General features: G+C 57.7%; 4 protein-coding genes and 1 long non-coding RNA gene across 11 annotated transcripts; 1 reads left to right on the forward strand and 4 right to left on the reverse strand.

Annotated features, from left to right (window-relative positions):
• Positions 1 to 10,597: 10,597 nt before the first annotated feature.
• GNAS (GNAS complex locus) lies at positions 10,598 to 70,333 on the reverse strand. 6 transcript variants are annotated; one of them, XM_051835061.3, is made up of 13 exons: positions 70,201 to 70,333; positions 23,625 to 23,697; positions 20,738 to 20,782; positions 16,659 to 16,713; positions 16,452 to 16,571; positions 15,040 to 15,137; positions 12,269 to 12,323; positions 12,095 to 12,168; positions 11,947 to 12,005; positions 11,725 to 11,845; positions 11,499 to 11,629; positions 11,298 to 11,365; positions 10,598 to 11,087 (listed from the first exon to the last, which is right to left on the reverse strand). In XM_051835061.3, the coding sequence occupies exons 1-13, from the start codon at positions 70,241 to 70,243 to the stop codon at positions 10,941 to 10,943; spliced, it is 1,089 nt and encodes a 362-aa protein (XP_051691021.1). In that variant the 5' UTR covers positions 70,244 to 70,333; the 3' UTR covers positions 10,598 to 10,940. The 6 variants fall into 6 exon arrangements, with proteins under 6 accessions (XP_051691021.1, XP_051691019.1, XP_069907753.1 ...); XM_051835059.3 differs by lacking the exon at positions 70,201 to 70,333 and adding an exon at positions 27,059 to 27,752; XM_070051652.2 differs by lacking the exon at positions 70,201 to 70,333 and adding an exon at positions 27,059 to 27,752 and having other exon boundaries at positions 16,659 to 16,716.
• LOC100346323 (neuroendocrine secretory protein 55) lies at positions 16,676 to 70,959 on the reverse strand. Its single transcript, XM_089307855.1, has 3 exons — positions 70,201 to 70,959; positions 23,625 to 23,697; positions 16,676 to 16,716 (listed from the first exon to the last, which is right to left on the reverse strand). The coding sequence occupies exon 1, from the start codon at positions 70,957 to 70,959 to the stop codon at positions 70,243 to 70,245; it is 717 nt and encodes a 238-aa protein (XP_089163981.1). The 3' UTR covers positions 16,676 to 16,716; positions 23,625 to 23,697; positions 70,201 to 70,242.
• On the reverse strand, positions 27,891 to 29,729 carry LOC149123297 (uncharacterized). The gene is made up of 2 exons (XM_089307853.1): positions 29,530 to 29,729; positions 27,891 to 29,349 (listed from the first exon to the last, which is right to left on the reverse strand). The coding sequence occupies exon 2, from the start codon at positions 28,992 to 28,994 to the stop codon at positions 28,152 to 28,154; it is 843 nt and encodes a 280-aa protein (XP_089163979.1). The 5' UTR covers positions 28,995 to 29,349; positions 29,530 to 29,729; the 3' UTR covers positions 27,891 to 28,151.
• LOC149123298 (guanine nucleotide-binding protein G(s) subunit alpha isoforms XLas-like) lies at positions 56,957 to 59,503 on the reverse strand. Its single transcript, XM_089308732.1, is given in 4 exon segments — positions 56,957 to 57,163; positions 57,166 to 57,299; positions 57,302 to 57,340; positions 57,531 to 59,503. Coding segments are annotated over 4 exon segments (2,268 nt in total). The 5' UTR covers positions 59,419 to 59,503.
• LOC108175622 (uncharacterized) lies at positions 61,521 to 78,844 on the forward strand. 2 transcript variants are annotated; one of them, XR_016216478.1, is made up of 3 exons: positions 61,521 to 61,874; positions 63,171 to 63,331; positions 78,657 to 78,844. It is a non-coding gene; the product is annotated as an uncharacterized LOC108175622 (long non-coding RNA). The 2 variants fall into 2 exon arrangements; XR_001792311.4 differs by lacking the exon at positions 78,657 to 78,844 and adding an exon at positions 76,997 to 77,370.
• Positions 78,845 to 138,582: the final 59,738 nt, after the last annotated feature.

Genomic DNA, 138,582 nt, shown 5'->3' on the forward strand with positions numbered 1-138,582 from the left:
CGGCCTCTTCCATGCGTGGTGCTGGCAACACTGGATATCCACAGACGGCATGAAGCTAGACCTTCCCAACCTCTCCTGTGGATCAAGGATCCAAAGGTGAGACTCAAAACAACAAAACCACCAGAAGAAAACATAGAGGAACCATGTCAAGACGTTGGGACCAAGATTTTTGAGATCTGACCTTGAACGTGCAGGTGACGAAAGCAAAAATGGATAGATGGGATGGCGCAAAACTACTGAGCAGAGCCAAGTGACGACTCCAGGATGGCAGGGAGTAGCCCCGCACCGTGCATCTGACGGGGTTAATGGCCGGAATGCGTAAGCAGCTCAAACAGCACCAAAAAACAAGTCCCAACAAGCAAACGAAAGATCCAATTAAAAAACGAGCAAATCATCGGAATAGATTCTTCCCAAAAGAAGTACAAATGATAATAAGTAAATGAAGAAATGCCGACGTCACTAGTCACCAAAGAAATGCGAACCAAAGCCACTGAGGTATGAACTCTCCCCGGTTAGCGTGGCCACTACCAAAGAGACGTAAACATAACAGACGCTGGCATGCACATTGTAACACGGCAGGTTAAGCTGCACTTGGGTTGTCTCGTCTCCTATCAGAGTCCCGCCTCTGCCTTCTGATTCAGCTCCCTGCTAACGCGCTTAGGAGGCAGCAGACGATGGCTCCTGGGCTTAGATTCCCGCTACCCTCATGGGAAACTCAGATGCAGTTCCTGGCTCCTGGCTACAGTCTGCCTTAGCCCTAGCTGTGGGTATTTGGAGAGTGAATTAGTAGATAGAATATTTCTCCCTCCCTCTCTCTCTCTCTCTCTCTCTCTCTCTGTGTGTGTGTGTGTGTGTGTGTGTATGTGTCTGCCCCTCTTTCTTCTGAATAAATGAATAAATAAGCATTAAACAAATAAATTCCAGGACCAGTGTTATGGCGTAGCAGGGTGCTGCCTGCAACACTGGCACCCTTTATCAGCGTTGGTTTGTGTCCTGGCTGCTCCACTTCTGATCCAGCTCCTTGCTGGTGACTTGGGAAGGCAGCAGAGGATAGCCCAGGTGTTTGGGCCCCTACAACCCACAAGGGAGACCTGGATGAGGCTCCTGGCTCCTGACTGACCCAGCCCTGGCCATTGCAGCAATTTGGGGAGTGAGCCAGTGGATGGAAGACCTCTTTGTCTCTCCCTCTCTCTGTAGCCCTTTCAAATTAATTTAACACACACACACACACACACATTATATACACATATATACATGTATATAATGTATTATATACACATGTATATAAACATATACACATGTATACACATTATACACATGTGTATGTAATGTGTGTGTGTGTGTATATATATATATATATTCTGGTGAGGATATAGAGAAAGGGGAATTTGTATATGTTGTTGGCAGGAATGTAAACTAATACAGAGCTACAAACAGTATGGAGGTTCCTTAAAGAACTAAAAGAAAGGGGGCAGCATTGTGGTTCCTTGGGCAGGTAAACCTGTCGTCTGCAATGCCGGCTGGTTCGTGTCCCGGCTGCTCCACTTCCGATCCAGCTCTCCGCTATGGCCTGGGGAAGCAGTAGAAGATGACCCAAGTGCTTGGGCCCCTGCACCCATGTGGGAGACCTGGAGGAAACTCCTGGCTTCTGGCTTTGGATTGGCGCAGCCCTGGCCGTCACGGCCGTTTGTGGAATGAACAAGCAGATGGAAGACCTCTCTCTTTCTCTCTTTCTCTCTCTCTCTCTCTCTCTCTCCCCCCCCCCACCTTTCCCTAACTCTGCCTTTCAAATAAATTAAATAAATCTTGAAAACAAATAGTCTGTTCTATGACAAAGGGTGCAAACATTTGTTCTTAAAACATGGAACGTGACGTCTAATGGATTTATGCAAAGAAGGTACCAGAAAACCGGGATGGAGCAAGGTGAACTCGGGAGTGTGTGCCCGTCGGCCCCCTCCTGCTTCCCCAGCCCCACAGAGTGGATTCCTGTTGGGCAGGCGGGGGACTTGCCTCCCAGAGGAGGGCTCCCTTCGGCAGCCCAGGTGGCCCTCAGCGCTGAGCACTGGAGAGGAGACCCTCGGCGAACTCGGGATCGGGAAGGAACATCTCGACGGGTGCCAGTGTCCCGGGGTCAGCGACATCCCCGAGTTGGTTTGCAATCACAGAGTTTTGGTCCATTTTCTTTTCTTTTTATTTTTTAAGATTTACTTATTTGAAAGGCGGAGTTACAGAGAGGCAGAGGCAGAGAGAGACAGAGAGAGAGAGAGAGGTCTTCCACCTGCTGGTTCACTCTCCAGATGGCCACAACGGCTGGAGCTGAGCCGATCTGAAGCCAGGGGCCAGGAGCTTCTTCCCAGTCTCCCATGCGGGTGCTGGGTCCCAAGGACTTGGGCCGTCTTCCACTGCTTTCCCAGGTCATAGCAGAGAGCTGGATCAGAAGTGGAGCAGCCAGGACTCGAACTGGTGCCCATATGGGATGCTGCCGCTGCAGGCAGAGGCTTAGCCCACTGTGCCACAGCGCCAGCCCCAGGTTATGTGATCTTAAACCGAGGAAGTGGTCCAGTGCTGCGCTCCTCGACTTCACAGATGGTGAAATGAGAATAGTGAGAATCCGGGCCATGAGTTATTTCCTGAAAAGCCCTCGGTCCAAGGCCAGGCAGGCAGCGGGGTCTCAATAAGGCAGTTGCTCCGACGTTGTCATCTTAGTTTGCCATGACACTCAGGAACTACCACTGTGATGACATTTCTCCATGGGATGGTGTGCAATGGTGTCCTTAACCCTGGGAGGTTTTCAAAAGTTAACCTTGGCAGTGGCGCTGTGGCCCAGGAAGGTAAGCTGCTGCTAGCAGTGTTGGCACCCCACCTCGGAGCACCAGTTCAAGTCCCGGCTGCTCCGCTTCTGAGTCGGCTCCCTGCTATTGCGCCCGGGAAGGTGGTGGAGGATGGCCCAAGGACTTGGACCCCTGCCACCCACCTGGGAGCCCCAGAGGGAGTCTTTGGGCTCCTGGCTTCAGCTTGGCCCAGCTCCGGTTGTTGTGGAGACTTGGGGAAGGAACCAGCGGATGGAGGATCCCTGCCTGCCTCTGTCTCCCTCTCTTTGCCACTCTGCCTTTCAAACAAAGAAATCTTAATAAATAAATACAAATTCAATCTTGAAATTTTAAGACTTTTCTGTCCTTTTCGATTTTAAGCTTTTGATTAAAATGTCAAAGCTACGCAAAAACAGAATAGAAGATGAGCCCCGTGCGCCCGTCTTCCTCTGAAACAGGCACGACTCACGGATGCGCCTTTCCCACCTCTCGCCCCCACCGGTGCTGCGCCAGCCCCGCTGGCGCTGTCCATCTCCCCACCCCACGTTCAGTGACTTACTGCTGGGGTGTCGAGGTCAGCCACGGCGGGAGTATTTACACCTTGGAGAGTGGTGAGCACTGCCCAGCAAGGCCTGCCCACCTGCTGGAGGGCTGGTTATTAAACATTTGTTGCTGGGGGCCAGTGCTGGGGCGCAGCAGGTAAAGCCGACGCCTGCAGTGTCGGCATCCCACAGGGGCACCGGTTTGAGTCCCAGCTGCTCCACATCTGATCCAGCTCTCTGCTATGACCTGGGAAAGCAGTGGAAGATGGCCCGAGTCCTTGGGCCCCTGCACCCACATGGGAGACCTGGAAGAAGCTCCTGGCCCCTGGCTTCAGATCGGCTCAGCTCCAGCCGTTGTGGCCATCTGAGGAGTGAACCAGCAGATGGAGGACCTCTCTCTCTGTCTCTCCCTCTCTGTGTCTATAAATCTACCTCTCAAATAAATAAATAAAATATTTTAAAACATGTTGAATTTTGAGTTTTAAATAATATAAACTATACTAAGTATATTATATAGAGATATATGTATATAACACATGAATTTATGTAGTTATTAGATTAGGAAAGTATCCATTAATATTTTATTGAATTTTTAAAATATAAATGAGTAGTAAGTTTAGGAAATGTTACTGTATTTGCTGATATTGAACCAACCTTGAATTCCTAGAATGACTCTTACTTGGGCACAGTGTATTATTTTTCTTAATGTAATACGGGATACTATTTGCTTATATTTTAAGATATTTACATTGATAGTCATAAGTGAGATTACTCTATAATTTTATTTTTGCTGTAATATTTTGCATTATAATTTATGTTGTAATTAATAAAAATTTGAAATTTTCTTTTCCCTCTCCTCTGGAATGGGCCAAGGGGTTTGGGATCGCTTGACTTGTTAGCAGGTCTCTCCCCGAAACTGTCTGGGCCTGCTGGCTTTTCCTTCATCTCATTAGAAACACAACACTCAGCCTGAGCAGTGTGCGGCTCTCAGTGCGTTTCCCCGGCTGGAACACGTCTGTTTAGCCAGCCCTGGAGCAAGGCGCACGCTTGCTAGCACCTGGAACGCTGCTCATTTCCTGCTGCCCACGAGCCCCTACCGCACTCGGAGCCTGGAGCCTGTTGGCCACAGAGCTGTAATATGTCCTACATTTTTCCTATGGGAAGCGATTTGCTTAGATTTTTTATGTCTCTTCTGATAAATGGTATTTTTCTAGAAATTATTTCATCTTGGCTTTAAATTATTTAAATAGAACTGCTCATCAGTCTTTTATGAGTTGAACATTTGTTTTTCTTTTTAACCTGTTGCCCTTCCTAAGTCTTAAAACACTGGATACATTTTTCCTAATGTTCCAGCAAGGTGTAGGTCACAGGAAATTGTAAACTGTGGGTGTGTGAGTGTGTGTGAGAGTGTATGTGTGCTACTGTTACTGCAAACACAATCATCTGTCTATCGTCTGTCCGTCTAGCTGTCTACCTGCTCACGTGGGCGTGTATGTGTGTCTCCCAGAGTGAGGAGCGAATGGAAGGTTCTCTACCAAAGAGAGGTCCGGCCGCGCTGTTTCTTCTCTCCCCTCTGCTCGTGCCTATGATGTGACACCATCTTCAGCCATGAAAAGAGAAGTCAAGAGAATTCCGGAAGGGTCAGCCCTGCCACTGCAAGCTGCTGCATCGGCAGCAGGAATCACTGACCTCCAGAGGCCCTGCGAGGGAGACATCGACGTGGGTTCCTGCCGCTCCAACTCGGGCGTCTGCTATTTGCGGATGAACACATTCCTAACAGGTGCAGTGACCAGATAGGTGAAACAGAAAAGTCTAGTTGTTTGTAGTACGTGAGTGTTTAAATGCAGGAAAATTGGGGCTAGTGCTGTGGCACAGTGGATTAAAGCCCTGGCCTACAGTGCTGGCATCCCATATGGGTGTCAGTTCTAATCCCAGTTGCTCCTCTTCTGATCCAGCTCTCTGCTCTGACCTGGGAAAGCAGTAGAAGATGGCCCAAGTCCTTGGGCCCCTGGACCCGTGTGGGACACTAGGAAGAAGCTCCTGGCTCCTGGCTTCGGATTGGCGCAGCTCCAGCCGTTGCGGCCATTTTGGGAGTGAACAAGTGGATGGAAGACCCCTCTCTCTGTCTCTACCTCTCTCTGTAACTCTGTCTTTCAAATAAATAAAAATAAATCTTAAAAAAAAAAAATAAATGCAGGAAAATCATCCTAGACACAAAGTTTCTCAACTCTTTTTTTTTTTTTTTTTTTTGACAGGCAGAGTGGACAGTGAGAGAGACAGAGAGAAAGGTCTTCCTTTTCCCTTGGTTCACCCCCAATGGCCGCTGCAGCCGGCGCACCACACTGATCCGAAACCAGGAGCCAGGTGCCTCTCCTGGTCTCCCATGCGGGTGCAGGGCCCAAGCACTTGGGCCATCCTCCACTGCACTCCCTGGCCACAGCAGAGAGCTGGCCTGGAAGAGGAGCAACCGGGACAGAATCCGGTGCCCCAACCGGGACTAGAACTTGGGGTTCCGGCGCCGCAGGCAGAGGATTAGCCAAGTGAGCCACGGCACCTGCGAATTAGTGCTTATTGCAATGGCATTTTTAGGGTAACCCTTAATGAAAAGCATAACTGGCATACATTATTTGCAAGGGTTTAGACACGATTTGCCTTTTTCATATTTGAACTAATGTCTGCACGATGGGAAAGGGCCTGCTAGGCAAGTGGTGGGGTATGTCCTCCCAGGGCAAGACAGCATTAAATGAGGTAAGCCATCTACAGCAGCTAGGACAGTGCCTGGAACATGGTACAGGGTCCCCAAGTGCCAGCTATGTTTTAATAATCAACAGTCAGAAATAATGGTGTTGGGGCCGGCACTGTGGTGTAGTGGGTAAAGCTGCCGCCTGCAGTGCTGGCATCCCATATGGGTGCTGGTTTGAGTCCCGGCTGCTCCACTTCCGATCCAGCTCTCTGCTGTGGCCTGGGAAAGCAGTGGAAGATGCCCAAGTCCTTGGGCCCCTGCATCTGTGTAGGGGATGAGGAAGAAGCTCCTGGCTCCTGGCTTCAGGTTGGCTCAGCTCCGGCCACTGAGACCAGTTGGGGAGTGAACCAGCGTTTGGAAGCTCGCTCTCTTTCTCTCTCTCTCTGCCTCTCCTTCTCTCTCTGTGTAACTTTGACATTCAAATAAATAAATAAATAAATCTTTTTTTTTAAAGAAGTAATATTAGCACTTGGCTGGCTCGTTCTGTGTCACTCTGTATACTTATTTATTTTTATTATTTTTGAAAGATTTACTTACTTTGAAAGGCAGAGTTACACAGAGAGGGAGAGACAGAGAGAGATCCTCCACATGCTGGCTTACTCCCCAGACAGCTGCAAGGGCTGGGGCTGGGCCTGGTGGAAGTCAGGAGCCCAGAGCTCCACCTTGGTCTCCCATGCCGATGGCAGGGGCTCAAGCACCTGGGCCATCTTCCATTGCTGTCCCAGGTGTGTTAGCAGGAGCTGGCTGGGAAGTGCAGCAGCCGGGACTTGAACCAGCACCCGTATGGGATGCCAGTGTCGCGGGTGGCTTAACCCTGTGCCACAATGCTCCCCCACCGAATTCTGTGAAACAGTTTGGGGAGGCTTTGACTCAGCAGGAGAGATGATGTTTGGGATGCCCACAGCCCCTGGGGGAGTGTCTGGGTTCAGGCCCCAGCTCTGCTTCCAATTCCAGCTTCCTGCTAGCGCGCACCCTGGGAGGCAGCAGGCGAGGGCTCAGTTCCCTGAGTCCCTGCCACCTGCGTGGAAGACACGGCGGGGGAGGGGGGACTCCTGGCTTTGGCCTGGCCTAGCCCTGGCTGTTGCCATGGAGGTGCCCCCTCCCACGTCTCTCTGACTCCCCCAACCATAAAACTCATAAAGCAAAAACTGTCCTCAGGGAGGCCTGGCCCAGCGACTCCACGCAAGGTGGAATTCCTCCCAAACGCCTCCGGGTCCCCAATCCCCACCCCATCCCTGCTGTCTCAGAGACCTCGTCCCCTTCGTAATTCTTCTGATTGTCTGCTTGGTAAACATCTGTGTTCTCACTTGAACATGAACCGCGGGAGAGCGAAGTCCCACTGGCTGGCACTGATTCTAGACTGTATTTGTTGGATGAATGATGGTAAAAACCATCCAAAAAACATTGTACGAGAACACCATTGGCATCGGCAGGTATGCTGAGGCGGCCGTTTCTTTTGGTATAATTTTGCTTCGATTTAAATAAAAGTGGAGGTGGATTACAAATTCTGCTTGATTCTAGCCCCTGATACTGTGAGGGGCTGGGCCTGGTGATTTAAAATTATTATTATTTTTTAGTCCCAAGAAGGTCAATTTATGTCGTATTTGGCTTACATCTTTATAAAATGTGGCACAAATTGTACCTTTAGAAAAATGTGTTGTTTTGCATTTGAATAGACTTAAAATTCAGCTTAAAATTGTTTAAACAAGCGCTTTGTAATCAGAGATTTAGGTGAAACTCTTCATAATCCTTTTTGCTTTCTGAAGATCCTAGAATTTATTTTTTTAAGATTTATTTATTTATGTGAAAGGCAGAGTTACAGAGAAGGAGGGAGAGAGAGAGAGAGAGAGAGAGATCTTCCATCCGCTGGTTCACTCTCCAGATGGCTGCAATGGCCGGAGCTGTGCCAATCAGGAGCCAGGAGCCAGGAGCTTCTTCTGGGTCTCCCATGTGGGTGCAGGGGCCCAAGGACTTGGACCATCTTCTACTGCTTTCCCAGGCCACAGCAGAGAGCCAGATCGGAAGTGGAGCAGTCGGTCTTGAACCAGCACCCATAAGGGATGCCGGTGCTGCAGGTGGCGGCTTTACCCACCACGCCACAGCACCGCCCCCAGAAATTAAATTTTAAAATAGCACCATAAAAGTTACATTTCATACCAGGGTCCCAGGGAAAATGGAACAAAAATGTTAGAAAGAGAAGAGTCAATCTAAGGCTGCCCGCAGGTCTCAAACACTGCTGCAGGACCCAGGGCCTCTGAGGGGCACCGCCACACACGCTCCAAGGCGTGGACTCTCACAGAAACCCTGCAGCAGCTCCCCAAGGCCCCAGGCCGGGGGCTCCTGCCAACGGGAGCCGCAGAATGCCATGAGACCCCTCCTGCTTCCCCCCATGTCTTCCAGGATAACAGGGTCACACAGTGGTCCAGCAGTGGGCCTTGGCCATCTGAGTCTGCAGCCTGTCCCATGACTCACTGGCAGGATGGTGGTGACAGCTGAACCTCTCTCCCTGGACACATGGGTACCTGGTGAACTGTGACGTCAGCTGTCCTCCTAGAAAACCCCACAGAGATCGCTGTCAGTGAGGACCCACGAGGTGGGATTCTGGGGTGTGCTCTCCCTTGCATAACCGCTCCTCAGCCTGGGAATGTGGCTTCCACTTTTGATGGATATGTGGCCGGTGCTGTGCCAGCCTTTATAGATGATCTGGACGGGGGTCCAGGATTTCTGGGGGAGGGGCAGGCAAGTGGCCATCTGGGCAGAGGGCCGGGCACAGGGCTCAGTCTTGGTTTTCTGCTGGACACAGCATTGCTTGGAAGGGGATTTGCGTGGGGCACAGGGCTTCCAGGTACAGCTATCTGCTGCCTGGAGTGCAGCCTGGGCCTTGGAGGATCATGGGAACCACTGGGGGCTTCTGGCTGTATTTGCACAGTAAACCTCAACTCTTGCCTGGGTTGTGTCTATTTGGGGAGCCTTGGACGATTGTGGCTACAGCTCCTTAGCAAACCCTGATTTTTGCTTGGATTGTGTGTTTATTTGAGAGGACTTGAAGGATTATGGGAACTGGTAGGGGGCTTCTGGCAGTATTTGCATAGCAAACCTCAACTTTTCCTTGGACTGTGTCTATCTGGAGGGCCTTGGAGGATTATGGGCATTTGTGGGGAGTCTTCCGGCTATGGCTCTATAGCAAACCCTGATTTTTGCTTGTATTGTATTTACTTGGGGGGGCCTTGGAGGATTACGGGTATTTGTGGGGGGTCTCTGGCTACGGCTCTATAGCAAACCCTGATTTTTACTTAGACGGGGTTCATTTGGGGCATTTGAGGGCTGCCTCACACTTAAATCTGCACAGCCAACGGCTGCCACATGCAGTGTTTTACTGATGCCTTTGGAGAGTGTGCGGAGATGGGGGCACCCGCCCGCTCCGGTTGCCTGCTCACCTCCGGTGAGTTCTACGGGATGAGTGAATCGCTCTGTAAGTTGAATAAGAAGTGGATTTGGGACCTGGATTACAGAACGATCCCGATCGACCCCCTCTTGGCCACCTTCAGAGGCTGCAGGGCTGGACGCTGTGAGGGTGGGCAGTGCTGACCGCTTCCTCCCACCCTTCCAGGGAGCCAGCACAGGGGACCGGAGTGAGCAGGACACACTGGGGGTGAGCCCGTGTGGAGGTCAGGGCCGAGCCACACTCCCGCCGGGCTCTGTGGTGCTGGAGTGCGTCACCACCCCACCGCCATCTGCTCCTTCTCCAGTGTTGGCCCACATTTCCCACTGTTTACTCGTTATTCATCTTTTTATGAAGAGGGTTGTATGTTCTTGTCCTCTGCCCGATTTTCTGATGGCTTTGCTTATTGAATCCTTAAGAACTCTTTACTTACTGAGGAACCTGCCTTGTTACGGTGTCACCAATGCCCTCCCCCATCCCTTCCACCAGAGGTTGACTGTTGCGTAGGCGCTGCCCCCACCCCCGTTATGGCTTGGGGGTCTTGGTCAAGGTTAGAGATCTGCAAGTGAGGGCCTCAGTTGTGAAGCCACCTCTATGTTCTAAGTGTCCTTAGACAGTCACATTCCGTTGCCCCCAGTGTGCAGAATGAGGTAGGGATCCAGTGTTTCGGTTCCTTGAATCACCCGGTCTGTCCCACCACTGCCTTCCTAACCCCCACCCCAGTTTAGTCTGTATTTTCTCATAAAAACCTAACACTCGGGGTGGGGGAAGAAGTAAACGGACACACTGTGTGACTGCATCGCCACCTGGGTCGTAAGAGCATGTCAGACATGACACACCCTTGATGGGACTTTCTGTATCATCTACCATGTGTTTAAGAAACCCAAGATCAGGTCACCCCCCAAAGACACCCGGTGTCAAGGTTTTATACCCCTCTAACCAGCCTTCAGGCCCGGGCCTCAGCACGGACCTCCCAGGTTCTTGGTGCCAGGACCAAGGGGACCGTGGCGGAGGGGAACTGTCCCCTGGGAACCCCAGACAGCTCACAGGAGTCGCATCATCCTTTGCTCAATTTAATTTTTATTTTGATTTTTTAATGCTGCACGATACAATATTCATTTCATTTGCTTCATTTGCTTCATTTAATTCTTTATTTCTGCTGCTATTAATTTTTTTAATGAAAGAGAGGGAACTTTTGTGGCCTTTTTTTCTGCAGGCCGCCTTAAGCTTTCTAAATTTGGAATATCTGAGCAAGCGGAAGGGAAGGGGGTTTTCAGAATCACTCGGGGGAAAGGAAAGGCTGCGTTGTTAATCATGCCCTATGGTGGGTGATTAACTGCTGTACAACTACATTTAATTTTTAATAATTGTGCTTAAGGCTGTGTTAAATCTGGGGTTCCCTCTTAGAGCAGCTCGTACTGACGCAGGTGCATGCGCTGGATGATGTCACGGCAGTCGTTGAACACGCGGCGGATGTTCTCCGTGTCCACAGCGCAGGTGAAGTGAGGGTAGCAGTAGTGGCGCCCATCTCCACTAGCGGTGCTGATTCTCTGTGGGCGCAGACACGGGCTGTCAGCCGCACCTGCTCGGGAGCGCCCCCCACCCCCACCCCATCGGGCCCCCGGGGCCAAGCGCCAAGGCTGGGTGCTGGCCGGCTCCACCGCAAGGCCGGGGTGCGAGAGCCCCAGTGAGAGACAAAGTGGAGGCACTGGATGGTTTAATCCCCGCAGCCGGAAGTGCTCCGGACAGCTGCCACTCACCAGGAACTCGTCGCGGATGAAGTACTTGGCCCGGGTCACGCGTGGGTCCTCTCCGGGCTCGGGAGTAGCTGCAAAGACAGACAGACATTTTCTCACTTGAGGAGATGCGAGGGCAGAGCGGAGGGAGGCACAGACCTGCTCGGAGCTCAGTCCTCCCGCCCGGTCCCCTGGGCCCTCTGCGTCCGCCGGACCCGCACGCACCATCCTCAGGAGTAGTGTAGCGAGCGAATTCTGGAAAGTAGTCCTCAATCTTGGATTTCCCAGCCAGCACCTTCTCAGCCAGCAGGTCTTGCTTGTTGAGGAACAGAATCACGGAGATGGTGCGCAGCCATCTGGGGAGGGGACGCAGGTGTGAGGCCGGCGAGAACGCGCGCTGCCCGCGGGGGCGCCGGCCCGGAGCCCCCCAGAGCAGCGGCCGCACACCCACCTGTTGTTCCAGATGCTCTTGAAGAGGTTCAGCGCCTCCTGCAGACGGTTGGTCTGGTTGTCCTCGCGGATGACCATGTTGTAGCTGCTGCTGGCCACCACGAAGATGATGGCAGTCACGTCTTCCCCGCGAGAAGGCAAAGGCAGGAGTCAGACACGGGAAGGGGCCCGGGCGTGAGCAAAGCCGGCGCCCCCACCCAGGCCGCACAGCCCCCCCGCCTACCGTTGAAGCACTGGATCCACTTGCGGCGCTCGTCGCGCTGGCCGCCCACATCGAACATGCTGCAGGGGCGGGGACAGAGGGCCACCCGGTCACGCCACAGCCCCCCGCGGCCTCGGGCTGCCCTCCCCAGGGCGGACCGCTCACTTACTGGAAGTTGACTTTGTCCACCTGGAACTTGGTCTCAAAGATTCCAGAGGTCAGGACACGGCAGCGCAGCAGGTCCTGAAACAAAACGCGGGTCAGGGGGTGGCCCAGCATGGCCCCCCACCACGGGGACAGCCCGCCCGAGGCCGGCTCTCAGGCCCGGGGCCTCTGCGCCTACCTGGTCGCTGGGCACGTAGTCGGCCTGCTTGATGACATCAATCTTGTCCAGGAAGCTGGGAGAGGAGAGACACAGGGCAGTGTTCACGGGCTCCCAGCCGGGTCTGTCTCCCTTACATCGACTCAAGGGCGCTGGGGCCCGGGTCGCTACGGCAAAGCTTAGGCCTTACAGAGGCTGGCGCGCGCACAGTGTAAGACCAGTGCCTTCCAGGGGCCAGGGGGCTAGAAATGTGTCTAGTGGCACCACGGGCGCTACGACGCAGCACAGGACAGTGGTGGGCCTCGGCTCTTGTGACGTGTGCAAGCCGCAGAGCCACAGACCCCCCCCCCCCCACCAGGCCCGCCGCAGGCTTTGCCATGTGAGCACGGCTGACCCAAAGCTTACACCAGACTACAACACGGCAGAGGTCTGCAACGCGAGGCTGCGGCTCTCCGTCCAGGCGCCTGAACTCACAACCTGCCTCGCTTCCTTTCCACTTTTTAAGAATCCCATTGATCACAAAGAACAAAGGCGGCTGGCACAGAGGAGGCCCCTTCTGCCCGGGCTGCGCAGCACAGGAAACACACGCAAACTTCCCTTCCGTTCTGCTTGCTCCCGAGACAGAGCGCCGGCCGCGCACTCCGCTTCTCGGTTTAAAGGGCGGCTTGCTTGAGCTACTTGACCAGACTGAACTTGCGAGAAAATGGGGGGGGGGGGCTGTCGTTAATATGCAAAAAAAATAATGTGCAGATCGGGTTTTGTTTGTTGTTTGTTTATTTCCTTTTGGGGAGGGGCTGGGGACGGTTTTAAGGTGGGCTAATCCCAAAGATCACACGGGGAGAGAAGCCTGTGTCAAGCAGCCCGGTAAGACGGCCCCTTCCCTGCCTACCAGGTAGGAGTGCGTCTGGACTGGAGGAGGCACTGCCTTGCCCAATCAATCTTACATCACAGCGCGAGGCCAGGAATAGCTCCCCAGCCACCCTGGCCGCCAGCACGTTGCCATGGCAACAGAACCACAGTTCTATAAATAGATCCTCAGCACCAAATCTTGTGAGAGAGACCTGGGGGGGGGGGGAGGCCACTCCAGCTCAACAAATAAAAATAGGCAGCTTAAGAAACAGGCACGGCACCAGTGTCTCCCCTGGAACCAAACGGCGGTGCAGCCAGAGCCGCGCTGGCCGCCACAAACTCGGGGCTGTGTAACCCATCCGGGGAGGAAGACGCCGAGAGTTCTGAGCTGCTTGCTTCTCTTTTTTTTTTTTTTTTTTTTCTGAGTTTCCTTAAAACTTTTCACCATCTGTGTCAGTGGCGCTGTTTGCAGATAAGTTTCAAGCGCCGTGGCAATCTGGCTTAAGAAAAAAAAAACTACCACACTTTTTAAAGCAGTATGACAACGCCAAGGGCACCTGGAGAAACTTTGTTAATTACGAAATGGCCGCGGCGCCCCGCCCAGCGCTCACAACCACGAAGGCTAAGCCCTCCTCATCTGGTACCTGTACTTGACTTCTGACTTGGTTCCAAAACACAAATTGCAAACAATTCCAGGATTTCCATTTGTTTTGCGTTACTATAATTAGCGCTTCCAGCTTTCAGTTCAAACTTTTGAGAAAAATCAGGGACTTTGCTGGAGCTGGGGTGGGGGTGGGGGTCACAGGCGCTGGAGGAGATGGACTTGAGAAACAGACACATTTGCTTGTGTGTTCAGATACGTGGGGGAGAGCTTGCGACGGGACAGAGGGAACAGCTCCTGGAGACCCTGACGTGAGCGCATGTGTGATCTGCAGGTGGGAGCCCCACAGTGCATCCCTCCTTGGCCAAGGCAGTCGCCAGGGCTTCCTAGGACCTGCACGGCGACTGCTTTGTGCAGCATCAGCAAGTGAAACCTCTCTCGCTTCTTGTAGGACCCGGACGACCATATGCTTGCCACACTGTGTGTATGGGACGCGGGAAGCCATAAGCTATTTAAAAGGCAACCTCTCAGACGTGCAGGCAAGGTGACAGGGACAGAGCGCAGCTCCTGGAGGGGAAGGTGGGTTGGGTCTATGGCCGCAGGTCAAGGCCGTGTCACTGTCACTGTCACCGCTGGGTTGCATACTGGTGTGCATGGTGACTTTGCAGGACGCCTGTTGCTACCCTCCCTTCACCTGTCACCCTCCCCGGTCATTCCCACCACTGTGCTGTGCTGCGGAGGTGCACGGCTTGGGGTTGGAAACCCACGACCACTACGACCACTTACCATCCTCGAACCAAGACCCGACGGGAAGGGATAGAGAACAACATGAAACAGAGCTCAGAAGTCAAGGTTAACACAACACTCGGCTCTACCTAGGTGAAGGGGACGTAACACGAGGGCCACGGCCACTGCTGCTGGCACTCACCTGGCGGTAGGTGCAGCCACGCAATTAAGGACCAACAAGGAACAGGGGAAGCGCGCCGGCCCCCACCGTTCCCGTTAGGGCTTTGAATCGCAGCCATAAAACAGCGTCTTTCCTTTCTCCAAAGTGCGAGAGCTGCCCCCCTTCCCTAACGCTTGGAAGTGCTTTCCATTAATTACCTCGAGCTAATTAACTGCAAACATCCCGTTACTGCAAGCAGTAATCACTGTGTGTATGCAAAATAATGTCACTGCGCTAAAAAGTACAATGGAGGGCATTGTAAAACCAGCGAATGGGACTAGAACTTTCCACCTGCCGGTGGCACACGGGTGGGCTTCTGGGATGAGAACCCCCCCGGTCGATGACTCTAAAGGCAGGCGCGCGGGTTGTGTGTGTGGACTGGTGGGTGGGACTTACTACTGGGCGCAGTCAATCAGCTGGTACTCGTTGGAGCGCTCGTAGCAGGCCCGCACTCCTTCGTCCTCCCACAGAGCCTTGGCGTGCTCGTAGAACTCCTGCAAGCAAACACAGGGGCTTAGAGACGAAGGGCGAGGCCGGGCCGGGGCTGGGGCTGCTGCTCGGACCATGGGCCCACCGCCCACCGGGACCCAGGCTCGGGAGGAGCGGCCCGTTCCTCGAACGGCCGAGTTTAATTCCAAGTGTTAAACACCTCTGGAGCTGCCCGATGACCTCCCGCGCGTCTCCTGACGGTGGAATACTGGTTGTGGGCCATGTCCCCCATGGGGAGGGGCAGAATCAGCCACTGAATAATTTTTTCTTGACAAAAACTTCATTTGTAAGATGTGCTGGGGCTTAAGTGTCCTTCCAGGATGATGTGAATTTGATAAAAAATAAATAAGTAAAACAGCTTCAGATGGGGGACGGTTAGCAGGAACAGGAAGGTCCGGTATCAGCGGGAGGACAGAAGGTTACTGTTGCGATGCATGTGTAACCGGCTGAGGTTGTAAAATTAGAATCTGGAGAAAGCCAGCGGTGTGTATGGTACACGCTGCAGTTACTGCCTGGATTGTTTGTTCAAGTGAATGTTATTTTCAAAACTTTACCCACCCATCCTAATTCATACGACTTCCCTGGTAGTGGAAGTCTGCGGTGAAACCCATCGAAAACACGCAGATTCCCACGAAGGCTCAACAAAAGCCAACAATAACTCATTGTCCTCAGGGCAGACAAGTGTCTTCCTTCTGGGCCCCATAAACTTGTCCATCTTTCCATCTGGTTTCCGTCCCCCTCACAGCGTCCTGAGCTGTCACGGACCCCTCGAAATAGACCTCTGCCAACGGCGCCGAGCGCCAAGGCCCGCGGGAAGGCGGCAGAGGATCTTTTTTCTCTGTTACGGTTTTGCTCTGATAACGTGGGAGGGTTTTGTTACTTGCCACGTGGCAAGGACAGATTTTTTTTTTTTAATAAAAACCTTACTAAATGCTAAAAGGCAATCTGCTTACAACGAGAGCATCTCGCACCTGGCACTTCGCTTCTACACCGCGCAGCGCCCGGAGGCGCTAACCGGCCAGTGGCGTTGGTGTGCCATATTGAGTGTCCACTTCTGTTTGTGCCGAGACGCAGACAAGGGAATAACTAAGGCTGCCTTGACCCAGGGTTCTTTCCCCCATAAAAATGTGCAGTCTACTAAAATGAGGATTGTAGGACTCAAGGCTGCGGTTTGTCCGCGGGGCCCCAAGACCCGGGGTCTCTAGGGGCAGATCCTGCCCATGGATCACGGCCCCAACGACGCCCAGTGTTCTCAGAGTGAGGGGCTGCGAGGCAGGAGCCCTGTGCTAAGTCCCGAGGGGTGGCGGGACGCGGCTTACGGGAGGGAAATCAAAGTCGGGCACGTTCATCACGCTCAGAATGTAGTCCACTCTGAACTGGTTCTCAGGGTTGGCCAGCTCCACCGGAGGCACCAGGTTGCTCATGGCGGCCACGATGGTCTGCAAAGGATTTAGCAAAGTGGTCAGGGGCACGGCCTGCCTGAGGGCGGGGCCAGAGGACAAAGGGCAACGGGAGTGGGCACGTACTTCGATGGCCTCCTTCAGGTTGTTTTTGATGTCCTGCACCTTCGTTGCCTTCTCACTACAGTGGGATTGAAAGAGAGAGACAATCATATTGCGCAATGTCGACGAAGCGCGCTGCTTCGAGTCTAAAAAGCATAGTATTCTGTTCTTCAAGGAGGTGTGGGTTCAGATCCGAGCAAAGATCGGGGGAGCCTGAGTAGAAGTGCTTTGAAGTTATGAGCTCCTGACCGTGTGCTCAGGACACGCCCAGAGGGAGCAGATTAGCAAAGTGGCATCGAGGTCACGAGAGGCTACTGTACCAGAAGTCGCACTTGCTCTCTTACTAGGCCCATGCGTTCCGCAGGCCGGGACACCCTCCCCCCACAGCATGCACGGGGGGTGGGGAGCGACAGACATGACGGGGACAGGATTTGGGGTTCACCAGCTGCCAGATTCACACACCCAGAAGCCAGGGTGCGTGTGGTGACGATGCTGGTTAATTACAGACCCCAGGGCATTGTGGGCCATCATTCACTGAGTGGCCCCTGTGAGTTCTGGGCACTGCAGCTAGTGGGGATCACCCGTCGTGCCCACTACGATGCTTCACACCTGGGCCCTCAATGCGAGCAGAAGGAAGGGGGTGAAGACGGTGCATGCCGGGGTGGGGCGGGCAGGGGGCAGGGGGCAGGACCCTCTGTTACGAGGGTTTGGTTGCTTTTCATTTTAATGTGTGGGATGGCCCGGGTGGTCTCTGTGGAACAATCTATACCAGTCCTCAGGCCCACAGGTAAAGGTCACCCCCTTTGGCCTATGGGGTCCTGACAAGTGTGGAGCTTCATACGAGGCCGTGCCCACCCTGGTGCTATGCATCCTTGGAGAGTGGCTTCCAGCAGAGGCTTAGCCACGCAGCTCCTGGGTTGCTTTTTTTTGGGGGGGGAGGGAGGACAGGGACAGACATCTCACTGGGGGTCTCTCTCGCCATGTCGTGGCCCAAATCTTGCCTTCTCCATTTCAGTGGGGGGTTTACAGGTGCAGCACCTTTCTAAGGCCTCAGACAGGACAGCGCTCTCACCCCACCCCCACCAGTGGGGAAACTGAGGGAAAGGCCCAGCCATGGAGGCAGGTCGGGAGGGGCAATTTCTCTGGCTCTCGAGGTAAAAACCTCTTTCCAGAGATTCCCATTTGTTGAAGCTCTGACTTGCTGATTGGCAGCAGTCACAGAAGGGAGACAGGAATTAAACAAATCCCGCCCCCCACCCCCCACCAGGACAGAACTCAGGAGGGGCACATGCCGGGGGCTCAGAGTTGCTGCAGGGAGTGCGGGAGGGGCGAGGCAGGGGGGGTCTCAGGGTGCAGGCAGGGGGAGGGGCGTCATGGGCTTGGCTGCCACCAGGGCCCCTGGCCGTGAACCCAGCCTCCCCCTCTTCACAGAATTCTAACAGCTAATATTTCATGCTTCGGAATGCGTATGTGACTCTGCTATTTATCTGAGGAGTGGGTCTCATTTTCCACTGCACCCTTTCCTACCATCGAGCCTCCTCAGGCAGGTCTTCGAGACACTGCTCCCTACGTCAGGGCCAGAGTCCTCGGCAGTGGGGATGTGTGTGCTGGGGGTGGGGGTGGAGTACCAGCAGCCCCTGGGACCATTCAGGTGCCCCCCAGAGAGAAGTAGGACCTGAGGAGCCGCAGGCCCAGCATGGAACTGGTGCCCAAACCCAAGCCTCACTCTGGCCCCTGGAGCCTTCTGGAAGGAGCTGGAGCCCTGCGGGCCTGCAGGACCACCCTCCGCTCTGTACCTGCCGGATCGAGGTGGATTTCTGAACGATGCGCCGCCAGGCCTGGGGTCGGTGTCCAGTCGGCTACTTTCAAGTTGGAGATGGAAAGGGAGTGTGTTGGATGGGCCCTGACACTAGCCACTCCCTAGCCCAGGTCCAATCCAACCCCGTTCATCAGAAACTGGCTCCACTTCACGGGCAAGGAAAGCCATTAGCCTCTGGTTCCGCGGCACCACGGCAGTCAAGGCAGACCCGTGAGGGCACTGAACACCCAAGTCTGCACAGAGCCAGAGCAGAGTATTTCTAGAAACGAGATTCCTTCATTCAGTTTGATATTTTGGTCTAAGTTGTAGTATGATAATTGGAAAACTTCCAGTCTTAAAATACGGATATTTTGAGAACGTGTTCAGCAGTCATCTACGTATGTGAATAGGTGTGGGAGTATATCAAGTATAAAACAGCTAAAATAGAAATCTAAAATCTAATTCGGGTGTGTAATACTCAAACATAAAATTCTTCCATTGAAGCAATTACTATGTAGATGGAGATATTACACTGGAGGTTGGCAGGTGTATCATCATTTTTACTGTCGCTTAATGAATTTAACGTTCTGAAATTCTGAAAAAATCCCTCGGATGTCACTGAACTACTTAACAAAGGCAAACGTATGCCAGTTGCTAGAATTCTGATTGACGGGAAAATGGGGGCTGGAAGATTCACCTTAGGGCTGCCCCTCCCCACCCCCGCACAGGGTGGCCTGGCGGGGAAGGTCAGCTTTTCAGGGCTCCTCGCCCACCCCCTCCACCTAAGCTGAGCAGCGGGGAAGGGGCCAAGGTGTCCCACACCTCTTGTAGGAAAGACAGGCAAAAGAAGACAGACAGCAGACAGACGCAAGATACAGGGATTGCTGAGACATGCAGAGAGTTTTATTTATCACGAATGTTAATACTGGTGTTCGCTTGAGAAGAGTCGCAGAGGGGCGTGCAGGCAGGCTATTAGTAGGCTCGGGGGTTAGCGGGTCTAGAACACAGGAGTTGCTCAAGAAGGACTTATCACGCTTCTCAAATGCCAACTTTTGGTACAGCAGATTGTCAGTCACTGAGAGATGCCAGTCTGGGCTGTCGCACACTACACTTTGGCCAATCAGGAATTGCACTCCACTTTTTGGTGGTGGTGGTGGTTTCAGGAATCTTGAAAGGACAGGTGGTGGGGCCCCCTCCCTTCCCCCCTCCCCCTCCCCCTCCCTGCAGGCAACAGAATAGTATTCTTATTAGAAGTTCCTAAGGACGAGCAATTGCAGCATGCAAATGTGATAGGACATGGCCGGGAGGATGAGAGACTGTAGCCACCATCTAGGGATAATACATTCTAAAAGAAACAGATGAACAAACATGTGTCAGTTACTTTGTCCCCAACCCCGGATCCTTTGCCCCGCCCCTCCATCACAGAAGCCAGCTCGTTGAAGCACCCTAGGCTAAGTCGATCGGCTCTGTGTGTCGTCCTAAGACTCGGCTGCTCCCCCACTGCATGGCCAGCACGCAGAGCTGGAGCCGGGTGCCTGGCACGCGTGTGTGTGCGCGTGTCTGTGCGTGTGATGGGTGTGCGGATGTAGGAAGCAAAAGAAAACCATTTGCAGTGATGGATGGAAAAAAACTGGAAGCCATCATGGACTTCCTGATCCGCTAGCTCACGTGAAGCACCTTGGATAAAAATAAATTTGATCATTTTCTAACAGGCCAGAGGCTTCCCGAGGCGACTATGACCAAGGCAGGCCGCAAGTGGCCAAGGCGCTTTTCAAAATTACGGCCGGTCCGGCACTGGGGATTTCAGGAAGACAGCCAGCTTCCCCCCACTACCCTGCCCTGCTTTTTTTGAAATGTAAAAAAATCAGACAAAATTCAGACCAACCACTGGGTGGATGGAATTTAGTAGATACTTCTAAAAACAAGTAGCCGATTCAAATGGAGAACTGGGGGAAAGATAGAAACCATATGGAAAAACATCATTCCCCAAATCCTAACCTGATTGTTTAAAAGCTGAAATCTATAACTTTCCCCCAGCTGGCTCTAATTATACTTTAGGCACGGCCAAAAAAATGATGTTTTGCGCTTCAATTGCTCGAAGACATTGAATTGTTTGTGTGTCATCTGCAACTGTCCACCAAGATGGCTGATGGCCCACGGATGGTTTGTAGCTCCTTCCCGGTGTGTGTGTCCTGGGTTCCCCGTATGTTCTCCGTGTCTGGCGTGTGCGTGTGTGTGCGCTTGTGTGTGTGTGTGTGTGGTGTGTGTGTGAGTGACAACATTTTCTGGTTTTGCATGTGCCTACCCATCGCTGTTGCTCCTGGCAGCCTGCGCGTCCTCTTCGCCGCCCCTTTTAAAGAGAGATTGAGAGCTCACCTAATCTGCAAGGCACGGCAATTTCACACAAACCCCACACAGCCTCTGCACATTCCAACACAACCGGCCAAGAGCAAATGCAACACTCGGCGCCATCCTCCCCCTCGTGCCCCGGTGCCTCCGGCTGCGCCGCCGGCAGTCTGCTGAGACGCCGGCCGTCGGGGAGCGCCCGGCCTCGGTGCGAACGCGGCTCTCTGGAGGCTGCGGTCGGGCACAGGAGGGCCGGATAATTATTTTCTTGTGCTCTCACTAAATGCACATGCACTAGGGAGCTAAAGCAGCGAATTCTTTGGAGACTAGGGCAGCGCGTACGCCTTCCTGGGTCCGAATCTTCACGGCCTGGACACACACAAAGGCGTCACATGGGCCAAGAGTTCCTGGTGCAAAATTAACGGGCTGCTTCTTGCACCGGGGAAAAGTGACTGGAAGATGCTTTAATATACGGGCACTCATTTCCCCTAACTCCTCATCAGCTGCAACCGTGTCTGGACCGTGAGGCAGCAAAAGAAAACATTTAAAAGACCAAAACCCCACTAACGCTCACCCCACCCCCACTCCACCCCCAAAACACCACAAAACCTTGAAACCCAATCTTCATAAACAGAAATTGCTCCTTGTAGGTGGCAGGGCAGGGTGGCTGAGCCTGGGTGGTGGTGGTGGGGGTGTTTGTGATTGATTAGCTTAGCCAATGTTAATGGTGCTTTTTTTTCCCCCTGGCACTAAATATAAGGAAGAAAGTTAGCCTGGAGTTAGGAAAACGGACGTTCGACCTCTGTATCTATGAAGGTCAAATTTTATGTTACTGTTAAAAATGTAATCACAAGGCAGCCTGCGGACAGCTGCGGGAGATTTTCACAGTTGAGCCAGGCCCCAAGGAAGAGCGGCGGCCGGGGGGAGGGCCGGCCCCACATCCTGCCCGCAGCCCACTCCGGGCCTGGATGTCACGGTCACAGAAGAGAATTCCCAGCGCCGGGAGCCAGGCGGCTTTCTCTGCAACACTGCAGTGAGGGAAAGGAGAGCGAGGAGGCGCAGCAGACCCCCAGGAAGGAGACCCCCGTGTCCTGTCACGGGCTAAATTTAACTCACAGGAGACACTACCTAGGGCCGCGGCTGCCCAGGCGGCCAACTGGGCAAAGAGAAAATAGGAAAGAGGAGCTCCAACTTGAATAAAAGGAAGGAAAATCCTCTTGGTAACAATTTCAGAACCTGATGGCGGTCGGCGGAGTAATAATTTTTTCCGAGGGTGACTTATCTTCCATCCGACTCGGGCTAACGTAAACAGTGGCTGCTACATCTTTTTAAAAACGCTAGCCATGTCCAGTTTTAATCAAAAATATTTATCCAGAGGGTGCACGGTCAAATTTTTATTTCTGCTTAACCAGCTTCATAAAGAAGCCCACCCTGGGAGGTGGGGGGGGGGGCTTTTATTCGAGATTTTCCTTTAAATGACAAGTTCAGGGCCCTAGCCCGTTTCCTGCCAGGGTGGCCACCTCTGTTGGCTGGGCGTCCCTTGAGCAGGAGTTCAGGATTTCAGAATTTTTCAATCTGTGGCAATTCAAAGTGCCTCAGTAGCACCTACGTGCACACCGATGACTCACAGGGTCACCTAAATAGGGTTAAATCAGCCGGTCCTTCGAAACTCAAGATTAAAACATAAACCTGAAACGGCCACTTGTATGGGTGATGTCATCCTTTTCTATTTGATTATTTATTTGATCTAACCAATTCTAGAATTTTCCAGAGCTGCCCTGGGTGCTCTGAAAGGCAATAAAATGCACTTTGTCTCCCCGGTGCTTAGTAGGGCGACAATGGAGCCATCTGTGCAGTTCAGAGTTGGAGCGAGCCATCCTGATTTAATCTCCTTTTCTGGAATGGAGGTAACTGCAACTTAGGGGCCGAGTTTTCCACTGAACTCGGGTTTAGGCGCAGGCGGGGGCTGCTAAGCAGCTGGCGAACACAGACCCGGGCCTTCAGCTGCCCGTGTCCAGCAAGGCTGACCCTCGCGAAGACGTGGACTTCTGCAGGGAGGAAAAGCGAATTTCCTGACCGACTGCCCCTCCCCATTGTCCGCATTCTTTATGACAAGCGGGGGCCCTGACATATGTGCGCTCCCTCGAAAACCTTTCTTCTCACTGCAGCATTGTGCTATCCCGCTGGAGGCCTGCGATTTTCAAAGGCAAAAATGCCCCTTGACCCCCAGGCTTTCCATCATTTAAAAGCTTCATTTTTTCAGGTACAAGTATTGATTTTTAACAAAGGCAAACAACGATTTGCCCTTAATGTTCAAAAGTAGGCAAAAAAAAAAAAAAAAAAAATGAGGACCTGTTAACAAGGCTGCCACTTCCAAGTTGAGGTGCACACATTCCTGCAACCATGTTCCCAATATCCTGGTGCACCATGCTGCAATCCGCTGGGGGGGGGGGGCACTGCAGTGGTCAGCAGGGTGGGAAAGGGGGCGGCCAAGGCGGGTGCCAGCCACCCTGGGGACCGCGCAGAAGACCTGGCCTCTGCGGCGCTGTCTCGGGGCCAAGTGCTGTTAGCAGCCCTCTGCGACCAGGCATTATTTTCCTGGGGCGGGGAGAGGTTTTCAGTGGAAAGGGGCACCTTACTATTATTTTTATTTGTCGCACCAATGATTCAAGGTGAGGGTGGTGGTGGGGAGATGCCCTAAGGAGCTCCCCCAGGATCTTCTAACATGTACAGGCTAAGGTTAAGTGCAAACTGGCTGCCTAGCACCTCACGCCCACCTATACTTCCTCAAGGTCAGTAACAAACGTGTTTAACTCTTAGAGCCCTGGCACAGATTCGACACTTACTCTCCATTAAACCCATTAACATGCAGGATCCTCATCTGCTTCACGATGGTGCTTTTACCAGACTCTCCAGCACCTGGAAAATCAAAGTAAGCCTCAGGTTACGGGGGAGGCCAGCAGCGCTCTGGCCGGGACAGGCCGCCGCCGCTGCCGCCGCCGCCGCTTGTTTTCTCCATAGAAGCAACACGCACAAAAAAATACATAAATTACAGAACAACAGACTTGCCATTTTCCTTGACATTTCGACGCAGAGAAAGTGATTTAATGTCCACCTGCAGTATTTCACCATCAGAGTAACAAACAAGAATTAAAGCTGCTGCTGCTTTCGCGTGATTGTGGCTGTTTTTTCTTTTTCTTTTGGTTGTTTTAAAAATTGTGGGGTGGCAGAGAGAAGGAATGACGCAATTCTGTCATGGGGGGGGGACTGAAGACTGAAGCAGATTCCTTGAAATATAAGTATTTACCGGCAAAATGTGTACATGGGTGTAGACAGCCACCTAATTCATTGTTTGTCAGATGTTTCATGGTCAAAATACCCAGGATTTACAAACAATGCCCCACACCGCAGGCTCCCGCACACACGCAGCTGGGCAGGTTTCCCACCCCTTGGGCCACTGGAAAACCCACCCCTAAAGCCACAGTAATGCATTTTTATTCACTTATCACCCCCCTCCCTGCTCCCCCCACCCCCCACCATCTCTCTAAAGTCAAGTTCTCTCTGGATACAACCATGTTGCAGAGAAAAATGGAAGACCATCAATTATCTGTCATTTTCTCCACAAAGCCCCAAACGCATTAGCGTGAAACCCGGGGCTGGAGACCGCATCAGCACAGGCAAGCTGCCGCAGCGCCACTCAGCTGGGTGGACGAGGCGCCCCTCGCAAGGAAGAACATTCCTGAAGCTCTCCGCACCTCAGCATCCCAGCCCTGCCCCCCGGAGCAGGGCACACGCTCCCATCTCAAACCACCTTTAGCTTGTTGAGAAAATACCACGTTTGAAGGAAAAACACACATTTCCATGAAGCTAGACGGAGGGCTGCTGCTATCCTGCATTTTGATTTTTGCAAATGTACACAAATAATCCTCCTGGAGATCTTGCGTGTGTGTGCGCGCGCGCGCCCGTCCCCTTGGCTCCTCCCATTCCATTTTCTTACTTTTTACTTCTAATTGTTTTAATTGTTTTGTTTCATGCCCACATAGCAAGGCATTCCTCCTCTCTTGCATTTCCATAGCTCTATGACCAGGTTTGTAAAAGTTAAAAATTAGTTCCTTCAGAAATACTGACTTCAAAGCACACTCTTAATGAGCCTAAGTCACAAATCAAAATATAAGAAGCACCGTTAGGAGATTCTACAGAGAACACATATCGATCAGGATCTCCCACTTTTTAATTTCAGAAGAGCTCAAACCTGCGACCCCGATCATGTGCGGGCACGAGCACCCGTGCCTCAGTTTCCACACTGATGACGCTAAGAGGCGAAGTGTTGACTGGGAGAGCTCTTGTGGTTCTGTAATTCATTTAATTTTTACATCATTAAATTAACATGGGCCAAAAAGAGGATCTGGGGCATCACCACGTTTTCTCTTTTTTTTTTTTTTTTTTGGGGGGGGGGAGGCATTATTTGGGCAACATTGGCCACTTAAAAATGCAAAGTGGTGTGTCACTGGCCTGGGCTGCAGATTCCTGTGCCAGAGGCTATCAATAAATGGTGATACAATGCAGCCATGGAGGCCGGGCACTTCAGGAAGGTGAGTCCATCAGCCCGCAGTGATGCGACTGTGTCTGAGACACACAGAAGGGCTGGCACCCTTAGGCATCACCAGCGTCTCACCTCAATTAGTATGCAGATAACGTGCAGAGTCTAGACTTTTCCACGTTAATACTTTGAAGTCAAATCATACGCACATTAATATTCACATAGCACAATCCCACCTTCAGAAATCTGACCTCAACATATGCACCATTTAGTGGCCGAAATTGCAAATGCACACACGCTGCAGAGACTGCTTTGCACTTAATGAATAATTTCCTGCTTCCATCAACCTGGACCCAGGAGAACAAAGACGTGACCCATCCGAAAAGAACGGAGCTCAGGGAGAGAGCAGCTTTGCACGCTTCCTCTTTCTAATCAAGCTGCCCTGTGGAAAAGGGACCATGAACTAGGTGTTCTGGCAAATTCACGAATTCATCCAGACAGCTAAATCACCTAGGAAGTGGAAAACTTCCATGTTAATGAAGGTCGTGTGATTTTTCTGGTCATTTCAACCTTTTTTTTTTATACTTCTTTTGCACCCCTCCCACCTCCCTGCAAAGCAGCGTTATAGGAGGAAAAGCCGTCTCCTTAGCTAAGCACCTTTCTTTTTCATTTTTTTTTTAAATTTTGCCAAAGAGGAAAACCCGCAATCAGAAGAAAAGCCCAAAACCAACCAGCCAAATGTCACTTGACAAACAACCAATTAACGTCTCTCCTCTCCTCCCACCTGAGGAGAGTGGGCTCCTGAGCGCTCGGCCCCCTCCCCTTGAAAAGGACAATTTACAAAAACAACAACAGAAAAACCACGCCATTTCCAGACCCAGAAGCCATTTACAGACAAATGTCATTTTCCAGCGTTATCTGATTTGTGAACGTCTTTTTTTTTTTTTTTCTTCCTTTTTCACAAAGCACTCCCAAGGTGCTCCACTAACAGGGAAATGAGTGCGTTTTTAATGGTTTATGGCGGGGGGGGGGGGAGCAGCTGCTACAATTAATTCTCTTCTTTGCTTTTTCAAAAAGCCTGCAAGTCTGGAAGGGGAAAAAAAGGTCATACTGTAAAATGACGTGTCATCTGGCTTCAGTGGGCACTGCGCGCACTGCCGCGATGGGGGGGGGGGTCTCGCGCCCGGCCCCGCGCGCCCCGCACGGCGGCGCGCCCTCCTCTCCCACGGCGCCGCGGCACCCCCCCCGCCCCGCCGCGCCGCGCCGCGCCCCACACCACCTTCGCGTTCCACGCCACGGCGAAGAGCTGATGTCACCGCCCCCCGCCCCGCGGCCCCTTCGCCCGGCAAAAGACACCCCCGGCGGAGGCGGGTCCCCCCCCCCGCGCCGCCCGCCACCCCATTTCCTGTCCCCGAAACCCTCTTTCTGCCGCAGTCCCGGGAGCCCCGCGGGCCTCCCCCTCCCCCTCCGCAGCACGCACCCAAGCCCCTGGCGTCGTGTAGGCCGCGCGGACAGGGAGAGCGAGCGGGCGAGCGCGCGCGAGCCGGACAGACGGACTTCGGGGCGGGCGCGCCGGCCGGGGAGGGCCCCCGCGCGCTCGCGGCCGCGCCCGGGGGGTCCCCGCGCCGGCCTCGGCCCGCGAGGGTCCGCGCGCCCGGGGCGGGGGGCGGGCTCGGCGCGCGCGGCCTGCGGGGCGCCCCTGGGCCCCGGGCCCGGCCGGCGCCCCCGCCCCGCCCTTACCCAGCAGCAGCAGGCGGTGCGTGGCCCGGTAGACCTGCTTGTCCTTCTGCAGCTGCTTCTCGATCTTCTTGTTGGCCTCGCGCTGCGCCTTCTCCTCGTTGCGCTGGTCCTCGGTCTTACTGTTCCCGAGACAGCCCATGGCGGCGGCGGGGCGCGGCCGGGCTGCGGCGGCGGCGGCGGCGGCGGCGGCGGGGCAGCGCCGGGCGGGCGGGCCGGGCGCGGACTCGGCTCCGTGCAGGAGCGCGCGGGGCGGACTGCGGGGCGCGGGCCGCGGGGCGCGCGGAGGGAAGGGCAGCGAGACGTCGGCCGGACCGAGGGGCGCGCGCTGCTCCCCGCCCCTCTAGCCGGAGCTGAGGGGTGATGGCCGCCGCCGAGGCGAGGCGGAGCAGAGCAGGAGCTGCGGGAGCTGCTGCCGCCGCTGCCGCCGCCGCCGTTCTTATTGCCTCGGCCGGGGCCCCGCGCCGCCCCGACCCAAAAGCGCCGCGGCGGGCGGGGGGAGGCGGGGGGAGGAGGAGGAGGCGGCGGCGGCGGCGAGGGGGGTGGAAGGAGGAGGAGGAGGAGGAGGAGGAGGAGGAGGGGGGATGAGGAGCGGCGGCGGGGAGGGCGGGCGCCGGCGGAGGGAGGTGGCCCCGGGAATCCGGGCAGGGGGGTCCCTCCGCCCGCGTCCGGCCGGGCCTCTGCGGGCCGGGGAGCCGCCCCCCACCCCCGGGCCGGGGCCCCATGCGGGCCGGGCCGAGGCGGGGAGAGGGGGCGTCTCCGCGCCAGGGACGACCCCTCGCACGACGCCAGCGCTCCACCCCCCGGGCCGCCGCTCCCCCCCGCTCCCGCGGGCGCCGCCGAGGGGCCGGGGTGGGCGGAAGGGGAGGGAGCGAGAGCCCGAGCCCGGACTTAGGAAAATTTTCGAAAAGAGAGAGAGCGAGCGAGCGAGAGAGCCCGAGAGCAGGGAGTGTGGAAAAAAAGCGAGGCGGGCACGAAGCGAAGGACAGGGCAACCGAAAAGGAAAATGTGTCCACACACACACACGACATACAGCGGTGATGGAAACCCACGCTGCGCACGCTGGGGGGGCTGGCGGCAGCGGGGCAGGGGCTGGCTAGATGAGCCGCTCCTCGCGCCCCCGGCGCCGGGCGCCCTGGCCGGGGCCGAAGACGCCCCCGGCCCCCGCGCGCCCGCGGCCCCTGCGCCTGGCGCGGCCGCCCAAGTAGGAGAAGAAGGCGCAGCCCAGGAACACTCGGAAGCAGCAGGTCGCCCCGAACACGAAGCCGCAGCCGCGGCCCTGCTCGGTGCGCCTCTGCAGCAGGAAGTTGAGCACCCACGAGGGGCTGCGCACCGAGAACACCAGGAACACCACCAGGGGCAGGTGGGCGCTCAGCGCCCCGGCCTTGAGCGGCCCGGGCCGCCACACGACGCCCCCGACACGCGGCGCCGCGTAGTAGGCGTCGTCCTCGCCGCCCGAGTCCGCGTCCCACTCGGCCCAGGCCCTACTCGTGCCCCCGCCGGCGGCGCCCTCGCCGCCCCCGGCGACGCCCCGCGCGGCGCCCTCGTCGCCGTCGCCGTCGCCGTCGGCGGCGCCCACCTCGGGGCCTCTGGCCGCCTCCGGGGCTTCGGGCGCCGCCTGCTGCTGCTGCTGCTTCGCCAGCATCTTCTGCAGCCTCTTCGTCTCCTTCGCCCTCCTCTTCTCCTGCTTCTTCATCTGCTCCAGCAGCTTCTTCTCCACCTTCCTGCGCGCCTTTTCGCGCGGGAGCTTCTCCGAAGGCGCCTCGCGCGCCGGGCTCTTCGGGGGCTTCTCGGCGTCCCCGCTCCCGCGCGGCTCTCTCGGCTCGGCCAGCGCCGCAGCCGCCGCCGCAGCTTCGGCAGCCACCTCTGCAGCCGCCGCGGCCGTCTTGCTCTGCCTCTCCGCCGCGCGGGCTTTCAGCTTCAGGGCCATCTTCAGCATGGTCGCTCGGCCAGCTCGGCTCGCGCCTGGCCCGAGCGCCCCGCTTGCCCCCGGCCTCGGGCTGTCCGGCCCCCGTGCGCCCCGTGTCGGGGCCGGGTACGGGGGGTTGCTCCGCCGCCGCTGCGGTCTTCGCCGCGCTGTCCCGGGGCTTCGGGCTGCTGGGCTGGCTGCCTAAGAGTTAGCGCCAAAAACTGGATGAGCAAACGAAAAAGGGGGGCGAGAACAAACCAAAAAGCACCCAACAACAGCGAGAAACCAAAAAGCACCAAGAGATGTCAAACAACTCAAAAAAAGGAGAGCGCGAAGGCGCGATGGCACCAGTTGCTGTTACCCTCAGGCGCTCCTGGGTTTGGCTCTTGGGCACGCCAATGGAGAAGAGAAAAGAGAAAAGAGAGAGAATTGGGGGGTGCCCGGGAGGCGCGGGGCAGGACAGCGGCGCCCGGCGCCCCTGCCCTGTCCCGGCCCCGGCGGCTGGCTGGTGCCCGCGCCGGGCGACTCGCACTTCCGCGGGAGGCCCCTGCGCTCCCCGACTTACATGTGAGTGAGGTGCACTCACACGCAAGGCAGCGCCTGCCGGCCGCCCGCCGCTGCCCCACGCCGGGACGGGGTCGCTCCAGCCGCGGTGCCGCAGCCCGAGCCGGAGAGCGGGCGAACGCGCGAGCGAACGCCGGAGAACGAGCGCGCCGCGCCGGGCCAGCCACCTGACGCAGCCCGCTCCGCGGTGCCGACGCGACTGAGTGTCCCCGCCGGGGCCGGGGTTTTCTACCCGGGCCCGATGACGCCCCAGCCTCTTCAGAGGACCGACCCATAGCGGTGGCCCCTATAAAGCGAAGGGGAAGCGCGAAAAATAGGCCCACCGAGGACGCGCCCAAACGGGCCGCAGCGCACCCCGGGGGTGCAGGCCGGAGCGGGGGGGTGGCGCGGGTGTAAGTGGGGGGCGCCGGCGGTGCGAGGGCGGGGGGCACGGGCGCCCCCAAGGCGGTGGGCGCCCGACCCCGCCTCCCAGACCTGCCTCCCAATTTTCGGTGAGTGGTGTAGCCCTGGGCGGCGTGCAAAGTGTGCGACGCGCGGCGGCGGCAGCGGCGGCGCTTACCCCTGCTGCGCGCCTCCTCACCTCCTGCTTCCCGGTTAGCGCGCGCGGGAGCAGCCCAGTGCCGCCCGCCCGCCCGCCTGCCCGCCTGCCCGCGGCGCGCGCCCGCCGAGGTGGGCGCCCGCAAGCCCAGTGCGTGGCGACGCCCGCACGAGGCTTCTTCGGCTCTTGGCGTGAAGCTGGCGGAGCTGCTGGCGGAAGCTGGCAGGGGCCGAGCGGCCGAGGCAGTTGGTGCAGCCCGCGTGCTCCCAGGCGGCCCTGGAACAAAGGGAGAAGTCGATTAGTGAACTTGAACTTGTGTCAAAGCTCTCCCAAGTGCCCCGTTTCCAATCACTGGGCCCCTGCCCACTCATCCTGGGACCTTGGTTGGGCCACCTGCTGCCAAGATGTCTGCTTGGGTGCCGGTGCCGTTCATTCATTCATTCACTCGATAAACGTGTGGTCCACATGCCCGCTGTGTGTCCGGGGCATGGCCTCCGGCTACACGCCTGCCGCCGACGGGGCCCAGGCCTCCAGGCGGCTAACCTAGACCTGCAAGGAAGTCTTGACCTCTCCTTCCAACTTTCTCAGACACCCAAAAAAAAAAAAAAAAAAAAAAAAAGGAAGTCCCCCTAGAACTGGAAACGCAGCTAGGAGTGAGGGGCGACTGGCGGAAGCTTCCAGAAGCCCCGGCCAGTTTGTCTCACAGGACCACCGAAGCCCCCCTCCCACCCTCTACCCAACTCAAAAGCAAGAAACAGATGCCTGGGGCCAGGCCGCTAGGTCCCGGCAGCCACCATGCTGCAAGGCCTCCTTTTTTAGTCTGAGTGGACAACAGAGGGCAGTTCAGAGTCACCATAGAACTTTCTGGAATTAAGAGCAGGAGACAGAGCTTGGCTGCCTGGGCGGCCCTCCCCAGCCCTACTGCGGATCCCAGCTCAGCCTCTGCCGAAAAGCGGCTTCCTGCACCCCAAGCACAGGGTGCAGGACCCACTACTCTAGGCGATGCCTTTCTGGATAAAAACATCGGGCCAGCACTCCCGAGTGTGCTTAGGTGAGGATTCCACGGCCAGGCCCTGTGACAATTTCCAAGGCTGCCGGAAGCGATCGGGACTGTCTCCTTCCCCACCGAGATTACAGCTTCCTTGAAGATAGGGCCTAATTTCTATATCTCTAGATATTAAAAAAAATTTCTTGGATGACATCTGGTTCATCAATTATCATTTTTAAAAAATGGGTCCAAGACTTCAAAGAGGGAAGAACAGGCCAGAAATTTTTGTTTCGCTCCATTTGTTCAAAATCTCCCTTCCTGTTTGTACTGTAGCAAAGCACAAATACATTGTATTTTGGAGGTATAGGGTAAACAGTAGCCGCACAACCTCGATCCTTATGCTAGTCACTGCACAGTTATGAAGATAATGAAGTCCCTTATTTGCAAATCCCAGTCCTTACTACTTTCCCCTTTTAGAGAACTGAGCCTAGGAGGAGGGACACTGTCCCACGTCTTACACTGACCACGTTCTAGCTGCAGGCAAGGCACAATCGAGACTTTTGTCCTAGAAAGAAGTGGAACAAGTGCAGGTTTTACTCCTCAACCCGAACCTAGCAAAGCCATCCTTGGAAAAAAGTGTCTTCAGTGTAGGGTTCACTTGCATTTTATGATGACTGACCCCTGATGGACAAAGCACGGACTTTGTAAATAAATGGCAGCAGGTGCAATCCAGGGTTTACAGGTAAGCAACTGGCTCAGGAGCTCTGAAACTCAGGCGGTGTGTGGTCTGGTCGCTTTCTGTTTTCATTGGATACAAAGTAGAAGAAGAGACTTTTACTTAATTCCCCTGGGGAGAGAGCTAACACCATCTACAGTTTCCTGCTCAGCAATGGACCTACCCCCGGGCCCTAAAACTTATCTTTGTAAGAGATTTTCACATTGGGAGGCCACTAGATGTGCCCTTCTCATGTGAGTTGTTAATTTATTTTAACAGATCATTACCGTTTTAAGTACCTAGGGTATGCTCTGAACGTAGAGCAATCCGTTAGCATAATTCTTGAACAGTCCAGACCAGCGTTGCCCTCGTCTGGGCTCCGGGTGAGGTGAAGTTAGAGAAATGTCTGGCTCCTGAGACAGATAAGGCCAGGACATCCTGGGTACAAAACGCCCAGAGAGGGGACAGGTCTCGTCCTAGCACAGGTGACTCACTGCATGCCAATGACAGCAAGTGGAGATAATAGCGTGTCCCTAAGCTGAAACGCTAGGTCACCTTGTGGTACAGCTGGCTTAAACAGACGCAGTCACATGCTACACGTAGAGATGGCCTAGCCACATTCTCTCCGACATTCCGAGTTTCACAACAGCGGAAGAGCCCGCACGAGGTGGTCCGGGTCTCCCAGGCATGGTGATCAGAGATGTGGGCTGTGTCCCTTGGTCGCATGCCTCTTCCTGAGTAAGGAACGCCTCACCTGCCCCCAGACACAGCAAGAGGCTCGTTCCCACTTGGAATCCTGAGCGTGATGTAATTCGGTTTGGGGATGGCAGTGTTCTCCGTGGCCTTTCATTAGCTGGGGTCATTGTAAGTTATTTTCCAAGAGCTCACAGAAAATACAATTATAATATTATTTTAATAGCCTTGGAAACAATAGATGGTTTCCAGTGAAACAGAAACTTGCGCTGTCAGGCTTTAATGATAGTATTTAGCGCTTCCACAGTGCTCTGTCTTCAAAGCACGCTCTGCACTTTAATTAAACTGCTACTGCCAATGCATGCGGCCACAGGGAAGGTGGAAGTGGCTGTTGCCCACAGTGCTCTTCTCTGGTCCCAGCATCCCTGTCTGAGCTCAGGCTCTGCCCCGCGAGACCACGCAGGGTCTCCAAAACCTAATGCAGTGATGATCAGGGACTTTTTTTTTCTTGTCATATTCACTAGTTTAGCAACCTAAGTTACAAAGTAACCCTAAACTCACAGAACGCCACAGCAGACTAAAGCCAGCGACTGAAGAATGGATTCCATGGCCACAGATGTATCATTTCCCTATTTAACATCCATCAGCTAATTTTCAAACTATCTGTCTTTGATCCCGAACACACTCTGGTTCAAACAGCGGGTAGGGGTGCCCGAGTGCCCACGTCTGGTTCGCCAGTGGCTTTGTGTTGCCAATGAGGCATCTACGTCAAACCAGGGCATGTGAGATGCGGGCAGCAGGGACTTCTGCTTGCCTCTGATGGGCAGGCACCACCCAGGAGAGGAGCTTCCTGGCTCTCATGGGTGCCCAGTTTCCAAGGCAGAGGAGTCTTTCTTACAACTCCCCCAGGTGCCCCAGCGAGGGTGGGGACAGGTTTTTACCAAACCTAGTGACTACTTTAAAAGGGGTGGGAAGTCTCCTTGCTCCTTTTATAACGCATGACGTGGTGTGACGCGCATGGTAGCCTTGGTACAAGATACAAGAGGGACAGGCAATTTGGACGTCAAGAAGAGGAAATAAACCCAGCAGCAGCAGCCAGAGGGAGCCCCATCTACGGGACGCAGGCAGCAGCGTCAACAGTTCATCACAGAACCAGATGTGAAATCCAGGAGGCCTGCGCACGCCCCGCGCCCGGATGATGACGGACTAACAGACCTACTTACTAGAGACCCGAGGAGGGTGAAAACACAGGGAATAGTCTCACACCTTCCAGCAGGAAAGTCAATGTTCCCGAACCAAAAGACCCTCAGCTTCCCTTAAGGGAGAAATTCCACGAGGACGAAAGGCAATGGGAAAACTGTTGCTTAGAATTTTGAACTTGGCCTTGAAGATGGAAACTCATCCAGGCTGGGGAATACCGCAGGGAGAGGAGTTAAGCACAGGCTGGGGCTGGCTACCTTCTGCTCTTATGTGCAGGGTGCCTTATTTAAACCACCCGGGCTCCAGGGACACTGCCTTGGAGAAAGATGCCCTTTAACAGCTCTTAAGATTTTAGCATCCCTCCCACCCCCCGATTATATTCAATCTTCCAGTGTAACCCCATGAGGGTTTAGACAATTAACAAATGCAGGCTCAGTTAAAAACCTGTTAGACAATGCATCTCTTTCAGTTACAGGCTGCTGGTGGCCAAGCCTGGTGTCTTCACTGTGGTTTTATTCACCGGCCAGCCAGATGCAGGTGAGTGTTCTCATCAGCCATGCAAGCAGTGAGTGGCCCTAGTTTGGGGCGACTGAGACTCTGTGCCACCTGCCCTGGTGACCAAAAGCCCCTCTCTCTCTGGCCCCACTCCTATATGCCATGGGTAGACCCTGAAGGAAGACATTAACACGACCTTAGTGGGCCCATCTAGAAATGTGGGTACCTTCTCCTTGTTTGGGGTTTGCCCACACACATTTGCTCTCGACTTGAAAACCAGAGAACTGTAGCCAAGCGCCCCCTGCCCCGCCCCTTCCCAGGGTTTGGTCTGGAAGAGAACTGAACTGCAGTAGTGAGCCCAGGTGCCTTCTCCTCGCAGGAATGCCCTTCAGCCTCCAAGTCAGTGCGTGGCTGCAGGGCCCAGAGGCCTGTGCACACCGCCCTCCCTGGCCTGTCGGGACCCTGCTCCAGGGTAGCAGGGTGTAGATGGCACTCTCTTGGCCGTTCTCTGGAAGGTTCTAAGGAGGAGTGGGGGATTAAGCCAGAGAGCACGGGGCATTTGCAGCCCGTCTGGGGATCAGATGGAAAGGATATGTTTCGACAAGCTGCCGACCTTAGCTCTACCCACTGCCACGTCCCGGGGTCTCCCTCTGCAGCCACCCAGTGCTGGGAAGGATTCCCCTGCCCACTTGAGGTTCCTGTCTCTGGGTTTGCTTTACTCTCTTCTACCTTCTCAGATTACTGTTCCTTTTGTGCTAATTACACTGAAAAAATTGAAAGAATGTTGCTGACTTTACAAAGAAGGCAAAGCAGACTTGCTTAAAAAACTAAATATAGCCCACTTCTCTCGGAGGGCAGATTGGGCCTCTGAGTCGGGGGATTCTAGATGGCCAATTCATGTATTAGGGCCTAGGTGACAGGATGGATTACAACGCGTGTTGTTTTAGGGGCCACTGACGTAAAATGACAAGTTCTGATTAAGAATGAACACCCCCCCCACACACACACACACTTAATTGTAAATTAAGATTTGCCGACGAGGACTGACTAATTGAAGCTACGGTGGAAGGGTGAAAGAAGTGGAAACTGCCGAAAGCAGACAGTAGTACCCGCTGTATACAGGTAAAAATAAAACAAACGAGAGGAAACTAAACCTAACTGCTCATTCTGGAAGGTGACGGCTGCAAGAGGCCGGGAGGATGCTGTCTTTGTAGGCCCTGCTCTCACTGGGTAAGCAATGACCTTTTAGCGGAATTGGGAAGGGTCCCGTATCCCTGCTGGCCAAGCAAAGTGTGAATTATTCCCCACGTCCCGGGTAGCCCCTCAAGGGGTTAACGCCTGAACGGTAGCAGCTTAGGATAATTTATTTTTTCTAAGGAACATTAAATACTGAATTGCTCATGCTGAAATAATGCTACAGCTGTGATCCATGGGGCTGCATTTTGGACACTGGCTCAAGCGACAGGTGTACTTGTTGTGTGCCCAGCTCGGCTGCAGTTGCGATGCCGAACTCACATTTTTCCCCAATTAACTGGTAGCAGCTCCAGCACCAGCCAGCAAAGAGCCTCTTGCCACAGGCATGGAAGACCATGTGTGCCCAGGCTTCACCAGAAATGTCAGCCCTGTGGGAGAATGGAGCCTTGGCTTTCTGGTCCGAAAAAAAAAAAAAAAAAAAAAAACAAAAAAAACAAAAAAAAAAAAAACCACCACAACCACCCACAACCAGGAAAATCAAGCCAGACCTTCGATGTCTGAAGGCAGGGAAGAAAACGAGGATCCAACAGGACTCGGCCCTTTTAGGTTCTAAAGCAAATGGGTCTGTCCTACAGTTGGCTCTTGGAGGCTTCCAGCGATGGAGGCAAGCCCAGGATTCTAGGAAATTGGTCTTATTAGAGGGAGTGGCACGAAACTCGGAATGCAGGCTCCAATCTGTAACGTGCTCATTATACCTATTTTTATCCCGGGGTTGCAGTGACCTAACGCTGAGAAATCAAAACTCTGGCAAAGCAGTGCTCCACACAGGGAAGCGATGGCCACCTTGGAGGGGGAGGCCACCCCACCACGCTTTCCCTGGCTCCCTGCATCCAACCTGTGGCAGGAAGGCCACAGCCACCCATGCAGGTAGCCCACTTCGTAGGGAACGTGGCGACCAAGCCTTGTGGTTCTGGAGTGAGGCCAGTGTGCTGGTAGGAGGCGACTTGGAAGTGTCTAGGACCAGCCACAGCAAGCCACGCTACTCCCTCGGGGTGCCTGGGCTAGGTCCTGGGGAGCCTCCTCACAGTCCATTGCACTGACAGCAAAGGCCCAGGATCCCTGTCTTCATTCCAGGTGGTGCCACATGGGTGACCCACACAAAGGAAGTTGATTAAAAAAACAAAAAACACTGACTAGTGTGATACCAGGTAGACTTAATATCTTAACCTTATGTGTAAATCACCTCCTATTTAATTTCCTTTACACATTCTTCATTGTGGTAAAGAAATCCCCCTACTTGTCATAACTACATAGCCATCAGATTTATGGGGGTGGGGGTTGGAGTAGAGCAGGCAGAGGGTTGAAAGGAAGGAAAACAAGATTGAGCACAGAACAAACATGATGCCAGCGATAGGCGAGGCTTTGAGAAAAACAGACCCGTATCTCTGAGCTATGTGAGGCAGGACAGAAATCTGCAAGGAGGGACAAACACTGCCAGCAGCATGAAACCCTCAGGGAAGCAAACAAGCAGAAAACCTCCAAGACTGATAGCAACTGAACCCTGCTGACCCTTCCTCCCATACCTGAGCGCTCTGTGAAGTCACCCGGCTGTCACTCGACATTGATTTGCCTAGCAGAGACCCACTCTTAGAATTCTCAGGTCTGCTTCATGGGCTACTGATACATCCAAGCCACCAGCCCTTGACCCATCTTCCCCGGGTTCTCTGTGTGCGGGAAGCTGCCACAAACACGCGTCCCCGGCTCCACGAATGCAACACGAAATAAAGGACCAAGGCTGGGCTTTGGCAGTCTGGGCACATCTGGGCCCTGCCCTGCCTGCACCCCAGAGGGAGCGTGAGCGATGAGGGGCAGCATCTGGGGGGCTTCCACGTGCTCTTCAGGGCTGAGCGATTTGCGAATAGAAATGAACGGCACGAGACCAAAGCACACGGGGAAGGTTCACCAGGGAGCCGTCCTGCCTTGCCTTGCCCCCGGCCCAGACTCTATCCGCCTGCTTTTCACTGCATTGAGAGATTAGGAGAAATTCCAGCCAAGAGAATCTAAATTGGCTATGCATGAGAGAGAGGGTGAGAGAGAGAAGAGAAGAGAATTACCTACTCTCAATTTTAGGGACTTAAAGATAAGGAGGAGGAGGAAGTCCGATTTTTTAAGACACAAAATCATGGTCCTTTCCCCTCTGTCTACAAAGCCAAGTCTCACCCCTGTCTTCTGCTTGCTGGCTTGAGCTGGCTGTAACCTAGGACAGACTGGGGGCAGGCAGCTTCGGCTGCCTCTAAATTCTAAGATGGCTGTGGGCTGTAGCCCCATCCTGGCTGACAGCGATGTGGCTGACGGTCTCCCCCATGGGTGCCTAGGGGGACCAGCCTGTTTCCTCCTCCCCTCTACAGCACCACGCCTTGCTCCTGCAAAGCCCCTCTGCTGGCCCCTGGGAGCACGGGCTGGCTCCGAGTCCTCACAAGGCTTTTAGCCCGGGCATTTGGGCTCCGAGTGGCTCCGATGTCCAGGCAAGCTGCTGTTAGTGGACAAAGCCCCCAGCTGCTTTTTCACCATTGAACTTTTGACCAAATGCATTGGATACTTTGGTGTCGAGAAGACAAAAACCGATGTCAAAAGGGAGTTTGTGGATGGCAAAAAGCCGTAGGAATGGGAGCAAGCGTCACGTATTCCTAGCGATGCGAATCTGAGTTTTTAGTTTGTGCTAAACGACTCAGAATTTCCCAGAGCAGAGCAACGACCGGAAGAATGGATCCTCTTAGGGTTACATTGTTCCTATTGACTCGGCTCTGCTGAGGCCAGGAAGCAGCTGGCAATCCTCCACAAAGTGTAAATGGTCCACATGGAGAAGCCCCTCATCTCAGCCTAGGTGAATTCTAACATGAAAACAAGACCAGTTCTCCAGACGGGATTGCGATGGCCGCCACCTCCCCTTCACCCACCACCTCGTGATAGTTCTCAAGAAGCATAAACATTTTCATTTTCCCAAATGCCTACTTATTTTTCCGAGGGGACAAAAACCTCAAAGGCTTTGCTTATCCTGACACTGCACACGCACAATCTGGAGAAGGTGCCCTCTGACCCCCAAGCCTGGTAAACCTCTGGATCTAAATTATCTGCTGTTGTTTCCCTCTCCTCCAAATTATGCTCATGGTACAAAGGGACACGCAAGCAGTCCGCATGAGCCCTTGTGTCTTCCCCCTCCAAGTGGAACTGCTCCTAATACTGCTTTCTACATGGGAGACGGGAAAAACCAGTTTTAACCTATTTTTTCTATTTTTTCAAGTGTTTTTTCCCCTCTACATTGATCCATTAAAAAAAAAATCAGCTAGATCCCTGTTCCCCCTGCAGCAGCACGGCCGCCGTGCAGAGTTCGGAGCCAATCCGCATTTGGACTCAGCTCCGACACGGAGACGGCAGTAGCCCTGGGCGATGTCAGACCATCGCCGGCTCCCACAAGATTCTGCAGATGTTGCATTTCGCTTGAATCCTCTTACTAAGTGTAAGAAATTAAGTGGTTTCACTCGACAATGCCCAGGATTCGCCTGCCACAAAGCTCCTTGTCCCTGCTGTTTCATTATCAGCTGCCCGTTAATAAGCATCAAAACGAGAAGTGTCTCCCTCGGCACGACTATATAGAGAGGGGAACGAGGGACCCCAGGAAAAAATCAGATTGTCGGGGAAGTGCTTCCCAGGGTGGGGTGCAGAGTGCCCCCTCGGCGTTCAATCCGGGGCCGCGGGGCTCTCTCAGCTGTGCCACCGCTGCCCACACAGACACCAAGCTTGGCGGGTGCAGAAAAGCAGCCGCGATGAGTAGGCTCAGCCCCTCTCTGCTCTCGGCGACGCTGCACGAGAGGCTCTGTGTGCAGCCTGCGCTTGGTGTCGCCTGCCTTGTAAGAGCTGAGGAAGGAGGCGAGAGGAGTACAGAAAAATGTACCTTATGTCTCCTTTCCTCTCTGCTCTCGGCAGCTCTGGGGCCCCACAGCTGGTCTGGATGCATTTTGCTCCTTTTTCTTTCCTACATTGCCACTCCCAGAAGCTGAGGCTCTTTCTGGCTCCAAGAATGAATCCAGGAGTTACTTTTTCCTTTTTCCCCCTTTCTAAACAAATGCTGCCAGCCTGGCACTGCTGGGCCAGCAGTAGCTCGGTGGGGGTCAATGCCTAAGGTTAGGGCAAGAATCACAGACAAGGCCAGGGAGCAGGGCCCTTCCCTCTCTGGTTCTCCAATCGCAGCCTCTGCTGATTGACACATCAGTGCCTGTACCTGCTGCGCTCCGTCTCCTTCTCTCTCCACTTCCCAGGCCCTCGAATGTCCGTTTGAACCATGCATCCGACTTAGCACCTGACTCCACAGAAACACATCATTTCAAAAACGGGGCACTCCGCCGGGGAAGCAGAGCCCAAGCTCGGAGGACCAGCCTCTGAGCTGCAATCCCGTCTCCCCGTGAAGGGAAAGAGAAAGGCAGCCGGCTAGGTTCTGCCCTTCCGGTCCTGGCTGGTGGCGCACAGGAAAGACTCTGCTCCCTCGCCCCCGCGAGCAGCCCCTCACGGCTGCTGCTCCTGCACTCTGCACTCCGGTAGTCTGCAGCCCTTTCGGAGGCTCCTTCTCCCCAGAATCTCATTCTTTCATCCTAATTAAAGAGCTACAGGGAAATGGAACGGCTGATTTTTGCTGCCATTGGTATAACCTCTTCTGCATCCCTCTGCCCGCTCCCTGCATTTGCTAAAGTGGTCCTTTCTCTGCCTGAAATCAAGCCCCTGGTGATGGAAGTGTCAGCAGGAAGCAGAGGGTCTAAGCAGAATCCTAACCTTGGGAGGCTGCTGAGAAAAACAATCAACGCTTTGAGCCGGCCTGTGTCTGCGGCAAGGTGCCGGCGGGGCCGCTTCTCGTCGGCAGGGATGGCGGCGGCGGCTACCTCTGGGCTCTCGATCCGCACCGGCGCCCCTAATTACAAGTCATTGTCAGGGCACACGATTTAGTGAGCCTCGGAGGCTGGGCCCCCCCACCCCCCACCCTCGACTGAGCTAAGGGATAAGGGGAAGCTACTTGCAAGGCAGTGGAGAGGTTCTGGACCTAAGAAGGTAAAATCCAAGCGCGAGTGTGTGGGTCACATCGCCGCCAGTCTGTGCATGCGCGTGCATGTGTGTGTGTGTCTGAAACAAAGCCGGGACTTCCACGCAGAAGAGTGCCCTCCTCCCGGCTCGGTGTCACGGACCCGCAGGGTGGGGCGGGGTGGGGGCATCTCCCCTGGACACTGCAGTATTTAGGGACTCTTCTAAAGTCTCCTGCTCATTCTGTGACAAGGTCATTCTCATCCTGTCCCCAGCTCACAACTTTCTGAAAAGAATAGTTCAGGTGGGTAACACTTAAAAAACAAAGAGCTCAGGACCCTGAGTAATTCTGCCCTCGGACACGTCCCGACGCACAGGAGGGGAGGCGTCCGTAACATCTACTCCCGGCCCAGTGAGAACTGCCCGCCAGAGGCTGCCACTCTTAGCCTTACTCCTCTTCCTCAAGACCCTGCACCTTGGACAGGGCCCTTTGGGAGCTGACCTGGCAGCTCCGGGGGTTTCTAGACGCACACACGCCCATCTGGCAGGTCCAAGGGCGGCCGAGGCCTCCCTGGAGTGCATCGTGAGTTGTTAATACACCTGCGAGTAACTCTAGCTAAGGTGTGAAGCCAGACGGAGCGCCACTAAGCCCCGGTTCTCCTCCAGCTGGGCCTCAGGGCAGCTGGGGGCTGCTTATGTAACACGCAGGCCGGGGCTTGCTGCTTGGTTGGTCTGGCTCCGTGCTCCCCATGCCCCCCACTTTCTATCTTGTTTTCAAAGGCTGCAAAGTGACCACAGGGTCTTCCTGCTTCTTTTATTTTTTGCTGGCTCTGTGTGTCACTACTGTGGATGCTGGCGGACACAGGGGCTTCGCAGCATCGACCTGCTACCGAAGGGTCCCAGGCCCGTGGAAGGCTGCGCCTCGCTTGCCGGGCCCCAGCCTGGGCTCACAGGGGAGGAGGGGCCCCCAGGTCCTGGGCTCACACCGGGGGAAGCCAAGCTACTGCACTGAGCCCTGCTGGAGAGTCAGGGCCCCAGGCAGGGGGGGACAAGAGGAGGCGAGCAGGGATGAGAGGTGGAGAGGGAAGGCGGTGGCCTGAAAGCCCCCTTCCCCATGCCTCCTTTCTGGATTCTACCTTAAGGAACCCACTGTTAAAGATGTGACTCTCTGCTCTTTGGCTGCATGGAGCGCTTTATTAAAATGCAAATGTCCATAAGAGCAGCCCGTAAGCCTCTGCCAGCTAATGGGATTAACTGAACAGAACACAGCCACCTGCAGGGAGGTGAGTGGGCTCAGCGCCAAATCGCCACTTCTCCCATTTGCCACGGGCCCCTCCCTACACGCCCAGCACACAGAATCCAGGCATCCCCGCTCCAGTTCTCTTTGAGGGGTGGCGACATCTAAGGAGACAAAACTTAATAATTCTGTCAACCTCAGTCTTGCTCATCACGGGAAGAGAATGTGTCTGAGCCCCTCGGGTTCCACAGCACGCAGGAACTCTTGCCTCACCTGGTTTCCAACCCAGGGAGATCTACCGAGCTGTACACATAAGTCTCTTTCCAGAAAAACACCCAGGCCACGTAGCATGTTGAACTGGCACAGACCCAGGGGCGAGAGGCACCATTCCGAGGGTGGCACGCGGGTAACTCACGAGCAATGGTGAAAGGAGCCCTGGAAATAAGATTCTGTGCTCTGCCACAGTCAAGGGATTTGAACAGACAGTATCTCTACCCGCATCGGAAATGGGACACAGAGGCCCCGGATCGGGGGCTAAGGTGGGGATGGGGAGCTGAGACCGGGGGCTGGCTCCTGCCATGCGACATCCAACCAAAGACCCTCGACACAGACGGAAGAGTCTAGGGGTAGATGGAAGAACCCGGGGTCACCCTCTAGCAGGGTTTCAGTCCCGGAAGATTCTGGAAGGCACACTTTGGCTCCAGACGGAGCACGGATGAAAAGAAGGGAGCTGTTAAAGCAGAAAGGGCTCAACAAGAGATCAATACCAGGTCCACTCTGGGCCCAGAGAGCGGTCCATCACTGCTCTGCACGGAGCAAATGGCGGCCTTGGGCTGCACGGGGAGCTGGCCAGTGGGTCGTCCCCGCCGGAGATCTAGACACGGTATCTGTCCTGACCACATCAGACCCTAGGGCCCCCGCGCTGGAATCACGCGCTCTGCCTCGGTTTGCACAGCTGGCCTGGACATCTCCCAGGAGGTTGCTCAAGTCTAGGGTTTGGCCATCGCCCCCTCGTCTCTGCATGGCGCCATCCAGTCCCTCCTTAATCCCTTCTTGTAGATTTCTGCTTGGACCGTAAGCTCTCCCAGGGGACTGGCACCGCCGGAGGCCCTGGTGCTCCATGTGTGGAGGGCAACACACAAGGCACTGGAGATTGCAAACACTGAATGAATGAATGAAGGAAGGAAGGAAGATGCCCACATGAGGGCAGACTCACCGACCCAGCCACGATCCGTCCTCCTGCCGGGCGTGGCAGACGTGCAAGCAGAGGCGCTACTTGAGAGGCAAAAAGGCTCGTTTGAGGCACAAGTGAACCCCCAAATTAGGAACCCACCCCATCAGTGTCCCACAGCCAGGTCGGTATTCCATGTGCTTTGCCAAGCTGAACGCAACCAACATGTGGCATAAACCTCGGGTCTGTCATGGTCAAAAGCCCAAAACTTTAGTGACCCCTGTGTCCACCATGGTGTTCTGATGCAGGTGTGCGATTCTACCCTTGGTCCCTAGCCATCCCTGCTCTTGGCCACTGGGGCAGCCAATGCTCCCACCCCTCCCCTGGCTCCTTGTCAGCCATTTTGCTTTGTCTCAAAGTGCTACAAAACTTCACCCAGATCGGTTAGCAGCACGTCCTATGTCCTGGCGCCCACAAGCTGCGGGGAGAGCGTGGGCTTTTCTGGGTAGAGAGGGGCTGACTCTGGCACCAGCAGCTGCAGCCCCTCTGCCTTGGTGTTTTTTTCTTTTTTCTTTTTTTTTTTTAACAAAAAGGCAAAAACTTGGGGGAATACGGTCGTCCATGGTAAATTAGGACAGGATTTTGATTTTTCTGTTTTTTGTTTTTTTTCTCTTGCACTCGAGCTGATGAAAAGAGCACAGGACACAGAGAGACAGCCGACAATGTCCTCTCCCCCAACACCAGGAAGCCACGGGTCTGGCCTGGGGTTTGCCTCTGGCCCTGGCGGCCCCCACCCCCAGCCATCCATCTTGTCCCTGCTCGGCCTCTCCCTTCCGCACAGAGTGGAATTGTCCCCCACCCCCAATGAAGGACCCCAGGAGAATTCAACTTGTTTTTCAAAGGGGGAGGGGGTGAGAGGAGGAAAGGAAGGAAGGGGAAAAAAACAGAAGACAATGCCTGTGCTGGGGTAGCTGCAGCCTGCAAAGCTCCAGGGACCCGTGCACACCCGAGGTACACGTAGCGCACACGGTGTGTGCTGGGCACAACCGCTTTGTTTTATTCTGGGAAATTATCGAATCCAAGGACTCCTGATTTGTTTAAGGACACAAAGGTGCCCGGTGCGCCAGCTTTCCTGAGACAGCACCAAGTGGGCCCCGGCGTTGTGAAAACACTCGGACAGGCAGACCGTGCTGGGGCGTGCACAGCGCTCATTTCCAGATAAAATGGACAATCGTTTTCCGTTAGAAGATTAACAGCCGGGGAAGCAGACAGGGCCCGCTGTGGCGACAGGACAAGCCTGGGGCTGGGGTCTGTGCTGGCTCTGTCCTGCCCCCCAGCCGACAGGACAAGCCTGGGGCTGGGGTCCGTGCTGGCTCTGTCCTGCCCCCCAGCCGACAGGACAAGCCTGGGGCTGGGGTCCGTGCTGGCTCTGTCCTGCCCCCCAGCCGACAGGACAAGCCTGGGGCTGGGGTCCGTGCTGGCTCTGTCCTGCCCCCCAGCCGACAGGACAAGCCTGGGGCTGGGGTCCGTGCTGGCTCTGTCCTGCCCCCCAGCCGACAGGACAAGCCTGGGGCTGGGGTCCGTGCTGGCTCTGTCCTGCCCCCCAGCCGACAGGACAAGCCTGGGGCTGGGGTCCGTGCTGGCTCTGTCCTGCCCCCCAGCCCCCCCCCCCCGACACCCTCAAAGCCGCTGCTGTCTGTGTGACTCTTATGACCTCATGGGGCAGTGGGACCGAGATGGACGGCGTCCGTGGCAAACTGCGCCCCCCCCCCCCCCCCCGCCGGGCCCAACCGGGGCCCTCGGCTGTGCTGGCCGCCCCCTGCCTGGCAGCTGGCCGCCCCTGCCTGTGCAACCTGACCGCTTCCTGTTTGGAAGTTTCTTGAAGGCAGGGAGCTCATCTGGTGCTGAACTTGGCAAGACGCCCACTTCCCTCGGCTTCCTCTCTGCCGCCTTCTTCCTTTCTCGTCCCCCCTCCCCGTGTCCTTTTGAAACCGTCAAGGGAACCCACATCCACCTCTGCTTCCATCTGGACGTTTCTTTCAACAGCCACAAAGGGCGGGCTGAGGGGACCCAGTCTGAGGACCCTGGGATGACAAAAGTCCAGAGAAGGAGAGCAAAGGAAGGAACTCAGCCTCCCACCCGACGGGCGTGCGAGTGTGCGAGTGTGCGAGTGAGTGTGTGCACGGCACTGCTTGCGCCCTCTGGGTAAAGAAATACCAGAGCAGGCAAGGAAGGGCAGGGTCAGGGGACGTGGTGGGACGGCATCGTGTCGTCTTCACTAACTACAACTTCTAGAAGGACAAGGGCAGGGCGTGGAGTCCTGCGGCCTCGCCAGTGGGCAGTGTGGCCTCTCAGGGACAGCTCCGAGGGCGTGGGCCTGTCAGGGAAGGCGTGGGCTGTTTTGGCGGGGGGGGGGGTGGGGTGGGCTGGCAAATAAACCCACCCAGTAACCAGACCAGAGTCCCCTATCCCCCCCGACCCCAAGAAGCACAGAACGGCAGCTCTGCTGTTAAAAATGAGCCCCACGGGGTACAAGACAGGACGGACGCCCCCAACCACAGACTCCCCAGAAAACGGGCCTTTTCCCGCTCCTGCTTGCTGCTCAGCATCTAGAGAATTCTTTGCACTACTACTTCCTGCTGGGGACGACGCCATTCTAGGCTCTCTGCTGACCCCTGGTGGGGAGGAACTCTACCAGCCCAGGAAAGGTGTTGGAGGGGGCCGCCCACCTGCGCCTGACACGGGGTGACCTCTGCCCTTGCTGTGCCTGCCTGTCCCAGGTCAGAGGTCAGGGCCTACGTCTGGGGCCGTGGGGAGGGAAAAACAGCGAGAAAGCGTCCAAAGAATGCTTGGGACGACAGCGGTGGGGGACGGGGCGCTGTGGTGAGGCTGACTTGGGGGGCAATTTGAGGTGGCGGAGTGGGGAGACATTTACTTCACCTGTTTCAGGCAGCTCCTTCAATTTCTTGCTATTAGAGGAGCTAAGAGAAAGGGCAAGAGAGGCGAGCGAGGGCCGGGCTCCCTGGAGAGGAACAATCCCTGCTCCGGGCGCCGGGGGGCTCCACGTGGGAAGCCCACGTGGCCCCTCTCCCACCCATCACCCCGTGATTTCCCAGCGGCTGCAGGGCGCCAGGCTATGGCAGCGCCTGCTGTTGGGACGGGGGGATCTGGCCCTAGACAGCCAGACCCGGCTTCCCTGGGCTGGAAACAAGTCCTCCAGAAGCCCCCACCCCAGCCCGGTGCTGGGCCGGACACCGAGGGGCCCGTCCTCAGAGAGGGCAGATGCATTGGGGCCAGAATGTGTGCATTGGCCTCTACGGTCCCCAGTGCTCGTCCCTCCAGGAAGGCTCCTGGTCTCCCGGTGGAAATCGGATCTCTGCTCACCTCTGGGTCTCTTTCCCAGCCGTGACTGGGGGGGAGGGGGGGGGGATGGACCTCTGCTGACCTCTGCTCCCAGCAGGGGATACCCACGCATGATTAATCATTCACCCCAGGACAAAACATGGCCATAAAACTTGTTTTCCTATGCAACCTGCATTTTGGAACAGAAATGCTGAAAGGTGTGTGTGTGTTTAGGGGCTGGGTGGCAGCGGGGTCCAGACTCTTCCTTTTTAAATTTTTCACGAGAGAATTAACCATGTTTTAAAGTGGGAGAGCCTCCCTCCCCCATCTCAGTTTCAGAAACCCAGGACCCAGGAGATAAAGGGATTTGCCCAAAGTCTCAGACCACGGAGCGCGAGAAGTCTCCACAGCAGAGCCACAGGTTAAAAGTGACCTGTGTGTCTCCAGACGTCCGTTGCTCATCCCTGGGCCTGGGGCCGAGGGCCTCGGCCTTGTGAGGAGGGAGGGGTGGGGGTGGAGAGCTCTGCTTCCGGCATGCACAGCTGCAGGTCTAACGCCAGGCCCCCAACTGCAAAAGCCGAGCGCCACCTGCCAGCGGTTGTGAGCAGCCTCTCTGGATTTTTTTGTTTCTACTTCCCAGCCCTGAACAGTGGGTGTTCTCCTCTCTTTCCCTTAAATAAAAGGTATTTCCTGCTCAGAAAGCCCCCTGGAATTAGAACCCTATTTTTAAAAGGGTCTCTGGAGAGAAAGAAGTGGTGGGGGGTGAAACAAGAAATTAGCAGATCGGCAGGAGGCCGATTGCTATGCCTCCCCCTAAGTCTGAGCTGTGCCGACCTCTGGGGCAAATCCCAAGGGGCCTCTGCTGGGTCTCCAGGCTCCCCTCCTCAGCATCGGGGTCAGAGCCTGGCTCTGGGCCACGGGTAGGAGAGCCCCTCACACCGCCCGTCCACTCTGTCTTGGGCTGGGGGGTCCGCCTGGGTTTTGCCTAGGTCTCCTCTGGTCGACTGCAGGTCTGTGCCTGTTCCCAGGTCCCACCTGTCCAGACCCTGCCTTGTCTTTACTTCTTTAGACCTGAAGTCAAACACAGAACCACCCCCGCTGCCCCTGTACAACTCATCAACCCCACCACTCTCTTGGCCATGACAAGACCCCAGGAGTACGGCACACTCATCACAGAATGGAAACTGGCCCTTTCTGGGCGTCACCTGGCAAGCACATGGAATCCCAGAAGAAAGTTCTAGAAGCAACCAAGGTCACAGGAATGAGGACCCTCCCCCTTCTAAGCAAAGGCTGTCTTCCCACTACCCTGGGACCCTCCCAAACACTGGGGCTCCTGTGCCCCCCACGATTCCCCCAGTGATCAGACCCTCTGCCCCATCAGGGCAATCCCTGGAAACCAACAGCCAAACCAGCCCGGGAGAAGCGAGTCCCGAGGAACTGCCCGGAACGTGGGTCCCGCCACGAGCCCTCTTCCAAGTGTCCACCTTAAAACCAGCGCCGGCCATTTGTTTTGCAAAAACAAAATGATCTGACCCGCTTCCCTTTTAGCAGCTCAGAAGAAAGAAAGAAATGAAATCACATCAGTGCTTCGCTGTGAATAGCTGCAACTTTCCTGGCAATGCAACTTCGAAAAAAAATTCCCTCCAAGTCTGGCATTTGTTGCTCACTTCTGCTCTGAGTCTTCCAAGCATTTTCTTGGAAAGACGCTGCACTCGGTCCCAGGCACAATGTCAAAACCAGCACCGAGAACGCCGGCCCCGAGGGATTTCTAGGACTCTGCGGTGAGGGGCGCTGCAGCCAGGGGCGCTTGGCCCGGCCACGCCAGGCGAGCCTGGGTTCCAGGTGATAGTTCTAATTTTACGGGTCTGAGACATAACCTAGCAAGTGATCAGCCCATTTCTCCTCCTCACCCTAAAGTAACCCTAATAGTAAAAGCTGAAAGTGTTTATTAAACACATGTGCGTGTCCGGAGTGGAGCGCGGCCATTGTCTGCCTGTCTTTATTTTTTCTGGCCTCGGCCATGAACTTGTAGGCCCAAATTCCAGACTCCACGGGAGGAGGGGAAAACCCTTTGTTTAAAAAGAAATGAGATTCCTGATGAACCTGTAACAACTGAAACTCCACTGAAATACCACACACGCGGGCAAAAAGACACGTTCTTCAGTCAAAGAAGCCATGAAACTCCTTCCCAGAGTGGTTACTTGGGAGTGGGGCTGGACAGACACAGGCCGTGGGGGTAGGGCGCGTTGTTTTATCCCAAGAGACACTGAACCTGCCCCAGGATGGTCTCACTGAACACCGAGGGCAAGGCTCTTCCAGGAAATGTCTTGTTCCTGCCATTGGCACGAATGCACGGCGGCTTTATTTCTGGAAGATTCTATTCTGCCTTTCCCAGTGTGCAGTTATCCGCAGCCGTGGCAATATAGCTTTCTGCCTCGAAATGTCGATGTTAAGGGTCATAGGTCACCTCTGGGCCACAGGCATGGGCTACCCGCAGCCTGGGACTCAGGCGGTCCACAGCCACAGCCACAGCCCGGGCTGGCGGGCGCACATCACCGGTTAAAGGCTCGGAGAATGTTTTCCAGCACCTGGGCCGGGCGGCCGCCACCCAGGGCTGGGCCCGCCTCGCCGCCTGCATTCTTCCCAGGATCTGGCAGACGGCAGACGGGACGAGGGTGAGTGCAGAGCCCTGGGGGGAGATGCGATCACCTCAGCCCGCAGGCCAGGAGGCTCTGGTGTAGCCTGGCCCTGGTTTAGCCGAGGGGCTGCTCTGGGTCACTGTGTCCCGAGACTTCCCTTTCCTGTCCTTGGAGGGCCAGCGGGCTCACCGCCTCCTCCGCGGTTGCTGAGGCTACATCGACCCAAGAACACAGGGGACATTTAATGCGACGGTTACCCCAGCTCGAAGGAGCCCACCTTCCCCTAAAGACGTGCAGGTAAGGGCAAACAGGAAGGCGAGGTGAGTAAGGCCAGGCCCCGGCAGCACTGAACCAGGGGCACACTCAGCGTGTGCGGGGAGCTGCGTGTGTGTGTGTGTGTGTGCGTGTATGTGGTAGTAGGGGGTCCTCGTTGTGTGCGTGTGTGTGTGTGTGTGTGTGTGTGATGAGGTGGTAGACGTATTTTTGAGTATGGTGGTAGGGGGCGCTGTGTGTCCATGCTATGGTGGGAGGCGGTATGTGTATTTGTGTGTGTGCATGGTGGGAGGTGCATGAACGTGGTTGAAGGGGCAGTGTGTGTGTGTGTGTGTGTGGTGGGAGGTACAAGGTGTGTGTGTGTGTGTGTGTGCTGGGAGGTACAAGGTGTGTGTGTGTGTGTGTGTGGTGGGAGGTACAAGGTGTGTGTGTGTGGTGTTGCTGTGTGTGTGACAGTGGAGCACAGGTGCTATGTGTGCAGGTCTATGTGTGTTGGGTGGTGGTGTGTGTGCAGTGTGTACAGTGGTGTGGGGTGGTGTGTACATGCGTACATGCGTGTGTGTGGTGAGCAATGTGTGAGTGTTGAAGGTACTGTGGTGGTAGTGTGTGTGTACAGAGGTACAGAGGGGGGTGTGTGCACACAGGAGTGTGTGTGTATAGTGAGGGGGTGGTGTGTGTATGCAGGGGTCTGTGTATGTACTGGTGTGAGAGGTGGTGTGTGTGTATGTGTGTGTGTGTGTGTGTACACAGTGCAGGGGGTGGAGTGTGCACACCGGTGTGTGTGTAGTCATGTAAAAGGTGGTGTGTGTGTGTGTACTTTGCAGGGGGTGGTGTGTGTATGCAGAGGTCTGTGTATGTACTGGTGTGAGAGGTGGTGTGTGTGTGTGTGTGTGTACAGTGCAGGGGGTGGAGTGTGCACACTGGTGTGTGTGTAGTTGTGTAAAAGGTGGTGTGTGTGTGTGTAGTGTAGAGGGTGGTGTGTGCACGCAGGGGTATGTGTGTGTACGTACGGTGCAGGGGGTGGTATGGTGTGTGCACACTGGCGTGTATGTGTGTGTAGTATAGGGGATGGTGTGTGCACACTGGCGTGTATGTGTGTGTAGTACAGGGGATGGTGTGTGCACGCAGGGGTGTGTATGTACTGGTGTGAGTGTACGTGACCGCGCAGGGCATGGTGTGTGCACGCATGTGCATATGTAGGTGTGTTGCTGGTGTCTAGAGGTCAGGACTGATGCTGAGCCCCCTGCGGGGCACGGGCCAGCCTCCTGTAACCAACGTCCATGCAACTTCTCAGAGAACCCCTCTCTGAAGACAGAGCCCCTAAAATGCTCCTAAAATCACAGCACACAGTGAACAGCAAAAAGTCAGCTTAAAAACAAAAGGCTGGCTCTGTTTAAAGCTTTGGGGCCTACTGACATCCAGCCTGCGCCCTGGGTGGGGATGGGGGTCCCAGAGGAGCGGGACCTTGCCCACTCTTGCAAGCTCTTCCTGTCCCCTCCTGTGTCTCAGATGCGACACTGTCCCTCTGCTTATACTGTCTCACCATCTAGTGGCCACCGGGCAAAGCAGCCCACCGCACTCCGGGCCCTTCTGAAACCAGCCATTCAAAACCACTCTGGTGGGGGGCAGTGGGCAGAGGAGAGCTGAATGATGCACACGACCTCATCACTAAGCTAGCGAAGCACCTTATAGGCCTGCTAGGGCTCCTTGGAGAGCAGCCACGAGGAATTAAGGTGGACACTTGCTAAGAGTTCCCAGGTCTGCAGAGCACTGGATCCTGACTAAGAGGGACCCACAGGTCCCCCAGTGCCTGTCCCCCAGGGACAGGCACAGGGCTTTTACAAAGTGGCATCTGCCAAAGAGGACATATTCAAGGGGTCCCAGTGACTTCAGTGTCCTTCCGCTGGCTCCATCCCGGCTACTGTTGCAGCTATAGAAACTGAGGCCCAAACACGTGGCCCCAGAGGCCCAGGACACACTGGCTGGACACTGGCAGGACACCTGCTATTTCCTTTGGCAGAGGCCTCTTGGGTCCTGGACTACAACCCGATCCTGACTCGTGTGTGCCATCGTAAGCATTAGCCTTTCTTCTAAAACCCCACAGCCGCGAACTTACCTGAAGGTGAGTCTCTGTAAAGAAATGGTTATGGCATTGTACATAAGCAACCAGTCGGATAAAGGGCCCAGCGGTTCAGCCGGGGCGGAGGAGAGAGGTAAGTGGGCTCTTGGCTATAGGAGGAGGTGAGGACAGAGAGGCGGCAGCCAGAGACTCTTGCCACCATGTTCCCATCTCCTTGTGAGAACCAACACTGAGCTCGACAAAGCTCCGCTGTGGCACTCCTTAGCGAGTGGGCACCTGAGTTTTCCTTCTTCCCATTATCAGCTCATTAGAGGAAGTTCAAAGTACTCACTGTGTCCCACACACAGAGTGTGTGTGACAACCTCGGAAGCGCTGCCTGACTCATAATACGTTGCAGTTCGGATATCAATTTATAGCACCTTGATACCTCTCTCCTCCCCTCAAATTGCATCATTAAAACATTTAGCAAGATCCAACGTTCAAGTTCTGTGGGCAGAACTCCATGAGTCAAAATACGCGTGAATCCTCTTGAGATTCAACAGATGACTCGGCGGTGCACTTTGGGATTTTACCTCCAAGCGAGTGCCACACGGGCGCACGCCCCGCGTCCCCACTGCTGAAACACAGCAGCTACAGAGCACGCGTTCCCGACCTGGCTTCCAGCTGTCGTGTGTGCACAGCTGCTCCAAGTCTAACTTCCCAGGCGTGCGCCTAGCTGGAGGCCCAAGCACCCCACGTCTCAGCGCAGCACGTGACATCAACGGCCAATAAAAGTCGAACGTGTCTCTGTGGTTCCCTACCTCTTCCTCGGAGAGCTGCTCAGCTTCTGTCCTTGCTGGCCAGCCTGCTCCACCACGCAGCTCCTGGGAAGGAAACTGAAGACACTTTTTTCTTTTTTGCATGTGTTAACCGTGAATGAGCCCAGCACAACTACGGTCATTGAGCTGTTTTACAGACAGTGGCTGATCTAAGGCAGGAGGGTACCCTGCTGGTGGGGCTGATGGGAGACCCTTCTTTGCAGGGCAAATAGACAAAGGTGTCTTCTCATCTGAGCGTCACTTCCCAGTCATCAGGTGTCGTGCACCTGCTGCTCAGCCTGGCCTTGATTGACTAAAAGAACATTCTGGAATGCAGAGCCAGACACACAGTACGTTTAGACCTTCCCAGTCCACAATCACATGAGAAATACAGAAGATGGACAAACAAACAACCCAAAAAGTCTCACTCAGAGCAGGGAGACCAAAAGTCCAGGATGAAAATTTCTAAAAATAGCAGTTGGGGGGAGGGGGCAGGCACTCAGATGTGCCAGGGCCCTGGGCCTTCTCCAGGTTTCTCGAATCTGACTTTACTTCTAGTAACTGGCCCCTTTTTAGGGGAATTAATAAAACAGTGTCCCTCCTCTGACTCCTTGGAGAAACATCTCTTCCCTCCCTCGCTCCTGAGCCAGCAGCGTTGTCAGTGTCTCCCTGCGGCTGCCCACTGGTCTTCCTCAGTTGTTTAAAGGCCACTTAGGACTTGGCAGATTCTCCAGCCAAACCCCAGGCACAGGCCCGGGCCCATTTTCTCTGGAGCCTACTCAGAGCTTGACCCTGCTCTCGGGGCGACCGCAGGCCAGGCCAGGAATTCGGTGAGAACAAAGCTCCCATTCAGTCTGAGTCACTGAACTCTGTTAAGGTAGGGCCAGAGCCTCAGAGCCCCCGTTCCTGGAGGGCCAGCAGGGGCCGAGACAGTAAGCTGCACTGACCAGCGCTTCAGCACCTCCTCCCACCGGGGGAGGGGGGCACGGTGGAGACCTCGTCACTGCCATTTCAAAAGCGGCTACTCTTCCTGAGAACTTTGATTTTAAAAACGGGCAAAGGACACGTTAATTCTGCACTTCACTAGCAACTCAGGGGAGGAAGAGGTGGGTGTGGAAGAACCCCACATGTGCCACAGGTAAAAGAAACCAACTTTCATTTGCTCTCCGTGTATCTCCGGAAGCCACAGTCCTGCTGGGGCAAGGGGTTTGGTTTAATCTGGAGGGGAAATTGATGGTAAAAAGAAGGCATGGCTGGCACTGGGAACCTCAAATCTAACCAATGAGGTCGCCTTCTCTAAAAATATGCATTTTTCACTTAACGTCAACATTTCTGCATAAAAGTCAAAGGTGATTCCTAAGATCATGCACCGACTCTTGCTAAATGAGGATCAGCTTTACCACGATCACGGTGGGGCGCACGGAGCAGGGTTATTTTAATACGCTCCGTAGAGCTGGGCCAGGGTCTAAATGCCAGGCATCTACAAAAGCAACAGTGTTATAATAATAATTATTATAACGATGATGATAATGACGATGCTGATAGAAACCAGAGTAAGGACAAAAGTTTTTAGACTGTACTACAGAAAATTACTTGGGGATTAAAAAATAAAATAAAAAAACTCAGAAAACAAAACAAAGAAATCCCAGCAAACAAACAAAGTGCTGGCAGAGGAGTTAAAGCAAATGTGGAAACTGAATGTCACCATAGCAATGGCAGGTATCTCAGAAACGGGGCAAGCTCACAGGTCATGCACACGCGATGGCGTTCACAACCAGGGATCTGTGGGGGCTTGGCTCCGACTCAGAAGTAGAGGTCGCTAGGCACCTGTCATCTGACAAAGGATTTTGAGAGTCCAGAGTATACCCACATCATCCTGCTTTATGCTGAAACACTGATAGCTTATTACTCTATTTTTGGTCAGCATTAAATCTTATCTGAATTAGAAAATAGATCCTTTTCTTACCTGTGGTTTTTTTTTTTTTTGTGGGGGGAGGGGGGACAGTCTCTAACATTTAATCTCTGAGTTTTTGGCCTTTTTGCCTGTGAAATAGGTCCTATTATGGTTTTTATTGCCTAGAGCTGTTTCAAAGGACAGATGTGAGTAGATGTTAAAAAATATTCCGACTGTCTTGCTGTTATTATTACAGGTTACTAATACTCTAATACTACCGAGAGCACGGGGGTTCCCTCTCAGATCAGGAGAGGAAATACGAGGAGGCACCCTCCCTTCTCTGCTTACTTTTAGTTTACTTTTAAACAACGCAGGTAAACTAAAAAAGTTACCCTACCCAACAGAAAAAGTTTGTGAGAACTCTGTGCTATCGGATTCTAAATGGCGGGGCAGAACTTTGGCCTTTGGAAGCGTGACTACCGCTGGGAGACAGAGGGAAAGTGCCAGAAGCCTCTCTCTTAACTTCAAAATGTGGTCTGATGAGTGCCCCTCCCCCTCCACTGCACCAAATGGCTCAGGGAGGAATCCTGAATGCAGAAAAATGGCTGCATCAAAAAAAAAAAAAAAAAAAGTACTGCTGCAAAATGGGATGCAGTGCATCACGGTTGCACTTGGCGGCTTAAATTAATTATCATAAAATTAATTGTGATTCACTGTATAAATGAAGTGTCATGGCAGAACGGCCATTATTGTATATAGCATTTGCTGCACAATTTTAATAAATGAAGCAGACGCTAAGAAATTCTGATCAACAAGGAGGGACTCACACCTAAATGAGGTCCCCCCTCCCCAAAAAGTGTAAGCCATTGGAATGATTTGAGAGGGCAACAGAAATGTGGAAATGGCCCATTACTAGACAGTGTTAGGAAGAAAAAGGCTTCAACTCTTTAGATTTTCTAGAATTTTCATCAGGTTCTTAATATTTATCTATCTGTCTTCCTTTTTAAGGTTCCTGGAATGCAGTTAAGCTGTTTGGCCATGAACACAGAGAACACACACACACACAGCGTGAAAGCAACACATGAAGCCGCAGCATATCACACCTAAGGACGGACGCGAGAGCCACATGGGTGCGTGGCATGGCTACTGGGACTTGTAAGTCAGCAAAGGCCTCATCCTCCCTGCGGTAAAGTCCTCAGCTTTCCTCCTTGCCCTCCCCAGTTAGGGGCTCAGACCCAGACGAGCCGCTCTCTCACACCTCAGCAGAACCAAGCTGGTCAGAGACTACAGCCTGACTGGACGAGCCCCGGGGTGACAGCTGCGGCCAGCCTGGCACATTTGTTTTGCTTCTGCTAGACACAGGCCCAGCTTCACCAGCCTGTTTGCTGAACTACCAACACCCAGGGTAGTTCCATCCAAGGCAGGACAATGGCAGGCGACCCCCAACACACTGCCTTAAGATTAATTTTTCCTCTTGGAGGGAACACAAGGAAGTGGGGGTGGGGCTCGACTGCTAATTTTAGGGAGACCTGGCCTCGGACTTGGGCAGCTGGGTGCAGGATCGCTGGCTACCAGAATCTACGGTATCAACCTCCAGTCCTGATTTAAATGGACTGTGCTCACCCTCAGGGGCAGAGCAGAGGCCCCAAGTCCTGGGGGCAAAACTCCTTATAGGAGTTCTGCTAGGAAAGCTTCCTTTCACAAATGAACACGCAAGGGGATCCGCCAAGCTGCCACCCAGGGACAGGGTGTGCATTGTCACTGGGGTCCCCTGTCTGCACCCAGCTGTGTCCACCCCCCCACCCCGCCCCCAGAGCTATGCTAGGATTACTGGGATGGTCTGTTATGGTGGGATCATTTGTCTGCAGGAAAAACATTGAACGCTTCAGTGTGGCTGGGAAGTCTGAAATGGAACCTGCCTCTCTGTGCTGTGTTCTGGGGTCAGTGACAATGCTGTTATCTCCTGGGTGGCCGTCACACGGGAGACTGTGGGACACGCATTGCATTATGAAGACATTTAACACACACACGCAGCACAGCCTTAGAAATTCTTGAAAGGCCTTAAGAGAATAAAGAAGTGCACATCATTTCTTTATCATGCACGCTAAAAATTCTCATTTGAGCCACAGATGCACACCCTGGCTAACTGCTGCTTTTGATTAACTGTGGCAAAAAGGGTAACACCCCAGACTGAGCGAAGTCTTGGGGGCTGGGGGTACCAATTAGAGATAGAGCCCTGGAGAAGGAGGACTTGGAGAGGGGAGGGGTCCCTAACAGATGGGGAAAGGTGAAAATGGGGGGCAGGGAGGGTCCCCAAAGATCTGGTTAGAAGAGCATTGCTTCATTACTTTGACTTTAATCATGACACCTCTGAAAATTATTTTTTTGTACCCAAAGCCAACCTGTGGAGGACCTTACCTTTGAGCCTCTTTGCCCCGGGCTAAAGCTGTTTGAAAAAAAAATTCACATGCAAACATTTACATGGTTCACAAGTCAGATTGACAGTTTTAACACCCTTCGTCCACACATTCAAAATACACTTGGAGCATTTTGAAAACGTTTTTATTTCATCACATTGGAAACACAAAGATGACACCCCACTTCCCGGCACATAACCCCCGTCTTGTGCGCCAGAGCCCTCATACCTTAAATGTAGTAAATGTAGAAAAAGCTTACCTCGGGCTCCTCGCTGGGGAAAAAAAAATTTTTTTAAGCACAACCACGCCCACCCCCTTGGCATCAGCCCTGTGTGATTTTGGATCCAGACTTGGCGACAGCAGGCTAGATGTCCTCCATCCCCCACCCCAGCCACTTCCCATCCCCCTCCAGGTGAGTGTGCTTGTGCGCAATGCTGAAATCCAGTGTGCAGCCCCAATGCCCCAGATACCTGTGCTGCGTGTCTGGTTTTTCAACTGTAAAGGCGGGAGGGTTTGGCGAACGAATGAGAAGTGAGGAAACACTTAGCGCACAGGGAGAAAGAGAGAAAGACACAGAGGAACAAGGTTACCGAGGCGCCCCCCCCCCCCCCGGGCCGGTGGCCCAGCCGGGTTCCGCCGCGGAGTGCCGGCGCACAGGTGTCACACGAGTGTGCAGACGCGCAAAGTTTCAGCCCGCGCCATGGCGCGCATCACGACAGCCCGTCCCCAAGTACAAGTACACGGTCGGCGGGTAATCCGGGGCTGGGGGGGTTGCCGGGGATGGGGAACACTTGAGCGTGTCATGCACAGGCGGACACAGAGAATACGCACACCGACACACACCAACGACAAGCTGGCCGAGAACAAGCCGTGCCAGGCGAGGCGGGGGCGCGCCTTCCCCGATGGCCCTAGCCCACCGCGGCCCCAACAAACCTAAGCCGGCGGAGGCTGGGCGCCCCTTTCCGGCAGTTCCCGGCTCACCTGAAGCCCCCGCCTGTCCAGCTTACGGTCGCTGGCGCTGGCCTGTCCAGCCGGAAACGACCCTCAGTGTCGCTCGGCACCACTTTTCTCCCTGGAGGGCACACACCTCGGCCACCCGAACCCGCCCCAGCTCCCCTCCCGCGCCCGGGGCAAAGTTAGGGTCCCTCCGTGGAACTTCCTGGCCGTGCCCCCTCCTCCCGCGGCCGAGCCCCGCGCCCCGCGCCCCCTCCCCGGTCCCCGGCGGGGCTGCTGCCCCTGGGCAGAGTCCGCCGCCGCGTTACCTAGAAGCAGCAGGCGGTGAGTGCACATGTAGCCCATCTTCTCGGCCTGCAGCTGCTTGTCGATGAGCCTGCTGCGTTTCTTCTCGGCGCGCTTCTGGGCGCGCTTCTCCATGGCCTCCCTGCGCATCTGTCGGCGCTTCTCTGCCAGAGAAACCTTCTTGGCCTTGCTGGGGCTCGCGGGCTTGGGCTGGGGGCTCTCAGATCGACCACCGAAGCAGCCCCCGAAAGCCTGCACGAGGAAGTTGCGGAGCAAGTTGCGCTGGGGCTTGCGGCGGCGGCGTGTGCGGCGCTGGAACCAGTGGAAGCAGCCGGCGGCCCGCTCTTCGGACTCGTCCCCGCTGGAGGAGTCGGCGTCGCCGCTGGTCGACCCCTCGTCGTCGTAGCGGCGGCGGCTTCGGCCGCGCTCAGCTCTGCCCCGCCAGGCAGCCGCGCGAGCAGGCCGCGGAGTAGGCGGGTCAGCAGCCTGGATCTCGGGGCTGGGGGGTCTGAGCAGATGGAGCCTGCGTCTGGCCCCGGAGGCAGGCGCGGCGGGGGCTGCCTGGGGGGCCCCGGCGGCTGCGGCGTGCTCGGCCGGGGCACCAGGGGCTCCACCGGCGGCAGGGGCTGCCCCGGCATCAGGAGCGGCTGCGGCGCCGGGGGCTGCGCGGGTGTCGGCGTCGGCTTCGGCATCGGCCGGGGCTGCCCCGGCGGCCGCAGTGCCAGGAGCGGCCGGGGCTCCCCCGGCTTCGGGCTCCGCCGGGGCGGCGGGAGCGGCTCCGGCGGCGGGAGCGGCCCCAGCTGGGGCGCCCGAGGCTCCGTCCCCCGGAGAGGGGACTTCTCCTTTCTCCGCAGAGGCGCTGACCGAGCCTCCTTCCATCTCGGCTGCTTCTCCCTCAACTGGGGGTCTCTCGCCGCGCTCCCTCTTATCTGGGGCTCCGGAGACCTTGATGGGCGGGCCATCACTCGCGATTGGGGGGCTGTCCATGCTGACGGGAGCGTCGTCGACCCCGACGGGGGCGCTGCGCATCTCGAGCGGGGGTCCGGCGATCTCCATCGGGGGGCTGGCGCCCGCGAAGTTAGCAGCAGCTCTGACAGCCTCTGGGACCCAGAGGGGTGGCGCGTCGGTGGCGGGAGCGAGGCAGACCGCACTCGGGACCGCGATTGCCGCGCTGCTGCCACCGTCGCCGTTGGCAACTTGTGGGAGCGCTCGGGGGAGCCCGGGGGGTGGGCTGTCGTCCCCAAAGGCCTCTCCATCAAGCTGAAATGGCATAGCCTCCTCGGGGGGAGGGCTATAGCCTCCTCCAAGGCCAGCGCTGGCAGGCCTGAGCGCCCCGGACTTCCCGGGAGGAGCTCCAGGGACCCCCAGGTCTGTGCCACCGGGAGCGAGGTCGGGGACCCCCGATGCTGGCTGGCTGCAGCCTCCCTGGCCAGCAGGCTCCTCGAACTCAAAGGGCATGGCTTCTTCTGGTGGGGGGCTGTAGCCTCCCAGGCCAGGCCCGGCACTGCCCGAGACTCCGGGATCCACAGAGGCCTCGAGGCCTGCGATGGGCCCTGGGGTGGGCCAGAAGCCTCCCACGCTGGGCTGCTGGACCTCAAAAGGCATGGCTTCCTCGGGAGGTGGGCTGTAGCCTCCATCGCCTCCGAATTCCTGGTCAGCTGCCACGGCGAGGCCCTCCAGGGTGCCCCCGGAGACCTCAGGGGGTTCACAGGCCTCGGCGCCAGCCTGTGCGGGGACGGGCTCGCTGGCAGGCGGCTGGGTCTCCATCTCTTCGGCTGGGCCAGGCCCAGCACCGGGGGCAGCTGGCCCTGGGGCCTCCAAGGCTGGCTGTGGAGGCTGCTCCCCGACTTCAGGGGGGAGATGGCGTTGTCCTGACATATTATTGCCGTCGAGGCAGTAGCGCAGGCCCATAACACGGTGGCGGCCTCTTACAATGATGTGGGGGCTCCGTGAGACGGAGCACCCAACCGAACTAGGGTGAAAAAAATTATTTGAAAGGAAGAAAGAAAAAAGTACCAGCTGGGAAGTTCTGCGGCCTCACTTCCCGAGCGCACTCAGGGCCTAGAACCCCAGACCATGGCCAAGGCAGTGCAGTTCTGGCTGGTGAAGTCTTGGCTCCTTCCTGGCCACTGGTGATTCCCTCAGGCCCCCACCCGGCCTGCTCGGCCTTCGTCCCCTCCTCTCTCTCTCTCTCTCTCTCTCTCTCTCTCTGCTCCAGGCCAACACAGACTGCTTGGATTTGAGGAGCGTGCCGATTCGGTCCGAAAATCGCCAGTCGCGCGCTCTCTCTGCCACCAGAGGACGCAGGTCCCGGTGCCAAGCTGGTTCCCTGCACCGCCGGCCCGGCTTTGGGTAAGGGGCTGGCGAGCGCAGGCCTCGCAGGGACGTTTGGGCTCCTTCCACGCCTCTCCCTGACTGATTTGGAGCCTTTCTCCTCGCTTCTCCCCTTGGCCACACAAAGCTCTCCTGCGTTGCAAGCGAGACACGTGACACAAGACGTGGGCCTCGGGATGCTGGAGAACAGGAGCAGAATCGCTCCCTCCCCGCCCGCGCCGACTCTCCTCGGGGGGCGGGGGACTGCAGAGGGCTTTCTTTTTCTCCCTTCACCCCAGGATACCCCTGCACCCCTGCGCCGAAGCCCCTAGCCCCAGATCTCGAGCCAAGCGTAAGGCTCTAGATGCCCGGGGACAGTGGCGTGCGCGCGCGGGAATGCGACAGGTGGTCGTGAGCCCACCGAAAGGGCAGGGAGGAGGATGAGGAGCGAGGGGGGCTGTCGAGAGCGAGCGCACAGTTTGTTTTGTAAAACGCCTTGGGTACACTTGCCGCGGTCCGCCGTGGCGAGGCACTTTAGCATCGCCCACCCCCGTGGCTCCTGGGGTCTCCGCAGTGGCCGTGGGCGGCGCAGTAAGGGGTCCCTCTGTTTTTGTGGACAATGATGCGACGCAATATGGGGGTCTCCTGACTGCACCATGGAGAACCAAGCCAAGCCCCCCCCCTCCCGCAGTGTAGCGGCCGCGGCGGCACGGAATGGGGGTCGCGGGACACGCTGGGGAGCCGAGCCCCACGGGGCGCAGGTCTCAGAGCACCACACATCCTACCGCTCTGGGGAAGATTTCGGCTGCGGGGTTTATGGCTGGTTTGGGGGTGGTCTCGGAGACCGCACAACCCCGTGCGCGCGGAACCCGCAAACACCGCACCAACAGCAGCCGAGGCGCGCGGCATCTGCCTCCGGCCCCGGCCGCAGGGCGGGTCCGTCATCCCGCAGCCCCCAGCGCCACGCCAGGACCGTCCCCAGGCAGTGGCTTTACTTTTCCGCTGCTAGCCCGCAGAAGCTGCGGCAAGCGCAGCCACCAAGCCCGGCGGCTGCTCGCTCGGCTGCGCCCCGCTGGCTGGGACTGAAACAGCCGCACCACCCGGTGGGCTCCAGTGTGCATGCGCACTGCTTTGGGTCTGGGGTCTGCGGAAGGATTTGCGCCTAGCGGCGATGTTGCCGCGCTGCGGTCGCTGGGAACCCGGCAAGGACGCACGGCGGTCCACGCGCGGATGACGGACCACGGCTCGCGACACACCTGCAGGGGTCGCGGCCAGCTGGCTGCCCGCACGGGTGCCCACCTCGAGCCGCAGCGGGCAGAGCGCCGCGGGCCAGATGCGACCGGCGGGGTCCAGCGCCCTGCCTCAGCACCAGGCACGGCGGCGCCCACACGCCAAGCCCTCGAATGCGCCAACCCCGCGGCGGGAAAGCGGACACAGCCGACCCCGGTACCGCGGGCGGCCGATCACCTCCGCTCGGCGGGTCCACACCCTCCCCAGAGCCAACGCCGAACTTTGGTTCAAACTTTGGCCACCTGCTCCTACGTGCAGGGGCTGCACCATCAGACCACCACGCACTCAAGGGGCCCCAACACCAGACTCACTGCCCTCTGACCCCGGCGCCGGGTCACCATTGGGTTGGGGTCACGCCAATCAAGGCTGCCTGGCAAATGAGCAGGGGCGTGGGACCGGAAACCGGATATGGGTGGGAGGTCCGATAGGGGGCGCCGCGTTGGAACGTCCAAAGAGGTCGTGCTCCGGGATGCCATCGGTAGGCGCGTGCATCGCGGCCGGGCCTGGCAGGCCCCAGCACCGCTCTCGCGGTGGGGTCACTCATGATGACTCCCCAGGTTGCGTAGGCGGAGAGAGGAGGCCAAGGGCTCCCAGGCGCCAACCCCTGGGCCAACCTGTGCAACAGAGGGGGCCGCCGCTGGCCGAGGCGAGGAGCGTGGCTTCCAGGCAGGGCCAGTCAACCCTCTCCTCGGGTGCAGAGGATCACCCAGGATGGAGAAAGAGCTAAGGCCCCGGGATGCTGAGTCCACACAGCTGGAAGGAAGGTCAGTGACGCTGGGGCCGCGCCCTGCCCCCGGGCCTGAGCTCACTCCCCCCGCCCAGCTCCGAAGGGTCCCACGATCTCGCTGTTGGACATTCTCGTGGGACCCCGCTGGTCCGTGTGCTTTCTAGTCTCATGGTTCTTGGCCGGGAGACCACGCATCGAGAGGATACGGTGTGGGCAGACACCAGTCCCCTCCTAAAAAGATGAAAAGGACCACCTCCCAGTGGGCGCGACCTTGAAAGTCTTGGTAGGGAAGATGGCGTTCCAATGGGCCGCCGTGGAGAACATGGCCGTGCATGGGGGTGGGGGCGGGGGAACAAAGCACCGCGCAGGTGCAAGGTGGGGCATGGCTGGGGAGCCGAACTGGCCACCTCAGCTGGCTCTGGGAGGCAGAGCAGGCAGAAGTGGACAGAGTCTCCTGGGAGATGCCATGGTGCTACAAGTGAGTAGCTACCTCTAGGAGAGGTACCAGCAGCTTGCAGGAGGTTCAGGGAGAGGGGTTGTATCCACAGGAGGCTGTGGCTGGCCATGACCTTCAAGGGAGAGCCACAGATGCAGAATGGAGTGAGGCTGGGGAGGGAGCGGCAGGGTACCCGAGGACCCGCCAGCAGTTCCGCGCCCCAGGGGCTTACGTCGGGACGGGGAGCCGAGGGGGCTGGCGTCACAGCACAGCTGGAGGAAGCAGGGCGGTTGGAATGGAGGTTTACAACTCATCTGCAAGGAAGGGTCTGGGGTTGAAAAGGCAGATAAAAGATCATCGATCCAAACTGGCTTTCATGCCCGTGCAGATGCAAGACTGCTGGATCGCTGGATTTTGGGTGAAACGCCCCGAGAGAGGAATCTACCTGGTGGTAGACTCCCACAGTTGGAGCGCTGGACAGCAAACAGGGAGACAGTCCAGGAGAGAGCAGGGAAGTTGGGAAGAGGAGAGGTGGGGGTGCCCCAGGGGAAGGGAGCCCCAGACCCGGTGCATGCAGCCAGGCTAGCCTGAGCTGGCGACATCTGGGGCCAGGTCACTGAGGCGTGTGTGTCTGCATCGTGGGATGCACGGTGGCACCCGTAGCATCTACCCACTAGATGCCAGCAGCATGCCCTCAGTTGAAACAACCAAAGACGGTCTCTAGCCTTTGCCAGCTGTGCTCTGGGGGTGGTCACCCCCACTTGAAAATTGCCACTAGAAGCCAAGAGTGGACCCTCGGGCTCGCTAGGAACTGCGTTAAAGGTAAATTGGCATCAGGAAGAATAAATCCCCGTATTTAAGCCTGATGTTTTCTTTCTGTTTTTTGTTTTTCTGTAGCAGCCGGCTACCAGAATGTGAAGACCCCAAGCCACTCAGGTGAGCAGGCCAAGAGTGGAAACCTCCTCCGTGCAGCAGCGGTGTGGCCAGATGTTGGAGGAGCCGACTCACTCCAGAGGTAGCCAGATGGCCTGGCCACAGGGACCTGAGGGACCTGCAGGGTAAGATCTGGGGCTGAGCAGCTCAGGGGTGGACGTAGGGGCTGCTTGGATGGGTTGCTGAGGGTTGGCCTTGACCTACAGAGGAGGGACACTGCTAGGAAACGCCATTACAACTGTGCGGCAGCAAAGGACCTCACCCCGGATTTCCAGTTCTGGGTGGGCTTCTATTGGAGGACACAGTCAACGTTTGACAGGAACGAGGGAGGGAAGTCAGTGAACTAACTGGTCCGTGTAGCTGGGGAGGAGGAAGTCAGGGGGCTAGTGTCTGAAAAGGCCGAATCAGGATGAAGGACCAAGACCCTGGCACACAGCCTGTCTTGCCAGGTCCGGCTGCAGGAGGCCATCTGGCCATCAGAGGAGAAGGGACGCTGTCAGCACGCAGCCAGTGGCTTCCTTAAAAAGAAGGGACTTCGTACACTTGCTGGACTTAGGAAGGGAAAGGGAATGGCTGCCCAGGTCTCGTGCACTGTGCAGCTCAGACCACGCGGCCTTCGTGTTCCAGGCAGTGAGCGGGGGCTTCTGTGAAGAAGTGATGCCCCGGGGGAAGGGGATTCTCCTGTTGACTCCCGCCTCTCCCACCCGCAGGGTGCTCCTTGGCAGCCCCCGTGCCCTGGGCCCCCCAGCTTACTCTCGGTACCGGCCGTGTGGACACCCCACAAGGCACACATCAGAGGCGGCACGGACTGTTTGTCCACTTGGATTTGGGGATTCTGATGGACAGCTAGAGCACAGGGCGTATCCGAGTGTGAAGCAGCTGCCTGGCAGCTTCCTAGGTTCGTCCCTGTAGCCCAGGCAGAGAGAGCAGGGTAGGCGGGGGTCTCGGAGGGAGCGGGCCGAGGCCAGCAAAGGCCACCCTTTTCTCTTCTCCTTTCCTGGTGGCGCTGTGAGCGTGAGTGTTGTGTTTCTGTGCATGTGTGTGGATGTATGTGAATGTGAGAGTGAATATGTGAGTATATGTGTGCGTGTGTTTCTGTGTGAATTGTGTGTGAGAGTGTGAACGTGTCAGTATGTGTGTGAATGTGTTTCTGTGTGAACTGTGAGTGAATGTGTGTGAATATGTGAGTGTATGTGCATGTGTGAGTGAATGCGTGTATGTGAGAGTATGTGTGTGCATGTGTTTCTGTGAACTGTGAGTGTGAATGTGTGAGTATGCGTCTGTTTCTGTGTGGATTGTGTGAGTGTAAATGTATGTGAGTTTATGTGTGTGTTTGTGAATGTATGTAAGTTTCTGTGTGAATTGTGTGTGTGACTGTGTGCTTTGTGTGTGAATGTGTGGGTGTATGTGTGCATGAGTGTATGGGTGTGGGTGTGTATGTGTGCATGTGAGTGTGCGTGTATGTGAGGGGAGGGCGCAGTCTGCACAGTTAGCCTCTCTGCAGCTTGTTCGTGTCATTAGTTGATTAGTTGTCAGTGAGTTTCTTTCAAATGAGGAAAGCGGGGGTCTTTTCGGCAGTGGTGAGGAGAGGCAGAGGCAGAAAGAACACAGAGGAGCTCAGACACCCCTGGGTCTCCGCCTCCCGGGGACAGCGTTTTCTGTGCTGACCGGGCAGCAAATAAGACCTTGCGGCTGTTGGGTGAATTCCTGCTCAGGGAGGCTGGCTGTGGCCGTCCTCCTCCTCCCGCACCTCTGCCAGGCTCGGCGGGTGGGGGCAGCAGCAGCCTACACCGTCTGCAGGGGGCTGCATAACCAGGCTGTTAGAGGCTAACGCCAGCCGAAGGACCGGGGCCTCCAAGGGATGCAGTGAGACACTGGCTTGGGGGCAGATGTGGGGCTGCTGTTCAAGATGCCAGGATCTATGCTTATGGAAATAACCTGCCTGCCTGGATTGACAAGCCCTCGCCATGAATTGAGACCCCCTCACTCCCCTCACTAGCCGTAGCTCTGCAGGTCTCTGCTCGGAACAGCCAGCACATCCCGTTTCAGCCGGGCAGGCTGCTGGCCGGGGGCGGGGGGCCCGTGTGTTCCCGACAGCAGCCTGAGTGTGCTGTGGGTTCCTTCTGCAGCCGAGCGTTTCCAGGGAAGTGGCCATTCCAGAACAGGTGCACAGCAGTGGGAAAGGGCCAGGGTGGGGGCTGGGGGGGAGGGGAGCAGGGAGTCCTGGAAGAGAAATTGGGCTTTAGGGGGAAGCTGTTAAGTGTCTGTCATCTGGTGGACCTTCCACCACTCGGGGGGCTTCTGGGCCACGCTGAATCCGAGGGGAGTGGTATATTCCACCTTACCCACAGCTGCACTTACCCAGAACACATTTTGCTAATGAAATCTAATTGAGACTGCAACATAAGCCAGGCCACTCAGGCCAGGTCTGGCCTGGGGGAGGCTGGCCGCCCATCGCTGCCCCTCATACTCCTAAGGTTTCAGAGTGGGGGTCTCAAAGACCAGCCTTTCCCTGAACAGACATCTAAGGCTTAGGATTTGGGTTCTAGAAGATTCCTAGGTTTTAAATCTTGAGGTTTGGTCGAAGCAGTTGAGGTACTTGTATGAAAACCGCACGGTACCTGTTCATCGCAGTTTCTGGGCCAGGTCCACTAGGAGACCCTGAAGGCGGAGGGGAGACCCTCAGTGGTGGCCTTCCAGTGCCTGCCAGGCTGGAACCCAGAATTCACTGCTCCCGTATCTGGGCATTCTCTTGCCTGCCCACAGCTTCCTGGCTTTTGCCATGTAATTCCCCAGAACCTTCTTTTTGTCTTCCTGAACCTGTCCCTACCCTCTGCCCACCCTGGCCTTTCTGATAGCCATGTCTGTGCCCGTCTGCACCACGCTCCCCCTAAAGGAAGCCCACAGGCTGTGTCTGAGCTTGAGGCTGGGAAAGCAGCCTCCCAGGTCCACCGGGGGACAGTTTGCAGGCAGAAGCTGCTGCGGCACCAGCCTCTCTCGGGTGTCCTGCCTGTGCTGGCCGAGCGACGGTGACACTTGGCCTTGGAGAATGAAGCCCCCGGGCTGTTTCCTCCAGCCTGTCTGCCTGGGGAATTGAAGTAGCTACTGGGGGGCTTTTGAAAAACCAAACCTGAGAGCTTTGGGGTGGAAAAAACAAAAGAACAAACACCACAAAAATTCACTGTATAAGGCAAAATTTGGATACCAACTTAATTTGACGGATGCAGTATGTTTTTGTTTTTTAAATGTTGTTTATCCCGTGCATTTGCACTGAAGGTAAAACTGCTCTGGGTATGTGTTTAAAAAAAAAGAACAAATGGGCTTTCCCAGGTGCTGCAGATACCTGTGGCCCAGCCGTGGCAGGGGCCAGGGAACAACCAGGGAGATAAAAATGTCTGAAAAAGCTCCCTGGCGGAGTGACAGTGGGGGCAGGGGGTGGGAGAACAGTTTCTGTAATAGCCGCTCCCTCGGCTCCCACCCCTGTCCCACAGCAGCCTCAACCACGCCCCCCGCTGGGGCTGGGGCCCTGAGATGCCGGCAGGGGTGCGTTCCCTACCAGCCTCACACCACCCAGAACACACTCCTCGCGGCGCTGCCTTCTGTCTGGTCAGTTTCTGAGATCTGGGCTCCATGAGTGTTTAGATCATGGATGGAGTCCACTCCAGGCTCCCTAAGTGAATGGCCTGTGTCCACTGGCACCAACAGCGGTCCCAGGCACATCTACTTCAGCTAGTTCCCTGTAGGGGAGACCCGGGCAGAGGCGGCGAGGCCGGCCCAGGGCTAGCTGCAGCCGGGCTGGCACACTGACCGCTGTCTCAGACGCCCCAGTGCCCCGCGTGTGGGGCATCCAGATCTAGGAAATGGGCATTCGTGTCAAGACCCCGCAGGACGAGAAACTCCCTCCCTCTTCTGGAACGAGGGGATTAAAGATGTAACTGGAGAATCTCGTCCCCTGTCCTGGGCCGCGTGGAGACACGTGGGCTGGCGCGTGACGTCACTGGCCTCTGGCGCGTCATCTGCTTTTATGATTGGTTTTGTTACGGGTCACCTTCCTGTTCAGACGCGCTTTGCCCACACCGTGGTTTCTGCTCGGTTTCCTCTCCATGGCTGCCCCTCTGCTTAGAGAGCAGTGGTACAGATAAATTCAGTAAAATTCAGCAGGTCATTAAAAACAAAGAGCAGCCCACTCCTAGCGCACTGAAGTTCCGGCTTTCTTGCTCCGTAAACCTCACAGCTGCTGACAGTGAAGGCTGACGGGATAGAGCGGGAGAGCAGGCTGGAGGCCCTTACAGAACCCTCTCAGAGACACAGGTTAAGTGGTTTGCAGAGCTGTAGGAGCCAGCTGCTGTCCGCTTGTTGACATCACACAACATCTGAACACTGCCATGTAATTTTCCAGCTCAGACTCGGTTACAAGTGCACCTCTGGCATGATGAACGCAGTCAGGGAGAATTCTACGTGCGCGGGCACCCCTGCCTGTCGCCCGCTGTGTCCTCCTCGCCCTCTCTATTGGAAATTTTATACCTTTGGTCTGTTACCTCTGTGGCCAGCTCTAAGATCTGCATTTTTGGAGCCCCACACTCCCTATGGGACTCCACCTCCGGGAAGGGGGCGAGCGAGCCCATTCAGATGCTAACTGCAGCCTAGCAGGGCGAGACAAAGAAGCCTGGGAGACCCGTCGGGTGACTCGGGAATGTTTGGAGACCTTGGTAGAAAAGTCTGCTAAAGGAAGGTGGCCGGAATAGGAGGGTCTGGGGCAGAAAGAGGGTCCCAGGCGTCTGCACAGCGAGCCCCTCTCCCGGGTGGGGGTGGGTCCTTTCTTGGGGGTGGTCAGTATTCCCATCGGTGGCTCTGTGTGGTCTCTAATGGCTTCTCACCCTGAGTCAGGGTGGGGGAAGGGAGCCGGGTGGGGGAGGGAGTTGCTGCCGCTGGGTAGCAGGTTTTCTCAATTGGGCTGTAAAGTGAGTATCCTCCCCTCTGACTCAGGTAATTTATGGAAGTCAGGTTTGAAAAACTTGGTTTATTCCCAGGTTGGGGCACCCCCTCCCCCCAGCTTACGGGCCTGGGGTGGGGAGCCTAAGCACCGAGCACTGTTAAACTTGCAGGACAAAGCTCACCTGGCCATGAAAACCAGGCCCGGGGAGACCGCTCCCCCACTGCAAAGCACTCCAGAAACGGGCAGGCCTCTCGCCCTGCTCCCTGGAAACCTGCTACCAGACATTCCCCAAGGCGAGACAGAAAACGGCACAGAAAGGAACGCGCCAGTGCCGACCTGAACAGAGCCCAGCTCGCGGGGCTCCGTTTCACTCGGGCAGGTTCCCTCTTTTAGCCCCAAACAGCTCCACCATCCCCTGGGCCTCCAGCCCTCTGACCCCATCAGCAGGCTGCCTACCCCAGGTTTACTGGGGAAGACCAGACGCGGCCGGCCCCGAGGCTCGGCCCCGCAGCCCACCCCAGGGAGGTCTGGGGTGCCGCGACCCCCGAAACACGGCGTAGTGCTGGCCTTCCGGCACGGCGCTTGTACCGGGAGCCTAAGGACTCCACCTTGCATTTCCAGCCACCAGGACACTTCAGTTTCCCCCTCCAAATCACTTTTATCAGAATAGCGTCAGCCGGCGCACAGCGAGACACACGCGCTCCAACAGTAACCCCAACTTCCAAATCGGCGAGATTCGTGTAAACACATTTCACTTACTAGTCTTTCCCCCCAGGACCGGCGAGAGACGCACCCTTCCCGCGCCCAAAGTGCGCCGCCGAATTGCAGCCGATTTTGTGCTGGGTCACGGAGCGGCTTCTCCTCCAGGTTACGATTCCAAACTTAGCTCCACCCGAGCTGAAAATGGCCGGAACGCGCGCGCCTCCCCTCTCCCCTCTCCCCTCCAGCCCCGGCCCCCTCTCGGCCGCCCTAGGACTGGCGCCAGATCCAACACCTTCCCCCAGCTCAGCGGGTGCTACGCTCCTTGGGGACGAATCGTGCCGCGTCCTGATGACGCGACCCCCACTCCAGCCAGTCAAGCCGGTACCTTGTTCTGCGTTCTCTGCGACCTCGCTGTCCTCCTAGCCCTCTCTCCCGGCTCCAGGCTTTGCGCAAACAGCCCTGGCTGGACCTCCCCACTGGAGCTGCATCCGGCCCCGCCGCCTTACCGGCTGCGCCAAAAGGTTGGCGATACCCCGAAGTGATCAAACCCTCGCAGTCAACCCAGGTAGCCCGGAGGGGCACCTCCGAAGGTCCCTGTCCCTCCTCCGCCTGTCCTCCAAGCACCAGTGGCTCCCGGGGAGCCGCCGGCTCTGGGGCGCACGAGCAGGTGCGCGCGCTTTTACGGCCGTCTCCAGCCCTGTGAGCGCCCAGAGGTGGACTGTGGTGGGTAACACTGCCGCGCCTCAGCCAGGGGCGCTGGCGCCTAAGTCCCGCAGCTCCAAATTGGCGCCGCCGGGACCTAGGCTCCAGGCTCCGAGCCGCTCAGGCACGGCGCGCGCCTGCGACTTCCCTGCCGAGCCGGCAGGCTCCGGAGTTCTCGCCCAATCGCGTTCCGGTTACTTTTCGCACATTGCAACAGTGTCGCTACAGCGCGGCTGCTCGCGAATCGGGAAAGTTGGCGCGCGCGCATCTCCGAACCACAGTTCGGGCAGCCGCCAAAGCCAACTCGTTTGAGACTCACATTTCTAGGAGTGAAAAAGCGTAAAACAGTGACTTACCGTGCCGTTTGGGCGTGCAGGTCTAAACCTGGGACGCGCTCGGCGTCGGTCGCACGTCGGAGGGGCGCCCGCTCAGAGACCACAGGTTGTCTCCAGCCAGGCGCAAGGAGCGCCTCGCCGTCCGACAAGCCCTCGGCCTCCGGGGCGCCCCCGGTGCGCTGGGGAGGTCTGGGGAGCCCTTGCCACCCCGCCCAGACTCCGCTCGGGGGAGTGGAGCCCGCTCTTGCCACCTTGCTCCCGCCCCCTCCCGAGCTCCCACGGCGCATGCAGGCTCCCGGGTTAGCGGTGGGCAGCTAACCTGAATCCATGAAAAGAAGGAGAATCTGGACGGCGTCCTCCATTAGTGACGCCGGATGGGGATGGACCCCTTTCTGGAAGGGGACTCCGGGGACTGGTCGCGGCGGGTGGGCTTCTTGGGTCGGCAGCGGCGCTGCTGCTTCTTCTCTTTGGGCTCCTGTGGTTCTGCGGGGTCGCTCCGACTCTCGGCCGCGCGCCCGGGCTCCTCCCCCTCCCTGGGGTTGGGGGGCTGCTGAGCGCTGGGGCTCCGCAGCTTCAGAGCCTGCAGGCGCTGGGTGAGAGACTGGTTGAAGGCGGAGCCCTTGGGCACCGCGGGGCCGCGCTCGTCTTCCGGCTCGGTCTCGGGCTCGGTGGCGGGGGCGGTCTCGGGCTCGGTCTCGAAGTCGGTCTCGGACTCGATTTCCGACTCGGACTCGGTCTCGCTCTCGCTCTCGTAGTCGAACTCTTCTCCCTCGAACTCCAGGCACTCGGGGAGGGACAGGTCGACGTGTGCCTCCTCGTGCTCGTGGTCGGATTCGGACTCGGGGGACTCAGGGAATACCTGGGCAGCGGTGCGGTGATGGGCGTTCAGGAAGCTGCGGCGCTGGGCGGCCGCGCGCTGCTGGGCGCGGGCGCTGGAGGTGGCGAGGGCGCGGAGGAGCGCGATGGAGCAGGACAGCCAGAGGAGTGCCGTGGCCGCCCGGCGGCCTATGGGCGGGCACAGGTCGTTGTAGTTATGGCGAGCTCGGCGCCACTGCTGAGCCCGGGACCTCCGATCCATTCTCTTAGGCGCACACCGGGAAGCCGACCCGCTCTCTGGCTCTGCAGAAAGCGGCGCCGAGGCGCGAGGGCTGCTGAAGCGGAAAAAAGGTACACCTTGGGAGGTGAGGACCCGAGCCCGGGGTCCCGGTCCCCCCTCGGCTCGGGGAGAATCAGGGAATACCTACCGTCCTGAGCGCTTGGGAACTTTCGAGAGCTCCGCGCCTCCGCTTGCCTGTGGGAGCAGAAAGCAGGAGTGAGAAAGGGGAGCGAAGGGCCGTCTGCCCGGGCTCCTCTCGCTGTCTCAGACTCTGCAGTCTGAGGCTAGAGAGAGGCGCCTCCGCCAGTCCTCTCGCCGGGAGAGGGAAGAGCAGACTGAGGCGAGACGCGGCTGGGCGCTGAGGTCCTAAAGAAGTTGCGCGCCGGACTTGCGCCGGGCATGTGCAGTAGCGAGGTGGGGGCCGCCTCCCTGGGAGCTGCGCGGTGGCGCAGACCCTAGCGGGCCGGCAGGTGGCAGGAGGGAACCTTGTTTGGAAGGGTTTGGGCGAAGCGACGGGCGAGGGGCCCAGCGGGTGCCGAGAGGCGAGCCGGCGCGCCACAAGTCAGGGTACGTGGGCAGCCGCGCGCGTGTTCCCCGCGGCTCGGTACCCTCCCCGGCTTCTCCGGGTTGTCCGTGAAATGAGCCCCGTCTCGGAGCGGCAGAAAACCAGACCGCAAAATTGTCCAGGATTCGGGGGAGTGGGGGTCTACCCAGCAGGGTTAATGAGCCGGCCCCCCAAGCGGTTTCCAAGGGCGGAATGGTTTGGGCATGGCAACCTCGGGCAGTCATTAATCAGATCCATTGCACTGACTAATTAGAGATGCTTCCAAAAAAAAAATGCCCGGTGCAGCCTCAGCTGGCTGGTTCCCTCACCCACGGCTGGGCATCTCGCCTGAGAAGGGTCCTGGCGATCTTCTGGTGGTCGGTCCTGAGCTCCATGTGCCAGGCACACACCTGAGGCCAGCGGACAAGGAGAGATTTTCTCAGCTGTTAGCCCACACAACCACATCTGTGCCCCTGGGGGCTCTGATCTGCTATCCTAGGACCCTCACTGGGTACCCCCGAAAGCTGTGTCTTAGGTAGGAGTCCAGTCAAGGTAGTTCATTCAGCTGATGCCCAGTAACGCCTGGCACAGGCCAAGCTCTGTTCTAGGTGCTGAAGCTAGAGTAGTGAACTGAAGAAGATACTTAGGATGGATGTGTGGTTCTTGGAAGCACGGAGTCCTCCCGAGTGCCCCCTTGCCGGCCAGCGTGAGTTCTGCATGAGAGGGTGGTTGGCTCAACCAGAGCGCTCAGGCTAGGGGGCAGCCGGGTACCAGTAGATCCGCCGTGCGACCCTGAAGTCCTGCGAGGTGGAGTCAGCCTTCCCCGGGGGCTGGCGGGGAGCCAGGGAGGCTGGGGAGGAAGACCTGAGTGCGTCTCCTCCGGCTTGCCCTCGCTCTGGGTGAGGCGTGAGCCTCTGGCCACCGTGCCAAGTCCCTAGGTGGGAGGCTCAGGACAGTGCCTTCTTCCTGGGCGCGTGGAGCACCCCACGCTCGCTTCACTCCGTGCACGGCTCAGACGGGGCTCGCCCTTCGGAAGTGCTTTGCAGACTTTCCCACCTGGAGCTCTTTCCTGGTGGCCAGCTAGCCGTCCTGTGCCCGGTGGAGCCTGTCCTCACACCTCAGTCAGGCCCTCACTGGCGCCCACGTGGAGGGCTCAGCCCTCAGCCGCCTGCCGCCCTGCTTCTGGCTTTGCTTGGCTGCAGCTGCCTCGCGTCTGTGTTCTGCGGGGTCGCCTGCAGTGTGGAAACACTGATTGGTCTAATGGAGTGGGATTGATCTGACATCCCCGTGAAGGAGCGAGCGCTGTGTTCCAGAGGCCTGGTGGACACTTCCCAGGGCAGCGGACAAGCACCTGCGTGGTTCTGACCGCTGTGCGGGACCCTGGACAGGGCGTGGGAGATGTGTATGTCAAATCCCAGCCCTGACTAGCAGTGTTGTAAGGGCGTCTGCTAGCTTGACTGCCCATGTTCTTCCTTTCAGGCACCCAGTTCCACCGACAGAGCGTGGAGCTGATTTCAGGACACGGCGGGGGGATCTGGGAGGTGGGCGCTGGTGCCCGCTGCCAGCAGCGGGGGGGATTCTGAGCCTTCCGTGTGCCTGGGGAAGTGCCTGCGTTTCAGGTGCAGTGCTTTCTGCCTGGGACGGAGATGGCAGCCCAGAGCCACTCCAGTGTAGCTCACAGAGATTGCCTGCGTTATTAAAAATGTACATTACATAATGCATATTTTTGGACTAGAATCTGCATTAGCAATGCTCTTTCTTTGCAAGATGCATTTTAATTTTAATCAGCAAATGAACATTTAGCCAAGCACTGCGTTCTCAAGCCCCACTGATGTAGAGTTACAAAGACGTCTTGGTGTGCATGCGACGCGGGCTCCAGGAGGGGCGGGGGCACCGCACTGCGATGCTGTTCCATCTCACACTCAGTGCCGAGGTCGAGCCAGTGGATCTGTGCAGGAAATGCTCTTTCAGATGCATGACGTGCATGACTTTGAACAGTGCTTGCTGCAGAGTGAATTTCAAAAAGGAGCAAGCGCGTGATGAACGACCTCAGTTGTTACCAGGGGCTCGCTCTGCCCGCTGTCACAAAGTGTGCGCACGTGTCACCTTCGGGGCCGTGTCGGAGGAGGGCTGCTAGACCAGCCGGACGGCGAAGAGCGGCTTCCCGTCCACTACAGTGTCGCACAGTAAACTGGACGAGTTGTGAAGAATACTGTCTTCAACCGTGTGGGCTGACTTCATGCGGCCCAGAGAGCAGCGTCAGAGCCTATGGCGGTAGCGACCACAGGCAGATCTCAGCTCACCCCAGGGCAGAAGAGCGTCACGGTTAGAGCTGTGAAATGGATAGGCCGTCGGGAGACTGTTGGCTCCTCGTCAGAAGCAGTGTTAAATCACAGGACAGATGACCACACGTTGGAGATGTTTTCCATGGTACTCAGGAGCTGCTTCGAGCTGGGACTTGATGCCTGCCAAAGTTCTTTTCAGCCCCATTCTGATTCCATGAAAGGCATCCAGAGACTGTGGGAAGGGGCTGGGGGGCCGAGCTGCCGCACACGATCTCTGGACCCTGCTTCTATTCTGGAAGCACTTGAACGTGCGAGGGGCTTGGTGACAGAAAGGAATGTTTAGTGGCTGTGTCAGGACATGGACCAACACGGACCAACAGGTGCGCGGGCTGTCTGTAGAGCTTTCATAACCGGGGCAGGGGCTGGAGGCCCCGGGCTCCACAACTTGTGGGAGCAAAAAAATTAGATTCCTCGAGTAATTACAGCGGCCCTCTCCCCCTCCCCTCCAGAGCCACCTCGGAAGTTGGCCACTGAGCAGTCACAGACCGCGTCCCTGCCGTGACCAAGACTTCCCGCACCGGGCAGAGCCGGAGCTGACGGAGGCTGAGCGGTGCCCGCCCTCCAGCAGCACGCGCCTCGGTAGCCATTTCCCCACCAGACAGACAGACAGAGGAGGGAGGCCGCATCACAGGGTCCGAGGGGCAGTGCATCTGAGAGAGATGTGCGTCTGATCTGGCCTGACACTGGGGTTTTTCACTGGGTTTTTCAAAGCCCACGAGAGGATCGCTTTTGGTGTACCCACCCCTGTGCGCCTTCTTTGTGTGAAGCCACGTGCTGGTGGCTTGGGGGAGATGGAAGGTGGACATGGGCCACGGTCACGGTCCCGGGACACCAGCGGTGTTCCAAGATGAGACTCAGGATGAAGGTGGGTGCTGCTGCCCGTCGCTCTTGAATCTGCTGTCTGGGTGATCACTGGGAAAGACTGTTTCTGGGAGACGGAGAGCTTTTCAAAGTTTCCTTTGAACAGAAATGAATTCAGGGAGCTCGAAGTGTCCCCCGCCGCTCACTGTGACAATCAGCCAGAAAGGCCCACCCCACTGAGAGCGCGGCGCTGCCCCTGCCGCCTGCCGCCCAGCAGGACCGGGTGCGGGGCGGGCACGTTCGGCCCCTTTCCCGGGTGCTATTTTGCTGGTATTCAGGCCGCCTCTCCCCCGCCGCAGCGGTGAAAACCGGAGCCTTGATTCTGTGGTTCGGGGGAATGCTCTCTGGAGCTAAAAGCGCACAATAGGAGGGAAGTAATCATCTCCTTTGACCTGGCTGGGTTGCGTCCAGGCCATCACTGAGACACAGGCCCTTATTTGTGCCATTCTTTTCGAAAGGGAGACAGGATCAGAAGTGAGCCGTGCTCCCGTGCGCAGAGAGTGTCGGGAGTGGTCCAGGGGTGCCTGTCCTCGCTTCGCTGCGCTCTGGAGGGGCTCCTCAGGCCTGGTGCCCCTCCCTCCCCCACCCTGGCCTCTCTCCGCCATGGAAGGAGTGACTTCTGGACTCCTGAGCCAACAGGAACGGTGTGGAAGCTTCCTCACACAGATGTAGCCATGAATGGGTCCACCTGGGACGTGGTGTCTCCGAGCCTAGCTCCCCTGGGGTTCCTGGGGTGGTCCCCTCCCCAGCCTTGCTTTGCCCTGTACAAGTGGGGCCTGGGTTCTGCCTGCCCACCCTTGACTCGCAGCTGCCTTGGTTCTTTGCCACGGTCGTCTGAGACGTCGATGCCCAAAGATGTCTCCAGGACAGGTGATGCTGGGCTCAGGTGTCCCCCGACCCTGCACACGAGCTCACACGAGCTTCGGCCTGTAGCCGGCGGGCCGTAGGTGGAACCCTGCTGACTGCTGGGAGCAGCCTCGGCTCGGGCCCTGTCCTCGATTCACCTCTCCCAGACATCCCACCTCCTCCCAGCCACCAGCACGGCCGAACCGAGAGCAAGTCCAGGTTGTTTTCCTGTGCTCTGCTGAGGATCCGACTCAGCCCCTGGGCCTGGGGGAGGGCGCGAGCCCAGAGGGGCCAAAGCCTCAGTGGTGTCGTGGTCCAGGCGCACGCTCGCAGCAAAGCTTCCAGCTCAGGCTCTTCAAACTGTGATTAGACCAATTGTAGATGTCTAGTCACTGCAGCTCCGTAGATGGGGACCATTTCTATATGTGCAGAGTGAAGTGGAGAATTGAGGCAATTATCTTCAGGCAAATGAGTCTGTAATCAGTCCATCCTGATAACGGGGGAGCCGCCTCCGCCGCAGCGCTGCCCCTACGGAACATTCCAGGGTGTTTGTTATTTTCACTTGGCTTTGTTTTCCCCAGAAGGCAGTCCGGGGACTGCGTGGTCCTGGCCGGTGCAGGCATCAGGGCGTGTGGCTCAGCACTGTAGCCAACCCCGGGCCTGGCCTGGCGTCGTGGTGCAGGGGGTTTGGCCCCATTTGAGCACCGTTTCCAGTCCTGGCTGCTCTGCTTCCACCCCGTCCAGCTCCCTGCTAATGGCCTGGAAGGCAGCAGAAGACGGCCCAGGAGCTTAGGCAAACCCTGCCACCCGGGTGGAGCTCCCGGCTCCTGACTTCGGCCTGGACCAGACCCAGCTGGTGTGACCATTTGGGGAGTGAACCAGTGGATGGAAGAGTTCTCTACCCGCCCATATTTCAAAAAAATACATGTCTTTTTTTTTTTTTTTTTTTGAGATTTATTTTATTTGAAAGGCAGAGTTACAGAGAGAGGTTTCCTATCTGCTGGTTCACTCTCCAGATGGCCACAATGGCCAGAGCTGTGCCAATCTGAAGCCAGGAGCCAGGAGCTTCTTCTGGGTCTCCCATGTGGGTGCAGGGACCCAAGGCCTTGGGCATCTTCCACTGTTTTCCCAGGCCATAGCAGAGAGCTGCATCAGAAGTGGAGTGGCCGGGACTTGAACTGGCACCCATATAGGATGCCAGCACTGCAGATGGTGGCTTTACCTGCTATGCCACAGCTGTGGCCCCAAAATAAACAAATGTTTAACAACAGCAAAGAACGCTGTCAACCAGTCAGGAGTATGAGGGTTGATCTGGACCGGTTTGTAGTGAGGTCGGGATGCATCCCACTGGCCTGCCCTCTGCTTCCCTCTGGTGAACACTTGGTGTCCCCTCCAACCTTGTCTTTTTGGCCTCTTTTCTTAGGCATAAGAACCCTAGTGTGAAGGGGCCTGCACTGTGACGCAGTGGGTTAACGCCCTGGCCTGCAGCGCTGGCATCCCTTATGGGCGCAGGTTCGAGACCCGGCTGCTCCACTTCCGATCCAGCTCCCTGCTGTGGCCTGGGAAAGCAGTGGAAGATGGCCCAAGTCCTTGGACCCTTGCACCCACGTGGGAGACCGGGAAGAAGCTCCTGGCTCCTGGCTTCAGATTGGCCCAGCTCCAGCTGTTGCGGCCATCTGGGGAGTGAACCAGCGGATGGAAGACCTCTCTCTCTCTCTCTGTCTCTCTCTCTCTGCCTCTCCTTCTCTTTCTGTGTAACTCTTGACTTTCAAATAAATAAATAAATCTTAAAAAAAAGAACCCTAGTGTGGGCCAGGTGACCCCGAGTTTCCTCTGATGCTAATGATTCCTAGCAGGGCCCGTGATGGACAGACAGGCCACGTGAGGAGACACCACGGAATTCAGGGAAACTGCAAGAAAGGCCTCAGAACCAGGGCCTTCCTCCCCCTCCTCCCCCTCCTCCTCCTCTGCTGTTCCGGTAAAAATCACCAGAAGCTGGGCGCTGTCCCCGTTGTCGTCAGTCCCTTCATCAGGCAGCTGTCTGCCCCTCCTCAGCTCCTCACCCAGGACGAGGAAGGAAGGGCAGGAGGAGGCGTTGCCTTCCTCCCCACGCAGGCGTGGGGGTGAGATCTCCCCTCAGCCAGCACCCTTGGGCGGTACCCTGTGCAGGGCGCCCAGGCGCCCGCAGGAAGTCCAGATGGTGCCCCCTGGCACAGGTGGCGCAGGACCCCTGGTGCAGGAGCGGCACCCTCACGCTTCCCTCTACCTCCCAGCAGGACGGGAGAATGCAGTTAACTCCACACTGGGCTCTGGGCCCTCCGTACTCCAGGAGTGAGGTGGGGTGGGGAGCTCGAGGTGAGCCCTGGAAAATACGCAGAAATCCGAGAGGCTGTCGTCTGTCCCACCCGGAAGCCTTCGTCTTCCTCTAAATGTTTTTGACAGTGCTCGGTCCGTTAGAGACGCAGAGCAAAGCACCACCCCTCCTGCCCTAGGACCGTCTCACCGGCAGTGGACAGGGGGCTCGGATGGGCCCCTCTCCATCCTCAGAGCCAGGCACCCTCGAAATCCTGAGCTCGCCTGTCTGCTGTTTGTGGGGTGACGGCTCCCCCAGGGCCTCGCCGCAGCGGGTGCGCAGCCTTCTTGTGACGACCGCTGTTTCCGACTGTTTCGGCTCTGCTGGGTCAGTGCCTCCCTCGTGTGCATTGTCTCAGAATTCTCTGGTAGTTTTGCCCATTTGTTTTTCTGTGTGAATTTAAGAACCATTTTTATCAAGTTTCAGACATGACCTTGGTGGTACTTTGACTGGAATTGCATTCAATCTGAAAATTAAGTTGAGAAATATTGTTGTCTTGTCTTTTCTGCATTTAGTCTTCAGCCAAAAGTGTGACACCTCTCTCATTTTTTCATGTTCCTGTTTTTTCCCATTAAGAGTTTAGTGTTTTCCTTATATAATTTTAGTATATACCGTATGTGGAGTTTGATATGGAATGCGCTGTGGTGGAGCGGGTTAAAGCCCCAACCTTCAGCACCGGCATCCCATGTGGGCGTCCGTTCGAGTCCTGGCTGCTCCTCTCCCGATCCAGCTCTCTGCTGTGGCCTGGGAAAGCAGCAGAAGATGGCCCAAGTCCTTGGGCCCCTGCACCCGCGTGGGAGACCTGGAAGAAGCTCCTGGCTTCGGATCGGCTCAGCTCTGGCCGTTGCAGTCATTTGAGGAGTGAACCAGCAGAATGGAAGATTCTCCCTCCCTCTCTGCCTCTTTCTCTCTCTTAACTCTTTCAAATAAATAATTCTTTTAAAAAAAGACACTGTTTCTAATTTAAAAAAAAAAAAAAAAACCTTATTGTTTGTTTGCCAGGTGGGAGGGGTGTCTCCCACCTGTTAGCTCACCCCAGAGTACCTGCAGCAGCCAGGCAGTGCCAGGAGCCTGGAACTCCGTGCAGGGTTGCCGTGTCGGTGTCAGGAGCCCAGGTGCTCGAGCCGTTACCTGCTGCTTCCCAGGTGCACGTTAGTAGGGAGCTGCGTCGGGAGCAGAGCAGGAACTTGAACCCCCACTTCTGGGCACCCCGGAAGGCATCCCACTGCCTGCCTGCCGGCTGTCCCCGCCCTCACCCACATTTCTTCTGAAATCTCGCTTGGGCTTGCAGTGGTGATGTTGGATACAGGTTTTAGCTTGACTCTTGAAGTCTAGGTAGGCCTGTCATCTGGTTGGATTACTAATTACTGCTCCTTCATTTTCAGCTACTTTCTTCTTCCTTTGTGTGTGTCTCTTCTGTGGAAGAGAAAGGAATCACTGATAGTTTGCATTTGTGACGGGTTTGGTTCTGTTTATAAAGCAATTGTCCCTAATGGGCTTTTTCGCCCAGAGTATTTAGGTACATTTTGAAAGGAAACAAGATGGGCCGGCGCCGCGGCTCACTAGGCTAATCCTCTGCCTGCGGTGCCGGCACACCGGGTTCTAGTCCCGGTTGGGGCGCCGGATTCTGTCCCGGTTGCCCCTCTTCCAGGCCAGCTCTCTGCTGTGGCCCGGGAATGCAGTGGAGGATGGTCCAGGTGCTTGGGCCCTGCACCCCATGGGAGACCAGGAGAAGCACCTGGCTCCTGGCTTTGGATTGGTGCAGCACCAGCTGTGGCGGCCATTTGGAGAGTGAACCAACGGAAGGAAGACCTTTCTCTCTGTCTCTCTCTCTCACTGTCTAATTCTGCCTGTCAAAAAAAAAAAAAAGAAAGGAAACAAGATGGTACCCGTAAGGGAGACTCAACAGAAAGGTGAGTGGAGACGAGAGGCCCGAAGCAGACAGGGGAGCAGGCTAGCCTCACGGAACTCTGCTTCCTGGCTGGCGGGTGGCTTCCCTGCCGTGGTGGTGATGGGAGAAGCTGAGATGGTGGCGGTGATGGGAGAAGCCGAGATGGTGGTGGTGGTGGTGGCGGTGATGGGGATGGTGGAGGTGGGAGAGGAAGAGGAGGATTTCAGAGCCGAGTCCGGCAGGAAGAGCCCAAAATGAAGCCGGGGGGCAGGGAGGGTGACTTTGGATTTTGTCTACGCGAGTTCCCAGCGTTTTTAGCTTTCTTTTAGTGGCCTCTTGATGGGCAGCCTTAGAAGCCGTGAGTTTGACCTGGAAAGCTGCAGCGAGTACCCCGTGGGCCGCGTCCGCTGCGAGGTGTCGGGAGTGTGATGCGAGCTCAGTCACACCCGGCTCTGCTCAGCGTGGGCCTGGAGGATCTGGAAGGAGTGAGTCATCGCAGTCAGGAGGGGCTCGTCGGCGAGCCTGCGGCCGGGGAGCGTCCTGGGTGCGAGCGTGTCACAGTGCTCTCCTGAGAAGTGATAGCGCGCACTTGAACTGAGGACGGGAGGCTGAGTGCGGCAGGCGGTGGCGGGTGTGGTGCAGTTCCAAGTAGGACAGTCACCAGCAGGTGCTTCCAGCTCGGGCAAGAGCGGACTTGAGGCCCTCTGGCGGAAGGGGCCTGGGCGCGTTAGTGAACCAGAGGGCCGCAGTGCTGGGGGACCGAAGGCCACTCTGGGCGGGTGGGCAGCGTCCTCGTCAGCCCAGGGGATGAGATCAGTCCTTGTGTTCGTTATCCTCATGGCCTTAGAACAGTAGGAAGCCCTTGTTCCCGGTGGCCAGGAGGTGCTGTACGCACATTGTTTCAAAGACCTCTCTGGCCATGGGCTGTGGGGAAATAGACTTTGAGGGGGAACTAGAGTTAGTGGGGGTTGGGTCTGGAGGGGCAGCTGATTCTACAAATACATAGAACAGGTGATGGCGAGAGGCTGCACCGGTGACTAGGAGGTCAGCCGACAAGGCTTGGCGACACCATGGCTGTGTCCAGGATGCTGCCCACGTCTGCGGCTTCCACTAGAGAAGGGGGGAGGGGAGGCCATGAGCTCTGGGAGCTGGAGCGGCCTTGGGCTGCACGTGGGAAGGTCTCCAAGTGGCAGAAAGATGTCTACGTCCAGAGCTCTGCGGAGAGACTGTCCTGGAAGCCGGGAGAAAGCGAGCACTGAAGAGGGGACAGAGGCAAATGCTGCCCAACTTGAGTTCTCCGCCCAGAGTCCCAGGGCCGGCAGGGACTGGCGTGGCCACGTCTCGGGGCCTTCATTTTGCAGGGAAGGACAGGAAAGCTGGGAGCTGCTAGTTACTGACCAAACCGACTGCTGGGTGGGATTTTTGTGGCCCTAGCTCTGCCCCTGGATTTCCACCACCCCAAGTGGCGACTGCCTTGCAGGGGCGGGAGCCCCTCTCGCTATCAGATCTATTTTCTGTCAGCGGCCAGATGGAGAGTTCCCAGATTCACATTCTTTCCTTGACGGCTTGAGAACTCACATTCCACCGGCTCCTTATTAGAGAAAGAGCAAGGCGGGGCTGGCCCGAAGCGGGCTGGCAGCTAGGAATGGAGCTACTCCGTGCCCGTAATCACCAAGCCGGCCAGTGTCTGCGCGGAGCCGGGAAGGACTTGGCCAGGTGAAAGCTCATGTAATTTAGTGACACCCTCTCCCGCTGCTGGTTGTTAAAGAATCCAGCCAGCACTTACTACTTAAGACTGACCCCAGAGTGTGCAGTCAGTCTGGCCCAGGCCCCTCGGTGGGGTGTTGACTGCGTGAGGCCCGTGACGCCTCAGCAGTGGCTGCAGCTTGAACTTGAAGGCTGGGCTGCGCGCACATTAGGAATATTAAATAGAGCTGAGGCTTGGCCGGCGCCGCGGCTCACTAGGCTAATCCTCCGCCTGCGGCACCAGCACACCGGGTTCTAGTCCCGGTCGGGGCGCCGGATTCTGTCCCGGTTGCCCCTCTTCCAGGCCAGCTCTCTGCTGTGGCCCGGGAGGGCAGTGGAGGATGGCCCAAGTGCTTGGGCCCTGCACCCGCATGGGAGACCAGGAGAAGCACCTGGCTCCGGGCTTCAGATCAGCGGCCATTGGAGGGTGAACCAATGGAAAAGGAAGACCTTTCTCTCTGTCTCTCTCACTGTCCACTTTGCCTGTCAAAAAATAAAAAAGCTGGGGCTAACGTCTGCTCAGATGACCGCCTGCCGGCCTCAGTCTCCACCCCCGCAGTTACTGACCTCACCAGCGGTGCGGAGCTGCACAGAGAGCATCAGCCCTAAACACACACGGGCTGTGTGGCTCTGCCGCCTTTAAGACCCCTGTCGGTCCACGTGAGATCTGCCTCCTGCTTGGTGCTTGCCTCATCCTCAAATCCCAAAGACAGGTGCCCAGAGTCGCCTCCCCACAGGTCTTCTCGCCTCCATGCACACGGCACAGGTGCCCTCGGGCTGATATGCGCAGGGGAGTTGCTGGTCCCAGGTGGACACAGCTTTGGTACGAGGCCTCCATTCTTCCCGCAGCAGCGGTGCCGCGTAGTTGCTGCCCCTGCCGTGGGCGCCACCCCGTCCCTTGCCCCCAGCGAGCCCGGACCTCCACGGGTGGGAGAGTGGCTGGCTGCGGTCTCCCTGTTCTGCTTGCGGCTGGGGCTGTGAGACTGTCACCTCGGCTTCATCACGCTTCAAAGAGGTTGAACCTCAGTGAGATTTCAGAGATTTGCCCCAAAGAGAGGGTGAGAGAAAACCTGAGGGGAAGGCCTAGTGTGTGCCACGTCCAGTGCCAGATCTCCCGTGGTTCTTCCCGGAGGTGGCCGGCCCAGCGCAAGCACCGTCGACGGCACTTAGTCCTGCCCCGATGACCATACACCACGCATTCCTCCCCCTCACCGACGATGGGTTTAAACCTCCTCTTCTGGCCCCAGACGCTTTCAACTGGGAATGGTCACAGTTCAAAGGAGGCAGTAAAGCACTCCGGCTTTGGAAGTCGGGGTCCTTGTCGCCTGCTCATCGCAGGCCCTGGCGGGCGAGTCAGGGGGCGTAAACACCTCGTCGTGCGGCTGGGGCGTTGTTGCAGGTGAAAAGCAGTGCTGATGGGCATGGTGCTGGGGTGACGGGCACACCAGGACTCTCCCGGCAAACGCTTGGTGGGCACCCTCGCCCCGCTTCTCGGTGATGCTAGTGTCATTGACAGCAGAGTTAGAACACACAGCGCGGCCCGTACATCACAGAGCTTAATTCCAGTGCTACAGTATTCTTTGGAGCACTGTTAAAAGAGGAGCAACTGGTCTTCGTCCACTGGTGGGGCAGTGGGGTCTCCGTGGTGAGAGCACGGTCCCCCACTGGCAGGAAAAGGGACGTGACCTTGACTGCGTTTCCTTCCGAAGCCATGGTCGCAAGCTCGGGACAGCACCAGGCACTTTCTCGGAGACCTTGCGCTGGGCTGTTGTCCGGAGACGTGGGGGTTGCTCAGCAGTCCTCCCCTCCGTACAGCCTGTTCTAGCAGGGGCCTGGGGACCTCGAAGGTGTGTTTGGAGCGGCTGTTGTAGGCAAAGGCTGTAGTCAAAACTGAGCTCAACAGTACCGTAGAAAGTTGAATATTGGGGCAGGCGCTGTGACATAATGGGTAAAGCCCCCACCTGCAGTGCCGGAATCCCATAGGGGCACCGGTTCGAGACCCGGCTGCTCCACTTCTGATCCAGCTCCCTGCTGTGGCTTGGGAAAGCAGTGGAGGATGCCCAAGTCCTGGGGCCCCTGCACCTGCGTGGGAGACCCGGAGGAAGCTCCTGGCTGCTGGCTTCTGATCAGCGCATCTCCGGCTGTGCAGCCAGTTGGGGAGTGGACCGGTGGATGGGAGATTCTCTCTCTCTCTCTCTGCCTCTCCTTCTCTCTCTGTGTAACTCCACCTTTCAAATAAATAAATAAATCTTCAAAAGAAAGAAAGTAGAAATGCTCACGGGCCCTGAGAGGCGTCGCGGTTGGGTGGGCGCTTGAGATGGCCGTGCCCTTGCTGCGTATGAGCGCATTCAGGCCTCGCTCTGCCTTCGGTCCCGCGTCCTGCAACACGCACCCAGGGAGGCGGCCAGGGTGGGTTCAGTGGTTGGGTCCCTGCCACCCTCAGAGGAGACCTGGGTGGAGGTCCTGGCTCTGCCTCAGGCGGGCCCCGCCCTAGCTGTTTTGGGCACTTGAGGAATGAACCAGCAGATGGACGGTCTGTGTGTGTGTGTGTGTGTGTGTGTGTGTGTCTCCATCACTCTGCCTTTCAAATAAATAAGAATAAAAAATACAAAAATAAGCTGCTATGAGAGGCCTTCTTCTGTGGCAACAGGTGTCTCCCGCTGAAGGGAACAAGCTAGGTCCGATGCCGGTGTCTAGCAGGCACCTCTCAGCTGAGAAGTGGGAGGAGGGGTTCTGCTTCCAAGCCGTGGCTGGATTCCTTGGGGCCTCTTTTCTTGACATTGGCCTTCTAATTATAAAGCAGGAGATAGGGCTGTCTTGATCTGCCTGTACCGTGACACTTGCTGTCATTTCACACGTCGGTGTGTGCCGACACGGCCAAGAAGCAGCCTTATCAGTGGAGGGGTTAGCCGTGCCCTGGCCTCAGAGAAGCCGTGCCCCAGGCGACACAGGCACGAGGTCAGGCCGCTTATTTCCCGCTGGCTTGTGCCCACTCAGTGTTCCAGCCCGAACCAGCCCCCTCGCTTCTCCCTGCTTTCCTGAGGTTTTGGGTTGCGGGAGCCGGGGTCTCCTCCCACCCCACCCCTGTTCTCCACGGATGTCAGGAGAGAGGCTGTGTGGCGATGCTCTCCCCAGAGTTCCAGAGTGAGCAGGACAAGCCGTGGTGCTCGGTAGGCCCACGAGAGGGACAGGACGCTGCGGGCCCCGTGTTCTCTTGGGCTGGCTGTAGGGTATTTTAAAGTACTAACTTGAACAGGTATGCACTCAGAATGCCTCTATGGGTCACCAGAATGGGACAGCTGCTGTCTACTGAAGGCATTTGGGGAGCAGGGGCCCCGTCACACACTGGGACCAGGGGTTGTTGCCGAGCTGAGCTGTTTCTGACCAGAGTCGCAAATGTGTCTCCCTTGCTGTGCGCATCAGGACGTGTCCAGGAGAGTTCTTAGCACGTGCAGGCCCTTGCTCAGCGTTTGCCGAGAAACGTCATCCCGTGTGTATTCTTGAACTTGCTGTTAGGGGAAGTTCCAAGCCCTAGAAAGTGGAGTGGAGGCCACAGGGCCTGGGGCGCGGCTGCACCCGCCGCGTCCCTGTCGTGTCCACTCCTCGCTGTCCTCTGTCGTCTGCCCTGGCCCTTCAGACTCTCTACAGTGAGTCTCAGCCATGAAACCGCGGCGCCTGTGGCGTCTGGGGCCCGAGGGGGTGCGCTCTGTTCTGAGTCTCCCCTCTAGCACCTGACAGCCTTCTTCCCGGGTTGTTCTGGGCTCAGCGGAAGCCGTCTTCCTCCCCAGAGAAAGCAGATCAGGAAAAGCCAGACTGACTTCCTGCCCCGAAGTGTCTGAAGAAGAGCGCTTGGCCTAGGGCTCAGAGCAGGGGGAGGCGCGGTGCCTTGGCCTCCACGTGCAGGCTGATGGCCCCGCAAGGGAGGCCACCCTTGCCCCTGTGAACTTCGGGGGATTCCTACTGCTGTCCCCTCTCAGGGACCCCCAGTCGAGCATTGGTTGGTCTTCCCCTTGCCGAGGCGAAGGGGGTCCCTGATCCGCAGGCAGCTCCCGGCTGGTTTCAGGCCTGCCCCTCCTGGAAGAATGCGCACTGGGAACGCGCAGAGCCCGAATCAGTGGCTGGCAGTTGAAGCCGTCCCTGTGGAAGGGCTGTGCCCAGCCCAGCTGCTGGGCCTCTCCGCACTATATTAATAGCAGGGCTGTGGGGCCCGCTGGCGATGGAAGCCAGGGGAGGACAGCTGTGGCAGGCGTCACACTGCGCGTCAGACGTGTGCTCCGGGTCACGGGCACACAGATGGCTCGCACCTTGTGCTGCCGCTCACTGGCCCCCCGAGCCCCTGCCTGCCTTCTCCTTGTAGGGGCAGGAATGGGCTGGCGCCAATGAGCCCTTTGACGAGGGAGCCAAATTAGGACAGGCGCGGCTAGTATTGGGGGTCCTGGGTCAGCTTGGGCTTTTACTGGAAGCATAGGCATGTGGGGCCGAATGAGGCAGTGGTATTTAAACAGCTGGGGGTATTGGGTTCTATATGCCAAGGCTGGAGAGATATTTTTAAATGTCACAGGCCAAATGGAGGCTCAGTTGACAGGATGGAGGGGCCGGGGGATTTGGAGGAGGCTGCCTCACCCTGGCTAGATATGGTCAGGAGAGCTGGGTAGGATTAGGGCCTGGGAAGACGTCCAGCCTGTGAAGTGCCCAGGAAGGGGTAGCAGGAAGGGTCACGGGAGCAAGTGGTAGGCGCCAGGGACGGCGGGTGGGCGGGAGGGCAGGTGAGGGGTGTGAGCAGGTGCTGGGACCGGAGGCCAAAGGAACCGTGGACAGGCCAAGGACGAAGCTGGAGGGAGGCCAGCCCCGAACCCCTGCTCCGAGAGGCCCGAGTCTGGAGGCCTTGTCCCGGCATCCAAGCGGAGGGTGCACGGCTTCAGGGCTGCTCTGTCCGCTCAGGGCCCTGGGACAGCTCCTGGTGACCGCCTTACTTCAGCGAAGGGGCCAGGTGAAGCTTCAGGAAGACCCGCGGAGCCTGACCCGCAGCAAGGTCCCTAAGTGGGACCCACTGTTAGGGCAGTGAGCATTCAGCTTCGACCCACCGCCACGCTGGGCGGAAGTTGCGAACTGCCCTCCAGGCCGGTTCCACCCAGACAACCACCTGTGTTTAGATACCAGGGCATTTTAGAAAACCCGTGGATATTGACGACTGACCCAGTGGAGCCCCTGGCGCGCTGGGCCTCCGGCCTGCTCGGCTGTGGGCGAGGGGCGGCCGCCCCCTGTCGACCAGCAGCAAAGCTGCCACTGCGCCGGTGGCCGCCTGGCCCCGTCACTCATCCCCGAACAGGGCCTGGCCTCTGTAGGCATTTGCACTTGCTCTCCTGCAGTGAAGTGGAGCTATTATTATCTTAGAAGGAACGGGGGCCATCCGAATTAGGCAGGGACCCAGCAGCTGAGTTGCTGGCTGGGCCTCCTTGACTTTGCTGTGACTTTGGGCCTGGAGACTTGGGCTCATGGGTGAGCTTCAGGTGGCTGGGTGTGCGGAAGGGGCCGCCAGGAGTGGGGGCCACGAGCTTCCCCCAGAGCCTGGGCCAGGCCCGTAGAGCTAGCGTGCCTGCCTGTTCCCCTGTGCGCAGCCCCTTGGTAACCTGAACAGAAACATAAGTTTCGGGCAGTTGCCATGGGAATGCAACATCTGTATGTCCCTGGGCCTCCCTCAGCCCCTGCTGGGCGGAGACTTAGCAAGGAAGGCTCCGAGGAGGCGGGGGCTGCTCTGAACACCCGGCCTTGCTTCTCTGCACCAGGGGCCGAGAGGAGGAGGGGCTGGGTGGGGGACTGTTGTCTTGCGGCTCTTGGTTGAGGGTCAGGCAGCCCCTGAGTTAATCCCTACTCCTATTCCGAATTCCCACCTTTGCCTTGGCAGTTCTGAGTTCCCTCTGGCTCTTCTAAACCTCTAGGCCACAGTAGCTGTGACCGTGGCTAGGCCCTAACTCCCTCCCGCGTCTTGGCTTAGCTGTTCTTGCACAGCCCGCCCGGGACTGGCTGGTTTGTGGTGCCTGCTGTGTCCTAGGCCTAGGGCAATGTGTTAACTCACGTGACATTCACAGCAGCCTTGGACTTGGGTGGAGTGTGAATTGGCCTTCAGGGGGGCAGTTAGCTCCAGAGCCCACCTTCCAGGCCACTGGCCTCCAGTACTGCAGGGGAGGAGAAGGGGTCTGAGCCGGCCACTCAGCAAGCTGGGCTGTTAGTGGAGATGGCTACTCAGAGGTCTTGTCCTCACACAGCAGAAACCTCAGGCGCGGGACGCAGGACAGTGGTGAGCAAGGTAGCTCGGTTCAGTGGGGCAGGGCACCCATCAGGAGGACGGGCACCTCCCTAGATGGTTCTTTCTTTTTTTTTTTGTAAAGATTTATTTATTTATTTGAAAGGCAGAGTTACAGAGAGGCAGAGAGAGAGAGAGAGAGAGAGAGAGAGAGGTCTTCCATCCATTGGCTCACTCTCCAGATGGCTGCAACAGCTGGAGCTGCACCAATCAGGAGCCAAGAGCTTTATCTGGGTCTCCCACGCAGGTGCAGGGGCCCCAGGACTTGGGCCGTCTTCCACTGCTTTCCCAGGTCCTAGCAGAGAGCTGGATCAGAAGTGGAGCAGCTGGGACTCGAACCGGCACCCATATAGGATGCCGGCACTGCTTTACCTGCTACGCCACAACGCCGGCCCCAGACGGTTCTGAGGGAGGGAGGGAGGGAGAGAGAGAGAGCGAGAGAGATTGAGAGAGGAAAGAGAGAGAGAGGAGAGAGAGAGAGAGGGTGCCTGGGCCATTCAAACTGGGTAAGTAAAGCTACAAAATTTGATGGAGAGAATACACCTGACAGTCCGGGCGTGCACCTCGGCGAAGCATTGGGCACTGAGAGAAGCACAGCCTGGGAGCCAGGCGGGGAAGAGCCGAGCACAGTCTGCGTTCAGACTGGGGCTCGCGAGGGGAGGGGACCCAGCCCTTCTGGAGACGAAGGGTTTGCTGGGTGTGGAGCAGGTGGACCTGCTCCCCAGGCTGCGCGGCCCTCTGCAGGTGCCGCGTTTTCCCTGGCTGATTTTTATCTGCCTGCCCGACAGGGTGAGAGCCGGTGGGAAGAGGGGCGGCTGGTGGGAGGAAGCATGGGGAAGCAGGAAGTGGGGTGGGCCAGGAGGTGGCAGGGCGTGGCTTCCAGCAGCGTGGGGTTGATTCTGAGTGCAGTCAGAACCAGGGAGGGCTCCGAGCAGGCTCCCAGTCCATGAGGGCTGGGGGTCTGTGCCGGGGTGGGAGGGGGCGCGGAGGCTTTTCCTCCAGCAGCATAGTCAAAGCCTTGACTTTGAGAGAAAGGCGGTCCCTGGTTCTTCTGGTATCTTGTCATGTCTCTGAGGCTCAGCCGGTTCCTTCAGCCGGGAGAGCAGACATGGCCTTGGGGTAGGGCAGCCCTGGAGAGCTGTCTGGGGCTGTGGGGAGACCTCGGAGCCACTGTGGGCTGGAGCGGACACCACAGGAGGGACACCACGCCTCGGGCATGGACCTGGGCGGCGCCTCTGACAGCTCCCTCCTCCCTCCCTGCCTTCCCCACTGCTGCCGGCTCACCCTGGGGCTTTTGTAGGTCTTGCCTCTTTGTTGATAGGTGAGGAAATTGAGCCTTGGGGGCGATCAATGCCCAAGGTCACATCTCCAATGCCATGATGTCGCCAGGGCATCATGGGTGGCTGGGACTTACCAAAGGGACACCACGAAGGGGTCTCCTTGACTTTCTTGGGGTTCCCACTAGAGCAGTGGTCTTACCTGAGTGGTTGACATCCTTATGGGCGCCCGTGGGGCAGGAAGTGCCCAAGCCCCTCACCACTAGATGGCGCAGATGCAGTTACCATGCCAACGTGGCTGCCAAGGGCCCCTTCTCAGGAGAACCACCTGGGGTGGGCTGCCCAGGGCCCCTTTGTTCTTGCACCTCTTGGACCCGATACCCAGTCCCCATGGGTCCATCTTGCTCTGGGGTCACAGGCGAGTCACGTCGCCCATGTGAGCGAAGGACCAGGGGCACATGGTGTCCGCCAGCCCTGCCTGTCGTGGCAAACTCAGGGCTCCCCAGCCATAGTCCACCATCTTTCTCTGGTCAAGCGGAGGGTTTCGGAAAGGGAATCCCCCTGCTGGACGTCTTGTGCTCAGAAAGAAGGGAGCTCTGGGGGGGCCGTGCACGTAGGTCCTGAAGATCAGGCCGCCATGTCCGTGTCACTAACACCCTGCTCTCCCTCGTCAGCAAAGCGGCCACTCTCGAAACTACGGCCGTTCTCTCTGCAGTCCGCAGGCAACAGCCTGAAGGTTGCCCACGCGTGGACGTCCACTGGCTGCAGAGCTTTCCGAGTGTGACCTTGGGGAGTGGCAGTGTCTGTGTCTGGTTCCCTTGACCTTGGTAACCCCGTGTGTCCATTTTCCTGTCTACTGCAGCCCTCTGCTCTTGAGTGTCCTTGGCTGCCCTCTGACCCCGCCTGCCCTCTGACCCTAGGGTGCCATCACCTCCTGGATGGGACACTGGGCAAAGAGAATTGTGGAGGTGATGGCAGCTTCACCCTCCCCATCCATGGTCGTGGGCAGGTGACACTCAGTGCTGGCCCAGCAAGGCCGTGCCTGAGAAGCCCATGACAGAACTACTGGATGCCTTAGCCATGACTTGACTAATACATGGTGGCCGCCTGAATGAGAGGATTTGCTGTGCCAGGTTGCCGCCACGCCACGCCACGCCACGCCACGCCACGCCACGGCAGGCATAAGTGGGAAACTCTGGACCGGCTGCCCTGAACACGATCAACAGGGCGCACTCAGACGCTTTGTGCTGCTGTGTAATGACGAGGCGCTGACGCGGGAGCCGTGGCTCCGTCCACCCACTCTGGCTGGCTGTGGGGCCGCTGAGACCTGTAGTCTTCCTCCCCCAAGGAGAACCCGGGAGACCCAGGGACGACCCAAGGCCTCCCATTGCTCCTTGGGCAGCCACACTTGCTCTGAGTGTCGCCTCCCTGGACGTCCTCCTCCAGCCCGGGCTGACCTGTGGGTCTCTGTCGTCTTCAGGTGTGCCCAGCAAGCGTCCTGAGGCACTGCCAGGCTCACGCTGATGTTCTCACCAGCCCATCGGCCTCACCTCTCCAGAGTCCACGCTGGCCCTGAACACAGAGGTCTGTCCATGGTGGAGGCCACAGGAGAAGCAGCCCTGGCCTGTGACCAGGGGAAGGCTGTTTTCTAAGGGCTGCCTGTGACCAGGAAGAACTACCCTGTTGCCTTTTATTTAACAAATATATATATATGTATTTATAAATATATATAAGTATATATTTATAAATATATATATTTGAAAGAGCAGAAGAGTGATCTTTTTTATTATTATTATTTTTTATTTAATAAATGTGAATTTACAAAGTGCAACTTTTGTATTGTTGTGGCTTCCCCCGCGCCACCTCCCTCCCTCCCGTAGCCCTCCCCTCTCCCACTCCCTCTCCCATCCCGCCCTTCATCGAGTTTCATTTTCAATTACCTTCATATACTGAAGATCAACTTAGTATACACTAAGCAAGGATTTCAACAGGCTGCACTCACACAACCGCACAAGGTATAGGGCATTGTTCGACTAGTAGTGTTGTTTTTAAGTTTCATAGTAGAACACATTAAGGACAGAGATCCTACGTGGGGAGCCTGTACTCAGTGACTCCCATTGCTGATTTAACAATTGGCACTCTTATTTATGATGTCAGCAATCACCCGAGACTCTTGCTATGAGCTGTCTAGGCTATGGAAGCCCCTTGAGTTCACCGACTCTGAACTTGTTTAGTCAAGGCCATATCACAGTGGAGGTTCCTTCCTCCCTTCAGAGAAAGGCGCCTCTCTCCTTGATGGCCTGTTCCTTCTGCTGGGGTCTTGTTCACCAGGATCTTTCATTTAGATCATTTTTTGCCACCGTGTCATGGCTTTCCACGCCTTGAGACTCTCATGGACTTTTTAGCCAGATCCGAATGTCCCAAGGGTTGATTCTGAGGCAGGAGTGCTGTTTAGGGCATTTGCCATTCTATGAGTCTGCTGTGTGTCCCGCTTCCCCCGCAGGATCATTCTCTCCCTTTTAATTCTATCCTTCATTATTTGCAGACACTGGTCTTATTTGTGAAATCTCATCGACACATACCCTATCTTTTTGATCGGTTGTGTATTTATACTTATCACTTTACCAAGTGCGCTGGCATTGGTACCTGCCTCCTTGGTAAGACTGAGCTGAAATCCCCTGGCACATTTCTAGTTCCACCATTGGAGGTGAGTCCGAGTGAGCATGTGCCAACCTACATATCTCCTCCTTGAGCAGAAGGGTGATCTCCTGCTCACTGGTTTAGTCCCCAAATGGCCACAGGAGCCAGGTCTGAGCCAGGCTGAATCCAGGAGCCCGGAAGTCTGTCCCAGTCTCTCACGTGGGTGACAGGGCCCGGGTACTTGGGCCAAGTTCCACTACCTTCCTGGGTGCGTTAGCAGGGAGCTGGATCAGAAGCAGAGTAGTGGGGCCGGCACTGTGGCATAGTAGGCTCAGCCCCTGCCTGCAAAGCCAGCATCCCATATGGGCGCTGATTCGGGTCCCAGCTGTACTTCTTCCAGTCCAGCTCTCTGCTAATGGCCTGGGAAAGCAGTGGGAGACGGCCCAAGTGCTTGGGCCCCTGCACCCACATAGGAAATCTAGAAGAAGCTCCCGGCTCCTGGCTTCGGTGGAGCCCAGCCCTGGCTGATGCGGTCATTTGGGGAGTGAATCAGCGGATGGAAAGCCTTTCTCCCTGTCTGTCCCTCTCTCCGTCTCTAATTCTGCCTCCCAATCAAGTAAATAAAATCTTAAAAAAAAAAAAAAAAGGCAGCAGAGTAGTAGGGACTGAAACCAGCACTCCGATACGAGACGCCGGCATTGTGAGTGGTGGCTCAACCCACTGTGCCACGCCGGCCCTGGCCCGTGCTCTGCTCAGGAGCCAGCTGGTAGCTCCTTGCCGGTTGGTGCCTTGGTTCAGAAGCCAGCAGGGGACATGCCCTGTGATGACACGGGAGTGGGGCTGGTGCTCCCTGTCCCCGGCCCCACCCAGGACATTATCAGCACATACGCACCGCTCCGACCCGGGCAGCTGGAGGGACTGCCCGAGGACAGCCCGCAGAGGGCTGGGTGTGGAGGCCACAGCGGGGCTGTGACGGAGTTCTTTCCCAAAGCGCCCGAGCCTGCTGGCGGGGCCCCGGCGCACCCACGTCAGAGGCTGTCCCTTCTGAGTGCGCCTGTGCCTTTGAACAGGGCGGGGGAGCAGGCAGCCGGCGGGCAGGTGTGGACGTGCGTCATGGAGTGGGAGCGGGAAGGGGCCGCAGGCCTCAGCTGATGATCCTGTCAGACCTCATGCCCGGGGCCACAGACCCACATCAAAGGCCACTGCCCAGGTGCTTTTGAGCCGGGCCAGGAGGAGCCGCAGCGGGAGGCAGGTGCAGATGGACGTGTGCGGGAGGGCAGAGCTCAAGGGCGGCGCTGGCAGGGCCAGGGTCTTGAGCTGGTGATGGCGGAGGCCTTGAGCAGAGAGGGGCGGCTGTGCGTCTGGACCAGGGCAGGGGAGCTGGGGAGAAGGTGCTGGGTTACACCGCTCCCTTGCGCGCGGCCTCTCGTGGAGGCCCCTCAGTCCCGTTGTGCCGGATTCAGGGGGCCGGGGGCGGGGGCCGCTCCTCAAGGGCTCTGAGGACCTGTGCACCGTGGGGCAGTGGGAGCCTGGCCAGGCCCCGGCTCTGCTCGCCCCGCTGCCCTGCGCTCTACCCACCATGCTGACCTCATCTGGGCCCCTGCTCCCCCAGTTCAGGGTCCTCCTGGCCTCCTTGCTGCTGCCCCAGCGAAGCCCTCGACCGTCCCTCGGCTTCTCCCAGCTCCTGGGGCCCAGGCGTTGGCAGGCTGATCCGCAGGGGCGATGCCTTCCCCGCTCTGTGGATTGTCACGTTGTCCAGCCTTTCTCCATTTACAGCATGCAGTAGGTGCCTAATAAATGTGTTTGAAAGAGTGGTGGTGTCTTCGTCCTTGATGTCTTCTCATCAGGGCCCAGCTCTGTTTGGCGCCTCCTAGAAAGCCGGTGCTCAGGCCGTCCACCCTCCTGGCTCAGCCTAGCGACCTCCCTGGGTAGCCTGGAGCCCCACCCACTCCAGATGAGCTCTGACTTCAGAGCGCCTGTCTCCCCACTGAGCTAAACCCCAACGGGGCAGAGGCGACACACATGCTTAAGGATCTCACATGCTGATCCAGGAGGCATTCTGGTATTGGATGGATGGGTAGATGGATGAAGGGGTGGATGGATGATGGATGATGGATGGATGATGGATGATGGATGGGTGGGTGGATGGATGGATGATGGATGGATAGATAGATACAACAAAAATGATCCAAGGTGTGAAGAAAGATGAGAGGTGTCCCAAAAGCAGGAGTGGCCTCCAGATGACCTGTGTGTGTGTGTGTGTGTGTGAGGGCCAAGTGGGAGGCCCTGGGCCGGCCAGGAGGAGGTGGGCTGAGGGCCTCCCTGTGGCCATGCTGACTGCAGAAGCAAGGACAAGGCCCTGACCATTAGAGCAAATGCATTCTCGGAAATAGCAAGAGGAGGGCTTTCACCCCCAGCAAGGGCCCCCCCAGAGCAGACGGGGTCCCCTGAAATCCGTTTATGTTCTGTGGCAGTGGCCTCTCCGTGGGCTGAGGAAGGAGGCCAGGACGCCGTCACCAGCCCCGTCTTACCGTGAACCAGACATCGGCCAGTCCGTGCTGAGGGGCCTTGCACTAAGTGCCCGTCCAGGACTCCTGAAAGCGAGAACAAGGAGAATGGAGGAACCACCCCGCCAAGAGGAGCCGGGGACACGTGGCGGCTGGGTGCCGTGTGGGGTGCCGTGTGGGTCCTGCACCAGGGCCAGGGCCTTAGGAGAAACCGTGAGGTCTGGGGCACACGTGGAGTCCAGCAGGCTGGTATTCATTCGTTAGCTGTGACCATCTGCAGTGCAACGGGGGAGAGGCACATGGAAGCCAGGCTTACGTTTTACGGTCAGAAAACGTACGTGTGTCGGTACGGCACATGTGCTCCCGCCCTGGTGCACCAGCATTGGGGCAGGAAGACTAAACAGATGAGGGCACCCACCTTCCCGGTGGAGACACTGTGGCAGGTCTGCATGTGGCCTGTGGAGCAGGACAGGAGCCGGGGTCGCTTGTGGGCCATGGCAAGGCACAGACGGAGGCCCCTCTGTGCACATGGTGGGGACCCTCGGGCACAGGGGTCGGGGAACGCAGCCACGTGTGCACGTACACCCAGTTCTGTATTCCCGTGCACGGATGCGTGGTGGGGTCTGTGGGCACAGGCAGGACTTGCCTGCAGTGAGCGCACGTCTAGTGCGTACACGTGTGTGGCGTCTCAGCTCACATTTGCGTGCGTGCACACGTGTGCTCCCTGCACACGCAATGGGCTCCCTGTGACTACACCTGTGACGAGTGCAGAGGTCCCCTTGCAAGGTGAGACAAGAGTCTCTTATGTGGGGGAAGACACGGGTTGAGAGGGGACAGCAGGGCTGGCTGGGCCCGCAGGGGCACAAAGAGCCGTGTCCAGGACGCACCCGAGGCTGTGGCTGGAACCAGGATGCATAGAGGGCAAGTACAAGAGGAGGAGTGTGATGGGGGTGGCCTGGGGGCTGCTGCGTGCCCCTTTCTGGCGCACTGGGGGCGCCGTAGGGGAGGTCCAGGCCTCCTAACGGAAAACCGTGAGTTCAGCTGTGGCCATTCCAGCAGCCAGAGGCCTGTGTGGGCCCAGCCGTGCTGGCTGCTGGCAGCAGCTCACGAGTTGGAGAACACCCAGAGCACGCTTGGCAGAAGGAGGTCGGGGGAGGCCCTGTCCCCCCCACACTTCCCAGAAGTTCACTCTCTCCAGGGGCAAGGTGTTCCATAACCCGGGCTGGATCGGGGCTGAGGCCCGTGTGCCAGGCGCGCTCTGGCAGCCACCTGTGAAGCTGGCCCGGCTGTTCCTTCACACCTAGGTGGGATGTCTGGGTCTGTGGCCGCTGGGGCCGGGAGCGTCCAGGCCCTGCCACCACGGGCCAGAGTGGCTGCGGAAGTGGGGAGGAGGTGGTGCGAGTGAGGGCAGGGGTCCACAAAGGTCAGGCCGGGGAGGAGGGCGAGACACAGGGGTCCCCAGGGCCATCGGCAGCTCCCGGTGACGGCAGCAGTCCCTTCCTGCTGGCCCCCCCTGCTCGCCAGGACCCACGGGAGGGTAAGGTGGACGTGGGCCTGTCCTGGTGGATCATGGACTTCGGGCCTCAGATGGTCCCTAACCTGTGGAACTTCGGGGGCTTGGCAGGGAGGCACAGGGAAGGCTTTCTGGAGGAGGGGAAATGAACAGCAGGTCACAGGTGTCGAGGCAGCAGGGCGGTGAGTCCATGGTGGGAGCCCGGCCCGACCCTGTGCCAGGCCCCTTGCTGGCTGGGGCCCCTCCAAGAGGAGGGCAAAATGCGTTGTGTGGCCACCCGCCCCGCTGCCCAAACCCTAGAAACCAGGTGATGCTGCGGGCTGGTCTCCCTGGGTTGACCAGTTAGTCGTCCTCTGCCACAGCCACCAGGCGCCCGTTCTGCACGGGTGACTCCCGAGAATTAATGTTCATTTGATTTTTCCTGTAAATTGTAGCTCACATGATTTCTCCATCACAGGCGAGGAAGGCTTGGGAGAGGCCGGAGGGGCTCCCAGGTGGGGAGTGCTGAGCCATCACTTCTCCTCCGCGCAGCCGCCATCGGCAGGTGTCTTGATGGACAAGGCCCCCCGCGCCACTTCTGGGAGAGTGGGGGGCAGGCAGAGCTTGCGTTCGGGTCCCCCTTGAACAGGTAAGAGGGTGGTGTTGACGGTAGGAACAGGACACGGTCTGAAAGGCGGAAGGCTCTCCCTCCTACCCCACTTCCTTCTCTCAAAACTACCCATGATGCTCACAGTCAGGACGTGGGTGTCCACGGGGGACAGGGCCCCAGCCCCTCATGGTGCTCACGGCCTAGCAGCCGGCACAGGCCGGCCAGACGATCCTGGAGGTACCCGTGGAGCTGCAGCCAGCAAGGGTGTATCGCTGGTCAGGATCCCAAAGGCCGGGGGCAGCTGTGCACAGGCCATGTACAGACAACCTGAGAAGGCCAGGCCACCTGCCCGGAGGGGAGCAGTGGGCAGGAACCAGCCCTGGGGACGCACGCCCCCAGGGAGAGCTGCGCTCGTCATGGGTGCTGCAAGGGCAAGGGCGGGCGCTGAGACCCTGGAGGAGAGGCCGGGGCTCGAAGACCAGCGCCAAGGGAGGGTTTCCCTGGGAGAGGACCTGGTCCCAGAAGGCCGTGCGGCCAGGCGAGGGAGGAGGTCGCCAGGCCTGCTTGCTACTTCTCACCGGCAGCGAAGCCTGAGGGCTGGCATTTGTCTTGTTTTTGTTTTGTTTTCTGCTTGTTTGTTTGTTTTGTTTTGTTTTTGTAATATCTGAGGCTCAAAAGAAACAAAGAAACCCAAGCTTATAGAAAAACAAGAAAAAAGAAGGACCTCCCCCTCTCCCAAACCTGGCATCTGAGATTGAGACAGGCTGGAGCGCGGCTGAAGAACTGAATTAAAAACCAAAGCCCACGAACAAACCTCACTGCTTTCTGGGCCAGCCCCCCAGTGCTTCCGTCTCCACCCCCACCGGCGCCCTGGGTCCCCACGGACAGCTGGCCACCCAAGGGCTCCCCGCTCTGCGCAGCGTTCCTGGAACAGGGCTCATCAGCCTACCTTGTCCATTTGCAGGTACGGAAACGGAGGCGCAGCAAGTCCAGGAAGTTCCCAAAGCTCACACCCTGCACGTACCGCAGTGACCCTGCCCCTGACGGTGACCCTGAAAACCAAAGGAAGCCAAACTTCCAGGCTTCGTCTGTCCGTCCAGACCTCCAGGTCACACAGCACTGTGGCCCAGTGCTTCCCTCTGAGCGGTTGTCACGTGGGGCAATTTTGGTGACCCCCCAAGGGAGAGTTCCGGTTGTCACACCTGGGGGCTGGGTCCCCCCTAGCCTGGAGTGGCTGAGCCGGGCTCAGTAAAGCAGCGAGGGTACATACACAGGCACCGAAATATCTGCACTTGTTTATTGGGGTGAAACGGATTCGGGAAATTTTTTATTTTTCTTTCTTATGTTTTTCTGTGCTGTTTGAATTTTTTAAAGAAAAAATGTGCATGCATCATTTTTATAATCAGAGAGAGAAGAGCTGTTTTCATTGTGTAAAAATAAAAAAGGCCTGAGGACTTAGCAGCGATTCCGATGGAGCCCTCGCTGACCGTTGGGAACAGCTGTCCAGGGAGCAGCTGTGTGCAGAGTTCGAGGAGCTGGCCGGGGCACGCGGGGCCGCACTGCCCGGGACGAGCTCTCTGAGCCCCGGGGAGGAAGCGTGTTGCGACCGAGCCACTTCCTCGCTCCTGCACCGGCCCTCTGACATGGTGTGTGTGCCCTGGAAGCTTCCAGACGGAGGGGACCTGGGCTCTGTGGGGCCCCAGGACTCCCTGCAGACACAGCCCGTGGGCAGGTGTTGGGCTCCCAGTGTGGGACTGCCTGGCTCACTTCCTACGACTCGACTTCGGAGTCAGCCTCCTGCTAAAGGCAGCAGACAGCGGCTCAAGTGTCTGGGTCCCTGCCACCGTGTGGAAGCCCTGGCTGGAGCTCCAGGCTCCTGGCTTTCGCCTGGCCTAGCCCTGGCTATTGTAGGCTTTTGGGGGAGTGAACCAGCGAATCTGCCTCTCTCCCTGTAGCTCTGCCTTTCAACAAAATAAATCCTAAGAAAAGGAAAACCAGCATTGAGTTCTGGGATACTTTGGATTCCTCCTTGAGGCTGGAGCCGGTTTCCCAGCAGGGCTCTGTTGACCTTCTGGGCGGGCTGGTTTTTCCCTGCGGGCGCCCTGGGCCTCACCCGCTGGATGCTAGGAATGCCTTTGCTACCAGGTCAGGAGTCACAGCAACTAGGGCAAATGACGGTGGCCCTGGCCCCCTTGGTGTCTCCGCCAGAGGACCTGGTGGAGGTGACACAGTTCGAGCATCAGGACCTGGGCGGCTACGTCTCCGTCACACCCTTCCTTGTCCACTTTGCCAAGTGTTCCATTGGTGTCTACCCTCCCCACACTCCAACAGGGTCCCTCGGGGTCCGAGAGCCCCGAGTCCTCCCCCCAAGGCCCCCTGGACCACGTAAGGCCTGGGCTGGGCTGGCTCTGTGCCAGTAGCGTGGCCAGGCCCGGGGACACTGGGACACAAGCCCTTCGCTTCCTCGGATTGCATAAATAAACCCGTGAACTAATTGCAAGTGGGCCCTGGGAGATGCGACCTGCGGCCGCCTCTCAGGATGGTGGCGCCTACATCGGGATGAGCAGGTGAACTTTGGCCTGAGTCAGATAGAAGCAGTTTGGGAAGCTGAGTATCTCACCTCACTTTGTGTCTTTTTAAAAATCCACAGCCTAGGTGTGCAGCACAAATTGGATGATCCTGTATCTCCTGCTGGCCAAGGCTGGGAGAGGCACCTCTCTGGCTCTCGTGCCCTGGTCGCGACCTGCTTGCCACAGACCCGGCTGGCCCCGGGGGACAGCAGCATCCTCAAATGCATGCCAATAACCCTGCCCTTGTCCACATGGGCCCCACTGATGGACACACGCGTTTGTTCAGTGCAGGGCGGTTGGCAGCCGCCTCACGGGCAGCAACACAGGTGCCCATGGTCTAGGGCTGGTGCAATACTCCCCTGCCCCCCCGTCGCAGGTGGGTCACCACGAGAGGGCTGACAGCCGCACTGCTTTGTGGCCACAGCCAGGTGCAATGCAGTGTTTACAGCCCTCACAGGGGGTAAAGCCACCGCCTGCAGTGCCGGCATCCCATACAGGCACCGGTTCGAATCCCGGCTGCTCCTCTTCCGATCCAGCTCTCTGCTATGGCCTGGGAAAGCAGTGGAAGATGGCCCAAGTCCTTGGGCCTCTGTACCACATGGGAGACCCAGAAGAGGCTCCTGGCTCCTGGCTTCAGATTGACTTAGCTCTGGCCATTGCAGCCATCTGGGGAGTGAACCAGTGGATGGAAAACCTCTCTCTCTCTGCCTCTGCCTCTCTCTAGCCCTGCCTTTCAAATAAATAAATAAATCTTTTTTTAAAAAAAAGAAAAAATTGAAAAAGCATGCATCAGTGCCGGGGCACGTACCTCGGGCACCCCAGGGCTGGCCGGCCCCTGGGAGGGGTGCAGGTGGCGCGAGGGGCTGCCATGGCACCCTCCCTACCCCCGCACACCCCCTTTTACACTTCGGTGTTTTGGTTTTTGAACTGGAGCTAAATGCTCAGAAACCCATGTATAAAATTAAACTCCTCTCAAACCAAACCAAACCTCCTCGTGCTAACTCTGTTACGAAAAACAGACGACGGAGACGGGAAGACAAAGTCCCCGGGAACAAGCCGCGGGGTGCTGCTCTGGGGAGACCGAGGCCCTCACCGGCTCCTGGAAGATTTCACGTTTGGCTGCTTTCCAAGGCACCTTCGCTGTGCCGCTGTTCCGGGATGCTTTGCGTCTTTTCTCTTGGGTCAGCGGCCAAAGCTGGCCCCACAGCCCTGTGCTTCCCAGAGCGCAACGGACTCCTGGGTGGCCACGTGCTCCACAGGGCAGCTCCTGGTCACCGAGGTCTCCTGGCGGAGCGGGGAGACAGACGCTTCCCCTCTCCCTGCCGGCCAGCGCACCAAGTCCTTTCCAAGTCACGGACGTGGGTAACGCGAGGGCAAAACAGCATCAAGGGGTAGGCCCGCCGCTGCGCTGTGGCGGCCGGAATCGGGGGACCCGGCTCCGCACACAGCACCCGTCCCGCCAGCAGAGAGGCTCTGCGGGACGTTCCTGGATCAAGAGAGGAGAGAAAGAGGCATTTGCCGGGAGCTCCCCGTTACTCTGCCTTGTGGCAAATCCAGGCGTCCGGTGCTCGGGCCGGTCGGGGGCGGCCTGTCCGTCAGCCCGCTGTGCTTTTGCCGGGTCCGCCCTCCTCTGCTTCCCGTCAGGGTTCAGAGCGTGCTTTCCCTTCGGTCCTGGAAACTCCCAGCATCCTCCGTCCTCCGAGGTCTGTTACGCTCTAAGGGAGGCCTTAAGGAGCTCCAGGGTTGGGCTGGATCCACACTTGCCTGAAACCCTTTTCCACAGGTTCTGCAGGCAGACAGCACCGGTGATGGGTCCAGGGACAAAGCTGCCCCGAGCAGAGCTGCTGCCTCTGAGAACGGCTGTCAGGCGGGGTGGCAGGGCTGCTTTGTGGGGCACTGGGGCGCTCGGGGGTCCCGGCCAGCAGGTGTGTCTCTGCTAGGGGCGGAGCAGGCCGCGGGCGGCACCTGCAGAGTCGTCGTCCTGGGCTCTCCCGTTTGCCCTGCAGGCAGCGCGGTGCCTATGCGGCTGGGGCTGGCCACGGGGCGCTCGCCGACGTTTCTCCGTGAGGAAGCCTGGCCTTCCTTCTTAGGAAGGAGGAACTTGCACTGAGGCTGTGGACAGGCAGCGGAGAGGCCAAGCCCCTGGCTGGTCCGTGGAGATGTTTCTGGAAGGTCGGGGTCCGCCATCTTTTCAGGATTTTAAGACAACTGTGAAAGTGGTGCCGGAACAGGCAGAAACGCCCACGGCAGCCCCAAGGGCGATTGACGGAGCAGCAGGCTTTGGCAGGGCCTGACCCCTGGTTGCGCGGGTCACCTCGCTGGGGCTCGGTGGACAGTGTGGGCGCCGTCCCCACCCACGGGCAGGCAGAGGCTCCGAGAGGCTGGGCCGCTTTGGCCATGGTCTCACAGGCTGAGCGGCGGGGATGGGAAGGGAATCCTGGTGCGACCGCAGGGCCCAGGGCCGCCCTGGGGGGTGATGAGGGACAGTGGCCAACGCACTCTGGGATGCCTGGGGCTGGGGAGGCCCTGCACCGCGGCCACCGGTCCCAACTGCGCAGCCACCTCCCTGAGCATCTCTCAGGCCCCCCCACCCTGGGCGGGGGGGCTGTCCACACCGTCTCGCCCCTCCCTGGTCTCGGCTCAGACGCCGCCTGTGGGCTTGTGTCTTTGCACTCACACCGTCGACGTTCCTGGCCTTCGTTTAGTGTCTCTCTTGGCCGGCACAGCATTGGGTTGGACAAGGGAAACTGCGGCTCTTGGGGGTCAGAGAGCGCTGGGCGTGGCGACCACCTGTATCTTTCCCCGATGGGTTCTCTGGGGACGGGGCTTTCTTTGGCGAGGCACCACGGCCACGCCCATGCTGGTGCTCCTTGAACACTGTCGAAGGCAAGCCGTGCTGGGGGCCTGCAGCACCAACTTAGGACGTCAGCTCCAGATGCGGGACAGTCTGGGCGCTCACGGGAAGACGTGAGACCTGCAGGCTCCGGTGCTGCAGCTGCCCTGGTGTGACTGCGTCATCCTGCCCCCATCCTCCCAGTCCCAGGCAAAGGAAGACGGCAGTTGTCAAGCCAGGCTGCTGGGTTTAGGGAGCTGGGGTAGGGGTGGGGTGAAGCCAGGCCGTTTGCCCCAGGGCCCTGAGGACACCTCCCTCCGGGACGCAGACCCGGGCGGCACGGTGGACCCAGGCGGCCGTGTGTACCGAGAGACGAGTGTTTTATACACCGTTGTCTAATGAAGGTTGCAGGTGAATGTGAATGGAACTAATGACAAAATAATAACCTGAGTTGGGAAGCTGCCTGGGCTCTGGAGGCCCGGGTCTCTGTGCTAATGGAAACGTGGTGGGAGGGGGCGGAGGGGGGGCTGGAAGGAGCGGCTGCTTGTGCTGTGCCGAACTTGAAGCTGCTGGCCCCTGGAAAGTTCTTGGGTGGGAGAGGCTAGAGCCAGCCAAGGTAATCCAGCCCAGCCTGTCTTGGAAGCTGTCCCCTGCCCTGCTCCAGCGCTGGGGGGAAGGGCAGGGAGAGGGGGTAGAATCGGAAGGCCAGACCCCGGCTTCTGAGAAGGGCCCGGTCAGTGGAGGACAGGCGGGAGACCCCGAGGCGTGGCCCTGGGGGTGCCTCTGAGCCCCGAGGGGTCTCCTTGCTTTCAGGTGGTGGGGAGGGAAGGGGCATCCCCGTGTCTCTTCCCAGAGCTTTCTGACAGCCACGGGCCTCCTGGAGGCGTCCACCTGTGTGTTGGGCAACTTGGCCATCATTCGGATAAAGCCGCACGGGGCAGTGGAGGGGGGGCGTAAGGCTGCAGGTCGGGAGCTGGGAGTCCTGCTCAGCCAGTCCCCGGCCCTCTCCCTGGACCCTGGGGTCCACCTGGTGATGGGTGGAGCATCACCCATCAGGGTCCCCATCAGGGCCCTCCCACAGTGCCCACACGTCCCTTGGGGATCTTAGTTGCTACCGAGCTTCGCTGTGCGAGAGGAAAATCCATCTTCTCGCTGTGCGCTCTCAGCTCAAGGGTTCAGCCTTGAATCTACAAATGGCTGTTGTAAGGCGCAGATATGTTAATTTGCCTAATTTAGCATTTCATGCTGCCCTGCCCCCACCACACACACACAGGAGCCAGCTTGGCTGTTTGCTGGCACGGACCTTGGAAAACACAGGTTCCCAGGCCCTGCACCAGACCTGCGGGCTGCGACTGCCCGGGAGGGGGGCCCAGGCAACTGTATGCAGATTTAAGCACCCCCCCCAGCATGGGAGACAGACACTGGCCCAAGGATAACTCCACAGCGGATTCTTGACTGGGAGGGATTCAGGCGAGACTTGAGGTGGCGTGGCGAGCAGCAGGGGTGATTTGCATGAAGGTGGGAGTGCGGGAAGTTTTCCCCTGCCCTGAGACTTGCTCTCCCACCGACTGGAGGCTGTAATTATACATGCAAAGTGAATCTAAAATTTCAGAGAAGTACCTGGAGAATTCAAGTCAGGAGAAACACGTTCCTCTGAAATACCTAGATAATGAAAGAAAAAATATTCATTGCATAAATTGCTCATTAATTCTCTCCTCCGCGGGGGTCACTCGGCTTAGAAGCAGGCCCTCTGCTGACTGTAGCCATCGCGAATCTTCCAGATGGCTTTTCAGGGTGCCTGGATCTTCAAACTTCTTTCCTTAAGAAAATAAAAATCATAAATAGAGGCGTTGTCCTTTTGGAAAAAAAATGCATTTCCGATTTGGCTGTGCAGACCGAGCCTGGTAGTGGATAGAATCAATTTGGGTGCACTTTTTCTTTTTTAAGTACACATTTTGAAATCAGATGTATTCTTTCCAGTTCACTGGAAATGCTAATTTTTTTCGCATCACATTTCAAAGTTACATTACGGCGGCTAAGCGAGTCCCACCCGGCACAATGGCACGTCAGTGCGCCAGAGAAGGGCTTGATCCCAATCAGAGCGAGTCAGGGAATGGTTAATTTCAAAGGCAGCCGACTGATTGGGGAAGAGAATCTATAGAATTATTTATTTCCTTTAAAAAAACTCCTGCAAATTCAAAAACCACTTGGAAAGAACAAGAGTCTAACCCAGACAGGTTGATTTCTCAAGACCCTCAATGAAATGTCTGCATCCCTGTTCCTCCCTCACCGCCTGGGGGGCCGCCTGTGGGAAGTCGGAGCCAGCCCTGGTGTTTCTGCGGCTCCCCAGACCTCGGCTAGACCGGCCCCACACAGAAAGCCCCCTCCAGGTGAGTGAAATCCTACACTCACCCAAGCGGTGGCCACCCTGCTGCCTGGCCCTTACACAAAGCACCTGTACCTCCGCTGGCCTGAAGCGGGAAGAATCCCCTCGGCACCTTCCAAGGGGTCAGAATCAACCTGCTTTTGGTGGGGCGCAGGCGGGTGGTGCCATGGGTTAAGCCGCCACTTGGGACGCCTGCATCTCACAGCAGAGAGCTGATTCAAGTCCAGCTAGTCCACTTCTGATCCGGCTCCCCACCAATGCCCCTGGAAGGTGGCAGATGATGGCTCAAGTACTCGGGCCCCTGCCACCGACCTGGGAGAGCGAGACGGAGTTCTGGGCTCCTAGCTTCAGGCTGGCCCAGTCCTGGATGTTGGCAGGCTTTTGGCAAGTGAACCAGTGGTTGGAATCTCTCTCTCTCTCCCCCTGCCTTTTGAGTAAATGTAAGTAAATAAATAAAACATTAAAAAAGACGGACTTGCTTTGTGCCGGCTTATTTCACAGAAGCCCCCGAGGAACTGGACACGCTGCCTAAGAACAACATGTGAACACGGGACACAGATGAGCAGGAGTGTGAACACGGGACACGGATGAGCAGGAGCTGTTAGCAGGCGCCGTGGGGCGGCTCCTTCCCATTCGCTTGCTCTGTTCCTTTCAGAAATTGGTCCTCAGATTCGGGGTTTTCTAGAACGGTAAGTAAGCTACAAGCTTGTAGCGGGAGAGACGGCCACACTTCATCGAGAACAGGTGTCACAGAGCTCCTGCCCGCTAAGGCCACCGTCCCCTGAGCAGAAGCGAGCATGAGCTCCCCAGGAGCCACACGGGCGAGACAGAGCGCTGTCTGGGCGTTCAGGGCAGGGCGCCTGCTGCGTGCAGCCCCCGTCGCCATCGCGCGGCAGTGGGTGGCCAGGGGCCGCAGCCTTGGGGGAGGTCTTGCTCCGCGTGATGGAGCTGCACCCGCGACGTGTGCACTCACACACGCTCTCCCGGCCACAGGTCCAGCATGGCTCCCGCCATTGGGTTTCACCCGACAGCAGCTGGGTGGCAAGTTGGCAGAATTTGAGGCAAGTCGTGGGAAGCAAGACAGCCCGTGCCACGTCTTCTCTGAAACGCCCCAAGGCAGCCACTACCCCAGCTGCGAACAGCAGACTCAGCGACCTCACTGGTGGCCGCAGCAGGGCACCAGGAGCCCCAGCCACGCTGCGTGGGCCCCGACCCCTCACCCCCGCCTCCTTTCCAGGAAGCACCAGGCACTTCCTGCTCACTTTCTGGGAGCACGCTGCTTCCTCCTGCTGCAAATATGGCTGTTTGCTCCGTGCCACTCAGGGCCACAGCCCACTTTCACCAGCACCTCTGGCAGCATCCGTGCATGGACAGAGACCATGGGCCGAACGCTGACCCGACTGCCAATCAGAGAAGGACCAGCGTCTGCCTTCCACGGCTGATGTCTTGAAATCACATCGCTTCCCTCCTCTGATGCCCCTGGGTCCTCGGGAGGCACTCACAAATCCTTTCCAAGCAGGCTCGGGGCTGTCACAGCCACGCTGGGTGAGCACCGTGTGAGCTGTAACTCTCAGAGGCTGCAGAGATGCGTTCTAGGCCACGGGCAGGCCAGCGGGGACCTGCGGGTCAAATCCAGCCAGCTCAGAATGGTGGTCGTGCTTTTGAATGGTTGGGGAGAAAAATCAAGAGCAGGTCTTTCCTGATACATCGACATTATTCATAGGAATCAGAATCTGAATTTCCTGTGAGGTTTCACTGGTGCCCAGCCATGCCCACCTGTGTCTGTGTTATCCGTGACCGCTTTTTTTTTTTTATTTTTAATTTTTTTGACAGGCAGAGTTAGACAGTGAGAGAGACAGAGAGAAAGGTCTTCCTTCCGTTGGTTCACCCCCCAAATGGCCACTACGGCCGGCGCACCGCGCTGATCTGAAGCCAGGAGCCAGGTGCTTCTCTTGGTCTCCCATGGGGTACAGGGCCCAAGGACCTGGGCCATCCTCCACTGCACTCCCGGGCCACAGCAGAGAGCTGGCCTGGAAAAGGAGCAACCGGGACAGAATCCGGCACCCTAACCGGGACTAGAACCCGGGGTGCTGCCTAGTGAGCCGCGGCGCCGGCCGATCCGTGACCACTTTTGCGAAAGACATTCACAACCACCAGGTGCTCCGCCGAACCAGTTTGCCGGGACCTGGAGCCGGGACCGCAGAGCTCCCGGAATTCCCCGGGGCGTTTTTCAGAAACCAGAGTTCCCATCAAGCTCTCCAAGGGGCCCAGGTCCCCGGAACACGGGGCTGCAAACGCACCTCAGGACGCCCGGTTACACTGGCGTTGCAGAGAAGTGACAGGTGCTTCCCAGGGGACACGTGTCTCAGATGTGACCGCTGTAGCTGCGGGACCATGACCTGCAATCTGAGGGGCCACAGAGACCGTGCCCTCCCTCCAAGGGAGCAAAGAGCCCCTTCTTCCTTTCTCCAACTCCTCCCGGGTCCCTCCCACCCGTGTTTCTGCGCCGTGTGGTGGTCCAACCAAGAACGTGGAGTTGCATCGATTTCCTCTAAATTTGCAATTATACAGATTTTTATGGCACAAGTTCTTTTCTGATTACAATGGAAATCCATGCAGATTCTAAAACACTGGCTTCGGGATGAAGGGTAGGAGGACTGGAGGGGCCAGCGGCTCCCCGCGGGCCAGCGGTGTGGGATCCGGCCGGCGCCTGGCGCCTCTGGGGCTGTGTTTGGGGGTGGAGTCTTTCTGAGCAGGGTCACTCTGCCCGCTCTTCCCTGCGAAGGCGCTTTCCCCGGCGGCTCCTGAGGTCCCGGCTCTTCGTGGCTCCGCCCGCCGAGCACCCAGGATCGGTTCAGCAGTGGACGCGCCCCATGCGCTGGATCTCGGGACCTCTTAGGGTCGGAGATGAGTGAAGGACCTCCTGCATTGCCTCTTGTCCCAGGGGTGCGTGCAGCTGAGCTGGCAGCCGGGGTGCTCTGTCCCCCGCGGGCCCCTGTCCCCCTGGGGTCCCCCTCGCTGCTCTTCCAGCTGCGGGCCTCGAGAACGTTCTCCAGTGGCTGTTTCTGGTTCTTTCACAAAAATATTTATTCATTTATTTATTTGAAAGATAGAGTGGCAGAGGGAGAGAGGTCTTCCATCCTCTGGTCCACCCCCAAAGGACCACCATGGCCAGAGCCAGAGCCAGGAGCTCCCTCAGGGTCTCCCAGGTGGGTCCGTCCTGAACTTCACCCACTGACCCCTGCCCTGAGGGTGACCTGGGGGCCCCTCTCTTCTCCCTCAACCTGCTTGTTCCGAGACTCCCAGCCTCCCTGGGCTCCAGTTCCCACTCCCTCACTTCCGCTCGCTTGCTGTCCACGCTTGGGGCCGTCTTCCTGGCCAGGGCCTGCGGGCTCCAGCACCTGACCTTGGAGCCTCACAGCGTGGACTCAGCCCCCAGTGAGACTCTGAGGATGCTGAGAAAGCGGGCGGCGGCAGTGAGGGCAGAGCGCCAGGCTGCAGGGGGCCGTGGCCAAGGCCTTTCCCAGCCTCCTACAGAGAGCAGGCCCTCTGACAGCCCAGCCCATGGCTCGCTCTCCGCTGCTTGATCCTGCCCAGGCTGGCACACAAGATCCCGCCAGGGTGTGCTGCGGGTAGAGTGGCGCTGGGGCCAGGATGCGGGAGACAGTCCCTGCTCTCAGCCACGGCCTCATCCTGTCGCTCACAAACAGCTATGGGGTGGGAGTCTGTTGTGGGACCACTTGGGAGAAGATTCTAGAACGTCCCGGGAACTTCAGACAGAGTGGCCCCAGGAGCTGACCTGCAGCAGCTTTGTCTGCTTGGGTCCCTGACGCCTGAACCCTGCCAGGCCTACAGCAGCCACCTGCTAGGTCCCCTGGAAGAGAAACCGGCTACTGACAGGCAGGGATGGTGCCCGCTCTCTGGGCCACCGCCCTGGACCAGGCCCTGGGGAAGGGCCCCTGCTCTGCTGCCCCCAACACCAGCGTATGTGAGGCTCCACCGTCCAGGAGCCCTCCCTCAGCTGGACACACACAGCACGCACTGTGGACGCAGACATCCCCCGAGGGACCAAGGACAGAAGCCTGGGACCCGCACTGTGGCGTAGTGGGTTAAGCCACCGCCTGCTATGCTGCCGTCCCACATAGGTGCTGGTTGGAGTCCTGGCTGCTCCACTTCCGATCCAGCTCTCTGCTGTGGCCTGGGACAGCAGTAGAAGATGCCCAAGTCCTTGGGCCCCTGCACCCATGTGGGAGACCCGGAAGAAGCTCCTGGCTCCTGGCTTTGGATCAGCCCAGCTCCAGCTATTGTGGCCATTTGGAGGGTGAACCAGTGGATAGAAGACCCTGCGCCCTGGCCGCCTCTGCCTCTCTGTAACTCTGCCTTTCAAATAAATAAAAAAGAAAGAGAGAAAGAAAGAGAGAAAGAAAGAGAGAAAGAAAGAGAGAAAGAAAGAGAGAAAGAAAGAAAGAAAGAAAGAAAGAAAGAAAGAAAGAAAGAAAGAAAGAAAGAAAGAGAGAGAAAGAAAGAAAGGAAGGAAGGAAGGAATCAGGGCCCAGACAGAGGTCAGGCCTGTTTGCCCTGGGGCAGGAATCTGGGATGGAGATGTGGGACACGGAGGCTCCCAACAGGAAAACAGCTTTTATCCTGGCCGGCAGGCCCGGGGCGAGTGTGTCCACATTCCGGGTGCTGGCCTACTGACTCTGCACAAACCACTGTTAAGTTTCCTTTGACATACTTGACTGCACATATTTGGACAGTGGAAAGCTACAGCATGACAGCACCTGCGTTAGATTTGCCGTAGCAGCAGTTGCGGGATGGCTCAGAAAGCCCCCGCAGCCCCCGCTCCCAGGAAGCCCCGTGGAGCAGCCTCCACCGTTTCTGCCTAAGGGGGGAGGGGGTCCCTGCCACACGGCCCAGGGTCCCTGCCACAATCCCAGTGTCCCCAAGCCCACCCTCAGGGTCAGGGGTTTAGCACAGGAGGAGCCAGAGCAGGCCCAGGAGGGCTCCAGGGTTTGTGTCCTGGGGAGTCGGAAGGACAATGCTCACGTCTCCAGCCGTGATGTGACCGCCCGCGTGGATTGTCACCATCCAGGAGCACTCACCCCAGCCTGGCTGTCCAGAGGTGCTGGGACGCCCCCTCGAGCCCAAATCAGTGTCCAGCGCCTCTCAAGGTTGGACCCGAAACGCCCACCGGGAAGCATGAGGTCCACCTGGGCTGCTGGGTGTGGCCCAGGGAGCACACAGGACATACCCCCCGCCTGGAGGCGACTCCACAGAGCAAGGCCAAGGCCGGCCTCCCACCGGGCAAGCTGACCGCTCATTGCACAGCCACCGACTCAGCCTGAGTTTCGGATCTTGTGACCCCAATGGCTGGCCCTGTGGACGAGTGTCTGATGGCTACCGGGGCAGCAGTTGGCAGAAGGCAGGGCAGCAGTGCCAGCCCAGGGAAACCCGAGCTTGGGGCCCGCTGAGCCATCCTGTCCCGTGGCCCCGGGGTGCCTCTGCACTCTCAGATGCGTGTCTGTGGGGGCAGCGCGCGGAGCGGGCTCTTTCGGCTGGGTCTCAGGGAGTGGGCAGGGGGCGGGGCAGGGTTACTGGTCCTGAAGGTCAGGCCTGTCCCTTCCGTGACTTCGGCGGTTTCTCCGGGGTCTCGCAGGCTTTTGTCCTGGCAGGTGAGCTTTGGCCCCGAGCGCTCTGTGTCTTCACGGCCGCCCAGGCCCTTGCGATCCTGACAACCTCTATACCAGGTGAAGGCCCCGTTGTGCCCACCAAGTGCAGGTGGAGGGAGGCCAGGGTCAGCCCTCAACTGTCCCCGCAGGGCCAGCAAAGCCCTGCCCTGCTGAAAACACCCGAGCAGCTGGGGATGGATGACCGCTGTCTGCCCCTCCCCGCGTCCCAGACGGCTCAGGAAGAGGCCCGGTGGGGCTGGGAGCCCTGGGCCCCCAGTCACTTCCTGCCGGAGGCGGAGAGGCCCTGTTCACACCATTCACTCGTTTTTCAGCTCGGATCATTTGACTGTTTTTTTTGCTCCCCCTGTTGAGTTCTAGAGTTCCTTGAAGTTCTGGAAATTAATCCCCTACTGGGTAAACAGCTTGCAGGTCTGTCCTCCCGTTCCGCAGGTCGTCTCTTCCCGTGGCCACTGGCTTCCTTTGATGTCGAGAAGCTTTGCAGGCTGCCGTAATCTCATTTTTCAATTTTTGCTTTTGGGGTCATGTCCAAAAAAGGAAAAAAATTGCTCAGTTCAACCTCCAGCTGCATTTCCCCTGTGTTTTCTTGTAGTAGTTTCTTAGTTTCAGGACTTAAATTAAATCTTTTATCCATTTTGAGTTGATTAAAAAAATTTATTTATTTGAAAAGCAGGGTGAGAACAAGTGTGTGTGTGTGTGTGTGTGTGTGTGTGTGTGAGAGAGAGAGAGAGAGAGAGAGAGAGTGCTTCCATTCACTGGTTTACTCCCCAAATTTCTGCAACAGCCAGGTCTGGGCCAGGCCGAAGCTGGGAGCCAGGAACTGCATCCTGGTCTCTCACATGGGTGGCAGGGGCCCAGGTAGCGAGCCAACATTTGCCGCTTTTCCAGGCACCCAGCAGGAAGCTGGCTCAGAGGCGGAGTGGCCGGGACTCTAACTGGCCCTGGACGTGACTGCAAGCAGCAGCTTTATAAGGCCGGCTCCTGAGTGAATGTTGGTGTGTATGGCGAGAGGTGGGGGTCCAGCTTCTTCCTCCCGTGTGCGGATAGCCTGTTTCACCGGCACCATTTGCTGAAGAGCCTGATGTTCTCTTATGTTCTTGCTGACTTTGTCGACTATCAGTCAGCTATAAATATACCGATTGGTTTATGGGTTCTTCATGCTGCTCCAGGTCTAAAGTACTGTAGTACTGTAGTTGTGTTGACTATCGCGGATGTTACAGTGTCTCCAGCTTCGCCGAGGACTGCTTTGGCTGTTCATGGCCTTTTTGCAGATCCACATAAGTTTCAGGAGCATTTTTTGTATTTCTGTGAAGAATGTGATTGGTATCTGACAGGGATTGCGTTGAATCTATAGATCACTTTGGGTAGCATGGACGTCTGGCGAGATTAATTCTTCCACTCCATGAACATGGGATGTCTTCCCATCTGTGGTGTCCTCTTCAACGCCTACCATCAGTGTTTTCTCATTTTCATTGTAGCTTCTTCACTTCCCTGATGAAATGTACGCCTAGGCTTTTACTTTTTGGAAGCTACTGTGGATGAGATGGCTTTTCTCACTTCTTTCCCGGCAATCTCCTTATTGGTGTATTGAAAAGCTGCTGGTTTTGTGTGTTGGCCTCAGAGGCAGGAGGGCTCTGAAACCACGCTTTCCTCCAGAAACAAGAAGAGGCAAGGGGCTCCCCACGACGAAGACCTGGGGCGGTGCTGCTTGCCAAGGGCCTCGGGAGGGACAGGAAGCACAAACGGACGTCTTCAGGCGGGCTTGGGAGCCCACGTGCCACAGCCACTGCACATTCTATTTTTAAAGACTTATTTATTTATCTGAAAGGCAGAGTTACAGAGAGGCAGAGGCAGAGAGAAAGGTCTTGCATCTGTTGGTTCACTCCCCAAATGGCTGCAATGGCCAGAGCTGGGCTGATCCAAAGCCAGGAGCCAGGAGCCTCTTCTGGGTCTCCCATGTGGGTGCAGGGGCCCAAGGACTTGGGTCATCTTCCTCTGCTTTCCCAGGCCACAGCAGAGAGCTGGATCAGAAGTGGAGCAGCCAGGACTCAAACCAGCACCCATATGGAATGCCAGCACTGCAGGCGGTGGCTTTACCCACTATGCCACAGCGCCGGCCCCTGCACTTTAGTGTCAGTTTGCTAAGTAACGGTGACCAGCAGAGGTCAGTTTATGGAGGCCCCTCCTGCCAGGCTCTGTTTCAGCTGCTTTATGCCAGCCCCTCCTCACACAGGCAAGGACCGGGGGGGCACAGGGCTATTGCCCTCCCAAACTACGACAGTGCTAAAACTGGTGTTTGCACCCCAGAGCTCTTGCCTCTGCAGCATTCTCAGTGGACAGAGTTGGGAAACCTGCCGAAAGACTACAGCCGGAGTCAAGTGCAAACAAAACACCACTGGAACTCCCAGCCGAACTAGCAGGCAGGGGAGCGTACCTGCAGACCCACACTGGGGCCAGCGAGCGGGCACTCAGTGCACACTTGCCTAGTGGAGACTGGCCCTGGGGAGCTGAGCGGGCTCCGGCTGGTGCACGGAGAAGCCTGGTGCCCATGCATCACTCGCGGCTCCATGTAATCCATGCCGATTGGAATATGGAAGTGTTGGGGGAGGTGCCGGCTCACAGAGGCACCCTGGGGACTGGCTGGCAGGCACTGCTCACCCATAGACGGAGGGGCTGGGGTTTCCTGAAGCAGGTAACTTGCCCAAGGTCACAAAGCCAGGTCCCCCCAGCCCTGACGAGTTGCGTTCTGTCCTGGGAGAAGAGTAATGGTCCACACCGTTGGCTCCAGGGGGATTTTAGACCTGCCCGCCTTGCAGGGAACGGATGCCGTTATCAAACGTCTGCGCCTGTGCAGAGCCGTGACCACACCGGCGCCCAGGCCCAGAGGCGCCCCGTGACAGGGATGGGAACTCTGCCGACAGCAGCCGTGCTCCCCACAGTGCCAGCGTGCCGCAGCCGGGCGCAGCCGGGCACCTGCCCAGCACTCGGCAGTGGGTGATTCCGTCACAGCCCTGGAGCTGCCTGCATCTGGGCACCCGCAATCTCTCCCTGTGGCGCCTGAGCCAGTGCCACACACACTGTGCAGGCTCCCTCACGGCTTGTTCCAGTTTCAACTTTGCAGGGAGCTCCAGGAACGGGTAATTACTACACCATAAACGGACTCCACTAACTTCTCCCGCCACCAAGCTGGGCTGGCTACAAACTAGCTCCTGGTGCTGCCCCGGTCGGAAAAGCCCAGTCCCGAGACCCATTAATGAAAATACCCTAATTAGCAACAGTCACAGCTGCTTGTCCCTGCCCCATGGTAGCGCCCTGGTGAGCAGTCTGCAGAGACACCGTCACATCTGGGCACAACCCAGTGGAACCGTGACCCTGAGGCCCCAGCCTCCAGCATGGCCAGGGCGCTCCCTCCCCCAGGTGTGGCTCTTTCCACATTTCCTCCAAGTAGAAACCTTGTTGCGTGAGATTCTGATGAGCGGAGAACAGCTCGCTCCTGCCGATGGGGTTGGGAGCTGGCCCCCCCTCCCCCCTCCCCCGGCACTGCCGGGTCGGTGATGGATGTCCACACTTTATTTACCGTCCAGCACACAGAACCCCTTGTTCCTTAGCCTGCTAACAACCTGAGGTTGTTCATCACCGGCTTGCTCCTTTTTGAAATTCACCGAGCAGCAGGCGTCTCTTTAAACTCCCGCACATAATACATTTTAAGGAGCGCTTGCTGCACAGATCCATTTGCTCGACCTCAGCCCTGGCGTGCGCTGGAACGCTGTCAGCCCGTTTGGAATGCATATCCCGAGAGCTGAACGTGGCCGTGCACCCCCCGCCTCAGACAGGAGGCTGCCTGCCCATGCCGGGCGCGGGGCCAGAGCTCGGGGCAAGACCCGCGCATGTGTGGGGTGGAGGAGGCGACAGAGACCTCACTGCGGGGGTCCCCACCCTCCACACACGTGCTGCTTCCGTGTGGGGTCCCGGGCCAGAGCTGGTGGATTCGGAGGGGCAGCTGGCTGGAGGCTGGACTGGCTCTCTGGAGCGGGAGGTGGGGCCGGCTCCGTCCTGGCTGGGGGAGTCCCCAGGGTGGAACCTGCGCCTGTGCTACAGGGTGAAGTCAGTCGCTCTCAGTTACAGAGGAGCAAGGGCCCCAGAGGGGCGTGGGCCCGGATGTCCTCGGCACCACCCTCCCCCCCCCCCCCCCCCGCCCAAACCTGGCCTTCCCCCCAGGGAACATAGACCCCCGCCCCTCCCCCACGTCTGCTCCCTGGGGAGGACGCTTGTGTGTTGTCCTTGATTTCCCTGGCAAACCCCCCCCTTCAGCTGAGCGTCCGATCCCACGCGTGCTCCCACGCTCCCTGTTCCCCCACGGCACCCGCGCTGGCCTGTGCACGCCCCCATGACCCCTCCAGTTTGTCTAGTCTGGACACATCCCTTCCCATGGAGCTAATCTCATCCCTCCTCGACAGCACCCCCTGCTGTGACCTACGGGGAACCCCCCCCCCTTGCGCCATGAGCACCGTCTCTGTCTCGCTCTTCCTCGCTTTCCCCAGCAGACGCCCTCCGTGGGAGCCCAGCTCGCTGTGGCAGATTCACCTGGGCTCCCCCCGGGTTCAGCATCCTCACCTCCTCCAGGAAGCCTCCCGGCTTCTCTGACAAGTGCCCTGATTCTGGGCTCCATCGCTACTCTGCACCTCTGCTACACGCGCGTCTGTGCTGTGCCCCAGCGCTTCCTGCTCCCAGGCCGCAAGCAGTGTAGACGCCTGAACTGAGGGTCTCTTGAGTGATGGCCGTGGGAGAGCCAGCAGTGCCCTGGAGTTGTTATTTTTTTTAGATTTTTAAATATTTATTGTATTTATTTGAAAGGCAGAGTTAGAGAAAGAGAGAGAGAGAGAGAGAGAGAGAGAGAGATCTTCCATGCACGGTTCACTCCCCACATGGCCGCCGCACTGGCCAGGGAGGGGCCAGGCCAAAGTCAGGAACCAGGAGCTTCTTCCAGGTCTCCCACATGGGTGCGCTCGAGCGTCCTCCACTGCTTTCCCAGGCCATTAGCAGGGAGCTGGATTGGAAGTGGAGCAGCCGGGCCTCGAACCAGCACTCACGTGGCGTCACAGGCAGCGGCTGTACCCGCTACACCATAGCGCCGGCCCCAGGAGTTTCAGCAGCATTTTCGGGACCCCTGTGGGGGCTGTTGCTGAGGGCCCTGGCGTGGGAAAAGGGGCACAAACACCCCGGATGGCTCCTTAAGAAGCGCTGTGGAGGTGGGTGGGGGGGAGGTGAGGGTCAGCCCTGCAGCCGGTCGCCGCCTGCCTTCTGCTACAGGCTCCGTGGGTTCCCGACGCTGGGGTTTCCCAGCAACATCTCGTCCTGCTCGCGCTTCCGACTTTCTCTAAGGGGAGCGCGTTTGGAATCCCGTCTTCCAGCTACTCCGGGGTACGCGACGTCGCTGTTCCCCACGTCCACCCCTGTGCCCTGAAGCGCTGCACCCCGGCCTCTGTGCCCACAGCCCTGGTGGCCACCCTTCTACTCTGGGCCTGTGTGAGGGCAAGGATGCTGGTCCCACCCGTGAGTGCGACCGTGACGGTCCGGCTTCGTTCACCTCACACAGCGCCCTCCGGGACCATGCACGTTGCCACAGATGACAGAATTCGTGCTTCTGGGGCTTGCTGGGGGCCATGTGTGTTTCTGCCACGCTCTGCTTACCAACTTGTTGGGATGCACGTGCGGGCTTGTTCCGGGTTCCGGGTTCCGGGTTCCGGGTTGGGCTGGTTGCAGTGAGCGTGGCTTCTCTGTGTTGGGACCTCATTTCCTCGGGGGTCCCCAGCAGTGGGGCTGCCGCGTCCCCCGTGGGCCTGTTTTTCGTCTTTTCTGTGCTGTTTTCCTCTGTGCTGCACTGACTCTCATTCCCACCAGTGCAGGTGATCCTTGTCTTTGCGGCCTCACCAGCACGTGTGTTTTTGGCTTTTTGGTGCTGGCCGTTCGAGCTGGGCTGAGGTGGCGGCTCAGGTGCCTGGTGGTTAGGGGAGCGCTGGCCGTCCCTTGGTGGATTTGTCGGCCACTCTGTACCTCCTTTTGTCTACTCATCGCTTTCGCACTGGGCCGTTCGCTTTTGCTGTTGATCCGATGGAGTCTCTGATGCAGCCTGGCACGTGCCGCTTCTCGGGCGATGTTTGCAAGCCTCTTCTCTTCCTCCGAGCCTCCTCCCTCCACTCTGCTGCTGGCTGGCTTTGCGGGTGCTGTTATCTTCGTGTGTTCCCAGTGGTCAGTGTTTGCTTTTGCTGGGCTCCATCCTTTGCAACTTGGGAACTCCACGGCCATAGCAGGACCCGAGCCCCGCCCTTCTCCCTGCGGGAATGGTGGGGGGGTATCTGCAGACGAGGCCTCCGTGACCCCTTAGCTCCGTAGCCCTGCGTGTCATCTCCCTGAGAGGGTGAGGAGCCGTGGGGAGGGCGGAGTGCGGAGCAGAGAGCAGAACCTGGAGCTCAGCACAGCCTCATGGTCCCTGCTTCTTCCTCCCCAGCATGAGCCTGGGGGCCGCTCTGGGTTCCCGGCTCAGGGGCCTCCTGGCCGTGCGGCAGGTACACCTGGGTGGCCGTGTCCTTTGTGTCAGAACAGAGACGGGTGTTTGCACGCTGCTTCTCTTACGTCCGACTCCGCTCCGGCCAGCCCCAGCAGTTCCCCTTTGGGACTCACTGCGACCCACCGAGAAGGTTCCTGAAGGATGCGGGCACGGTCACAGCCTGGGCTCTGCGGCCGTCCACTCTGACCGGTGGCTGCCTTTTCCACAGCCTGGGCCCTGGTAGCTCCTGGGGGCCGCCCCCGCGGCTCTGTTCTCTCACGGGCCCCCAGCCAGGCCAGAGTGCACCTGCTGTAAGGTGGTCAGCAGGTCCGGTGTTGGACAAGCCAGCCCCACGGCGCTGTGGGTAGAAACTTATGGAGCAGACAAAGCAGCGGCCCGCCAGGCCCTGTGCCTGTCGGAGGGGTGTGGCCTGCTCGGGGAGCCCGTGGGGCCGCCCTCAGCAGTGAACGGGATGTGAGGGGACGTGGCTCATACGGTTGGCTCCATCCTGGCTGGGCTGTCTTCGCAAAACTCCCCAACTTGTCCAGAAGCATCACCCCGAGGCTGGAGCCCTGGAGAACGGGGGTGGGGGTGCCTCCTGTGAACCCAACAGGACTTTGCCTCCAGGGCACTCCCGCTCTGTCGGGGTCCCTGAGCCCACAGGCTGGATCTCCATGGCGCTCTCGTCCCTACCTTCGCCAGGTCCCACCCCTCAACGTGTGCCCCTCGACCCGGGCTGAGTGTGAGTTGATGCCCGTAGTGCAGGTCCCAGATGTTTCTCTGAGAACGCTGGGCTTCTTCAGCTCCCAGGAGCACCCCAAGCCCCTGGGCACCCCTCATCGTCAAGCGCCACTGGGTCAGCAAGGGCCTGTGGGGGCAGCTCCGACGGCGAACAGGCCCCGGGCGCAGGCCCCCTCTCAGTCCTCAAGGCTCTGTGGCGGTGGTGCGAGGCTGGCCGCCTGCAGCTTTTCTGCTCGCGAGTGTCTCTCAGCCCCGTCACTTTATTTATTTATTTTTAAAAGATTTATTTTATTGACTTGAAAGACAGAGTTACAGAGAGAGGTAGAGCCAGAGAGAGAGAGAGAGAGAGAGAGGTCTTCCACCTGCTGGTTCACTCCCCAGATGGCTGCTAACGGCCAGTGCTGTGCTAATCTGAAGCCAGGAGCCAGGAGCTTCTTCCGGGTCTCCCACGTGGGTTCAGGGGCCCAGGATTTGGGCCATCTTCTACTGCTTTCCCAGGCCACAGCAGAGAGCTGGATCGGAAGAGGAGCAGCCGGGACTAGAACTGGTGCCCATGTGGGATGTGGGTGCTGTAGGCTGGGGCTTTTACCCACTGCACCGCAGCGCCAGCCCCTGTCCCATCACTTTAATGCAGACTCCCAGAGATGGGCGGCCTGCGTAACAGACCCATTCCACGGAGAGGCGCACCTGACAGGGACTGCCGGCCCCGTAGAATTCGGCGATTCTGCTACCAGACGCAGAGAGTGGGCTCAGCCTGGGAGGAGGGAGTCAGATTTGCTGTCCACTCGCTGAGTCATCCATTCGAAAGGGGATGTCAGAGTCCCACTGCCGGCTGTCTGCAGGGCTGGCAGACGGCGCAGGGCCCCCTCCCCCCCGTGGGGAGGGAGCTCCAGCAGCAGGCAGGTCCCGGGGCGCTGGCCCCCGGCTTCGGGGCCTCCTCCACTTGGAAGTCCCCAGAGTCACTGAGGCCAGGGCTCTGCCGGTGGCTGTCCCCTCAGCCCAAGGCTTGGTGTTATTTTGATTTTTACCATTCCGTACTTTAACTAAATTAAGACGCCGACTGTGAAACTTGGCTTTTAAAGGGATCTTAATTTGCAGACTGAGTCACTCATATGTTAGAGTGTTTCGCAGAATTCTTATTTTAAAAGGCGGTGTGTTGCCAAAGCAATTCATTTTCCTACTCAGAAGAAGCGAGCGGGAGTCTACGGGCTTTTTAATACCCGAATTTGTTTTCCCCATCGAACTATACAGCCATCCCACTACCTTCCACGAAAAGTACACAGCATCCCGCAATTTGATTATCCTCCCTCTCCCTCAGGGATTATAAAATATGCTTTTTTTTTTTTTTGGCAGCCTCCACAGGTTTCATTTTGGTTTCTGCCCTGCTTTGTTCCTTTCCAAGGTAGGAGCTGAGAGCGGCAAAGCAAACGTAGAAGGGTGCGGGTGAGACCCGGGGTGGGGGCGGGGGTCTCCTGGGAGCAGGAAGGCACCGCCGAGCCACGCCGAGCCAAGTGCTCTTTCTCCTACTCTCTGAGCCCCAAACCAGGGGCGCAGAAACGTGGACTCACGTGGAGCCGTGCTGCAGAGCCAGGAGCGTGTCTTCTGGGGCTCCCATGCCCCTCAGGGTCAACTCATCGAGAGGGGTGAGGGGTGGCAGTGTTGGCGGGCACACTGATGCTTTCTCTCCGGATCAGAAGGGGAGCAGCCATGCCTCGAACTGGCGCCCACGTGGGATGCTGGCGCTGCAGGCCTGGTCTGGAGACCAGGTTGCTATGGAAGTGTAGTAGGAGGGGGCCCCTGAAAACCGCATGGAGGGGCCGGCGCTGCGGCACAGGGGGGAGTCACACTTGCGGCACCAGCATCCCATAGGAGAGCACTGGTTCGAATCCTGGCTGCTCCACTTCCATTCTAGCTCCCTGCCGATGCTCCTGGCAAAGCAGTGGAGGATGGCCCAAGTACCTGGGCCCCTGCCACCCACGTGGGAGACCCGGATGGAGCTCTTGGCTCCTGGCTTTGGCCTGGAGCAGGCTTGGATGTTACTGCCATTTTGGGGGTGAACCAGCAGATGGAAGATCTCTCTCTCTCTCTCTCTCTTCATCTTTTAAATACATAAAAAATCTTTTTAGAAAAGTTCATGGAAAATGCATGTTATAACAATACCATGCGTGGATTTCAGTCCTCTCTTGGTGCCAAGATAAAGTGGATCTCCCGAGTGCATTTTCCCCGGCATCTGGAAGCTGCTTGGATGAGCACCAGCTCCTGCTGTGTGTCTCTGGTCTCTGGTCCTTGCTTTGTGCTGCAAATCCCCCTGCAAAGCAGGGGTGGGAAGTGACGGCCCCCAGGGGAGCCCTGCTCCTCTGAGTTGCCCTCACCCTCGCCCCTGCACAGCCTCACCCAGTTCAGTCGCTGGGTTCTGGCTCGTCGAGTGTTACTCTCATTCTTTAAAAAACTCCAGTGGGGAATGAATGCCCCTCACGAGTGGACTGGTTAAACAAATCACGGTGTGTCTCTGCGGCACAGCCTAATGCTATGCAGCCGTTGGAGAGAACGAGGCGGCTCTCCATACACTGATGTGAAATCAGCGTCAAGATATACTGCCAAGGGAAGAAGCACCGCGCAGAACACCGTGTGTACAATGCGCTCCTGTCTGGTTAAGCAGAAGATCTATGCACACATGCCTGCGCAGACACGCGCGTCTGCAGAAGCCTACAGAAGCAGCCCGCGCGGTGCTTGCCTTGGGGGAGGGAGGGTGGGAAGGGGCCGCTCTGCTCCGTACCCTGCTGCGCCGCTCGCATTCGCGTTTAAGCTGTGTGCGTGCATTGCTGGGGTAACCTGATGAGTGCGGCAAACACTAAAACTCTGTTAGGGAGTTTGCTGCTTATATACATGTGTGGAGAAGGAACACTTTTATAACAGACTCCGACTCTCCCTCCCTCCTTCCTCTTTTTCTTTTTCCTTCTTTTCTTCCTTTTTTTTCCTAAAAGATTATTTATTTCTTTGTAAGGTAGAGTTACAGAGAGAGAGAGAGAGAGAGAGAGAGAGAGAGATCTTCCCTCTGCTGGTTCACTCCCCAAATGGCCATAACGGCCAGAGCTGGGCAGCTCCAAAGCCAGGAGCCAGGAGCTTTCCCTGGGTTTCCCACGTTGGTTCAGGGGCCCAGGCCATTAGCAGCGAGCTGGATCAGAAGTGGAGCAGCCAGGACTTGAACCAGCGCCCATATTTGATGCTGGTCCACAGGCGGCAGCCTTACCCGCTATGCCACAGCGCCAACCCCTCCCCTCCTTTTCCTCCTCCCCCTCTTTCTTCTTCTTCTTCTTCTTCTTCTTCTTCTTCTTCTTCTCTCTCTCTCTCTCTCTCTCTCTCTCTCTCTCTCTGCCTGAAGGCGACAACCTGGACACTCAGGAAGAGCGAAGCCCTAATTGTGGAGGCACTAGATTGCACGGTGCGCTGAGGAGGTAAGGGAAGCGCCCACAACGCTCTCCCGCGGTGCACGATGAACAAGGCCACGGACTTCCTATCCCCCAGTGACCAAGTCCATGAGTCCGTCCGCTTCCCCTGTTTCTGAGTGGCTCGGACCCATGTCACCTGCAGACTTCAATAAGACGGGCGAGCCAGTCGGTGCCCTCGTCCCCACGTTCCAGTGCCTACCACTGCCCAGTCTCGGGTCCAGCAGGGCAAAGGACACAACTCAGAACGCTGTGGACAGGGCAGACAGCATGTGCAGGATGAGTGGTGGGGACAGCAGGAGGGGCGAGGGCTTGGCGAAGACGCTGGCGACGCTGCTTCCCTCTCACCATCCCGCACGGCGCCGCCGAGGGCTGCTCCCAGCGTGCCGTGAACCTTTGGTGTTCAGGCAGACCGTTGATTCATTTAAAAAAATTCAACAAGACCACTGGCTGATTCAGCACAGCCTGCTCTCCCGTTTTCTGTCAGGGGCATGCGTAGAAGGGGCGGCTCCCTGGCCCAGGTGTGGTGGGCAGCGCGCTCCTTCCAATGCCGTCTCCCCTGCGCAGCCGGACGGGGGCCGCTGCGTGTTAGCTGGACTTGTAGATCCCAGATTTCGTGGGCTGACGGCTGCTGCACATCCAGCGAAGACACACTCTGCGAGTTCAGAGCGATGGGGCCGGAGCTGTGGCACAGGGAGTTAATCCCTCACCCACGATGCCGCCATTCCATGTGGGCGCCAGCTCCAGTCCCGGCTGCCCCACTTCCGATCCAGCTCTCTGCTCTGGCCTGGGAAAGCAATAGAAGATGGCCCAAGTGCTGGGGCTCCTGCACCTGCAGGGAGACCCGGAAGAAGCTCCTGGCTCCTGGCTTTGGATCAGCTCAGCTCTGGCCGTTGCGACCATTTGGGGAGTGAACCAGCGGATGGAAGACCTCTCTCTCTCTCTCTCCCCCGATGGGCGCCGGATGCTTGATCGGCTGTTTGTGTTTGTTTCACCGCTCATCGTCCTACTTGACTGTGAAGAGCAGCAAGTGTGGGCAGACTTCTGGGCGCTGGTGAGCTTTGGCTCCTCTTGGGCAGTTCGTCTGGTGTTTAGTGAGTGCCTTCTGTGTGCCAGGCACTGGGCTCAGCCCTGAAGGAACTCGAGGGGTCAGCAGACCTGGTGCCGGTGTAGCCCTGTACCTATGGCCTGGGGCTGCCTTTGGGCTCCTGAGTGGTGGCGGAGACCGGCCACGTGAGCCACAGAGTCGAAAACACTGACTGTGCCCCGTACAGGAACGAGTCTGGAGGGGAAGCCGGAATCCCAGCAGGTGTTTGGAAAATGGGCAGGATTTTGTTAGGACGGGGTGGGGTGGGGGGTGGCAAATACAGAGTGGGGAGGAGGAGCCAGGCTGCGGGCAGGGGACCTTGCTCCGGGGGCGTGGCCACACCTGCAGCCTCAGCCAGCTCCGGTTGCCCCTGCTTTGCTCTGGTTTGCAGAGGCGGTGGTCCCTGCGCACCTGCAGTCCCCGAAGGCTTCTCCACCCCTCCAAGCAGAAATGAGGGATGGAGACCGCCGGTGACAAGCTGACTCCGGCTCTCTGATGCTTCCGGAAATGCCTGGTGGCACGGTCTGGGAACGCACCTCGCGACACGTGCACCCCTGGCGGCCCCTGGGCTCCCGGCACAGGTCAACCGACGGCCTTGCGCGAGGACTCGTGCTGCTGCGTTTTGTGGACTCAGAGTCAGGCTCTGAGAACTTCTCCTCTTTTGCACAAGGCTGACCTCCATGAAGGTCCCAGTGAGTGGATTTTTAATTCGCATTTTCCCCTCCCTTGAAATGCTGTGAGCACAGCCAAGGAATGAAAACCCCGACTCAGGCAGCTGGGACTTCAACGCCTTTCCCGCAGGATTCTCCCACGTGTCCCTGCCCAGTTCATTTCCGCTGCGCGGCTGGTGTGGCCGTGAGACCCCCACCCTGAATTCTTCAGAGTGCTCAGAGCTGAGCTCTGTTCCAGGCCCTTGCAGCCCCCAGCTGAACGGGGGACCCTGGGGTGGGGGGTGGGAGTCAGGCCTCGGTCGGTACCTACCCCCACCCCACCCCGGTCTGAGAGCCTTCTCTAAGGAGAGGTTAAAACGCGAGTGATCTGGAAAAAGCCACCAGGTACAACCTTTGCCCTTTTAAAGACGAGACAATGGAGGTCCCCACGGGAGGGCATAGGACAGCGCAGACTCTGCGTTCATCAGTGCGTTCAATGGTCGGAGTGGCCGTTCTGTGTCAGGCGTGGTGCAGACGCGATTCGGGGGGCAGACAGGCGAGTGCGAGGGAACAGAGACCGCGGTGCCCACTGCAGGTGCAGGGAGGTCTGTGCAGAAGGGCAGGAGCCCAGGACGGGCGCCCTGGGAGCCGGGGGAGACCACGAGTGACACCGGGTACAGAGCCACGAGGTGAGGTGCGGTGGGAAGACCCTGCAGGAAGAGGGGACCGGAACCTCCGGGCTGGAGGGCGGGAGGGAGCTGGGAGGCAGGGCCCCCCCCACCAATGCTGACCTTCCATGGCGCCTGGCCTGTTGAACTCCGCGCAAGAGAAGCTGTTGTTGGTTCTCACAGCAGGGGGCCCTGGGAGGGATGGTGAGTGGAAGCCCAGCTCCCTGCTGGGGCCGGCCTCTGGGGACGGAGCACAGGCCCAGGGCCCCGCAGCTGCCCCGCCCCCAGCTACTCTGAGTCCCAGGAGCGGCTCTGAGGGACGGGAAAGGCCGCCTCACCCTCAGGAAGCGGCCGGCTGAGCCGGGGGAGGGACACTATGCTGGGCTTCAAGGCCTTGCAAAGAAGAAGCGGCGTGGAAGGACCTTCCTGTGGTCCAGACCGGCCTCTCACAGACGGGGATGCCGACCTTCAGCGAGAACCGGAGCCTGCCTGGGAGGTCCAGCCTCCCTGCCTTCATCCGCAGGTCCTCATGGGCAGCCCAGGAGCCAAGGTCACGTCTGTGGCCTCAGATGGGGCAGGCCCACTACCAGTGCCCCCTGGTGTCATCCCGCGTCCCCCACAAGGTGTGGCATGGAAACAGAGTGTGCCCACTGGCCGGGCTGGCTGGGGACCTGTCCTCCACCTCCCGCCCATGGGCCCGGCGCAGTGTGCAGTGCCTCCCTGTCTGAGGCGGGGGACAGCCCTGATTGGCAGGGTCAGGTGGGTGGGGGTGTCCGTCAGGTGCCCGTTTCCGGGGCCCGTGTACCAGGAGGGACTGAAGGAGATGAAGTGGCCGGCTCGGGGCCTGGCACACAGTTGGCACCTGCTGCACAAGTTCAGCCTCCCTTCCCTCCCCTGCCCGGGAACATTACATTAAGTAATTGCTTTAGTGGCCAAGTTATATATTACTGAGAATGAACCTGGCCCCGACTTATCATTCACTTTTACTGTTTTGCCTAGAGAGGTTTCCGTGGCAGCTTGGAAAGCCAGAAATGAATAAGGAGAGAGGTGACATTAAAGGCAGGCTGTTAGCAGAAGTGAAAATTAAACAGCTCAGCCAAAATCGAAGCCTGGTAGCGCCTTGCTGTGCGGATGGGGGCGCTGACTGCTCCCCTCGGAGCCCGTCCAGGTGTGGGAGTGTGCAAGGGACCTGGCTCTTGATTCTCACTCTTTCATTCAACCCCGCAGCTCAAGGGTCCTAACCCCATCTCCCAGGGGAAGACGCTAGGACTCAGAGAGGTGCAGCGTCTTGTCCAAGGTCACACAGAGAAGGAAGTGGGCTGGAATGAGGCTCTGTCTCGGGACCACCGTGTGGGTTGTGACCATCTAATCTTGCCAGACCACACCCAAGGAGGGTGAGGCAAGCGAAGACCCCCTCCCCTCCTTGAGCAGGCAGGAAGGAAGGTGGTAGGGCGGGGGTGGGGTTGTGGGGTAGGGCCACACACGGTGAGTGGCTCCATCCCCGGTAAGCACAGTCCACGCAGGCTGCTAAGACGTCCCCGAGGCGGAGACCAGGGTGTGGGGCAGCAGGTTGAGCCACCACTTGGCAACGACAGCGCTCCATGTTGGGGTGCAGGTTGGAGTCCCGGCTGCTCTGCTTCACATCCAGCTCCCTGCTAATGCACCTGGGAAAACAGCAGGAGATGGCCCAAGTGCTCGGAGCCCTGCACCCACGTGGGAGATCAGGATAGAGTTCTTGGCTCCTAGCTTTGACCTGGCCAGGTCCTGGCCATTGCAGCCACTTGAGGAGTGAACCAGCAGTTGGGAGACCTCTCTCTCTCCTTCCCCCACTTCTCTCTGCCTAGTCCAGGTCACCCGGCGCATTCCAGCGCTGCCATCCGGGCACATGCTCGCTGAATTCATGCTCTTCTGGGATGAGGGCTGTAAGGTGCAGGGGGCTTGGGTCACTCAGACCCCATCACACAGCAAGAGGCAGGACTGGGCTGTGTGTGTCGTGAGCCCCAGGCTCGCCCTACTGAGGACGCACAGACGGGAGCCCAGCCCTGGAAGGCAAGGACGGCTCAGCTGTGCTCAATGCACACTGTTAAGAAGACAGGGAAGAACAGGGGCCTTTTAAAAAAAGTGACCCCAAAAATATGGACAACAGGGCTCTACACCCCCCCCCCGCCATGTGGCCAATGCTCCACTGTGTCTCAGGCTGGCAGGGGCTCCCATGATGTTTCCAGGGAGCCTTGGAGAGCTGGGCTTGCCCTGTGTGATGTTTTCCTTAGAGACGCACCGACTGCTGTTGGTTACCACTCAGTTTGGGGACCCCGGAAGCTGGTGTGGAGGCGGGGCTGGCCCTCGGAGCCCTCATACACTGGTGCTGTGTAGCAGGGGGAAGATACACAGGGGGGAGTCTCGGCACAGCCCCCAGAGGCCACGCAGGACACAGCGTCTCCATGAAGTCCACGAAAGGCAGCGTGGAAAGAGCAATGGGGCTGTACAGACCCCGGTCTACACCGCAAATCACTGGTGAGCTCCTGGCCAGTGCCCCCAGCTGGCCACACGGGGCACCTGATGCCTGCATATGACCTAATTAAGTAATGCTGTCCACTGCGGCGTCACCAAATCAATCAGAAAAAGGCGCATTTATGCCCAACAATTAGTCTTTCTCTGCCTCTCCCACCCTCATCGCTCATCCACAAACACCCTCTATAAACCCTGCCCCCAAATCTGAGTCACGCTCGCGCCATCCATCAAGTCATCTGGTGTCGGAAGATTCCATAGCGTGGCTACGGCATGAAAAACACACACGCAGGCCCACGAAAGATGGCTTCAAAACCCACCCATCAAGACGGATCTCTGCATTAACCAGCAGCGGTGTCCCGAGCCGGGGCGAGATTCCTTGGGAGGGGGTGCCGATGTGCACATTGTATTACAAAGTAACACAATCACGCAAAGTAAATGAACTCATTATGATCGGCTTCTTATTCCCGGCTTGTCAGGAGCCATACCCGTAGGAAGCATTTTCCACCTCGATCAATTGGAAAATCAATACCTTGGTATTTGCGGAGAGCACCTCTTATAGGAAGAAGTGAGAGGTGTTTGGGGACCTTCAGGAGACTGCGTCGCCCTCTCCCAGCCGGCTTTAAAGCAGGCGCCCTCAGCCGCTCCTCCGGGAAGCAGCTCGATGGCCGGCTCACCCCAGCCCCAGCCGGGCTGGGAACTCAGGACGGCCGACGCGGTGGACGCACCCCTCCCCCCACCTTTGCTGAATGGCATCCTGTACACAGGCTTCTGTCCTGGGGCAGCCAGCCCGCCCTCCTGGTCCTCGTGACCTTGGAGGCGATGTGGAGCAGGTGCCGGGGGTTCTGTCAGCTTTGGCACCAGCTGCAACTGCCGAGCCCTCGCCAGCACTGAAGCTGACCCCTCCCCAGACTGCACAGCGACGTCGTGCTGCTGACAACAATGCCTTGAGCAAGCCTGGCCGGGGTGCACCCCACTTCCTGGATTGCTGATCATTCCTCTGTAAAGGAGGAGAGAGAGAAGGGGTTGGAGAGAGAGAGAGAGAGAGAGAGAGAGAGAGAGAGAGGAGAGAGAGAGAGAGAAGAGAGAGAGAGAGAGAGAAGAGAGAGAGAGAGAGAGAGGTACCTTCTGCCTAGTGGCTCACTCCCCCAATGTCTGCAACAACCGGCTCTAGGCAGGAACTCTATTCAGGTCTCCCATGTGGGTGGGGGGCAGCAGGGGCCCGAGCATTTGGACCACCTCACGCGATCTCCCCAGGTGCATTAGCAGGAAGCTGGCTCAGAAGAGAGCAGCTGGGATTTGAACAGGCCCTCCCACGTGGAATGCGGGCATCGCGAGCTCCACAACCCCGGGCTTGCACACATCGGAGAGGACAGCGTCACGCACTCCACCCACGCCTCGCCACCCTCCACTGCCCCCCACTCAGGGGTTATTTTAAAGAAAATGCCAAACACCGTGAGTGTTTCTATATACGGACTCAGAGAATATCACGCAGTACCGTTATCACAGCCCCAAACCAGCGATTCCGCAATACCGGGCGTCACACCCGGTGCAGACTTCCCGGGGGGCTCTCGACTGAGGCTGCTGCGGAGTCTCTGGGGACTGGCCGTCCACCGCCCCTCCCCGCAGTGTGGTGGTGGGAGGCAGCCCACGGAAGCCCCAGGAGCTTTCGGAGCCAGATTCTGCCGCCTGCCCCCGGTGGCGGTGGCGGCCGTGTCCCGGTGCCATGGGACCTGCTTTCTTCCCTGAAACCTCTCTGCCAAGAACCAGTAAGGAGCCGGATCCCAGGGTGCCTGCCTCGCAAGCTGTCGGAGAGCCCGGCCCCGCGGCCGCCGTCCTGCTGCGGCCCCAGCTGCTCCATTCCTGGCCTGCGGGAGCCTCTTGCCTCCCCCTGACGGCTCCACCCTGGCCTTGCTTCTGTCCACGTCTCTGCATCACCGAGAGCCCCAGAGGGCGCAGAGAGCCATCCTTGCCTTGGGTAGAATTCGGCTCTGACAGTCTTTAGCAATTTGGGTCTTGTTATTTCTCCAATTTGCTCATACATCAAGGGGTTGCAATGAATTTCTGGGCTATGGGGGTGCTTTTAAAGCCAAAGCAAGTCAACAGGCTCAGCAACCCCACCCCCTTCCCACGTCCCAGCCGTCTGCTCGCTCTGGGGCCGGGGCTGCCTTCTCCGCCTTTGCCTTGGACTTGCTGATGTGGGTGGGCGCTCGTCGCTCACCGCTCTCCTGCATTGCAGATGTGCCGTGGCTGCCTCGATGCCACAGGGCAGCGCCGGATCCCAGCTCACGCAGCCGTGCCATCTGCTTGATTTATTGGCTGCATCTTCCGTGGAGAAAAGCAATCGCTCAGTACTGTGGTTTTCTTGTCAGTCTTGGGAGCTCTCGGGATTTTCTGGGCCTTGGGCTCTCTGCAGAGGTGAACCAGACGTGCTAGTGCCTACCTAACCATTCCAGGGAAAGGCCAGGCTTGGGCAAGCGCCGACCCTGCTATGGACATGTTGGGCGCCCTTGGGTGGGGGTGCCAGGGTCCCTGCGCCTCAGCTTCCTTTTAGGCAAATTGTTGCTCTGAGAAATTGTGGGAGCTCAGAGACTGATTTTTTTTTTTAAATATTTATTTGACAGGTAGAGTTATAGACAGTGTGAGAGAGAGACAGAGAGAAAGGTCTTCCTTCCATTGGTTCACTCCCCAAATGGCTGCTATGGCCGGCGCTGCGCCAATCCAAAGCCAGGAGCTGGGTACTTCCTCCTGGTCTCCCATGGGGTGCAGGGCCCAAGCACTTGGGCCATCCTCCACTGCCTTCCCGGGCCACAGCAGAGAGCTGGACTGGAAGAGGGGCAACCGGGACAGAATCCGGCACCCCAACAGGGACTAGAACCCAGCACTCATATGGGATGCCGGCGCTGCAGGCGGAGGATTAACCAAGTGAGCCACGGCGCCGGCCCTGAGACTGCTTTATCCGACATCAGGGTCACCTTGTTCTAGGGAACAGCTGACCACTACGGACACCATCAAATGCTGAGTCAAACCCACCCCCCAGACAGGCCTGCCTGGGGCAGGGTTGGTCCAGATCTGCCCCACACGTGCTAAGACACAAGGCATGCTGGGAGATTGGCACTCCCTGCCCCCACAGACACGGTTGGCCCACCTTGCTCCTAACAGTCAGGCTAAGCTGCTGCTTGGGTGGTCCACAGCCCACATCAGCGCCTGGGACCAATCCCTGCCTTTGCTTCCAACCCGCCTGCCTGCCAACGCACCTGGGAGACAGCCGATGACGGCTCAAGCGCTTGGGAGACCCAGGTGGAGCTCCTGGCTCCTGGCTACAGCCTGGCCCAGCCCCAGCTGCTGTGAATCAGTGGATGGACGCTCTCTCTCTGTTGCTCTGCCTTTCAAATGAATAATAATGAATAAATAATCGTTATTTTTTTTTTACAAATAAACACCGACATTGTCACTGTGCAGGTGAGGAAGCCGAGGCTGCCCGGGGCAGGAGTGCCAGCCGAACGCCGGGCTCTGGCAACGTGCTGGGTCCTTGCTGCCTCGTGGCTAAGGTGAAGTGGTTCTTGGTGACTCCAGCCAAAGAGGGAGATGGGCTGCGGACTGACCTGGGTCATCTTTTCCTGGGACCCTCTTAGCACAGTAAAGATTCAGGAAACTCTGTCCTGAGTCAGGTCTGAAAGCTCTGGCCTGGGGCCGGCGCCGCCGCGTAGCGGGGAAAGCGGGTCCTCTGATGCTCCTAGCATCCTTTCAACTTAAGAGTCCTTCCACTGACCTTGACGTCGTGGCTGACATCTTCGTCATTCCACGTAATTTGCAAGGAGCATTAACGGATGTAGACGCAACGATCTTGGGGAAAATACTGAGACAACAGGAACATCGCTCTCCCCTGGTGAGCACCCGCAGAGGACCGAAGCCCAGCAGCCCCAGCTCGTGTGCTTGCTCCGGTCTCAGCGGGGGGCGGCAGCTCCCGGGCTCCGTGCCAGTCGGCAGCCCTGTGTGCCCCGAGGACGTCTGAGAGCCTGTCCACTTGGGGGACTTCAGATTGGGCCGGCCACCGAGAGCTTGGGACTTGCCAAGTGCCGTCTCAGCCTTCTCCCTGCCAATCTTCTTTCCGATATTTCTCCATTTCATCTTCTTGTAATCACCCAGACAGTGCTCAGCGAAGAAATATAGTCACCGGGTTCCAAGGTCTCCATCTAATTAAAAACTGCTTGCGTTGGAGAGAATTCTAATTCATAAGCGTTATTCTGATGGGGCGGGGGGTGGGGGGGTAGGACTTCCAACAGAGGATTTGGAAGCCAGAGATTTAGTAAGACACTAAATAAAAAGTGGATGGCTGATTTGCAAATAAGATTTCCAAATGTTGTCTCCTGAAATAAAGGCCTTCTGAAATTCGGATTTGGGAAGTGAGCCCTTAACCCTTGGTGTTCCGTTGGGGATCTGCCCCCCTCGGTCTAGAAAACACCCGTCTTCGAGGGAGCAGACGGAGCTGTGGAACCGTGAGTGGGGACAGTCAAGGGCTTCGGTTCCTTCATCCACTTCTCGCCTCCTCCCGGAATTCTGTTGCATGCAACGTGCATTGCACCCGCGCGTGCTCGCATGCATCAAGTGCTGTTGGACCGAGCACGGCTCTGGGGGTGCAGAGGCAGCAGCGAGAAGAAGGGAAAGTGTGCGCTCGACCTCTCACCCAGCCGCGGTCTGCAGAGGGTGGGCGGGGGAAGCGCGTGCCCACCGCACCCTCGGGAGCCCCCGTCCGAGAGGCAAGCTCCCTGTGCAGAGCCTGGCAGTTGCACTCGGAGCCAGGCGAGGGAACGCAGGCGACAGAGCGCCCGTGGTGACGTTCTGGGGGCGGACGCCATGTCCATGCACCCCATCCCCCACCAAGGAGCTGCACACCGGGCAGGCTCCCCAGCGCCGCGAGAGGATGGGCTCTCGGCCTTCCTGGCCGCAGGGGCGCCTCATGGCGTCCGCACCACGGGAGGTTAGTGTTCTGGTGCCCGAGGCAGCCGATGCCAAGCCCATGGACCCTCGCTATGCCTTTTCAGGTGACTTTCCGCTTCTCCTTGTGCCCCCCCGGGGGGGCCAGGCGTCGACAGATGGAAGAGGGCATTGGTGACCGTGGGCAGTGGGCAGGGGGATGAGCAGAGCCAAGGCTGGGAGACCCCGCCAGCGTGCAGCGAGGTGGCCAGGGCCCGTGCTTGGCATTGCCACGGTGGGCAGTCGCCACTCCCTCAGCGTAGTGGGCCCGGCACCTGCTTCCTGGAAGAAGACATTTCCGTGGTTCTCTTTGTAGGAAGCAGTTTGGAGTTGAGGTGTGATCCATCCTAATCAGGACATCCAGGCGGCCTGGAAGGAAGCATCAGGCACAGACCACAGTCCTCATCCCAGAGACTCCGCTCACTCCCCCTCGGGCTGCCTTCTCCCCCAGCCACCCACTGCTGGGTCGCTGCCATCGCAGACCCGTGCTGCCTATCCCAGGATGCAGTGCGGGGGAATTACAGGGCACAGGCTTTTCTGGGTCTGGTTCCCCGCTCGCCACCCTTGAGATTCATGCTTTTTGTGGTCTCAGTAAGTCATTTCTTTTTTGTTGGAAAGATTTACTTATTTATTTGAAAGGCAGAGTTACAGAGAGAGAGAAGGAGAGACAGAGAGAGATTCTCCATCCGCTGATTCACTCCCCAAGTGGAAACAACAGCCAGGGCTGGGCCAGGCTGAAGCCAGGAGCCAGGAGCTTCTTCCGGGCCTCCTATGTGAGTTTAGAGACCCGGGGACTTGGACATCTTCTGCTGTTCTCCCAGGCGATTAGCAGGGAGCTGGATCGGAAGTGGAGCCGCTGGGACTTGAAGCGGCACCCGTAAGGGGCTGGCACTGCAGGCCATGGCTTAACCTGGCATGCCACGCTACCGGCCCAGGTTGCTCCTTTATAGAGCTGAGTAATATTCCGCCGTACGGGTTCACCCCATTTGGTCCACCCGTTCACGAGTTGCTGGACTTCTGATTGTCTGTACTTTTGAACTGACGGAAGCTTCAGTGAACATTTCTGCGTGGTGTTTTTATGAACATGCATTTTCGTTTCTCTGGAGAAACACCAGGAATGGAACAGGTGGCCACTGAACGAGCACAGAGCCAGGGTTTTAAGAATCTGGCAATTTTCTCAGGCAGCTGTACCATCTTCTGTGCGCTTCTTTTTGAAAGGCTTATTTATTATTTGTTTGAAAGGCAGAGCATCAGAGAGAGCAGGAGAAACAGAGAGAGGGAGAGAACGAGAGAGAGTGAGAGAGAGTCTTCCTTCTGTTGGTTCACTCCCCAAATGCCCACAGCAGCCAGAGCCGGGCCAGGTTGAAGCCAGGAGCTCCATCCAGGATTCCCACAAGGCTGGAGGGGACCCGAGAACTGGCTGTTCTCTGCTGCCTTCCCAGGTGCGTTAGCAGGGAGCTGGATTGGAAGTGGAGCAGCCGGGACGCGAGTGGGCGCTCTGGTGTGGATGCTGCCCCACACGGCGCCACAGCACCAGCCCCTTCTGGCTGCTCAGTCATGCGTTTGAAGACATCCACTCAACACCTCTTCGACGCCAGGCAGCGTTCAAGACACGGGATTCAGGGAAGAGTCCTGACCCACCGTCGGGCTATTCTGTCACTGCTGCTTTACAAGCGGACAAATTTGTGCGGAAAAGCGAAGAACCTGGATCATCCAAAGCCGCTTTGAGAAAGAACTGCACTGGAGGGCTGGCGCCCTCTGGTTTCGAGACTCACCGTCCAGTCAGGAGCCGAGGAGGGCTGGAGGCAGGGCTGGGGGGAGGGGAGTGGTCCCCACAGCGCTGCCCCCAGCCAAACCCCCCCCCCCCCCGACACGAGACGCCGTCATCCAGACGGCTCTCCATCTACAAACGTTAACTCGCAATGGATTGCAGACCGAATAGTAAGACCCCAGACTGTAAAACCTCTACTCAGAGAACAGGCGGCTGTCACCTGGGGCTGGAAGAAGGTCCCGTGAGTCGGAGACAGAGGAGCGGGAGCCACGGTGGGAGGAAGCTGGTAAAGCAGGGCCACACTCTGGTCCTGCAGAGACACACGGGGATCAGAAAACACAGCCGCGGACTGGGGGAGGGGCGCAGGCGCGTCCCGGTATCCAGAATCTAGTAGACGCCTGTAGGCTCAATCGAAAGAAAACCATCAGCTTTTTAATTCACACAATCAGAAAGGATGATAATAAGCAGATTTTGAGAAAATGCTCAACCTCATTAGTCGTTAAGGGAATGCAAATTAAACATTAAAATGAAGGAGAACGGTGCTGTGGTGTAGAAGGTTAAGCATCTGTCTGCAGTGTCAGCAGGCTTCCCGCAGGGCGCTGGTTCAAGTCCCGGCTGCTCCACTTCTGATCCAGTTCCCTGCAAGTGGCCTCAGAAGGCAGAGGAAGATGACCCAAGTTCTTGGGCCCCTGCCCCCATGTGGGAGACCTGGAAGTAGCTCCTGGCTCCTGGCTCCTGGCTTCAATCTGACCCAGCCCCGGCTACTGCAGACATTGGGGAGTGAACCAGTGGATGGAAGATCTCTCTCTCTCACTCTTTCTCTCTCTCTTTCTGTCTTTCCTTCTCCCTGTATCTCTGCCTTTCAAATAAACAAATACATCTTTAAAAAAAATTAAAATGAGAGATCACTACATACTTACTAGAATGGCTAAGTTAAAACAGAATCAAAAAATTAAAAAAAAATCCTGCTAGTAGAAAGTTCTAGAAAGAGTAGAAAGTTCTAGAAAGACAACAGGAGTTCCCATACATTGCTAGTGGGAAGGCAAAGTGGAAGAAACACTTTGGAAAACAGTTCAGCAGTTTCTTACCAAGTTAAATGTACACTTACCCTCTGACCTCTGACCTCACCATTCCACTCCCCCCAATCCACTCAAGCGAAGTGGAAACCATTCTGCCAGAAACCCGGACGTGGATGTGTACGGCAGCTCTGGCCCTAGCGGCCCAACCCTGGAGACGACCCAGATGTCCATTGACTGTGGAATATTTGTCAGTACAAAGAAAAGGAACACGCGGCCGACATGGCTCTCTGAAGCGCCACAGGGACGCTCTGTGTGGCGCCATGTGTCAAGGTTTTAGAAACAGCAAAACCACACAGACAGCAGACCAACCGCTGCCGGAGCGGGGAGGGGATTGAGGGGCGCAGCACACTGTGGGACTGGGGGCACGCTCCGTGTGTTGATTGTGGTGATGGGGACGGGCCTGTACCCACTGAAAGACCAAACACCCAAACGGCAGGGGAGGTGCCCCCTGCGGCCACACTGTGTCTTGGGGCCTCCCCCACCCAGAGCCCAACAGGTGCCTCTGAGGGGCTCCTGCTCACCGCACTTCCCTGCCTCTCCCGTTTTATATGCTGCTTTTTTTTATTTGACAGGTAGAGCTATAGACAGTGAGAGAGAGAGACAGAGAGAAAGGTCTTCCTTTTTCTGTTGGTTTACCCCCCAAATGGCCACTACGGCCAGCGTACTGCGCCGATCCGAAGCCAGGAGCCAGGTGTTTCTCCTGGTCTCCCATGCGGGTGCAGGGCCCAAGCACTTGGGCCATCCTCCACTGCACTCCCGGGCCACAGCAGAGAGCTGGCCTGGAAGAGGGGCAACCGGGACAGAATCCGGCGCCCCGACCGGGCCTGGAACCCGGTGTGCCGGCGCTGCAAGGTGGAGGATTAGCCTAGTGAGCTGCGGCGCCGGCCTATGCTGCTTTCTTTTTAAAGATGCTTCTATTTCCTTGAAAAATCAGAGTTACAGAGAGAGAGAGGGAGAGAGAGGGTGAGAGAGAGAGAGAGAGAGAGAGAGAGGTCTTCCACCCATTGGTTCACTCCACAGATGGCTGCAACAGCCAGGGAGGGGAGGAGCCAGGAGCCAGGAGCTTCATCTGGGTCTCCTGGGTGGGTGCAGGGGCCCAAGCACCGGGGCCGTCTTCCACCGCTTCCCCAGGCCGCCGGCAGGGAGCTGGCTGGGAAGCGGAGCAGCGCGTGTGGGTGGGGGCTGCCCACTGTGCCATCCCCTTCTGTGTGTCTATTTTAAAGTGCCCCCCCCCCCCGCGTCACCTTTGCTTTTCAGCCCCCGCGGTCGCCCGGTCCTGTTCATGGTGGAAATTGCTGTTTTTCCGCACCATCTCTGGTTCGTGCTTTGCCTGCTTTCTCCTGCGGGAATGGCCCGGATCAGCGTCTTGGGGACTGAGGACCTGGCGGCCTTTGGGTGTCTCCTGCCGCTGGCCCGCCTGCACCCCGCCCTGGGTGCTGGGTCGCGCTGCAGGCTCCGCTCGGGGTGGCAGAGTCCCGTGTTCAGGGCTGCTCTTTGTTTTCCTAGCTTGACTGTCTTAATACCTTCCAAAAAGGTCCTGCCAAAACCAACAGTGCTCTTAAAAGGCATTTCTCAAAGATGTGTTTACCAAAGGTGGGAAAACGTAGAACGACCTTCCAAGTGGCACGCAGGATGTGGCCTGGGCAGCGGCTTCTGATACTGAGAGGCTCTGACTCGAAAGGAAACCAAGCGGTAAGAATGAGGACTCCCAGAGGAAGAGCACTTTATGAACTGGCCACTAACCGAGGAGCGATGCCCCGACGAAGCTGGTGTCCCCACGGCGATAGAAGAGGCTGTGTAGAGCCCGGTCTATCCCGGAGCGATTGCGTTAGAAGAAGACGGAGCGGAGCGCGTGAACCTGGCAGCTCGCAGGCAGGAGAACTCACGGGTGTGAAAACTGGAAGAGGCCTCGAGCAATTATGTGGTCCATGGCGACCCCGTGCCCTCCTCACCCTGGCCACCACCTTGGGCTGGACAGGCGCAAGGCTTCCCCATGATGGATGAAGGCAGAGAAGCAGACTGGCCCGTGCGGTCAGTAGGTCTAGGAGACGCGGGCCTGTCTCCAGGAGCCTGGCGCTGGTCCTGCCGTCTGGTGTGCTGTGCCCCACGCGTCAACTTCAACCCGGCCATGCATTAAACCCCACTCAGCATAATGGAGTCGCCCGTCGGGGGCACCGAGGCCTCAGCTCGCCGCTCCAGAGTGGTCCTTGCTGGCCTGAAACTTGTGAGTGATGGCCTGTCAGACAAACCAGCTTTTAGTGTCCTGGTGACTTTCTCACTCCCCATTTATCTCCTCGCACCACGGGGTCCCTCAGGGCAATGCATCTGAAGACGTCACCCTCTAATCCACTGGTCTTCCTCCACAAGAGGGCAAGACGCCCCCAAATGACATCGTGACTCTAACGCTGATGGGAGAGGGGCCGTGGCCAGCCCTGGCCGCGTGGATGAGTGTGGGCATTCGGCTCCTTATCGGCACAGGGAATGTCTCCATGGCTCCCTGGCAGGACAGCCGAACACGCCTCCTCCCGGTAGCTGGTGCACACTCCAGGCTACCGTGTAGGAGACAAAGAAAGACAGTGCGAGGCTGGAGGCCCTGCAGGGGGGCGAGGGGACGTCTCACGCTTCTCCCGAGGTGCAGGTCCGTGCCTGTGCTGCTTGCCGCCTGTTGTGGGCTGGTCCCCGGTGTTGAGCCATAACTGCACAATAAAGGGGTGTCAGTCAGGGATGTCTTCCAGAACATTCAGCAGCCCAGCACAGGCATGGACTTGGGGACAACAGCACAGAGCTCTGTGTTAGCAAGAAAAACTCAAACGCAAGGAGCAGTCGGGCGATCACCGACCGACGCGCCGGCCCCGAGGTCAACAGCCGTGTACTTGGCCGTCTTCGCTCCGTCTGTATCTGTGGGTGCACATGGGGCTGTTTTTGCAGAATCTGAAAAGAAGGGTGCAAATTGAAGAGGTTCTCCCACAACGCCATGGGCACAGAAACGTAACCAGTTACCTGATCTTACCTAACATCCCGTCTACACTCCGGTGTCTCCACTGCCCCAGAGGGGCGGCTGCCATTATTCCTCTGTCAGCGTTTTAGAATCGGGATCCCAGCACAGGGCGCCTGCCGTGCTAGTTCATTTTCCCAGACTTCACCTTGGAAGCCCCGGCAGAACCTGGGAGGTTTCTGTTCAATCAGGGGACACAGGGACCAAGTGGGGACACAACACCAACGGCTCCGCCCTGACGCCCAGGGTCAAGTGCAGGGCAGCAGCACCCTCCGGGCAGTGGCCTCTGGGTTCCGGGGACATTCCCGTCCTGTGCCAAGGGCGCTTCCTCTGAGTTGGCAAACCCAGCCTGCCACTAATTCCTGGGATTCTGGGCTGTTTGGAGAGGGAGGAGGCCTGGGTTCTGCCCCACTGCAGCTGGAATTGGCTTCCTTTTATGAGTGAAGGAAAAAGGGAAACGTATTTATGTTCACTCTTGCCTCTGAGTGACATCTCGGGTTCAGCTCCCAGACTCTCCCTCCTAGTTTGTCAAGGAAACACGTGTGGACACATCTCTCTCCGCTCACAGGCAAGTCCACAGCTCCAGGGCGCAGAGCCCTGGCCACGGGGTGTAGGTTTCTGTACATCACAGGCAGGTGCAGAGATGGAAGAGCTGTGAACAGCCCGGATTACCTGTCCCACCCCTGCCAATCAGCCGGCAGCATGGGCAGGGGTCACCTTGGGGAGCCCAGAAGGCTGGGGGCAGAGGGAAGGGGCTGTGTCCATGGAGGAGCGGAAAGAACCGGCCCCCTTCCCCAGCCCGGCCTCCTCTGCTGGCTTCCCTGGAAGATGAGCCACTTTTGGAGGGAAAGGGAGAGGCAGGAGGCATGGAATGGAACAGTCTAGAAGGAGGCAGAGCAGGGTTTGCCCGAACTGGAACCGGCTTCTGCCACCCACAGTGGTGGCAAAGCGCAGGCATGGGCCACGGCCTCCTGCTCCTCCCTGGGGACCAGGCTGTGTATCCTCAGGCAGGGAGGTTTGGCACCTGGTCTTTCTGCTCCCTCCGCAGGGGGTCCCCGTGAGCTGCCCCACTGTGCTCCACAGGAGACCCCAGAGCCTGGCGTACAGCTGGCAGGAGACGTAGGATAAAGACACCACGTTCCAGGGGCTCAACTGGGATGAAGGAAAGCGTAGTCAAGCGGTCCTTAGGACTTAGGAATCGCAGGAACCCACAGAGGAGGAGCTGAGGCTCGAAGTGGGCGGCTGGCCTGGGCTGCTCAGCTGGCCAGCAGCCGAGCGGGGCTGACCGCGGCCCCTCTCACAGAGCCTTTCCACCACACACCGCCTCCTGCGGAGTTTGGAACTCATCGCTGATGGTGTCGGGAGGGAAGTCTTGGGAGACACTGACTTGTGGGCGTGGGGGGGAAGGGCACAGGCCGAGATGCTCTGGGTGAACGGCGCTAACGCCTTGGACGCTGAGCTGGCCAAGTTCTGTGCAGAGTCTGTAGCTCGACCCAGTCCTGCCCGGCTCCAGGGCGTGGGGAGCTCTCTCTGCAGCACAGCCTCGCCCCAGCCTCAGGTGGACGCCCGTCTTCAAAGGGCTGCTCGACCAGCTGCCCACTCCCAGTGACAAACTCCTCATCTCCTCTAAACCCGGGGTCTCACTGATGTGAGCAACCCCCACCCCCACGCTGCATTTTACCACTGTGAGCAAAAGGCAGGGGAATGACACCACTTGGTGGTGTAGACAGACCCTCCTGGTGCAGACACACCACTTGGTGGTATAGACAGACCCTCCTGGTGCAGACACACCACTTGGTGGTATAGACAGACCCTCCTGGTGCAGACACACCACTTGGTGGTATAGACAGACCCTCCTGGTGCAGACACACCACTTGGTGGTATAGACAGACCCTCTTGGTGCAGACACACCCCTTGGTGGTATAGACAGACCCTCCTGGTGCAGACACACCCCTTGGTGGTGTAGACAGACCCTCCTGGTGCAGATACACCACTTGGTGGTGTAGACAGACCCTCCTGGTGCAGATACACCCCTTGGTGGTGTAGACAGACCCTCCTGGTGCAGATACACCCCTTGGTGGTGTAGACAGACCCTCCTGGTGCAGATACACCACTTGGTGGTGCAGACAGACCCTCCTGGTGCAGATACACCACTTGGTGGTATAGACAGACCCTCCTGATGCAGATACGCTACCCATCAAGGGGCGCCCAGTTTCTCAGCCCGGGACCTTGCCCACGCGGAGC

This window comes from Oryctolagus cuniculus, chromosome 11, assembly GCF_051225735.1.
Source record: "Oryctolagus cuniculus isolate XC-2025 breed Fujian yellow rabbit chromosome 11, ASM5122573v1, whole genome shotgun sequence".
Taxonomy (NCBI): Eukaryota; Metazoa; Chordata; class Mammalia; order Lagomorpha; family Leporidae; genus Oryctolagus; species Oryctolagus cuniculus.

Bases quoted from the DNA above. Each gene is read 5' to 3' on its own strand.
- GNAS (XM_070051652.2), bottom strand. From the start codon at position 27,197: ATGGGCTGTCTCGGGAACAGTAAGACCGAGGACCAGCGCAACGAGGAG. The intron at 20,783-23,624 runs GTAAGTGTCGAA...TCTCTTTAAAAG, and splicing joins GTTAATGGGTTTAATGGAGA to GGGCGGCGAAGAGGACGCGC. The intron at 11,366-11,498 runs GTGCGTGCGGGT...CTGTCTTTGCAG, and splicing joins CTACACTACTCCTGAGGATG to CTACTCCCGAGCCCGGAGAG.
- LOC100346323 (XM_089307855.1), bottom strand. From the start codon at position 70,959: ATGGATCGGAGGTCCCGGGCTCAGCAGTGGCGCCGAGCTCGCCATAAC.
- LOC149123297 (XM_089307853.1), bottom strand. From the start codon at position 28,994: ATGCTGAAGATGGCCCTGAAGCTGAAAGCCCGCGCGGCGGAGAGGCAG.